The sequence below is a fragment of the Mya arenaria genome, chromosome 3, assembly GCF_026914265.1.
Source record: "Mya arenaria isolate MELC-2E11 chromosome 3, ASM2691426v1".
Taxonomy (NCBI): Eukaryota; Metazoa; Mollusca; class Bivalvia; order Myida; family Myidae; genus Mya; species Mya arenaria.
Window position 1 is genome coordinate 55,175,832 of NC_069124.1, and position 116,551 is coordinate 55,292,382.

General features: G+C 37.4%; 3 protein-coding genes, 1 long non-coding RNA gene and 1 pseudogene across 8 annotated transcripts; 2 read left to right on the forward strand and 3 right to left on the reverse strand.

The window, feature by feature from the left end:
• Window positions 1–5,213: 5,213 nt before the first annotated feature.
• LOC128226643 (uncharacterized) lies at window positions 5,214–33,430 on the forward strand (annotated as a pseudogene).
• Window positions 33,431–34,654: 1,224 nt separating this feature from the next.
• On the reverse strand, window positions 34,655–40,745 carry LOC128226644 (tryptophan 2,3-dioxygenase-like). The gene is made up of 12 exons (XM_052936604.1): window positions 40,481–40,745; window positions 39,938–40,028; window positions 39,524–39,597; window positions 39,328–39,393; window positions 38,972–39,033; window positions 38,603–38,678; window positions 38,332–38,445; window positions 37,930–38,040; window positions 36,823–36,934; window positions 36,232–36,369; window positions 35,506–35,596; window positions 34,655–35,058 (listed from the first exon to the last, which is right to left on the reverse strand). The coding sequence occupies exons 1-12, from the start codon at window positions 40,517–40,519 to the stop codon at window positions 34,785–34,787; spliced, it is 1,248 nt and encodes a 415-aa protein (XP_052792564.1). The 5' UTR covers window positions 40,520–40,745; the 3' UTR covers window positions 34,655–34,784.
• Window positions 40,746–43,622: 2,877 nt separating this feature from the next.
• Window positions 43,623–47,989, reverse strand: LOC128228739 (uncharacterized). The gene is made up of 2 exons (XR_008259979.1): window positions 47,885–47,989; window positions 43,623–44,351 (listed from the first exon to the last, which is right to left on the reverse strand). It is a non-coding gene; the product is annotated as an uncharacterized LOC128228739 (long non-coding RNA).
• Window positions 47,990–48,116: 127 nt separating this feature from the next.
• Window positions 48,117–69,866, forward strand: LOC128226134 (uncharacterized). Its single transcript, XM_052936025.1, has 14 exons — window positions 48,117–48,356; window positions 50,027–50,156; window positions 53,581–53,638; window positions 53,934–54,056; window positions 54,650–54,768; window positions 60,463–60,627; window positions 61,116–61,201; window positions 62,054–62,185; window positions 63,193–63,336; window positions 65,912–66,101; window positions 66,467–66,571; window positions 67,868–68,052; window positions 68,674–68,929; window positions 69,535–69,866. The coding sequence occupies exons 1-14, from the start codon at window positions 48,117–48,119 to the stop codon at window positions 69,864–69,866; spliced, it is 2,265 nt and encodes a 754-aa protein (XP_052791985.1).
• A 6,558-nt stretch (window positions 69,867–76,424) lies between these two features.
• LOC128227195 (paramyosin-like) lies at window positions 76,425–97,270 on the reverse strand. 5 transcript variants are annotated; one of them, XM_052937493.1, is made up of 17 exons: window positions 97,011–97,270; window positions 93,682–93,738; window positions 91,579–91,665; window positions 89,758–89,924; window positions 89,347–89,425; window positions 88,974–89,050; window positions 88,392–88,668; window positions 87,839–88,060; window positions 86,998–87,214; window positions 85,914–86,050; window positions 85,502–85,605; window positions 83,359–83,554; window positions 82,331–82,459; window positions 81,724–82,095; window positions 81,310–81,510; window positions 78,364–78,528; window positions 76,425–77,310 (listed from the first exon to the last, which is right to left on the reverse strand). In XM_052937493.1, exons 1-16 carry the CDS (start codon window positions 97,113–97,115, stop codon window positions 78,367–78,369), a joined length of 2,589 nt encoding a protein of 862 aa, XP_052793453.1. In that variant the 5' UTR covers window positions 97,116–97,270; the 3' UTR covers window positions 76,425–77,310; window positions 78,364–78,366. The 5 variants fall into 5 exon arrangements, with proteins under 5 accessions (XP_052793453.1, XP_052793455.1, XP_052793454.1 ...); XM_052937495.1 differs by lacking the exon at window positions 78,364–78,528 and adding an exon at window positions 78,589–78,743; XM_052937494.1 differs by lacking the exon at window positions 78,364–78,528 and adding an exon at window positions 78,800–78,972.
• Window positions 97,271–116,551: the final 19,281 nt, after the last annotated feature.

Below are 116,551 nucleotides of genomic sequence, written 5' to 3' on the forward strand. Positions count from 1 at the left end.
TTTATGTTATATGAAAATAATCCTATTAATTGTGGAAACTCGTATGTTGGAGTAAGAGTGCATCTTTAAAATTTCTTCTAGCGGGAAAATCTCTAATGATTTAATATGCCATGTTGTTTTTGAACAGAGTGGTACAAAAAGACAGGGGCTCGTAACAGAAATAATAAGTACAAACAGAAACGGAATTTTCGGAAATGTTTATTGTTGGTTAAATGAATGCAGTGAGTATTACCATGTAAAAATCGTTAATTTCCATTACACAATATATGTAAAAAGTTTTCGTTTGGGCTTAGTTCAGCACCTATTTTCACGTTTTGCAATTGAATGTCTCACAAAGCATTTTTTATTATGAAGATTTACAATTTCTACAAAACGACACTTTTGGAAAAGGAAATAGAAGAAGAAAACATGTTGTTGGTCTTTACCCGTAAAGTTAAAGAAATTTCGCAGTATAAATTTCCATCCCTTTAAATTGGGCCTCAACAAATACCTAATAGTTCTCAAAAAGTAAAAAAAAAACATTTCCTAGTATATAAATGCTTGGTTGATACATGGAAATATGATGTAAATATGTTTTATTTCACCGTACCATATTTTTTTTCTAAAACCAAGAACAAGTTGCATTATACACCAGTCAATTGTTACTACGGCCCCTCAGGCCCGGATGTATAGCGGGGGAAATGGGCCGTATTACTACCTTTCAGATGACCCCGCCGTGCCGAGCGGTTGCGGTGGTTTTCTTTTCACTCCGAAAATAACAGGGAATTGGCCTTACCTAGGTTTCCCGGGCAGCGGGGGCATTTGGCGGGGATTTTACAAGCAGTTCGTCTCCGCAGGGCGGGGATTTTACTCGGGATTGCCTGGACCGAAAGCCAACGTCTCCGCTATTCCCCGGACCTGGGGGGGGGCGTGGTTACAATTGACTGTGCATTATACAATGAACATCCCTCGTATAGAACCAGAGGACGTGATTTCTTATCCTGTTCTTGACCGGATTTTATCCCCCCCCCCCTCGTTATCTGTACATGTTATTTCCCTACCCTCATACCTCGATATGTTTTTACTTATTTATTTTTTGTATTTGTTTATGACTACTTTCAACTCTAGCTTACGGACCTTGTTTTGAAGATAACTCCCCTTGTAATTTGATTATAGGAATTGAATGAACCGTCAGACATTGATAGATGACATAGTTGAAGTGTGCACTGCGCACTCTTTAATTCACTCAAGCAAAGTTATCTCGCATTGTACCTCGTTGTAATTACTTGTTCAAAGAAATTAAGCAACATTTGGCACTGTTATCTCCCCTTGCTCGTAGCTTCAAAGACAAAATTTTCAGTTTTAATACGTTTTATAATTACGACATGTATCGTGATTCTCTCATTATATATAAGTTCATGTTTAAAATAAAAATACAAATGTAGAACAACTTATTAACTATGTAATAATCAGTATCAAAATATAATTGGTAAACTATAATATTCTAAGATGTTTTCAGAAATAAAACTACATTAAAATAATAATTGAGCACAGGAGAAAGTGCACGTTTTCTTCTGCGATGTGTTTATTTTCAAGCAAATTAGACAACTCCCGCCTCAGCTAAATTTTTGTTTATGTGATTCCAAGATCCGATTTTTTTTCAAAGCATTAAACCTAACATGAAACAGATTGGCACACGTCTACAATCAAAACATAGTAAAACAGATACGTTGTAATAAAATTTCTCAGACAGTGATATACGAGAAGCAAGAACCAGGCATAAACAAGAAAATGATAGGCACTGTGTCTGGACATTTGTAACACATTTTTCAGCAAGTCTTATAAATTCCGGTAAACTGTTAGTAATTGAGGGAGTCCAGCGCTTCTTGCGACAGGATATATGTCTAAACCGGCCAGAATCTCGGCTTAATTACTCTCCACAACGCGATTTATTGAGGTAAACACGGTAGCGTAGGACTCTCCAATTTAACTGACTACTCAATGTCAATAAGAATCTGCGGAGATCTCTGTGTTAAACTCCTTCATTCGTGATGCTTTCTGCCACAATGAGATAGCTGTACTAAGTATTATGCGTGACAGCTTTGTACTATTAATTTGTACCGATTTCTTGTTAGGGAAAATCTGTCACATCAAAACACAACGTCAAAGGTTGGGGGTGAAAACTGTAACAATGTGACGTCTGGCTTGCGTCATCTTTATTTGACGCAGTTTATACCAAAATCGCATGTTCAAAATGTGTTACAACATCAACTATGTTTATGCAGTTCATCGTTTTAATAAGTGATTGCGTGATACTGTTTCATATCCAACTGGGATATTTTCCGTCCACCATGTTTTACCCGTAACACGTCAAAGTACCCTTCGAATGGCGACCACACGAGATTAGATCCTCGTTAAACGTGAACAATGCCAAAAGCGCTTAAAGGAAACTCATGTATATGCTGACATGAAATAGTTATTATATTTAATATAACCGCAATCATAAGAACAGATTTAAAAAAGAAGCTGTGGTCGCTGACGTAAGCTGTTTTGTTTTGTATCCCTGTCGCAGCGCATACACTGCAAACAGGACACCCCATTGCAGACGTTAGCCCCACATTCGGAGCTCCTCGCCCATTTTTTACCGAAAACAACCGCGGATGTATATGGACGGTTTACAATGTCAAAAATCGGTACTCTTTAACTACGCTGCAAGTAGATCGCGTAGTTTTTTCAATATTTAGCAGTTAAACTTAATGACTTTACTCTAGGGACTCTTAACTTTTGTTTGCAACAATACACGCTTCACTGGCAATCAATTAAACTAAGATCTTCAAAGACAAGCTTAAACACTACTTTTAATTAATAATATAATTCAAAACTTTACGAACTATTTCACTGATGTACCGAAATACATCCGAGGTTGTTTTCGATAAAAATGGCCCAAAGAGTTCCAAATGGTTAGCCCCCAACCGTAACCGAACTCGGGACAGCCCTGCGGTCAGTTAAAGCTAACAGTCGCTCACCTCAGCCAACAGTTTTGTTTCATATCCCTGTTGCATCGCAGCACATACACCGCATGCGGGGAATCAAATCATAAACGTTAAGCCGCTAACTCTTTAAGTTAGCTTTAGTTGCAAGGTTAATCGAGTTATTTTTCTTTACAATGCATTATAGCTGCACACATTTTCTATTTTACATATGCATGGACAAATCAGCTTGTTTTTAAATAGGATTGAATGACATGATTGCGCTTGCTTCTGTGATCTGATGGAAATTAAAGGCTCTTCAGACAACAAATCGCCAATGAAATGTCCGTTCAAGTGGAAAATCTTTCGAATTAGGTCTTGTAGTGATATTATAACCGGGCGAATGCACCTTTACAAAATACTTCCACCAGGTAAACGTATGACCTGCTAAGCGTAATATGCAATTTTACTGTAGTTAATTTACGCAGTGATCTCTGAGTTAAGAACCTCTTAAAATTGTACCTATGTTGCAAAATATTCTTGCTGATGCAGATAAATTGTTTTTATATTTTGTTTTGTATGTGGATTAAAAATTAAAATTTAGTTAAAAAACAGTTTAAAAATCACTGCACATTTCAATACCGTTGTTTGACGATTATTGCTCATACATGCCCACTAAACGCCAGCTCCACCACTGATTGGTGGTGCAAAGAAAATGAACTGACAGTACTTCCGTGGTGCACCTGTGCCTTTAGTTTATTTATACAGTCCATCTATTTATATAATCCATATTTTTTATCTAAAGGACATATTTAAAAAAAACTGATCAATATTGAAACGTGTACGAACACTTTTTCGGAAACCACTACACCACAGCTTCATCACTAGAGCAACAACAACACCACTGATATAAAATATGTGTAAATTTATATTTTCTTTTTACGAATTTCAAGAGTTTGTAAGTTTTGATGTGTACGGACTATACATAACAGTTCTACTGTCATTCGCCAGAATGTTCTTGAAGGTGTGCCTATGCAGTTGAAATGCTAGCAGATATCAAAATATGCACAAGTCCGAAACGGGAGAAAAGCTCCATGCATCACAATTCGTACTATTTTGCGTGTTCTTACACGGTATCACATTCTCCGATTTTCGAAATATCTCCATGTAATAAAAATATCAGATGAAATATAAACCATTCTAACGTATGTACAAAACAACAGCTGCAACACGGATGTGTCGACAGCTCATTTTTCTTGGCACCAGATAAGTGATGGAGTTGGCGTTTAGTAGGCGTGTCATAGTGTTTCTGTTTTTATAGGCGAACGTTATGTATCACAATGACTTCATTAAAAAAAAAAAAAACCAAGCGCACTAAACTTAGAAATAAAGACAAAAAGTGTACGTACAATTGATTGTCCCCAATTTGATTCCGGAATAGATTCCTAAATTTGAATCATTGTCTTCATCCTATTTTACCAAATTAATTATAAAATTAAAAACAGAAATTAAGCTAACATCACATTTCCTAATTTTAATTAAAACAGTAGATATTGAAACAGTGCCTTTATACATGTAGCACAATTTTCAAAGTAGCATATATATATACCAGCGCTTTTGTAGACATCAAGTATTTGGCAAAAAAGGGGAAATTTCCGAGTAAATTTTGTCATGTTCCAAAACTAAGTTACCTCGAGCAAAACGTGACTTGCAAGTGCGATGGATGGCATTGTAACGCAATATACAGATTTACAGCCAGTAGAATACGGCCGTGATTTTGCTTGAACGGATTATTATGTTTCAGTGATTTGTTTCTCTGTGTTATTAAGACATCATTGTTTATTTTATTATAGTTGTTTTCAACTGCGTGCCAGGAGTTGTGAATCCACTTTTTACAAACATCATTGATCATTAAGTCAGTGTGCGTAAGTCAGTTGTGTTTTGAGACAATTTTCACGAACTTTTTGAATGTAGTTTGATAAAGGTGTCTGGGCTAACCGAGTGCCCCAAACTATACTTCGGTATATCATGTTTCCCGTCTATTGGCCACGGCGGCTTGCACTGCAAAAGGAATGCCAATTCATCATTAACAATCTGAACTTCAGAGCGATGCATCAAGTGCATAGATTTTATGGGTGACTACAAACTGCGTCCCGGCACGTAAAAGTTCGCTATAGTTGAGCTGACGTCGCGGTATTGGACGCCCGTCCGAATATACGGATACATACACTATCGCTCAGCAGCGCACTATAGAAACGGGGGCAACGTTTACGGTGATTATAGTGAAGTTGGACATTCTCTAACGATCTGTTTGAAGTTTTACCTTGAATACACCTACTTGCGATAGATTGCTTCAGACTTTACGTTTAGTTGCGGAATTTATTCATTTATTCCAAGACGTTCAGTACTGTTTGCCAGAGAAAAATAGGCCAATTATATGACATTGCATAGATAAAGATTTGATGAAATTGTGAACTGTGAAAGATCCTATACGTGCTTTACCTGATAAAGAAGATAAAATGACGTTTGCTGTCAGCTTCGTGCGGAACATATCAGAACTCCACCTGGTTTACTGAATAAAAACATACTCGATTTATTTGGGTTCTGGTGTTGTAAGGGGTATTATACAAGACATATACAAACATTATATAACATAGCAATAACCAACATAATTAATCATTTAAACGGTTCATCTTGCTTTACTGAACAAAAAGGGTTAACTAAGAGTTTTGTAATGTTGAAAATAAAAAAGTAAAAACAAAACTTCTTTCAAAATTGGATTAATAATGGAGATGGTATCTTCTGAATTGTGAAAGTGAAAGTAGTGATATATTAGGACCAACTCGGACGAGCGATGGACAACCAGACATCAGGATGTCCACTCATTCTGTCCGAGCCCAGTGGTCATTCAGGGTAAGTTGATGGTCCAACACAACCAATTTATATTTTACCCGGTTACAATATAGCGTTTTAAGGAGTATTCCCTTCAATTATACATATTTGGGTACTACTGGCTATGTATTAACTTCCACGGTTATATTTCCGTAGTAAATTTTAATTTGAATGCCAAAACATATTTTGAATGGCATTTACGTATTAATGGTTTGATTCGTGTTTCTGTATATCAATACTAAACTCTTGATTACTTTCGAAGAATCGTTCAACATTTTCATCATCTTCTCATCTCTTCAGATTATAAACGGGTTCAACAATTAATATTGTTGGACCCGGAAATGAGATTTATTTGTATTTCCCGTTGCCATTCCGTCCCATTAACTGCATATTACATACACTTGTGTATAATTGGTAACATAAACATTTTTTCCAAGCAAGACATATGAATTCATTTTGTTTTGTGCAGTGACACTTAATGCCTAAATGAGAAGTTCATAGTACGTGCAATTATTTAAGTGTGTATGTTGTTGTTGTTGCTGTTGGTGGTGGTGGTGGTGGTGGTGGTGGTGTCGGTGGTAGGTTGGGTGATGATGATAATAATAATAACACTACCCAACCAAACCAACAACAACAGTAGACAAGAACAACAACAACAACAGCAGAAAAGTGTTGTGACTATCCTCGTGTATTTTTATTGAAGTTTGCATCAAATTCTTTTTCATCGTCTAATGCTGAAACAAAATAGACGAACTCACTGTTTGCAGAATTTGCTAAAATTTATGGAACAAACATCGAATTAGACCATGATATGTATTTGAGATTTAGGAACCTTCACAAAGTCGCGATAAAATTGATGCATTTTGACACAATACCAACAATATAGCTTCTTAGCTGTTTTTTGCGTACCGTTGATTGTCATTTTGACAAACTATTTCTTTGCCAATTGCTTCATAACTTTATGACACGAATTTACAGAACTTTCAGGTTGCTCCACATATCATTGATAGGGGAATATCGTACTAGCAAGATATACATTCCCCTTGTGCCTCTATCCGAATAGTTGTTTATGAGGAAAATAAATATTTATACTATTAATCTCACATTGACTAAAAGGTTTACTAAATGTTTACTAGATGTAGATTTAAAATAAATATAAAAAACGGAGATTAGCAATTCGGTTAAATGGCTTAAAAGATATTTACTTCTTTCTGCTGAAACGAGAATTTTTGAAAACTGCCAACCCACGACCACTAAACGCTAACTCCATCACTTAAAGGTGGTGCAAAGAAAATGAGAATTCGACACTTCCGTGGTGCAGCTGTGCCATGTGTTACCTCTACAAACGTTAATTTTATTTATATTTTATTTGATAATTTTATTGAAAGGGAGTTTTTTCGAAAATCGGACAATGTGGTACCGTGTAAGAACATTTATACTGCTGGCTGGCTAAAATTTCGTTTCAATATTGTGCGAACTGTGGTGCTATGAGCTTTTCCACCGAATCGGTCTTGTGAATATTTTGAGATCTGCTAGCATTCCAGTGGCAAGTACACTTCGTTGCTTACACACAACGTAAGATCATTCTGGCGCATGCAAATATAACTGTTATGTTTAGTACTCACACCGGAACCCAGCACAACTAATTAGCACTTCTAAAAAGGAAATATGCACGTAATAATAAAAGTGGTAGCGCTGTTGCTCTAGTGTTGGCGCTGTCGAGTTGTGGTGGCCCAAAGAACTTCGAATTCCACACACTTTACCAACCCAACTGCGTTCATACCCCGATAATAAATTCCTTAAATGAAGTGCATTATGAAACTGTTATACTAGTATCATCTATGCATTACGATATTTGGCGTTTTAATGTAACGTACGTTAGCTAATTTGCACCTGAAGTATTTTTGGAGAGGTTTATATGGTAATTGATAACACTGAGTTTTTATTAAAGAACTTTAGACATAATGATGAAGCTAATATTATTCACTCAAGATATCAATATCTGTATTTTATACAACTCTTTTACTCTTAGCGATATAATGTTGCAGTAGTGTAACCTTTGGCTCTATTATCGTTTAAATTGGCGACAGCGTAGATAAAGTTTGTTCGATATTTATTATGTCATCTTCACATCAAACACATGTCTGTAGCCACTAGAATGGCAGTTACGGTGAAACGTCCTGCAATAACAGAGAAATAAAAAAAATGTAATCCTGTCAGAAAACATGTCAACTGCACGTATTCACGTTGTTGTTTTTTTATTTAAAAAAATAAGAAGAAGAACCAAGCATGTGTTTAAAGTTGATAACTTTCAACGTATAAGCTGTAATAGGAGTGTGATGGCTTTTATATTTTATTGTGTTTGAAATTGCAGCATTCAATTTTGGTAGCATATGAGTCTCAAAAAAAGTCCAAATAGATCAATAAACTTGAAAAGAAGAAAAGAATATTGAAATGACCATTACATGTACCCTAAAGTGGTCAATGTTGTAGGTAAAGTTTAAATACAATTTTAGAGAAGTAATATATTCATCCTTATCATAGTAAAGAAAATTGCCATATTTAAACAACAATTTCACTGAAGTTTACTTCTATGAAGTTTTATAAATAACTTAATAACTGGTTAACTAGATACGATTTGTGTACCCACATTCTCCGATTTTTGAAATGTGTCTGTTTGATAAAATTATCAAATACACAATAAATCACATTCACGTTTGTAGAAGTAATAACATGGCATAGCTGCACCACGGAAGTGTCGACAGCTCATTTTCTTTGCACCACCGTTAAGTAGTGGAGCTAGCGTTTAGCCGCCATGCAACCGTCAGGTTAGAACAATATTGCTCCCATCGCTCAAAACTCCGTGTGTTTTTTTTTGTTTGAGACTGGCTTATCAGGTGTGTTTCTAATTTAGATTTAGGCCAAGCAAAGTACTTGCTTTCGATTTCACTGCTAAAAAAATAGTGAAGGTAGAGGTCGGATGTTTTGTTTCATTTAATTTTTAGTAAGGTTGTGTCGGAGCATTATATGTTCACACTAACGACAGTTGTCATTTGTTTCTGTGTATAATCATGAGTCTTTCCCGTGCAAGAAACAACTTATAATGTACCCCAAAACGGAAATACATCAATAACGATCAAATATATAGATGACATTTGTTTGCTTCACTGTAAGATCGTAAGTTATATTTCACCGAGTGAGAACCAAAAGATATAGTTCATACAATGAAATATCAATTTTATTTTACTATAAATTTCTATAATCCACCGGAAAGCATAAAATACATATTTTATGTATTGGCGACAAAACAAATAGGGTCGGGTACAAACAGATTAGGGTAGGTCGGGGAACCGGAATTAGTTAAGATTGACAATTAGTCACGATAAGGGGCACTTAAAGACATGTTTGTTTGCGTTAGTTTCCCACGTACAAAACACGACAACAAGACTGTTTGTTAGTGGCGGTCCCGCGGTCTAGTGGTTACACACTTGACTATCAATCCAGGGGCGCAGGTTCGATTCACCGTCGCATCACTAAAAATACTAATCGTCTTCCGGGAGGGACGTTGGGTCCCGTGTGACAGTGTTATACACTGGTGTACGTAAAAGAACCAAGGTAGCCTTAACCAGGGTTACATTCTGTCTGTGCACTATGCACAACCTAAAATGACTAACAATTTTAACGGAGCACTCGCCGAATGGGCAAGGCCCGAGTGCGAGTATAAATAAACTTACACACCACCACCTCTGTTAGCCGTTTATATGACTTGGATTTAAGATAAGCAACTTTTAGTCGCTTTGCATGTAGACACCAGAGTCTACTATACACCAAATCCATCTACGTCACACATGAGCAGACGGATGCGTGTGCCACTCCATGTAGGACGGATTTAAGGCGTCGTTGACCTCCGCGCGGCAACCACTCAATCTCTGCCAGGCGGGACGGTTTCAGCCATTATGTATCGTCACAGTAGATACTTCAACACACACCGGATTCCCAATTATGCAAATGATTCTGTAATTAGTTTGTTTGCCTTCCTTGTCAATCCATACGGTAGTGTCCTCAATGTGTTTAAGTTAATACCGTATCTTTAAAGCTACACTCTCACAGATTGAACGTTTTGACAACATTTTTATTTTTTTGTCTTGGAAAAAGCCATTTTTGGCGAAAATCCATGGATACCAATTATATAAGACTGCTGACAAAAAATAGATCGCATATTTTTATATTTAAGTTAAAAAAATTATGTTTAAGGCATTTTTCTTAAACCGTAAGTAACGGTTTAAACCATAAAACAATAATTTTCGAACGGAAATATGAAAATCTGCGATCTGATCTTTTGCCAGCAGTCTTATGTCATTGATTTGATGATATTTACGCAAAAATTGGTTCATTCCAAGACAAAAAAAAAATATGAAAAGTTGTCAAAACGGCCAATCTGTGAGAGTGCAGCTTTAATGTGCTTGGCGGGAACCAGCTTGGCTAAAGGTGCGCATTGGAAAAATATTTATGCAATTTCATTGATAGCATTATACTTAACGGACATTTGAACTAACATATTTAGTGTTTAATTATCTTTTTTTTAAATCCTCTAGCTAACAAATCGTCTATATTTAAATTTTATAGATGCAGAGTAACTATTAAGAGTACACGGAAAACTCTTTGAACTTCTTATTTAAGGAGATTTTCTGACGTCTACTATCTAACTATAGATAACACTTAATCTCATAGTTTATTGTAAAGTACTGAGTAATCTTTCCTTTTACAAAAAGTCATCCACATGGCCTGTCCTCAGTCAACTCTGAACAGTCACTGATCATAATTAATGACAAGACAATACATTTTTTAACTAAGCCTGATTGATAGACGCTTCCCAACTATCAGCGATACGGAGTAGGCGAGAAAATAGGGACATATGTTACGAGTTATCGGACTTTCTCACGCGATATCCATTGGAGCTCGATCTGATAGCAATCATTAAATTCACATTTTATAGATGCCGTCCTCTTATAATTCTTACTCAAAGGCGGTGAGAAAATTAAATTATTGCAAATAGGCTGAGTAGTTTGTCAATACTCGTTCTAAGTCACAATAGCCGGTTTTATATTCATTTGCCGGGGTGAATTCCTCGGTACACATTCTCAGGGCTTAGGAAGGATGTCAACCAAATGACTTATTGATGAATGTCATCAATGAAAAAAAAACACGATCAAACAAACATTCAAAAGGTTATATTAACAATCTTAAATTTCAAGCTAGATAAAAAAATACATTTATGTACATAGATAGTATAAGTAAGTCGAAAAGGTCTGCTGGCCTTGTGACGGTTGATTCGCTGTGCACTTCAAAGAATCATTGGTGCAGCTAAGTTCATAGTTCGCCCCCTTTCAATCAAGTATTTTAGTCATAACTTCAAACAACTTAAAGGTACTCGCTCATGCTTATGCGCCAACAACAATGTTCCCGGTAATGCATCTGAAAACACAAAACAAATATAATTATTGTACACTTTGATCCGAAATTGCAGGAAAAAAAAATACAATTTAATTATGCCCAAACTAGTTGCAGTGGGGAGCGAACCCATGCCGGTACAGGCAAGGGTGCATATCGATACTTTATCCACTCGTCCACAGGGACTCATATAATAAAATAAACATTTATTCAGCATTAAATAAGGGTTTAAATATCCATCAGCTTAGTTGAAAACATTGGTAGCACTACGTGATAATTGCAATCAACCAGCTATAGCCTTTTATTGAATGGCGTCAGTAACGCATTTCAAACTTGTTGACTTCAACGAAAACATGTGAGCATATATCAATTTTTGTTTAAGACTTCCAGCTGTCAGTATCTTAGTTTTATGCTCCTTTGACACTCTTTATTTCGTAATAAAAATGTGCATTTTACAAACCATGAACGAGTCCCTTTTAATCTGTTGGAACATTACAGTTGGAAACAAGTTAATGTTTTTCGTTTGTTGAACTTTTTCTGCAACTAAAATACTGGCTTCTGTCAAATTCAGTTTTTAAATATAGATATCTTAATCACGAATATATCACCCTGAGATAATTTCACTCCATGAGTGAGGTATTTGTTTGAAATGGGCCCACTATTTGCATTATTTCCACGCAACTTGAGCGATCTCGCCAATCATGCCCATACTTTCGTAGATCACTCTGATTTCTATGCATCGTATTTGCATAAGCAATAACGCATATTATTTCCATGTAACTATTTATTTACCCATTTGCTTTCTTTTGTCAAAAACGTAATCAGAAGATTATAGTTGACTGATCCAGATCGTACATATGAAATCTGCAATAATGTTGCATTTCTTTTTCATAACAACAGCCAACCATTTAAAAAATAACAAAGTGAATGTTCTCATATGAAGAGCGTTGATGAAAGAACCATGAAACCAGCTGTTTCGCTGATTTAAAGTTGACTTGATAAATTTAATTGTTACGAAATTTTGCGTATCAATACAGCTGAACCCCGTTGGCTCGAATTCGCTTGGCTCGAATTTTCGCCGGTATACCGTTTTTAAAATCACCGTTATCACGTGGGATTTTGGCCAAGCAGCAATGCTATATCTTTTCACAACGTTTAGTATCACGTACTAGTATTACAAAACTATTGTCAATTGGGCACTTCATATATAGAGCCTTATAGGGCCCCTTAATTGTTTGTTTGGCACAAAATGTTTATTGGACACACAGTGGACTTGAGAACAATCTGTCTGTGGTGGCTGTGATAGGTTGATGGTAGCCATAATGAGGATGAATGAGCCATGGCTTGACTTTTTAGAGCCCGTCTGTGGGCCTGTTTGAGCCCGTCTGGGGCTTGTTTGATCATGAGTCGGCTTGTCTGTAACCACAATAAGGATGCAGAGGGCATATTTGCATTTTCACAAATTTTGAAATGCGTAGTATTTTATGTCCGTATAAAGTACATCATGAAACAATATCATCTATTCTTTACGATTTGTTGCGTTTTTATGCCACGTATGAAAATTTGCATCAGTGGTATGTTTTGAATGCGTTTATATGGTTATTGATTAACATTGATTTTTTTAATAAAATGCCATTAGCTTGTGTTGAAAAGAACATTAGACATAATTATGAAGCTAATTTCAACCATGTAAGATATCAATATCATTATTTATTACAACTCTTATTCCCTAAGCAATATTATGTTGCAGTAATTCAAGAGAAATAAAAAATGATATCCTGTCAAAAAACATTTAAACTGCACGTATTTACGATTTTTGTTCCTTCTTAAAATCATGAATAAGAATGAGGAATGTGCATGTTAACTTCCAAAGTATCAGCTGAAATAAGAGTGTGATAGTTTTTCATGATAATTTAATGTATTTGAAATTTTAGCAATCCATGTTTATAGCATATGAGTCTCAAAGAAAGTACAAATAATTAAATACACGTAAAAAGAAGAAATGAATATCGAAAAAAATGGGGTATTTGTTATACTCTGGCCTTGAAATGATCATTCCATGTATCTTGAAGTGTTCAATGTTGTATGTAAATTTTATGTGTCTTATAATAAAGAAATGCAATAAAATTATTTTTTCTATATTTATAGTATACTAAATCGGTTCGGAAATGTTCTGAACGACGAAAACAAGTGAAAATACGATGTACAGCTCGGTTCTCAGAAACATGTGTTAGAAATTGAATACCAGCTGGGCAGTCAGTATTTATAACTATGTGGCTTGCTTTAGATCATTATCACAGAGGTGTTAATAAACACTGACCCTGGGTAAACTTTATCGAAATGTTAAGTTTTGAGGGCAAAAACTCTGGACTGCATAGTCCTTGGAAATTCTGCTGGCGTCGTGAAAACACTAGAACTAAGGGCGCTAAATACTTCAACAATTGTCTGAAGGATCTTAAACAATCTGTTGGGGACAAACCCATTGATTTTTGCTTATTTTTACTTCTGTTTGTCAAGAACCTTATCGCATATTTATTATTTCTACCCTTTTTAATGAAACAACTTTAAATAAAAATACATTTACCAATTGCTAATTGAAATATGCTTTTTGCCAGTTGGTTATTACCAATAGGATGTTACAGCCTATTTCGTTATAAAACATGAATGATAAATGTGACGATCTTGGGCAGCTTCATTTATAGAACAAGAAACGCAAACGCCCTCATATAGAGTATTGTATAAAGTGTTTTTTTTTTTGTTTTTTTTTTTTGGGGGGGGGGGGGTGAGAGTGGTCTACTGGTAGAGGTGATCGTCACTCACCCAAGAGTCGGAGGGTTCGATCCTCACCATAGGGTACTTTCGTATGACCTCTCAAAATGACTGAATACTGGTTGGCTACCCATGGCCGGACACTAGGATGATTCATATAGCTCGCAGCCGTCTCAAAATCGAGCTTAATTAATTATTAAAAACGATAGTATATATTTTAAAGAAAAAAAGTAGATTAATCAGCAACTGACAAAATAGCATCATGTAAACGGATTGACGCAACTGTCTTTCCATATAAAACTAGTCTTAATCCTATGCAGATTAAAATGCTTATAAAAATATCAGAAAGCACTTATATTTATGAAACAAACGCTTTTCTTGAAAATTTGATACGAAAGGTAAACTAATCTTACTTTGATGTTTTGTTATTATCGTTGACATAAAATACCAGACGTGGATTATTTTGCAAATTAAAAGCTGTTATTTTAAATATCTGATATCTATTTTAGATTGAAATTGTTATTAATTGTACGATTTTAGTGCACGTTTACTGCCAACACGATCACCTTCAGGAAATAAAACAGGGTCTATATCTTGCAAGCAGGTGGAAATAATATTTGATAATTGATTAAAGCATAGAACCATTTTTGTTTTTAAATCCCTGATTTTTGTCTAAGAGTGGGTTATTATCGTGGTATCAAGAGAAACATGTACATTTCTCCCTAATTTAAGGTATCAGATGTATACTAATGTGAACATTTGGTGTCTGTGTTGGTATTTAATATGCATTTTAAAGCTGCACTCTCACAGATTCACCGTTTTTTCCAACTTTTTTTATTTTTTGTCTTGGAATTAGAATTTTTTTGCGTAAATATCTGCAAACCAGTGATGAAAGACTATTAACAAAAGATCAGATCACATATTTTCATATTTCCATTCCAATTTTAATGTTTTATTGCTTAAACCGTTACTAACGGCATAAAATGCATAAAACATCAATTTTTGAGCGGAAATATGAAAATCTGCTATCTGATCTTTTGTCATCAGTCTTTTATCACTGGTTTCAGATATTTCGCAAAAATTTGCTCGTTCCAAAGCGAATTTTTAAAAAAAAAATGTCAAACGTTCAATCTGTGAGAGTGCAGCTTTAAGTCAATCTTATGGTCATACATCATTGACTCCATTCACTGTATAGCTCCGTTATTTATATCACGCAATCCGATTAGCTACACCATTTTTAGCCCCAATTAAGATTAATAGTGAATACATACCCAGATGACCTCGTATTGTTTTGGTTTCATATGAAAAGGTTTAATGTGTAAAAGAAAATAGGTAATTCCTCGTCCGATATCAACTAAAATGAAGAATACAAAAACGTTCTATAATTCAATTCGTCATGTATTTCAGTTACTTATTTGAAATATTAGTAATCAGTAAATGATACCCTTTCAAATTCACCAAACATCAAATTTTAGCATAACTGCCATTGGAATGATCTTATTTATATCTCGGATACCTTAAAGCCATTTAGGCTACAGGACTATGATCGAGCATACTTACCCTCCCGTTGGTCTCTTATCAATTACATCCCAATACTTTCACTTTCTAGAACTGTTTATAACTTTCTCCGGAACGGAATTGCTGATCTTCGAAGGTAACGTTCCCCCAATTTCGCCTTCATAGAACGCCACAACTCTCTCAAGTTGTGGAAACTTAAGATATTATGGCTAACCGACATGTGTTTGTGTCTAATAAGCATGTTATCATTTCTAACCGACATGTGATTATGTCTAAATAGCATGTTATCATGTCTAACCGATATGTTATTATGTCTAACAGGCATGTTATTATGTCTAAATGAAATGATGTGATGTCTAAGTAGCATATATCTAACTGACATGTTATTATGCATAAAATGATTTATTGTGTCTAAATGAGATGTTATTATGTCTAATTAACTTGCTATCATGTCTAACTGACATGCATGTATGTCTGACTGACATGTTATTATGTCTAAGTAACATGCTATTATGTCAAACAGACGTATTGTCCATTTCCGTCTTATCATTTTAAAAAGACGTTGTTGAAAAAATACCAAGTGACTTGTGACTAGTGCTATTTGAGATCAGTTGAATAGCAGTCAGAGCCAAAGAAAAACAACTAGAAAATGGTTGGATGTACCTTTAAAGACAGAATAATACGGTTACCTACAATTGTGTAAGGACTCCTATTAGGGTCATCGCGATCTCGCACACTACCGTTTGAAAATGCCCCCCCCCCCCCCACCACCACACACACACACGCGATTTTTGTTTGCTAAAATGTCGCTGTTTCAATTTGTGCAGTACTTATATAATAACTCTAAGAACTTGATGAAAACAGATGTACATAATGCAACAATAAATATCACGTATATTCCTGTACAAAGTTCTACAAATTTGAAAGAAAAAAATGTGAAAATGAAACACACAACTGTCGCGGTCTCTTTTCCTTGGCAATTGATAAGACGAGGTGTTGGATCGCAATGATCCTTATAGGATTCCGTAATTTTGAGTTATAGAATTTCATGATTAACAAGACAAGAAGAGTTCTTCGAGTCGATGTAGATTATATTTAGGTATACATGTATATTTCATCTTTTATAAAGCCTATTCAAATGAGCGTGTTTATTGTACAAAGTTCATGCGTTCTTGTCCAAAATATAAATTATCCTGTCAAATGAACGTGTTGTTAGATGGACAAGTTACCACGACATCTTGACAAACAACACGTTTATTTGACAAGATCACATACTATTATGACAAGATAGCTCGCTCTGTGTATAAGACGTCAATTGACATAATAGCATGATAATTGAACATAATAAAATGTCCATTGGTCATAATAGCATGTCAGTTAGACAAGTTCACGTATCAGTCAGACTAGTAAACATTGTGATCTGACATGATATAATGTCGATTGGACATAATTGGTATTTTTAACATGATGAAACAGAAATGGACAATACGTCGGTCTGTATTAATAACATGTCAGTAAGAGATGATAAAATGTCAAGTTGACACAACCAGATGTCGGTTAGACATAATAACATGCTAGTAAGACGTTATAACACTAACGTAGTGTCAGTCTGACATGCTAACATGCTAGTTAGATATGATAACATGCTATTTTGCCAGCATAACATGCTAGTTTGATGTTATTACACTTCATTTAGAAATAAAAACATGTCTGTTAGACAAAACAGCATGTCAGTTAGACACTATAGAATAAGACGTCATAACATAAGACAGTTATGGAGTTCCATACGCCATAGTTACAATCAATTAGTTGTAAGGTACTATGATCATTGACTTTTCTTCTGCATGGTGGACTCCGGGTTGTTGATAGACATGTGCGTCTTAACATGCCGGCTCCTCTTGTTATTTGAGTTTAACTTTATTTAGTTTACAACGAGTGTGAAGAAAGTTATATTAACTTATACCAAGTCACTCTTGCTGGCACGATGTTGCACGAAAGAGTGTGGTCTTATGTTGTGGGGGGAACCGGAGAACCCGGAGAAAACCCACATGTACGGCCTGGTGACCACCAACCAAACTCACATGCGCCAAGGCCGGGAATCGAACCTGGGCCGCCTTGATGCGAAGCGAATGCGCTAACCACTGCGCTCACCGGACAACCTCCTCTTGTTATAAATTGTGATCAGCCAAATTTGATCAATATACTTCTCCTTAAGGGTGGAGCCGGTGCTAGAGAGGTACGAGTCCGCCTTGTTGATGATCCTAGGGTTTGGCGGCTTCTCAATAATTCTGGCGCTCATCCACAACGCCGTCCGTAAGCACATCTTCCACGACGAGCACAACCTCGACACGACGTTCGACGCCGGCGGAAATGTCTCCCTCAGTCTAACGGCCGTAACCGTCGCGTCACAGCTCATATGGCCAGGCGACATCCTGCACAGCGCTACACTTACCGCAAAGGTTAGTTTGTTTGCATTCGCTTCAACATTAATTATAACACTAGCATTACAGTAGCATGACACATTTAACTACTGTCGCAATGATGAACACGTAAAAGAATAGCAACGAGTATTTCAAAATAAATATTTAAAATCAGCATTTCAATGTAAATGTATTAAACTATTCATAAATGTATATGTACAACTGTTTACTTTTCCTACATGTTAACCTTATCATCAACAAAGCTCCGATCGGGCACCGAACTTGACCTATTATGAACTGGGTCTAATACTTGGCCATCGCCACCGAAATATCTTCTTAGCATTCAAACACAAAGAACGGTTTGCAGATTCTCATTTTCCTATTCAGTGTGTATAAACAAGGACTGCAATGTCACCACACATGCGAATGTGTCCTGCTTGGTTTCATGGTCCTATTTGGGTTAAAAATTACCTGATTGCTTTTAACAAGCCGTTTATTTAGAAGACTGTTTCGTAGTTGTTGTAAACAATCCGACACAAATGTTTGTGAAAGCGACAACAGTATACGCATATTTGCTACGCCTTTACAATAAATATGTTTTGTATGGAACGCCGAAGCTGTTTGATACATTCAGTTTTCATTATATGCACATATACTTCATTGTATACAGGTATAACTTCTATAAATGTAGTTAAAATGTTATTATAAAAGCAAAAACATCATAACAGAAAGATAACACGTCATTAAATAAAGTTAAAACGAATAATGAACATATTGACTTTACCATGTTTACCTTACGATGTGTTCCCTTTAAACAATGGTGTTTTAGCTTTTCATAATTATGTTTTGACTTGACATAATGATTTTTAGCCTTTTGTGTTATAATGACGTTTTAGCTTTATTTATTAAGTTATGGTGGTAATATGCATAAGTAATGAGCTAAAGTAGTAATTTGTTTTTGCTGTACGGTCGTACTGGATCTGATTATTTTTCTAATCTAAGATTTCCACAGGTCGGCGATGAAGTACAGCTGATAATTTCATATAAAGTTCCAATGTTATTTAGGATATCATTGACTTTGGTATTCAAGATTTTATTATTTTTTTCTGTCGGACGTTCATTGTCTTTAGTTATGAAATGTAAACCTGGTTGTAAATCAGAAGATAAGTCACCAAACTTACTTAAAATCCCTAAATTATGGGATACGCATAGAGAAACATAATTTTTGAATAATATTGATACTACAGTTGTTGAAGGAATTCAAAACAGAATGGACATAGATTCTTATAATTCATTTTCTCAGACAAATATTGATGATAAATTGCTTGAACCATATTGTTTTGTCTTTAGTTCCAGCTGCTCAAATTATTTTGGTGCAGTGCATAGAAAGCGAAACTATCATGTTAATATCAACTAACCACGCAAATTCCCCTGGTGTAATGGTGAATGCCACAGAGTAAGAAACATTTATAACAAAATACGAATTTTAACTTTTATTAAGTATAAAAGTATGTACTTTTAAGAGGGCTTAAAATTATAAGCAAGCAATATAATACTACGATGCATGTAGGTAAAAATAAGTTAATCTCAAATAAAATTAATCAATTAAGAGATTTAAAAACTTCTAACGCAAGAACATTTTGGAGAATCATCAACTCTGATTTTAAAAGATATAACCCAATTTGCATCCTTAGACGACTTTTTAAAAATAAGGTTAATGGGAATCCAAATATAAACGATGATGATTAACAATGTGAAAAAATCATAAAAGCGAAGATAGGTATTGAAACTATGAATAAAGAAATGCATGTGTCATTTAATGAACAGAAAATAAATAAAGCGGTTAAATCATTAGCAATAAAAATGCATCTGGTGATGATAGTAACCTTTATGAACACATCAACTCCACTATACACAGTATGCTTGCTGTCTATGTGAAACTTTTTCATGTCATTCTAAAGAGTGGTTACTTTCGAAACAGTGGACGGAAGGCAGCATTAAACCAATTTATAAAAATAAAGGTGATCATAAAACCCTGAAAACTATAGACCCATATCGCTTTCAAGTTACTTCGACCAACTTTTCACTTTGCGTTTTAAATTTTAAAGACTTAACACATATGCAGAGAAATCAAACCTGATAATCGAGAACCGAGCAGGTTTTCGTAAAAAATCTTAACAGTAGATAAGATGTTCATACTGAAGAGCTTGATTGATGAAGAAAAAACAACAACTTTTTTTTGGATTTCAAGTAGGCATTTGACTCTGCTTGAAGAGTAGGTTTATGGCAGAAATTAATCATTGGTAATATAAATGGACCTTGTTGATATGTAAAATAACATTAAATACAAAATTCAGATGGTGTTTCTCAAACCTTAGCATGTTTTTCAGGGGTTAGGCAAGGAGAAAACTCATCTCCTTTTCTTTTTCTATGTTTTTCAAAAATATTGAATCACATCTAGATAATACTAATGCTCTAGATGTGAATAAAGAGTACAATTGATGGCTTAAGGCTTTATTATTAATAATAATTATTGCATGTTGAAAATAATACAGGGAAAACGAAGCAAGTGTTACTTATTGGTAGAGGGAGACAATGTACAAGAACATGTCGATAACTAAAAATATCTTGGATTATACTTGAGAGGATCAAATGATTAGACAAACCAATTCCTTGCTTATTAGACCACAAAGGCAATGTTTGCGTTCCTAAAGAAAAAAGAGAAAATTTCATGATATTCAAATTGATTTACTTGATAAAACAGTTTTACCAATCTTACTTTACGGCGTGAAATATGGGGTAGCAGTTATATTGACATTTTAGAGTGAGTTCTATTAAAAATTTATAAATATATATTCGGAATGAAAAAATCAATACCATCATACGTGACATTTGGTGAACTTAATGTTCCCTTGCATGTGTATACTAAATCCAGAATTATTTCATACTGGATAAGGATTTACAAAAATATTAATGAAAATGAAACTACTAGTTGGTTTAACTCTAAAATTTATTTACTTCTCAATGAATTGGTATAAAAACGTTTGGCTGAATCTATCTAGATTGAATATAATAAGTCTACTTTATGTGAACTTTGTTTTTCTGGCACTTTCTGGTATAGTCAAAGCTTTCTAAATTTAACTGGTTTATTAAGGCTTCACATCAAAACTAAAATATGCATATAATCAACAATGGTATTTATAAATATATAAGATTTTCCTCCATCAGACTATATTCAGTCTTTCCCGTCCAAATTGACAAACTATTTGATACTTTTCATATCACGAAATTGAATTGCCAATTGAACTAATATGGTCGGTGGCAGAATTTGCCAATTTTATGAAAGAAAATGTCTAGTTTGATCAGATACATGTGATGATTTTCACTTTCTTTTTGCATGTCCTTTATTAAGTAATGTAATAAATATATACTTAAATAGTAACTGCAAAATATGCCCAAATATGATTTAGCTCGAATAACCTTTTTGTACCAACATAATAAGTCTACACTTCAAAATCTAAGTCTTTTTTTGCATAACAATTAATATGAAACATTTTACTTGACATTTTTCGATATTATACACATGTTGTACATGTACATGTTGCTAATGGTACAATTCTAACCCTTATATTTTTCTCTCTCGCCATTATATATCATGATTTGTTTTACATCTTGTTCTATTCCTGTCTTGTAATTTCGGATATATATATATATATATATATATATATATATATATATATATATATATATATATATATATATATATATATATATATATATATATGCATGTACCGTTGCAATTTTACTGTAATTTTGAAGTGTTTGAAAATTTTCTTCAGGTAACAATGAATTTAAAATAACACTGCTTTTATCAATGCATTCACCATGTTAAGATTACCATATCACTTACAATAATGATACTGAATTGTTTTATACTGAACTATGGTGGATATCTTCCGAGACTTTTGAAATATAATTATGAAACATTTTTATTTTCTACTCAAGTTATACATGTACATGTTGCTAATTGTGCAATTCTAAACATTTTCTATGTGCTGTTCTATGCCTTTTTCGTTTTGTGATTACTGTTAATAAGTTCATTAAATGTAAATAAATATATAGTATAACAAATTGCACAAGGCTGAAGTATTTGAAGATTTTTTTCTTTATTTTTTAAAATAATTCATTCCCAAATACGACCACATTTGTCTTAAAATGTTAAGCTAACCGGATCAATAATGCTACTTAATTGTTTAAACTAAATCCTGGTTCAAATTTACACACTATTTAGCATTTAGTAACTTCTACACTGTTGTAATAATTGTTCGCCGTTTTTCATTGTTCATTTTATCTGCTTATGTTTCTTGTACTGCGTGTATGACTTTGCATATTGTTTTTAATAAAAAAGGTACAGTGATATAAATTCAGGTTTTATACAGGTAATGTTTCATGCTGTGCTTTTATTGCTACCAATTAAGTTTTCAGACTAGTATTCTTCACACACTCATGATAATGACGTGCGTGCAAATATGCGTGTACCGTAGCCATTCGAAAACATAATCGCAGTGTTTGCAAAAACTGCATAAAAAATATTGAAAACGCACTAGTAGATCCAGGCATGACGCGGGAGGGGGCGCACCCTGCGCCAGTCCAAGTCTTTTTATTTTAATATAGAAGAAAAAGGTAAAAAATACGCCAAAAACGCAACATTTCGGACAAAGGAATGTTAAATTTTGTTTATGAGGGACACCCCTCCCCTGCCAACACCTGCAACCAAATAAATTCCGGTTGTGAGAGAGGGGCGCAAGTAAAAAGATTACGCCCCTCAGTAACACCCTCTCTAACTTCAAATCCAGGATCCGCACCTGAAACGCACACACCGAAGGAAGCAGAACTCGACAGGCTGTATCGCATTTCAAAATTAAAAGTATATTAAAAGTAATTGCTGATTACTTTCTGTAATAACACATTTATTTACTTGACGCCAAGCAGGATATTTTTATAAAATTGCAATTCCTGTTTTTCCACAATGAACTAGATGTAATGCTATTTGACGGCGAGGATTTAGTGTCTTATATACAATTTTGTACTGAAATCTGTATTGCACCGTTCATCATTGATGCACGAACATCATACAATTTAACTAAAAGTGTCAATAGAAATTACTAAATTGTGTATGCTCATATATTTCAGAACGGCATAGCTGGACCATTTTGGTACGCGGTCGGGATCATATTCAACATCTTCATATTTCCCGTGTTTTCCGTCCAGTTTAAAACGCGGGCTCCCGGGGCCAAAACATACCTTCAAGTAAGCTTATAATCAGTTCCTGTTGTAACAAAATATACGTTAAATCATTATGTATGTCAATTCAGTTATGGAAAACATGAGCACTCTAAGGTGCACTCGTTTCTCCGGTTTGTCCATCTTTGGAGGCACAACTCCTCCTTGCTCCATGTCATAGCAAACGATATTCTTGCTCACAGAGCTGTAGCTGGCTGCCCGTGGTTTATCCCCAGTTGGTGAAACAAAACAGACTGGTCATATGCAGAGATTTGGTCACTGTCATATCCTTTCTGTAGTATCACTTGAGTCAATCTCTTCTTGTCTTCCTTCCTTCCTTCCTTCCTTCCTTCCTTCCTTCCTTCCTTCCTTCCTTCCTTCCTTCCTTCCTCCCTCACTTCCTCCCTCCCTCCCTCCCTCCCTCCCTCCCTCCGTCCGTCCGTCCGTCCGTCCGTCCGTCCGTCCGTCCGTCCGTCCGTCCTCCCTCCCTCCCTCCCTCCCTCCCTCCCGCCCGTCCTCCCTCCCTCCCTCCCTCCCCCCTCCCTCCCTCCCTCCCTCCCTCCCTCCCTCCCTCCCTCCCTCCCTCCCTCCCTCCCTCCTCCTCCTCCTCCTCCTCCTCGTCCTCCTCCTCCTCCTCGTCCTCCTCCTCCTCTTCTTCTTCTTCTTCTTCTTCTTCTTCTTCTTCTTCTTCTTCTTCTTCTTCTTCTTCTTCTTCTTTTCTTCTTCTTCTTCTTCTTCTTCTTCTTCTTCTTCTTCTTCTTCTTCTTCTTCTTCTTCTTCTTCTTCTTTTTCTTCTTCTTCTTTCGGTCTTTCCTGACCTTCCTCAGGACCCTTTTGATCACGGTTGATTCTTTCAGCAGCAAGCTGCCGATCTACAGCAAAGCGAATTGGTATCTTCGATTTGGAAAGATAGTTATTAAATAGGTCTTATTGCAGTCTAATCATACTTTCTTAGGAGTTTTTCAATAAGGTACTGATCATCTCATGTTGAAGGCAAGACCGCTTGGTGTTTGGCTTGGAAAAAAAATGTTTGTTTCCATGATATGCAATTTGTTTTAGTATGATAGTGGACATCGGTTGGCAATGCGTTTTCGGCCAGCATGTCATTCAAATCTGAAAATAATTTATTCTTCAAAGCCGATAATGAATATGTACCCCAAAGTTACATATTAAAATTGCAATAACAAACAATTGAAAATGTTTTGTTTCTCGTGTGGCCAGTGAACGTTTTGGTTGCTACGAAGTTTTAGCGCTTGTTGGTAATTCTATTACCACGACGTCATTGACGTCGTCAATGTCATTGGTTCTTCAAAGGCATTTACACTTGATTTTTGTTTTCATCCAAAACGAGTGAAACTAAATAAGTCGATAAAAGAACATAAATGTTAACATTATTTATTCATTTAAAAAAAACTTGTTGTTGTTTTTTCAATGAGTAAAAGTACCCTATTGTGTAGGTGATCCATGCAAGGTTCGGCCGGAACGCTCACATCGTGTTCTGCTGTTTCGCCCTCGTGACCAACCTCGTGATCACAATCGGGATCCTCCTGGCGGGGCGTGCTACAATCCAGTCACTCACGCGGGACGCCTCGGATGAATTCACTCTCCTCACCATGGCGGTGCTCTTCGGATCCTACTCGCTGATTGGTGGACTCGGGACTACTTTTTACGTGTCGTATTTCAACGCGTGTCTCGTGTTTGTCCTGTTAATCGTGTTCGTTGTCAAGATTTGGCACAATACAGATGAAGAGTACTCGGCAATTGGAAACGTTGAGCGGATGTACACGGCCATATCGTGCATTAAGGGACCGGAAGAGAACTACGACAACAGCTACCTCACCTTCCGGTCTGGCGTTGCCTTCCTCTTTGGCGTCATAGAGGTACTTAACTGGCAATAGCTCGAATGGATAGATACTTAAAAATAGAGGGATATGCTTAGGCTATTGTAAATAATCGTTAAGTTGTGACCAACTTCATGCATGAAAAATAGCAGAACCTTACATGACAGCTGCATGTACTTTTAACATACCAAAAATATAAAACTTTAGCTACATAATTTATGCAACTCCTGGAACGGCCTAAAACCTGATCATTAAATAAAGAGAAAAATCAAATGTATAAAATCCATCAATCAAAATTTATCTCAGTGCCCTATATGACAGGTGTTCGTGTCGTCAGCGGTGACGTACTGTGACCAGGCATCCTGGCAGTCTCGGATCGCCGCCAAACCGATCCAGGGTGTATACGGCTTCTTGTTGGGTGGCCTCATGTGGTTCGCCATCCCCTCCACCATGGCCACAACCACTGGTCTCGCGTACCTCGCCCTTAGTGCGGAGAACAAGACCAACCTTCTCACACGTGGGCAGATTGACGAAGGTATATTGTTATAAAACAAAATTGAGCTTCTCATTATTTTCAATTTCGTTTTTCTTTGTTTATTTAAAGGAGGTGGAATTGGCGTAATCATGCATGCCTTTAATTCTAAACACCTTGCCGTGACCACTTCTAAATTAACATAGACCGTCGGGAAAGATAAGTAACGTGGAATACAAACATAGACATTGTACATTTTGGATTCGTATGAAAACGGCTGGCTACTGTAAGAGTATAAGGCATTTTGAAAGTTATACACATTATATCCCTCTTGCAGGCCTGGTGACGCCGCTGATCGCTGAGACCGTGCTGGGGTCGGCGGGAGGCATCCTGGTGTTGACAATGGGCGCCATGGCCCTCATGTCAACCGGAAGTGGAGAAGTGATGGCCATGTCATCCATCATTGTCTATGACATCTACCAAACGTACATCCGGCCCTTTAGGTGGGTAACAACCTCACGGTTACGGCTTATCGGTAACTGACATTACTTTTATTACATGTCAAAGTGTTCATGTCTTCTTGTTCATGGTGAAAACACCATTGCGTACCTTACTAAAGACAGGTCGCATTGCTTAACTACAATATGTTTGTTTCTTCTGATCTTTTTTTGAGAGAAAAAACCAATCTGCCTGAAAATTAAAGTGTGAAGTGTAGCGTGTTATCGATCGGAGGGGTGAAATATTTATATTAATATACATGTATAAACGAACAGAAATATTATCTTGCATTTCGTTTTGTAAGTTGTTCCGAACACAGCATGTAAATGCCAGCAGATGCACGATATCTCGTGCGGGGTGTTAACTGACAAGTCCTGGAAGCTTCAACTATGAAGATAATGAGGCCTTCTCACACGAATATCGCTTGTTTGTCAGTCGTCAGCACTTCTCTTGTACATTAACATTCCAAAAAATCATGGCTTTATTTCAAATAAGCATTTTTTTCTTCGTAATGGGCCAAGAAATAGGTTAGGTGTTTTTTCATGTTATTTCGTCGTTATAAACACAACGTAGTCTTGTGAATAATGTTTGAGGAATAAAAAATTAAACATTGTTTGCGATTTTGTTGTACTTAACACGATGTAATAGTTTTATTGCGTCGCAGCACATGCAATCTGAAACCATGTAAGCCATACAATTATCATCTGAAATAATGTTATCTGAACCTGTTGCAAACCGCTTACCAGAACTTGTACATATATCTTACTAGAATAGTAACTAAAATTTTGAACTAGGGACCCATTTCAGTAAGGTTTTTAGTTGTAACATCACAAACGGCAACACATTGATTATTTTTATTTCCTCAACTTTGTGGTCATCTTTAATACTTGCTGAAGTTCGATTCACTGAAATAGGTAACAAACGCATGCATTTATGACACTAAAATATTCTCAATTTACGACTAAAATCGACTGAGATCTTTATTAAAACGTCCATGGCGTGGAAGGAAACAAACACTTCATAGAAATGTTCTTATTTAGTTCTAAGTAATGTTATTAAAGATGCATTCTCACAGATTGAACGTTTTGACAACATTTGTTTTGTCTTGGAACGAGCCATTTTTTGCGAAAATCCATGGACACCAGTTAAATAAGACTGCTGACAAAAAGTTAGATCGCATATCTTCTGATGTTTTGAAAGCAATCTTAATCATAATTTTTCGAACGGAAATAGGAAAATCTACGATCTGATTTGTTTGTCAGCAATGTTTTATTATTGAATAGAAAATAAACTACATGTGCAATTAAATGCAAGATTTCTTTGAACAATTCTTTTTTGTTTTGAGACGCAAAGTAGCAGTATGTCACCAGACTCGAATTTCATTTTGTAATTTGTTCAATTATTTACAAACACAAGAAATCTTATCCTAAGCGCGCATCAATGGCAAGGTTACTATGCTGTCGGGAATTTAATTGGCAATGTGCTTATCACCAAGAAATTCCATTATCTAAGCAAATAATACAATCATAAAACTGTAGTCAAATGTGCTTGGTCATCAAATATTTATGGTCAAAGTGCCCATAGTATTTCTTTGAACTCGCCCCTAACACAAACGTTTTATTTGGTGTTTATTGTCCTCGTAGACGGTATTGGTGACACGGTGTGAGACAGCGAGTCTGTGAGCAAAACTGCTATAAAAGATTACTATAAGAGGGTTGTCTACGTCGAGTGATTTATTCGAAAAAAGGGTTGGCGCTAATCTTAAAACAAATTAATTTTAAAATACATGGTCTCATTGGTTCAATAAATCTCACTTTTACACCGTTTTACGACTTGCTTATCTGAGAGCAAATCTGTGTTGAAATGGCTACTAGCTCTTTCTTTGTACAATATATAGAGCATTATTGGGAGAACAACTCTCGTTACCCGCAATCAAAGTGGCATAACTCTACCTCCATATCCCGAACACACCAAGTAGTTATCGAGCCAATACTGTAATCGCACTGTCCGTCCGTCCGTCCGTCAGCCAGATGATGTCGTTTATCAGCTGTTTCTTACTCAAGTTTTATTATTTATCAAAATTCACGGAATTGTACAGCAGCATGGGCAGGTGTGTCACGCATAGCATTCGTGATATAATCTTAAAGATCAAGGTCACACTTAAATGGCTTTGAACCATATATTCCATAGGAATTCAATGGTAACACCTTGTGTCACTCTGTTTAGATGAATTTTGACCACAGTTCACAGATTTGTAGAGTTGCACTGGATGGTATGTCGCTCATAACATTTGTACTTGCATCGCAAATACTTAGTGGTCAGTAGAGACTAATGGGTATTTTATGGTAATAAATCATGTCTCAGCTGTAACCTTATCACATCCTGTGCGTTGGGATTCATTTTGACAAATGAAAAAGTCGTCCAACTTCAGGTCAATAATTTTTATGTCAGTTACAACCATCTGATCAGTTTATCTTCGTATTATACAAATACTAGGCCACGTGTCTGGCCTACTGCACGTGTCATTAAGCCTTAGTTTCAATAAATGATTAAAACAGGAAAAAACTTCTTTACAGAAATAAAATACATACATACTAAAATAACACGTTTTACTTAGGGCTACACCAGACAAGTAAATTAGATCTATGGAGATATTGTCCTGAAAATCTGAGAGAGTTTGGGGTTGAACATGTGTCGCCATTAAAGGACCATCTTTTACTCTAGTTGCATTGACTGAAAACACCCCCAATCAGCCTTAAAGAATGATGTATACTTCAATGGTAGGTGATTCTTTGTTATATATTATTTGCACTTTTCCAGGCGGGGTTTGACTGAGCTTGACTGTGTTCTATGCGGAAAGAAGAAGAAAGACATTATACGCAAGAAGCAGACGAACCAGTCACGAAACAGGTGTGAGTGCCCGGATGTCTCGTGCTGTCAGCCGTGCATAGACGACATGAAAGCGAGACACGGCAAGGGACATAACGGCACCAAACCTCCATATACGTAAGAATGTTATTATGTTTACTCTGCAATGGATCAAATACTTCTTGAAATATAAATATTCAAAAAATAAATAAAAACCAAACTTGTATTGTTTTGAGATACTGTTTTTTAGAAGTATATTGCTGTCTTCCTCTTTGCTCTTGATTCATGAAGATAGATGGTCCTTTATAAACTTTGTGTTACTGGTGATTTAACTTTTCTTGCACTCCAATGTGCATGGCCCTTCAGCCATTTTGTTTTGTCTTACCTATTCCCCCAGCTGCAAGACCCACGGTCAATACCGAGAATACCAGGACAGTCTGATCGGGTTTAAGGACTGGTGTATCGTCATGGTAACCATCTCCATTATACCCCTGGGTCTCGTGGTCTTCGAGACCGGGATCGACCTAAACTGGATCTTCTACAGCGGCGCCATCGTCACCATCCCCTGTTTCCCACCAGTCATCCTCTCCATCATCTGGGTCAAAGCCACAGGGAAGGGGCTTATGTCAGGTAGGGCCGGGCATATTGATATACTAAATCACACAAAATAGGATCAAGGCACTGGAAAGAGGTTTATATCAGGTATGGCCGGGCTATACTAGATAGTACAAATCTGGGTCAAAGTCACCGGGAAGAGGTTTATATCAGATAAGAATCGGCGTATTGATATACTAAATAGCAAAATATATGTATCAAGGCCACTTGGGAGCTTATTTCAAGTAAGCCGTGCGTATTTATATACTAGCTAGCACATATCTGATGTAAGTCTCTTCATGGCCGGGCGCATTAATTTACAAAAAAACTGGGTCAAGACCATCGAGGTGAGGACCGACGTATTGATATACTACATATCAAACGTCTGGACCAAAGACACTGAGAATGGGTTTATGTCAGGTAAGGTCGGGCGCATTGATATACTGATAGCTTAAATATGGTCAAGGCTAACGAAAAGGGGCTTACATCATGTAAGGCCCGACGTAAAGCAAACATTTGAGTAAGGGTCACTGAGAAGGAGCTTATGTCAGTTAAGGCCGGGCTTATTGATATACCAAATTGCCAAAATCTGGTTCAAAGCTTCTAGGAATGAGCTTATATCAGGTAAGGCCGGGCGTTTTGATATTTTAGAGAGCCAAAATCGGTGTCAAGGCCAGCGAGATGGGACTTTAGTCAGGTAAGCAACGGCATATTGCTCAATGGCAGCGGGAAGGGGCGTTTGTCAGGTAAGTGTCGGCAGTTTGATATACTAGATCATACAAATCTGGGTCAAGGCCACAGGAATCGAACCTATATCAGGCTAGTGCGGTATTGAAATTGTATTGTTGATAGCTCTGTCACAATTAAGCAAGTAACGATTTTACTGTGACTCGATTATGGGAAAGGGGCTTTTTTTCAACTTTATCAAATACAATACCAACGAGGAAATGGGCTTATCAGTGGCGGCATTTAACTTACTTTCAGTGATCAAATTTCAAGATGAATTCCGGATTAAGGTCACGGGAAATAGTCAAATCCTATCATGCCAGGAGCGTATATTTCAATTCAAACCTAGCTCATACCTGAGGAAATGCCAAGTGCTGTGAAAGGGTGGTGGGTAATGCTAATTTTAGTATTGACCGTAAGCTTATTACAGTACAAGCACCGGCCCATTGAATTTACGTAAATGAACGTGACTTTTATGGCATTTCTAGAACTGGGAGTGGCAATAATGGAAACAAAACTATACACAGTTAATGCATCATGATTCATGAGTTGTCAATGTATGAAACGAACCCATATGGCATTTTTCTAGAAATCAAAAAAAGGATGATGTTGATGTCATATATTATTTGTTTATACCAGTTCGCATCGATCATTCGAAACACTTCTATGATCCTTAAGATGTAGTGCATGCCAGTTTGCTTGATTCAATTCAGTTGTCTTTTATTTAGAGAAAAATAGTGGTCTAAATCCGGTTAGTGACATTAAAAACCCTTGATAAATGTTTACAAGCATCGCGTTTCCTCAAGAAATGAAGAAATCATTACGCACAGACTTAAACGACGACGGCGACCGCTTATTCATTAGATTTGTGGACAATTAATGCGTTTTATATATGATTTATCATAGGAAAATGATACCTAACATCTGTATTCAGCCAGTATATTGAGTTAAACTTCTTTTGTAGTTTGTTATGCGGACGACGTTACTCCTTCTTTAGAAATAATTGATCTCTTTGCACAAATAGTTATTGGATGTTATTTGAGATACTGTTCGGATGTTTTAATGTCGATCTGTTATACACTGAGTCAAAGAAAACTATATTGACATGAACACGTGAACAGTTAGTGAACAACAAAACAGGGACCCACGGAGACTTATTTTAAGAATGTGCGTTCATGCAAAAAGTCGCATTGGTAGTAGACGAACCCTAGATAAACTACGCAATAACATTATATCCTTTAATAGCTTATCAGTGATAAGTTATATTATCGAATGTCATTAAGTTGTTGTTGTTGTTTCTAAAATTTAAACCCCACCCTTTATCTCCATCTATTATTTGTAGGTGGGGCCGCGGGCCTTGTGTGCGGGGTGACGGCTACCCTGGTCACCGCCTCCTTCTACGAAGGCGGACTCAGCAACTTCCTGTTGAACACGGTCCAGAACTACGCCATTTTGGCCGGAACGTGCTCCAGTTTCGGAGCTAGTCTTCTCTGTTGCATAGTTGTTTCGCTATTTACGCATGACATCAAAACGGTCGACGACGAGAATTTCGAGTGGCAAAAATGTATGACATAGAAAACCCTCTGAATCCATGGGAGTTAAATTATCGCGAGGAGTTAAAGGGTTTGGAATACGAAGGAAAGCCTACATTCGAACAGATGGCGGAAACATTTAGGAAAGCTAAACTAACCGCTTACATCGGTGGCGCTATATGCATAGTGGCGTTCGCGGTGGTTATCCCCGGCATCATGGCGATGTTCCCTAAGATGGATCTTACCCAGTTTTCTTTCTGGATTTGGGGTACCCAGATTTTCGCCGTCATCATGGCGGTGATCGTGATCGTAGCGCCGATGGCCGAGGAGATTCACAAGATCATGAAGGAGTACCGGAAGTCGGCGCATAAAATGAACGTAGGGTATGGACAGATGAATGTCATCAATGCTGAGCACGCTGACCAAGAGGATGGTAAAACACCCGTTACGAATGTTTAATAGTATATACACTTTGTCAACTAGGGTGCAATGGCAACCCCGTTTTCACGTGACATATATAATCAATAATGAAGTGATAACACTAGCGGGTCCGCGCCCTCTCTCATATCCTGTGCCCGCCCCTGGATAAGACTATTTAAGAAACGCAACGCCATATGCCGTTTTATGAAGTGTTATTTCAGATCATAATAATAATAATAATAATAATAATAATAATAATAATAATAATAATAATAATAATAAATGCAGACATTTAATTATTAACTATCATCACAGCAAAGCGGTGTATGTATGACAAAAACTATTAATAATCATTTCTCATTCAATTTTTATTACACTACAAACTCATATACATTGTTTATGTACAAGCAATATCTAACACCCAGAATGATGACGTATTTTGGTACATTATTTAGTCATTTTAATTAGTTGTTTGTATAAACGTTTTATATAATATTGTCATTGTACTTTACACAAAAGTGGCCATGTTGTAACATAATACGTTTGTAGTGTACGTGTAGGTCTACCTCAGACGTCAACTGTGACTTCATTGTTAATTATTTGTTAATTATTTAGTGTACAGATATACTGCTTGTGTTTACGTTGTAAATACTGTTGTTTAATTAATACGAGTTGTAGTAGTAAAAGTTGAGAGCCCGTAGAAGGTCCCACGTTACTTTTAATCAATCAAGTGGCACAAAATGCCAAATTCGAATACAAAAGGGGATTTATTGGAATACACTTGTCCTTGTATGACCGAGGTTTGGTTCAATCAAACGATTCAACTCAGAAATTTTAAACTTGTCGCATGTGGCTTTTAGGCGACTTTAAAGTAATTGCCCGAGTTCCATCCCCGCCCGCCACCTCTTTTCCGCCGCCTCTTAAATTTATTGCCTCACATAAAAAAATGAACTAGGATCTGTATTTGCGAATCTGTCTGGTACTGTTCTGGTGCGGCGTTCATTCATACCTACGGTGTCAACGTAAAAAAGGAGAATTGTAATAATGGTGTCAATGGATCGTCTCGAAATATAAGTATATGGTCCAAAATGCATTAAGAAAGAGCATAACTCATACTCAACGGTGAAACAGTCATTTACATTTAAGAAAAATAAAATTCAAAAATAAAATTGGATGAAAATCTAGCAATAAATTTATATTGGCCTTACGGTATAATTAAGAATGACGTTATACATGTATTATGTTGTTTTTTTCATTTTAGACTTTTGGAAACAGCCCCAATTGCCTTTTGTAAGCAAGATGGGTAACACTACTAATAAAATCTAAGCGCCGATAAATGTTTGCGAAAAAAACTTTGAAATTTCATACACAAACCAGCTGTTTTTATATACATGTATTATATATATAAGTATATAGCATATAGGTTAAAGTATTAAACAGTCATGTTGGGTACAATGTACTAGTATGTGCAGCTGAATGTGGGTGTCATCTCAGTTCGCGAAGTGCACTTTAAACTCGGAGTTCTATTTGGTGTAGTCGGTATTACATCATGCTGCATTATGTAAAACATTTCAGTCAATGCATACATATTTGTAGCATCTATTTTGTATTTAATGAAAAGTCGTTATGCACCAGTCAGTTGTAACCACGGCCCCCAGGTCCGGGGACTTTGACTTTCGGTTCAGCCAAGCCCGGCTAAAATCCCCACCCTGCGGGGACTGGTGGTAATATCCCCTGCAAATGCGAACGCACCCCAGAGACCCTAGGTACGGCTCATTCCCCGCTATTTTTGGCGCGAAGACAAATCCATCGCATTCAACCCGGCTTTGCGGGGCCACCAGGTATGTAAAAAGACGGCACATTTCCCCTGTATACCCCTAGACCTGGGGGCCGTGGTTACAATTGACTGCTGCATAAGATCACGACTCGATCAGTGCTTGCAATGGTGTTTTAAAATGAAGTCAATATATTGTACTAAATATGTTGTATAGCTAATACATTTTATAAAGAATGTACACATATATTGTTCTTTTTATTAGATGCCAACCAATGATATTCAATGTGAATCGTAAATAATGCAAACTATATGTATGCAAATATAAAATGATACAGTGCAATTCAGAATGACCAAACCCCAGGTGAATCAACGTATTATACAACATGGAGATTTTAAGACAAGTCCAGTTTCTACAATAATGTTTACTGAATATCACAGGGGCAGTGTGCGTTGTTTTGACATTTGACCACGCCCCCCGTTATTATATTTTGATAATACAATACAGATTCAAAAAATATTATTTTTGTAAGTTATCTTTAGTAACACTTCCCCAATCATTATATATGAGCCTGGGATTTTATTTAAACAAAATAATGGGGGAGGGGGCGCAGTCAAATGGTTGTGTCAAAACGCCCCTGCGCTGAATATGGCTTGATTCAGTAAAATTACACTAAAATAGGATACAACTTAAACGTGTATTCACTGCGTATATAACGTAATTTCCTTACAATTCAAGAAATAAGTCATATTGAAAGCAACACATTGTAGACCTGCTCTATATTTTAAGGTCAAAGGTAACCTTGACTTCCTTCATTCCATTTTCGATATCTGTGACGTCATTTCCTGTGTTGCTATGAGGACAGATTCCAGAATCGTCTGTTTCGTCATCGGAAATGTCCAGCTGGTATTCAGCGTCTACTTCGTCCAGTTGCTCGTGCGAAAGGACGCTCAATCTGCGTTTCATTGATGACGTCAGCGGCGGGATGAAGTCACGTGGTATAAGGAAGGCCGACAAGTTGAAGAGGTCCAAGAAAACCTTGTACCGATCGCTGGAAATCCGAAGAGAAATGAATAGGTTTGATGCCTACAACAGCATTTCATGCGATAATTTATATTTATACCATTCTGTAATACTATTCAGAAATCAAATGAAGAAACATCATCTGTTCGAGGTCTACGCGGGGCACATATTTATGTGTTAGACCTCGCGTAATGGAAAACAAAACTCTGGTTTCTAGTAAGATAACGGCACCCCCCCCCTCCTAAATTCGCCAAAGTTTACTTTTTATTTTAAGAGAGGATTATTTCGAACTAGAAATTGTTAAAATTTTCTTGGAGTAGTAACCAACATGCCCCTGTCAACACTTGAGACAAAATTAATTTTGGTTCTGAAGGAGGGGTGCAAGCCCCTAAATTACGCCCCCTCTAACATCAAATCATCGATCCGCCCCTGTGATTTGAATAAGTTTTATCTACACAATGAAAATCCAGAATACCTGACTGTAGAGCGGAGGTACTGGTAACCGGAGGAACCGCCCGTCCCCATCTTACTGCCGATCATCCTCTGTACCATGGTCACGTGGTTTGCTAGAGTAAAATAATACTATTTTAAGGTGCAGTAAACGTTACGTCACGGGATGAGAGGATATAATTGTAAATGAAATAGTTATATGATCGTGTGAAAAATTATTCGTGTTTTATTTAAATATGTTGAAATTGAGAGAATCAATCAGTCGTTTATCGTTCGTCCGTACATTCCTAGGTTTCTAGTAACTGATATTACTCAATATTACACCCCTCTTTTAAACTTATATGCACCAGTCAATTGTAATCACGCCCCCCCCCCCCCCCCCCCGGTCCGGGGGTATACCGGGATAGCGGGTGAAATGGGCCGTGTTTTTACCTTTCGGATGACCCCGCAGTGCCGGGTGAATGCGGTGGTTTTGTCTTCGCGCCAAAAATAGAGGGGAATGGTCCTTAACTATAGTCTCTGGGGTGCGGGGGCATTCGGTGGGGACTTTACCAGAAGTTCGTGCCGGGGATTTTACCCGGCTTGGCTTGACCGAACGTCCCCGCTATTCCCCGAACCTGGGGGCCGTGGTTACAATTGACTGGTGCATTAGCCTGGCAAATTTACATTGTCACCTTTTCCACCCAATATGATTATATTGTGATAAAATATTCTATACAGTTTTGAATTGTATCTCTATGTAAACACTTACACCTCCACTTGGTCATGAGCGAGTCAATGTCTGTAAGGAGAGAAAGCATGTGGAACGGCTGGTGGAAGCGCGGCTCGTCCCGGTACAGCGAGATCATCAGAGCACCCTGCGACGCCCGGTGGCTGAACCGCCGGTCTCCTGAAAGTATACAGAATTGAGATCTGGGTACAAAGTGGGGCGGGGTGGGGGTCGAAGGACCTTTTACAGTGTATAAAGCGGGGTCGTCCCAGATTGGCGATACTTTGAGAGCGTAATGAAGCAAAAAATAGTCCACACTATTTTGACAGATTGATATGCAAAGGTTCTAACAGCTGATAGTTGTCAAACATTAACTGGGGTCTGTTTGAGTAAAGAGGAGGCAGGCCCAAAGCAGGGTAAAGGGGCTAAGACGCCTTTTAAAACAAAATACTACACAATGTATATTTTCATTCTAGGTACTTCCAACTGTTTTTTATGCAAATGTCCGAGCAAAAAATCTTTACTGCTTTTCAATAGTCTGAAGTTAAAGCTCTCAATCTTGATTGTGTTGATTTTCCAAATACCTAGAGCTTTTGAGATTGGGAGAATAACATAAACTTGAACTATTCCTACCTCTCTCCACGAGGACCTGGTGCTTCTCGGGGTCGAATATCGACTCGAATGTCTCGACTTGTTTCCGGTACTCCAACATCCGGGTTTCGCGAACAATGGGGTCTTCTTCAGCCTGCAGCAGACGACAATATAAGAGATCATGAGAAAATGTCAGTTCACAAGGAATAAAGAATTATTTGAAACATTGGAAGCGCATATTTCATTTTTTTTTAAATCCATACATGACTGTTCTGATTTAAAAGATGTTACATTCTGCCATATCGGTTTCCGCCTGAGCATCAGTTACCGGTAGGTGCCCCGCATGTTATTTGTATCCTTTAATATTCTTGACATTTCTAATATTGCATCGCCACTTCTCAATGGGTTCTTATAAAATATGCCTGTAAAGCGAGATGGACTGGCCGATTTTTTTTCACAAAGATTCCGTGAGAATGTTTTGACTGGAGATTGATTCAATTACGAGGAAACGACGGTATTCTGTGACATTGAGGCTCTTACGATAATGTGCTTTCCCTACAACAAAAAGGGTGCATTGTCCTTTAAAAAAGAAGACTGTTGAATCTGCAATTCCATTCTTGTCTGAGCGACATTTATACCGAGCAAATAAGATGTTGTAATTTCAAGGTAGACAATATCAGTGTGATGAGAACATACAAACTATGTTCTTACACATATATATCACTTTCCATTAATAGAAAAACAACAACATCAAAACCAAGAGGAAATTTAGATGTAAAATGCAGGAAGTTCATTCTCAAAGAGCGTATTATGTAGTCCATTGGAATCGGGTCATTATAGCCAATTACACACAAAAACACACTTTACAATGCGTTTGGGCATGTCTAAGGCCAGTTAAAAGTCGGTGTTTAGTCTGCAAGTCGACCCACGTCGGGACATCTCAACATAAGCCGTATGCTTATTAATGACCAGTCCATGTATGGCCAGATAGCTTGCGTCCATCCGATAAAAACCTTTGATTGCCGTGAAAGACAATACCAAGGAACCATCTAGTCACGCACCGGCAACTTCCAAATATATGTAGGTTTTATGTATGTGTATTAGGTGCAACAAAGAGAGTTTACACCCTTATTTAGTTTGAATACTTACCAGTGCGGGCTTGAGCCAACATTCATCTATCCAACGGTTGACAGCCTTCCGGTACTTGCCCCAAAAGTTGAACTCGTGCTTCACGAGACCTGGGGTCCGCTCTAGCCACGCCTACATAGGAGAAAAGGAAACCATCATGTATACAACAGCACATTCTACACCGTCATAGGTATACATTAACCAGACTCTTGGCTATTTTTTAAATTTATTAAATGTAAAAGTTGGCATTGAAAATAGCAAAAGAAATGTAAATACTTCTAATGGTATGATCGCCATCTGAATGAATAAAAAAGTACATGCTCTTGCCATCGGGAGTTTAGTAAACGTGACCAAATGGTGTAGGTATCCTGAGCCTTATGGCAGAACACGTCATCTAAGGTGCGTCGTAAATCAACCTCGTACCTCAACAAGTTTGAAGAGAGATGGATTTCCGGTTGAGTCTTCTAGGGCGGTCACGTCCGCGTGTGCGCAAAACACGCCCCGGTAGTGCTGCTGGTTGTACTTGATCCGGTTGTCCTGCAGGGATGGAGTAAGAAGTGTAGGTAAATGATACATGTTAAGACATACAGATATATTTTCAAAGTCACCTCATTAGTTTGAACATGGTCATTACTGCATCACGTATAGCAGCTTTTAAAATTGAAGATAAAATTGCAAATAAAAAAGTACTGACATCTTGCAATCCCAGTTTGTTTTCTACAAGGCGGAACTGTAAGCTCTGGAAGCCGGACGCCGTCGAGAGATAACCCCTGAAAGTCAACGGAAACACAATACTTAATATACATATATATGTATATGTCATTTGGATAAATCACATTTGGTATTAATATGTGGACTCACTTATCAGTACATGCTTAGAACGCATGTGTTCATAATTTACTAAAACGACTGATTTAAATGCTAAAATGCACCTTTTTTCAAACTTAAACACTTTTTCTCTCATAACTGGAGTTGAATTACTAGTATTGGAGAATGGCACCGTAATGCAGGGGAATATATACAGCGGTAATGCAATGGGCCATAGAAGACAGGGTAGTCTCACCTGAACTCGAGAAAGTCCAACGGTGTCATGGTTTCCAAAATCTGAAATTGGTCCGTCAAAAGCTGAAATGAAGATGGATAAACGTAAGATATTGGAGAACAGGTGTGTTTATGGACGAGAATAATGTGCTGCTGTGGACACAGGTCAAGTGTTCAATGATTGGCCAAAACGTCTAGAAGCGCAACAGATGATTGGCGTCATGTACACAAGCGCCACACGGTGAAAAGCGCCTTGAGGCCTGATTACGACATTTCGAATATGAACTCCTTTATATAATTATACAAGCGTGAAATATCACTATAATATTCCCATACATGTATATTGTGTTATGAACATTTCCTGAACTTATAACTCACCTTCAGTATAAGGGACACTCGGCCCAAGCGGTTGATGATGTTCAGTGTCTTGCCTTCGTCCAGCGTCTGTGGAGAGAAAGACATCGTTGCAATATATTTTGGGGAAACCATTTCTTATGAATATCCGAGTTATAAGGCGCTTGTGTAAGTGATTATATAGAGACGTCGTGACCAGTGCGTATAAGCCGTAGTTTACCTTGGCTGGTGTGTCAAAGAGCACGCGGACTGAATCGATCTCGTAAAGAATCTGCTTGAACCACAGCTCGTACGCTGGAAACAAAGAATTGAAGAAATAGAATAAATTAACTTTGTACGTTCTTGCTTGTATAGTATACACGAAGATCGTAGTTTGTTTATTCCTTAGTCATGCATCCAGGATATATTGTTGAATGATATTAAAGATCACTATATAGACGTTACTATATAAATCATGAACATAATGGTTCAAAAACCAATGACTTGTGGGGAGTTGTTTGTCGGTGATGTTTCTAGAACATCAAGCCACAAGGTTATGGAACCATATTAGACTACACATGCACTAATCATGAAAGACATTAAGTATCTGCCCCCGATTTGATTGGCAACTGACAGCTTGTACTTTGATGCCTACCCTGATGTGTAATGATGAACAGGTGCTCGTCATGGACGGTGTTTCCAGCCGCCTTGCTCTGGATGAGCTGACAGTCCAGCAGCTTGTCCAACTGAAACACACGGACGAATCTAATGAAATAAGAAGGAAATGTCGTCACTAGGGTCTCCTAACCAGTTGTTTGTCATCGAAAGTGTTTCCGGTCGCCTCGTTGACAGCCCAGCAACTTGTGCAGGAAATATACATGGGCATGCAGACATGTATATAAATCCTCCGAGAATCAATTCGAAATTTAGAGATTACTGGTTTACATAATAAAGAAAACTATATACATGTGTCGCCCATTCTCGTCACCTTGTAGAAATCAGAACTATGATTTACGATATTAATTGGACAAAAGAAATCATTCCATCATAATATCCTCTCATTCAATAAACATAAACGTTAAAAACGTTAAAAACGTTAGTATCCTTATGTTATAATTAGATTAAGAGAATCATATTAAATCGATAAACTCTCCGCTACATTATGAAAAAAACAACATTATAATATGACAAAAAATACCTGCAAATAGTTCTTGTAGTTCAGCTTCTTTTCTGCCATTGTTGTGGTGTTTTCAACAATTTTCCACTCCTTATTTATCAGTCACAAACACATATATAACTGTTCCCTTCGTCTGTGCGCACATTCGCAATTGACCTCGCTGGAGGTCAATTTGAAGCCATTCCAAATTTTAGATCTGATTACGAGTTATTAACAAACAAAACAAAAACAATGATTTATCTGTAGATAATCTGCCGACGCATCCAAACAAACCACTCAACACTACTGTTTTAATTATGAAAACCTATACAATGTTGATTGTTAAACTGTTTTGAAGCTGTTCGGTCTCGAAATATGTCAGTTTGCAGACTCGGTCCAAATGTATACCAATAGAGACCTACTTTAAGGAGAACCATTATCAAACTATTGTCACGGAATCTGTTTTTGCCTTGTATGACATTTTGGTTCAAATAACATACGTCAGTGGTGTAAAGATTCCCATATCACAGAGGGATTTTCTTATTCATTGAAATCTTTAATGTTTTACTTTAATGAAAATACACAGAACTTCCTCAATTTTTGTTACTCTAGCGGATACTTAAATCTTCGAAATTAACTTTTTATTTCATTTTCGGAGAAAATACAACCAAATGCACCATTTAGGACTAGAAATTGATAGATGACTACACCCACCCCCGCAAATGCTTTAAACTAAATACATTGCGGGTCTGAGGGAGGGGCGCAAGTCAAAAGCTAAACGCCACCAAGTGACGCCCCCGTCTAATGTAAAATCCTGGACCCGCCCGTGTGTTTTGTTGAAATTGGAATGGAAAACAAAGGCAGCATAGCAATGAATCTTCATAAACTTGAAAAGTACGTCTGTGGAATAGTAAGAGTGGTAATATTAAGAGCTTTGCTATGATTGCTTGGTTCAATTTCTCGAAAATCTTCAGTGGTGTCTTAGACCGACCTATTGTAGCCGGAGCACGGTGGCCATTCAAATATTGGGAATGGCAAGGTGTATAGGAAATGTTTATGCGAAACATTTGGTTTATATAAATAGGTTTTTTTCATAACCTGAAAATATGTACATGTTCATGCTCCTTTGAGCACTATTACGCCGACGAACTTTCGCGAAACTCATCCTCATCACTATCATCATCCACGCTACCAAAATACGACAGAGCATTTACACATGTTAATAGTGGGCACGAGTGCAAGATCGGAAAGGCGTGCGCTTCGTCATTTAAACAGGACAGTCTGTTCAACCGCAAAACATACTTATTGTGGGCATGTTTTTTTTTGTAGGAATGCGTTTGAACGTGGCATGTAGTTTTAAATCTCAAGGAACAGGACATGCACTTGTTATACTGGTGCAACACCCTTATCATTAAGCTGTCCATAATATCACTTTCACCTTTGCACGTACGTAGTCATGTACGCTTCAAACGACGTCCTCGTGTGATTTCGACCTTACTGGATGTTGCAAGCTACAATCGATGCTCAAGAGTATTTGGACTGGGCCGTGTCATCAAAAGGCACGGGTCAATAATACTGTTCAAAAATCTCTCCTTAAAATCGTTCCTAGGAGTCTTGATGAGGCGGTTCATGCTAAAGACGACTTCAAAACGTGACCTTGGATCATTCACGCAATGGACGACTTCAAAACGTGACCTTGGATCATTCACGCTATGGACGACTTCAAAACGTGACCTTGGATCATTCACGCTATGGACGACTTCAAAATGTGACCTTGGATCATTCACGCAATGGACGACTTCAAAACGTGACCTTGGATCATTCACGCTATGGACGACTTCAAAATGTGACCTTGGATCATTCACGCAATGGACGACTTCAAAACGTGACCTTGGATCATTCACGCAATGGACGACTTCAAAACGTGACCTTGGATCATTCACGCAATGGACGACTTCAAAACGTGACCTTGGATCATTCACGCTATGGACGACTTCAAAATGTTACCTTGGAGCTTTAACGCTATAGACGACTTCAAAATGTGACCTTTAGTCATTCACGCTATAAACGACTTCAAAACGTGACATGGGATCATTCACACTATGAACGACTTCAAAATGTGACCTTAGATCATAAACGTTATATACGACTTCAAAATATGACCTAAGATCATTAACGCTATGGGCGACTTCAAAATGTGACCTTAGATCATTCACGCTATGGACGACTTCAAAATGTGACCTTTAGTCATTCACGCTATGGACGACTTCAAAATGTGACCTTTAGTCATTCACGCTATAGACGACTTCAAAATGTGACCTTGGATCATTCACGCTATGAACGATTTCAAAATGTGACCTTAGATCATTCACGCTATGGAAGACCTAAAATGTGACCTTGGATCATTTACGCTATGGGCGACTTCAAAATGTAACCTTGGATCATTTACGCTATGGACGAGTCGACTTCAAAATGTGACCTTGGATCATTTACGCTATAGACGACTTCAAAACGTGACCTTGGATCATTCACGCTATGAACGACTTCAAAATGTGACCTTAAGTCATTAAAGCTATAGACGACTTCAAAACGTGACCTTGGATCATTCTTGCTATTAACGACTTCAAAAGTGTGACCTTCAGTCATTCACGCTATAGACGACTTCAAAATGTGACCTTGGATCATTCACGCTATAGACAACTTCAAAATGTGGCCTTAGATCATTCACAGTATGGACGACTGCAAAATGTGACCTTGAATCTTTCATGCTATAGACAACTTCACAGTGCGACCTTGGATCTTTCACATAGACAACTTATAAGTGTGACCTTAGATCTTGCACGCTTAAGACGACTTCAAAGTGTGACCTTGAATCGTTCACGTTTTAGACGACTACTTGTGTGACCCTGGATCCTGCATGCTTCACAACAATCTATGTGATGGAGAATTGTGTAAAAATATTCACGAAGTGGGACATATCTGCCAACAGCATATGGATGTATGTAGGATACAACGTTTCACCGTCAGTGCAATACTTAACATTGACTATTGGACATTATAGCCTCTGCATGTCAAAGAGTTTTTTTGCTAAGGTTTACAGTCAAGTAAATTATTACACCAAGGGTATGCAGGATTTTTGTTATAGACTTAGAATTTTCATGAAAACAAGTAAGTGACTATCATATTCATATATTGACCTTTTATTGTAATGTTTATATTGTACTAAATGAAAACACTTTTTTGAATGGTATAACCACATGTGTGACTATAAGAAAACCAGAAGGATTTGTACATGACAAGTCATAGGACTTGTGCCATATAAGGGACTGAAGGTGTAACTATACATGTTGTTTATCATGAATAAATGCATCAAGTATTCATAATTTGCTAAGCCTTATGTTGTATCACTGGAAACATTTGGCACCTCCACATTTAGTGCTGCACAAACTTACTACATCATGTTTCCAAGTACCATACATACACAACTGAAACTGTCCATAACAATCTTCTGCATTAACAAATTACAAAAACATCTGACTATGATTGACAAAGCCAGTTGCTCAAAATATGTGTAAAGAATATACGAACAAAATCCACTAAATGTTCTTTTCAATTAACTAAAACCATCTGAATGTGCTGAAGCCTTTTTGCTCAATCTATTGCTGATAAGCTGTGAGGCATCGAAATATCTCTCAACACAATATCGCATACATGTCTCGTTGCGACCATCTAATTTGTCTCTTGGTGTCACATCACAAATATCCCAACATAAGCGGGTGATTTTGTTCATTCCTTCATTTATTTCCGCCAGCATTGCCATACCCTGGACCATCTTAACATGCTTAGGGTCCATTTTTTGTTGGTCATCTCCTCCAAAACTCATTGTGGCGTCCTTTGTTTTGGTCAGTTATTTCTGGAAATAACAATACAATCATGAATAAAAACTGCAAATAATTCTTGAAAACATATTAGCTAAACATCTTAATTTTCAGCCTTCAAGACACAAATTTAGGTTGTGCACATGACATGAAAATTTGCAACTAAAATGAGCAGTTATACTATGTACCACTCACTGACTGCCATTTTGGACCGAATTTGAAAAAACAACAACTACAATGTATTTTTGGACTGATTTTTTAAGCCATTTTCTGTAACTGCAATTGGTCCGGTCAAGTCAAAATCGGTCCAGACCGGCAAATTGTCGGTTTTTAGATGCCCTGGTACAAGGCATAATGTCAGAGTCATTCCATTTTAAACATTTTTTTTTTTGAAAAATAAGTTTGTAGCAAAGGTAAACTGCGCTCCCAATAGATTCTCCCAAACAGCCCTCCATCTATGCAGCTTGCACCTATTATACATGCAGGGCTTACATTATATAATTATACATAATAACAAATACTAAAACTTGTTCAATATGACAAAATTGGCCAGCCAGAACAATCACTGGCCACGAGGAGTTGATTATTATCCTTTTTAAATAATGTACATGTATGTACATGTAGTTCAACACCAGTCCGTGCTGCTGCATATGTACAACTGCATGGCAAAAGGGAATGAACTTTTTGAATGTTGCAACATGTATGTACATTTGAACGTCATGATTTTTCTTCCACTAAAATATAACTTCAGTTTTATGTTATGTTTCATTGAATCTAAACAAATATCAAGGAAAATCTCTCAAGTAATCACAATATTTCTTCAGAATAATGTATAAACATAAAGTCAAACATAAATAAACAAAAGCTAACTGTCACTGACTATGGCCGTCCTAATTTTAGAGAGTTTGGTTATAAGAGGTTGTATGTCTGTTGTCACGCCAAATTAAGAGAGCGGACACTGTAAGGACAGTGTTAGCCAGTTCAAGAGTCATTTCTCTGGAGTGACTGAGACGACATAGCTGGTTATCAAACCTGGCTAAGATATTCTGCCCATACATATTCTGCCCAAATTTGGAATCGATTTGACAAAGGCGTTTGAAGTAATTGAAAGGACATGACTGATTTAGGGTAATTTCTATAATCAAAGGGCCACAACTCCTGAGTGACTCAAGCGATATTGCTGGTTAACAAACCTGTCCAAAACATTATTCCCATTCACATTCTGACAAAATTTGGTGATCGGACAAAGGCTTTAAAAGTTATTGATCAGATATGAACAATTTGAGGTAATTTATATAATAAAAGGGCGGTTACTCTAGAGTGACTCGAGCAATATACCTGGTTATCAAAAACTGCTAGGATTTTATGCCCATACATATTCTGACCAAATTTTGTGATAAATGGACAAAAGCTTTTAAAGTTATTGATCAGACAACATACTTGATGCCGCCCACCTGCCTATTCCCCTCAAGTGAAACTATAAAATGTCACGTTCTATGAATAGGTGTATAAAAACAGGTGTCAATATTAATTTTGTGGCCACTTTTTCAAAAGTCTTAGTAAAACGAATATAATTTTTGTGAAAATGAATACTTATCAGCAAGCAGAAAGGTTTGGTTTTTTAGATGTTCATATGATGACAACTGATAAGGTAGTAAGGGATTTTTTATTGTTGCATGTAAATATACACCATATTAAGGTTATGGGTCTCTGATGTTAGCTAGCAGTTTTGGCTATCAGCCTTTTATATCAATTAAATACACAAATCTCTCTTGAAGTTGAGAACCAATTTCAAAATTAGAGGGGGTGTATGTCGTGGTATGAATCAGTCAATAATTGTTGGTATGTGGTGCATTGTTGGAATCAATGTCTGGCTGCACAGATGTTTGTTTTTTTTAAATCAGACAAGGAAAAGAAATCACTAGGGTCTGTGGTTTTGAATAGGTACAGTACAGCCCCAAATGCCATCCCTATGTCTCTGTCAACTCTTCCTATATACCAAGTTTGTTCACAATATGTCAACCCAAACTAAAGTTGTTCAGTATCTACTGTTTTTAAATGTTTAGAAACACTGACCTTCACTCTAGGGCCCAAATGCAATCCAATGAAAGGTCTTCATAAACTCTTCCTATATACCAAATTTGGTCGCAATATGTCAACCCTAACAAAAGTTGTTCAGAACCAAAGTTCTGTTGTTGTTTTTTTTAGTAATGTGTTCAGTGACCTTAACCCTAAAAGCCCTAAATACAATCCCATATTCTATTTCTGTATACCAGGTTAAGTAACTAAATGTTAAACCTAACTTAAATAAGTTTGACGCCGCCCAAAATCCTGGTGGCATCTACTATGAAGAGTTAACACTTTATGAGACCAGTGTATAGTTAAACACCAGTGATATAAGATCCAAATGTGGACAGAGATTTTAATACTAGTAGGATGGATAGCTTGACCAGTGGCAAATGCCTGAGACAAAGCGCATACATTTGCGACCATTCACAGATGGTCATGCAGCTGATCACAACAGTCTGAAATGGGTCTCACATCATTGCATGCCCATTTTCGAGCAATTGCTCGATCAGTCACGGTTCATTGCAACCAATGGACTATCCTACAATTGTTGGTGCCAATTCCACAACAAGTCCATACCAGGGCTTATACTTGTAAGCTGTCTTAGCTCAAATGTGGCCTGTATGTATTTCTTTAGATATTGCGGACAATGTTAACCTGTGAAAGTGCAAGCACTTATTTCCAATGCTGTCCTTTGTTTTTGCTGAAGGGACAGCACGCCGAAGATACAGTGGTGGGATTCAAGGAAGTCCAGGTGCAACACCCTAGTTCTTTTTCGAAGAGAACCCTTGGTTCTTTTACATGCTCGGTGTAAAGCACTGATATACAGGGGTACAACTTTCTTGGGTTGAACCAGTACAGAGTACACCACTTTTCCAAGCACTACCCTTAAATGCCGAGCGCCATGCAAGGGCGCCACTTGTACCAACTTTTAATGTCTTTTGGTATGACGTGGCCAGGGATCGAACCCACAACCTCCTGCTCCGTAGGCGGACGCTTGACCCCTACTAGGCCACGAAGACGGCCTTTAAAATGGAGTCCAGTTATTTACACAAAGGAATAACATAAAACTTTAAAAGGACCACCGACAAAAACGATTTTCAATAAATTCAGTTGGACCTATAATACGTTAACTAAATGCAGTGAAGCAATACAATACACACTTGAACAGTCTGATAAATCATTACATCATCTCAGACTAGCCACAATATGAACATTCAAGAACTTATTAATCGTTTTGACAATTGTTATTTATGTTATGTCTCGAGTCTGTAAAGAACAAAAATCTTTTAAAGACTCGATGACGTCCATTTAGGTGGACTTACCCGACTATACATTACACCAGTGTTATCACTAACATTTAGTGATTACAAAACATGTCGCGAAATATTGTGACATTACCAAATATCAACGCTTTATATGTCTATCTTCAGATTACTCTGTGATTTTTGATATACAAAAAATGTGAAGTACGTTCTCTTTATTTTTGACATTTACTTACATCGTATACCAAAACCTATCTGCAGAATTTCGATTGACCGCTGTCAAATTTAGCGTGCTTAACCTTTAGACGGATGTATTATTACGCGCATGCGTCAGCTAAAAATAGTACAATTGAGGTCAAAAGGTTATATCGTCTAGGCAACTTTCAGTTTCACTTTCACTTTGCGCTACTGAAAGTATGTAAAAAAAACAAAAACGAGTCACTTGTGCTTTAAAAAAAATCTACCATCATGCCACTGACAAAAGAGGGCTTGGAAAAGGCTAAGAAGAGGCGTAATGAGAGACTCTCTGGGTGGATAAGAGATGTGAGACAAGAGAACGAGTTTGGTATACCACGCCTGCAAAACCAATTTAGACACATTTTCCAAAAAATCGAATGGGTGCCGAAAACAAAGGACAAAATAAAGACCAAAGAGGACATTGGCAATGGTAAATCGATTGAAGAGCAAAGTGTTATGGTAGATATGAAGGTAACTCTCACTTTATGTAAATAACTAAAGCCTCCTTTAGTCCCTGATTTCAATGCAAATAACATACATGTACATTTATTCAAATGGGAACCATTTACGTACACAATTTTTTTTTATTATAAAATTCAAATGGGAACCATTTACGTACACAATTTTTTTTTATTATAAAATATAATATTAAAATAATGATTTCTCAGGTATATAAGATGCTTATTCAATGTCAACGATAAAACAAAAACAGTCACCATTCAGTGCCGTAGCTACACTGAGGCACACCGAGGCACCTGCCCCGGACCCCCATAAACCGTTCTGCCTCGGTGTATTTTTAAGTGTGGCTACGGCACTGCCATTTATAAACAGAATGTTGTATAGTTTTATATGTAAATGTATCTTTCTTGTTTTAATATTGACAGGTGACAGGTGACTTATTTTCAAGAATAATGCTTTTTCTTTTGTGTCTATACTTTGAAGGCCATATTGAAAGTTATGTTCTCATATGTCTAAATGTGTAACCTTCGGTAAATAAAGCGTAATAAAAGGCAGCAATTATTAATTAGATCCCTACCAAAACCACTAAATTATGATGGGGAGAGGAGTTGGAAGGCATTCAGTCTAAAGTTCTCTCGTACTGCTGAGTGTTCTGCATGGGTGGACAGATGTTTGTATGCTCTCTGCTGGTGCTTTTCAGCCAAAGCAGCAGATTATAACGTCGTAATATAAGTAAGCCAATTCCATATTCAAATTTATACCATAAGGTGGAGGGACGTTTTGGTATTACCGAGCTAGCAAAAACTGCACAGACATGCTTTCACGAGACTAAGTGTGTTTCTGGAACATTGAAAAGACAAAGTTATGACCCTTGGAAACCGGGCTTTTAAAGACGATACATATAAGGGTTGTCCAGAATTGGCCAATTCCCACATGTTTGAAGCATATTTAGCGTTTCATGGGTCTGGTCATAGAGGTTTACTATAGACTTTTTTATGTTCGCAGTAACACTCATTGATATGCAAAATTTTACTGGCAAGGGCAAATTTGTGTGGGCTGTAAAGCAAGATATTACTTTTGTACAACTAAAGAATTCCGAAAGCAGAACCCATGTACTTGCGTTGCCAAATCACATAGACTTAAGTCTCGATTAGAGAGTGCAAGGGTTATATGATGATTTTTAGCGGAGTTGCCTGGTGTGATGATTGCACAAAGGTTCTGATAAGCTTGAGGGGTCTGTGGTTAGCGTGCATCGCCGATGTTATGCTGTAGTGCCTGAAGTTGACCGATCTGCAATTGACCAACGGACTAAATTATCAAATTAACCAATGACTAAAAATCCCACAAACGTGGAAAAATGCATTTCGAACAACCACTTCCCTTTCATCAACAAATATCACAAAAGTTGTGCTTATGTAATACTTATGATACACCTTTGTGCAGAACCTTTTCTTGATGCACGGTGGTAAACATCTATATTTATTGCATTTTTGTTTTTATTTTTAAGTTTTTAAACCACGTTTAGACTACATTAATTCGTTAATTAAACATATGTTAATAAATTGTATAATTGTAAGAGATGACTTCTCACATTTATGACAGGCACATTTATATAGATAGTGACCGCGGTCCTTAAGATTGGAGCATTTTATTTGCCTGTCTTTCCATTCGATACTCTACAGAGCACGGGCCCTGGCACGGTCAGCAGGGAGCTGTTCACGTGCCCGCTGGAGGATTACCCTATCCACGACTCCAACAGCAGTAACCTCAGCTCGAGCATCGGACACAGCCGCGAGGAGATCAGAGTATCGGGTAATTTTGCGAGCTAAGGTGTCACATGGCAGATCCTGAAAGGTCCTAAATCTAATCCGTCTTCCTTTTAGGATAAAAGGGACTCTCACTCACTCACAGTATTTGTATACCACGTGATGAATTACGTCATATATGCTACGTCGGAAGGCAAAATTTTGCTTGAAATGAAGACTAAATCAAAGATAACATTTTTTAACAACACCATTTTAAATGAAACAAATGGCAGTCTATGCCGCTTAAAGAGCCCCGCATTTGTTTTATTTCCGAAATTTGATAAAGTCATTAGTTTCATCAAACACTTCGACAAACCTGTTTCCAAAATAATGTTTTGACAGTGCTCCGTCAGACGGCCGTATTGTCAAAAGGTTTGTCGAAGTGTTTAAAGAAACTAAACTCTCAATCAACCTCTGGCAAAAGACTGAAGCCAGGGCTCCGTAAGCGGCATAGACTACGCTATGTTTCATTTAAAATGGTGAAGAAATAGTAAAGTTATCTTTGTTTAAAGTCTCTTTTCAAATCAAAATATTGCCTTCCGACGTAGCAATTATGACGCAATTTATCACGTGGTATAGACACTGGATTCTGTGTTGACAACGATTTATATACACCCATATTCCACGTTTTAAATTATTTTCAATAGCGTTCTAAAGCTTTTTGGCTATTATTTTACTATAATGAAATATCAGCAGCTTAATATTTCAATTTTAAAGGAATTTTTGCGGCGTAAATTTCCCAAAAAAATCCATGTTGAAGACTTTTTAAAATTCTTCTATCAATGGGAAGAGCTGCAATGCATCATCAACTTACTGAATATATTTAAAGTGGCAGAGTTAGGCAAAGTGATATAAATAATATGTGCGTGTTCCTTGCCGCAGAAAATGTGTTAAAAATATAATTAAAATAATATGTAAGACTAGCCCCACAACCTTAGTCAATCCCACACACGTAGGGACAACTGCATTCCGTATCATTCGCAACCAATTAAACTGTTTTAGCGGTTGGGAGGCAGGGGGTTAATGGCGTTTATGGTGGTTATATGGCTCTCTTTAAACTATTTAAGGAATGAAAACAGATACTTACTGTTGTTATCCCCCGCCGAATCGAAGATTTCGGGAGGGGGATATTGTGTTGGCGTTGTCCGTCCGTCCGTCCTTCCGTCCGTCCGGTATCATATCTTGGTAGGCATTGATCAGAAAATGTTCAAACTTGGTCAGAATGTTCCCCTTGATCATATCTCGATCACTTTTAAAATTGGGTCACATGGGGTTAAAAACTAGGTCACTATGTCAAATCTTAGAAAAATCTTTGGAACATACTAGAGGCATTATACATGGTGAAATATTCATGAAACTTTATCAGAATGTTTTTCTTGATGAACTCTTGGTCGTAGATAAAACTGGGTCACATATGATAAAAAATTAGGTCACTAGGTCAAATCTTAGAAAAATCTTGTCCGGAACCATATCATGGAAATGATTGGTCAAGTTATGTTCAAATTGGTCATGATGTAAACCTTGATGAAATATGGATCACTTAAAAAAGTGGGTCACATGGGGTCAAAAACTTGGTCAGTAGGTAAAATCTTAGAAAGATCTTTGGAACATACTAGAGACATTATACATGGTCAAATATTCATAAACCGTAATCATAATGTTTTCCTTGATGAAATTTTGGACTTATTTAAAACTGGGTCACATATGATCAATTAGGTCACAAGGTCAAATCTTAGATTTTTTTGTCCGGAATGGAAATAATTGGTCGGATTATGTTCAAACTTGGTCATGATGTACTCCTTAATGAAATATGGACCGCTTGTAAAAGTGGGGCATATGGGGTCAAAAATTAGGTCACTAGGTCAAATTTTAGAAAAATCTTTGAAACACATTAGAGGCAATATGAATGGTCTTATATTCATGGAACTAGATCAGAATGTTTTCCTTGGTGAACTCTTGGACATGTTTTAAACTGGGTCACATGTGATAAGAAATTAGGTCACTAGGTCAAAACTTTCAAAAATATTGTCCGAAACTATTTAATGGTGGTGATTGGTCTGATTAAGTTCAAACATGGTCAGAATATTCTCTTAGGTTAAATTTCGACTGCATTTTAAAAGTGGGTCATATGGGTCAAAAACTAGGCCACTGGATCATATTTTACAGAAATCTTGGGAGCACTCTAGAGGCAATACATCTGCTCTAATTTCCATGAAACTTAATCAGAATGCCTCGATGAAATCTTGGAATAGTTTTAAACTTGTAGGTCATGTGGGGTCAAAAATGAGGTCACTGAGTCAAATATTAAAAAAAACTTTGTGGGCACTCGAGAGTCTATATTTTTTGCATATATTTGGCCCAATCTTCATGAAACTTAATTAGAATGTTTGCCTTGAGGAAATCTTAGATTAGTTTGGAACTGGTTAACATGGAATTATAAACTAGGTTTCTTGGTCAATTCTAAATATTACATTATATACAATATTTTTTATATTTAAACAGTTGCAATCAAACTCAAACTCATATATATATATCATCAACAATTGATTTCCATTCCTTGACTTAGCCCAATCAGGCGGGGGATATCAATTCAACGAATTTGCTTGTTATCATATATATCGAGCGAGGTTATATGAGCAACATGTCTTATTTATAATAACGAGCCCGTACATGACTTTCGGGTAATTTTCATATTAAATAATTTGATTTGATTGGTTAATAGATATTATTAGATAAGTATTGACCAATCAATCAACATTAAATGATTTGATTTGATTCGTTAATAGATATTATTAGATAAGAATTGACAAATCAATCAACTTTTCCGCTGACGCTGACCAAACTTAAGAATAACAATTTCAAACAGTTGGCTGCAGACGACGTCAAATACAGATAAGTGACGTAGTTTTAGCAACGGTTGTTGGGACGTTTCAGGATCGACCACTGTTAATAAATTGGTTGTTGGCCAAGTAACATGGCGCATTCTCGCCCTTTCGTCGCGAAAGCATGAAAGAGTGGAGGTTCACCACTTTTAAAAGGAATATGTACAATGTATGCTAAAATTACCTCTGCCTTGCTAAAAAACACCTAAACCTAACCCTAACTACGGTACGCGCTAGAACAGCTAAAGTGACACTCTTATTCAAAATCAATATATACACATGTATAACAAACATATATTTTGAGTGATACACATTTTACTACTTACTAAATAATGAATTTATGGAAAATATAGTATACATAAGGTAGGAATTTCATGTTGTCTGCACCTTTCTTTCAAATGAAACTCGGTATCCTTCATACATAAGAACCATTGTTTTCGACATGTATTCATTCGTTTTTTCGTATACCAAAACAATTGGATTAATAGTGGTACATTTTATTCGGGAGTAAGAGTGCATCTTTAAACAATTATCTATTTGTCATTGCAGAAAGGAAGACTCCGTTTAATAAAACACCTCTTCTAATTGCGGACGATAACTTGACCGAGTAAGTAGTGCTTACTTATTTTCGTTTATATTTTTAAATTAAGTTCATATTTTGGGTACATGCAAATTAACTCTCGGCATTTAAGCTGAAACGATTTCCATATGAATACACTAAAACATCGTTTCGATTTATTCCAAATCTTAAATATCAATCAACTACAAATCTTAGGTTGGCTAGTATTACCAAATGACGTCCTCGATACGGGAGATCTGATTTTTATAATTCCAAACTTTGGTTAAGATTCTCTTGTTAGCACGATAATATATTAAAACGCAAATTTACTTTTTGCATCCAGGAACTTCAAATCGCGCCAAAACAGCACGATGCCGGGTCATCTTAAGGGCGCCCAGGGTCGATGGCCGTCCATCCTGCAAGAAATGCCATCCTTTCAAAAGCGCTGCGAGTCTATACGCTTTAAGTAGGAAAACTTTGTTGATGAAGGTTCAATATGTTTAAATCATTGAAAACAGTAAACATGTTACGTATCAGTATATATAGTAGTGTCAATGCAGTCATACGAGTGCAAACTTAAAATGATAGGGCAATTCTGGCGATAATTGATGATATTTGCGTACATTACGCCGTACTTCACTAGAAATGTTCATTCGGATACATATGGTTGTTGAACACAGTTTTGTGTAAACTTGTTCATACCTATATCGGGGGCGGCTACCTCGGTGTGAAACATTGAACTGAAGCTATAGCGGGGTCGGCTACCTCAGGGCGATACATTGACCTGAAGCTATAGCGGGGCGACTGCCTCGGGGCGATACATTGACCTGAAGCTGAAAAAAATATAGGTATAAATATTATCCGTATTGATACTGAAAGAGCGATATAATACTGATGTTATGTTGATGGCGTTTAGCCAAGCTATCGCCGCGAGACTGAGACGGGAGTGGTTTCGACGGAGCGGAAGAGGAGAAGAGTAAAACAGCACGTAGGAAGGTTGTCTTGTAATATTGTGTTAGATTGAATTATAGTTCATTGTTGTACATGTATAACCTTCAGACGGGTTGTTGCGCTGGCGCTGAAACGAGAAAAGCGAGAGAAGCGGAAGCGGAGTCAGGGGACGGCGCAGGTGGCCAACATCACGGAGGAGTGGGAGGAGGAGGAGCAGACGGAGGAAGGTGGGTGTGTTACGCTATGTCACCTTAAAATGGACAACCTTATCCTTATAAACTTATCAATAAACAAACAGAAATCAAAATTAATAAATATATTTCTGTACGAAATTTATTTGACTTTAAAATGCTATTTAAATTGGTATTATCAATTGAATGATTCAGAAAATTCTAGAAATTTGAAAGATGAATAAAGATAGTCTATAAATAACAAAAACAACCATACATTATTCATCTTATTTAGACATCTCCAGCAGTTGTAGTGTCCGTGACTCATTATTGACACACCCATTTAGTTGTAGTGTCCGTGACGCATTATTTACACACCCATTTAGTTGTGGTGTCCGTGACGCATTTAGACATCTCCAGCAGTTGTAGTGTCCGTGACTCATTATTTACACACCCATGTAGTTGTAGTGTCCGTGACGCATTATTTACACACCCATGTAGTTGTAGTGTCCGTGACGCCTTATTTACACACCCACGTAGTTGTTGTGTCCGTGACGCATTATTGACACACCCATTTAGTTGTGGTGTCCGTGACGCCTTATTTACAAACCCATTTAGTTGTAGTGTCCGTGACGCCTCATTTACACACCCATGTAGTTGTGGTGTCCGTGACACATTATTGACACACCCATTTAGTTGTGGTGTCCGTGACTCATTATTGACACACCCATGTAGTTGTAGTGTCCGTGACTCATTATTTACACACCCATGTAGTTGTAGAGTCCGTGACGCCTTATTTACACACCCATGTAGTTGTGGTGTCCGTGACGCATTATTGACACACCCATTTAGTTGTGGTGTCCGTGACGCATTATTGACACACCCATGTAGTTGTAGTGTCTGTGACGCATTATTTACACACCCGTGTAGTTGTAGTGTACGTGGTGCATTATTGACACACCCATTTAGTTGTGGTGTCCGTGACTCATTATTGACACACTCATGTAGTTGTAGTGTCCGTGACTAATTATTTACCCACACATATAGTTGTAGTGTCCGTGACGCATTATTCACACACCCATGTAGTTGTGGTGTCCGTGACGCATTATTGACACACCCATTTAGTTGTGGTGTCCGTGACGCATTATTAACACATCCATGTAGTTGTAGTGTTCGTGACGCCTTTTTCACACACCCATTTAGTTGTAGTGTCTGTGACGCATTATTTACACACACATGTAGTTGTAGTGTCTGTGACGCATTATTTACACACACATGTAGTTGTAGTGTCTGTGACACATAATTTACACACCCATGTAGTTGTGGTGTCCGTGACGCATTATTTACACACCCATGTAGTTGTAGTGTCTGTGACGCATTTTTTACACACCCATGTAGTTGTTGTGTCCGTGACTCATTATTTACACACACACATGTAGTTGTAGTGTCCGTGATGCCTTATTTACAGACCCATGTGGTTGTAGTGTCCGTGACTCATTATTTACACACACATGTAGTTGTTGTGTCCGTGACTCATTATTTACACACCCATGTATGTTTGTGTCCGTGACTTATTTTTTACACACCTATGCAGTTGTAGCGTCCGTGGCTCATTAATCACACACCCATGTAGTTGTAACGTCTGTGACGCCTTATTCACACACCCATTTAGTTGTAGTGTCCGTGGCGCCTTATTTGCACACCCATTTAGTTGTAGTGTCCGTGACGCCTTATTTACACACCCATGTAGTTATAGTGTCCGTGACGCCTTATTGACACACCCATGTAGTTGTAGTGTCCGTGACGCATTATTTACACATCCATGTAGTTGTAGTGTCCGTGACGCATTATTTACACACCCATGTAGTTGTAGTGTCCGTGACGCATTATTGACACACCCGTATAGTTGCAGTGTCCGTGACGCCTTATTTACACACCCATGTAGTTGTAGTGTCTGTGACGCATTATTTACACACCCATGTAGTTGTAGTGTCTGTGACGCATTATTTACACACCCATGTAATGTAGTGTCTGTGACGCATTATTTACACATCCATATAGTTGTGGTGTCCGTGATTCATTATTTAAACACCCATGTTGTTGAAGGGTCCGTGACGCCTTATTTACACATCCATGTAGTTGTGGTGTCTGTGACTCATTATTTACACATCCATGTAGTTGTAGTGTCCGTGACGCGTCATTTACTCACCCATGTAGTTGTAGTGTCCGTGACGCATTATTTACACACCCATGTAGTTTTGGTGTCCGTGACACATTATTTACACACCCATATAGTTGTAGTGTCCGTGACGCCTTATTTACACATCCGTGTAGTTGTAGTGTCCGTGACGCATTATTTACACACAAATGTAGTTGTGGTGTGCGTGACTCATTATTTACGCACCCATGTAGTTGTAGTGTCTGTGACGCATTATTGACACACCCATTTAGTTGTAGTGTCTGTGACGCATTATTTACACACACACATGTAGTTGTAGTGTCCGTGACGCATTATTTACACATCCATGTAGTTGTAGTGTCCGTGACACATTGTTTACACACCCATGTAGTTGTAGTGTCTGTGACGCATTATTGACACACCCATTTAGTTGTAGTGTCTGTGACGCATTATTTACACACACACATGTAGTTGTAGTGTCCGTGACGCATTATTTACACATCCATGTAGTTGTAGTGTCCGTGACACATTATTTACACACCCATGTAGTTGTAGTGTCCGTGACACATTATTTACACACCCGTATAGTTGTGGTGTCCGTGACTCATTATTTACACACCCATGTAGTTGTAGTGCCCGTGACGCCTTATTTACACACCCATGTAGTTGTGGTGTCCGTGACGCCTTATTTACACACCCATGTAGTTGTCGTGTCCGTGACGCCTTTTTTACCCACACATATAGTTGTGGTGTTCGCGACTCATTATTTACACACCCATGTAGTTGTAGTGTCCGTGACGCCTTATTTACACACCCACGTAGTTGTTGTGTCTGTGACGCATTATTTACACATCCATGTAGTTGTAGTGTCCGTGACACATTACTTACACACCCATGTAGTTGTAGTGTCCGTGACACATTATTTACACACCCGTATAGTTGTGGTGTCCGTGACTCATTATCTACACACCCATGTAGTTGTAGTGTCCGTGACGCATTATTTACACATCCATGTAGTTGTAGTGTCCGTGACACATTATTTACACACCCATGTAGTTGTAGTGTCCGTGACAGATTATTTACACACCCATATAGTTGTGGTGTCCGTGACTCATTATTTACACACCCATGTAGTTGTAGTGCCCGTGACGCCTTATTTACACACCCATGTAGTTGTGGTGTCCGTGACGCCTTATTTACACACCCATGTAGTTGTCGTGTCCGTGACGCCTTTTTTACCCACACATATAGTTGTGGTGTTCGTGACTCATTATTTACACACCCATGTAGTTGTAGTGTCCGTGACGCCTTATTTAGACACCCATGTAGTTGTAGTGTCCGTGACGCCTTTTTTACCCACACATATAGTTGTGGTGTTCGTGACTCATTATTCACACACTCATGTAGTTGTAGTGTCCGTGACGCCTTATTTACACACGCATGTAGTTGTAGTGTCTGTGACGCATTATTTACACACCCATGTAGATGTGGTGTCCGTGACGTCTTATTTACACACACATATAGTTGTGGTGTACGTGACACATTATTTACACACCCATGTAGTTGTAGTGTCTGTAACGCATTATTTACATATGCATGTAGTTGAAGTGTCCGTGACGCCTTATTTACATACCCATGGAGTTGTAGTGTCTGTGACGCATTATTTACACATACATGTAGTTGTAGTGTCCGTGACGCATTATTTACCCACCCATGTAGTTGTACTGTCCGTGACGCATTATTTACACACCCATGTAGTTGTGGTGTCCGTGACGCATTATTTACACATCCATGTAGTTGTAGTGTCTGTGACGCATTATTTACACACACATGTAGTTGTAGTGTCTGTGACGCATTATTTACACACACATGTAGTTGTAGTGTCTGTGACACATTATTTACACACCCATGTAGTTGTAGTGTCTGTGACGCATTATTGACACACCCATTTAGTTGTAGTGTCTGTGACGCATTATTTACACACACATGTAGGTGTAGTGTCCGTGACGCATTATTTACACATCCATGTAGTTGGAGTGTCCGTGACACATTATTTACACACCCATGTAGTTGTAGTGTCCGTGACACATTATTTACACACCCGTATAGTTGTGGTGTCCGTGACTCATTATTTACACACCCATGTAGTTGTAGTGTCCGTGACGCATTATTTACACACCCATGTAGTTGTGGTGTCCGTGACGCCTTATTTACACACCCATGTAGTTGTAGTGTCCGTGACGCCTTTTTTACCCACACATATAGTTGTGGTGTTCGTGACGCATTATTTACACACCCATGTAGTTGGAGTATCCGTGACGCCTTATTTACACACCCATGTAGTTGTAGTGTCCGTGACGCCTTTTTTACCCACACATATAGTTGTGGTGTTCGTGACTCATTATTCACACACCCATGTAGTTGTAGTGTCCGTGACGCCTTATTTACACATGCATGTAGTTGTAGTGTCTGTGACGCATTATTTACACACCCATGTAGTTGTGGTGTCCGTGACGTCTTATTTACACACACATATAGTTGTGGTGTACGTGACACATTATTTACACACCCATGTAGTTGTAGTGTCTGTTACGCATTATTTACACATGCATGTAGTTGAAGTGTCCGTGACGCCTTATTTACATACCCATGGGGTTGTAGTGTCTGTGACGCATTATTTACACACACATGTAGTTGTAGTGTCCGTGACGCATTATTTACACACCCATGTAGTTGTAGTGTCCGTGACGCATTATTTACACACCCATGTAGTTGTGGTGTCCGTGACGCATTATTTACACACCCATGTAGTTGTAGGGTCTGTGACGCATTATTTGCACACACATGTAGTTGTAGTGTCCGTGACGCCTTATTTACACACCCATGTAGTTGTGGTGTCCGTGACGCATTATTTACACAACCATTTAGCTGTAGTGTCCGTGACTCATTATTGACACATGTATTCATATTTAACACTATCATCCTATTCATAAGGAACATTTCGTTCTTGGTTTGAAGATCCTTTTGGAATATACAACTTGCTGTAATATTGAAAGGTGCTTTTCCGGAAAGTCACAACACTGTTGTAAACCCTTGATTAGGTTTCCGTTACACAACAAATAGTGTCTTTAGGGTCTGGATGCAGTAGATAACAAAAATCACAATGCATACATCATTCAAAATTATATATTGTTATGGATAAAACAATGTCCTAAATGCAATACACTGGGGTTGATTTTCCAGAGTTAATTGTTTTACATTGATGAAATGGTTCACAATTAACAATTATAACAGAATGTTTATCACTTTAATTTAAAATGGGTGGAGAAATACTACGAACATTACCAATGACCATAGTTAAATAATCTTAAGTGCCAGACAAAAATCCCATATGAAAAAGAGAATACGGTACATAACGTCGAATGATTTTTTTTCCCAGGGCAACATAGCTGCTCAATATACTATGATTGTTTTTGCAATCCGAATCTGTAATTTTCCGTCGCAATTTTCAGCTTCTTTTTGTAACCAGCAAACTTTTGATTTCATACTTTTATTTTATTGTTTTAATGCAGTGGCACCTCTACAAAGCGATGCTCCGGTGAACCAACCGGCCCCGGACGGCCCGGATGCACGGGAACAGAGACGGCTGTCTATCGACAGCCAGAGTCAAAAGCTGTCCATCTATAAGAAACAACCCGCGAACAAAGGCGGGGGGCTCTTTAAAATTCAAACGAAAGGTGTTACGCTTTTCTATTTTGAAACACGATCTAGCAATAAAAAGTAGTGAAGTGATGGTCTAAATCAGCTGTGATAAAGCAATTTGCAGTGTCTCTGAACAACATTTACAGTCGAACCCCGCTGGTTCGAACTCGTTTGGCTCGATTTCCTCGTTTGCTCGATCTTGATGTAAGGGGCCGCTTTTTTAATACTGAAGATAAGCATTCCCGCTTGGCTCGAACTGCCCGAGGCTCGAGATATTTACGCCGGTCACTGGGATTTCGAGCCAACGGGGTTCGAATGTAAATGTTTTTCATACTCCTGTTTTTCTACCAAATTATAATACTTTCTTCCTACCAAACTTTGGTCGGGCACTTCTTTCATTGATGCATTGTCAGTTGCTCAGCCGTGTTTTAAACTACATGTACATTGCTAAGGCATTTTGTTGGTTACGTTTTCTGTTACACTGTTAAACCTTTTGCAATATCTACGATGCTTATATTTTCAGCCGGGCCTCTGGAAGTAAAGTTTGAGAGGCAGCGAAAGAAAACAAATAAAGTCACATCCAAGGTCGACCTATCCGACGTTAAAATGGTATTTTATATTGACTTTTAAAGCTGCACTCTCACAGATTTACCGTTTTCCCAACGTTTTTATTTTTTATCTAGGAATGAGCAAATTTGTGCGTAAATATCTGCAAAACAGTGATATAAGACTGCTGACAAAAGATCATATCGCAGATCTTCATAGTCCCGTTCCAAAATTGATGTTTTATCGCTTAAACCAACGGTTTAAGAACAATGCATAAAACATCAATTTTGGAACGGAGATATGAAAGTCTGCGACATGATCTTTTGTCAACAGTCTTTTTACACTGGTTTGCAGATATTTATGCAAAAATTTGCTCGTTCCAAGACAAAAAATTAAAAAGTTGTCAAAACGTTCAATCTGTGAGAGTGCAGCTTTAACAGCAAATTACGAATTTTTAGCTTTGTGTAATATACCTATATGTATTCCAACTCCATGACTATGTCTTTGAAACTGTTTGATTAGAATATATTCTACGGATACATTTATAAAAAATGTTAAATTATGTATAATGTTACAGACATGTACACTAAATGTTTTGTTCCAAAATATATGTGAATACCCGCGCTGTATCAAGTTTTAGAAACAAACGAATATTTTTTAAATTTTTGTTTAAACTAATCGAAACCACGACCTAATTAGTGAGAGGCGGACACCGATATAACCGGACCTTACTCCTCGTAGTGGGGCTCGAACCACGACCTTATGGGTGAGAGACAGACATCTATGCCACTGGACCACATCCCTTGATTGATAACATATTACCTAATACTTGCCTCAAATTGTACGTTTTTTCCCTTTTTTGCAAGAGTCTTAAAGAACGTTAAAAGTATTTACGTAACTTATATACCCGTTTAGACGTCCGAGGAGCGGAGACAGGCGGTTTTAGAAAACTTCCGGCGGTTGGTTCGAATCTTGATCCACATCCGCGTTCTCCTAAACGTGTCAAGGCTCCGTATACAGGAGGAGGAAAAATCCAAGGAGTTTAAGGTTTCATTAGGAATCTCTTTTTAATGCATTTGAACACTAGCGAATATCCTAAAAAATGATCAGTTTTCCAAGAAATAAAAGATTAAAAGTCTTGTTTTAGTCATAAAGTTGTATAAACATCTAAAGTAGAAATAAAAACTTTCGAAAATTCTGTGATGATTAAAAACCAGAAACTAAGTACAGTGTGTGTATACCACGTGGTAAATTACGTCATAAATGCTATGTTGGAAGGCAAAATTTTGCTTAAATGAAAACTTAAATCAAAGATAACTTTTCTTTTACAATATTATTTTAAATAAAACAAAAGGCAGTCTATGCCGTTTAAAGAGCCCCGTATTTGTTATATTACCGAAATTTCATGAGGTCATTAGTTTCATCAAACACTTCGACAAACCTGTTTCCAAAATAATGTTTTGACAGTGCTCCGTCAGACGGCCGTATTGTGAAAAGGTTTGACGAAGTGATTTAAGAAACTAGACTCTCAATCAAACTCTGGTAAAAGACCGAAGGCTTAGCTCCTTAAGCGGCGTAGACTGCGCTATGTTTCATTTAAAAGGGTAAAGAAATAGTGAATTTATCTTTGTTTGAAGTCTTTTTTCAAAACAAAATATGTCCTTCCGACGTAGCATTCATGACGCAATTTATCACGTGGTATGACACTGAAGCAAGGGACTCAAATATTCGGCAAGCCGTCTAGATCCAAAAACGTAGCCTATTTATCCTCGAACTTAGCCAATTCTTGTAACGTTCTTTTCGAAGTGTTCGATTAAAAGATTAAAGCAAAACGGTTAAATGTTCGCAATTTTTTAGCGAAACCCAACAAGTATATGTTTCTCGAAGGTTGATAGGGAAGAGTTTTAAATAGTAAATTTATCAATTTGGTATTTTATTTTCTGTTTTGAAATATCAGCTAGGGTTTGCTATCGAAACGTCAGCGCACTCGCAATTTATGGCACGTTCGTAAAGGTATATTTATGCACGAACAATATCCTCACCATATTTTTCAGCGGTTTGAGGACGGTGTCGAGCTATCGTTTGATCCTAGCGACTTCAAGTCGGCCCTGAGTTACGGGGGGCTGAGCAGCAGGGCGCGGCACGCCCTCAGGAAGGACGGCCCCGACAGAACTGACGCGGACGCCAGGGTACTCATGGTAGGTTGTCTTTGTAATTTTTTGTATTCAAATGTTTGTTATGAAATGTTAGGAGTACTTGAAAGGATAAGTGGTTAGAACAAGCTAAATGTTAAGTAAATAGTTATTTCCCAGACGTTTTTTTAGAATCATTTACCGAACTTAAATAACGAATGGCTATTGATTTTTCCGAAATTATCATGCTGGCGAGAATTCGGGGTCATTTGTAAAAGATATTTATCCTCGTCAATAAATAGTTGAAAAATTTACCATATGCTGACGGTCGAGCATCATCAAATTTCTGCAATAAACTTTCTCGGAAAATAAAGCGAGATACGTCTGGACTACTTTATGCTCGAAGTCAGTAAAAATAGGCGGTGAACATAGACATTTGAAATATATTTGCTCTTAAGGGGTCATTTTATTTAATTCTTGCCAATAAATGGATGTTTTAAGAATATTTTCAGTTTCAACAGTCGAACGTATTTGCTCGATGGTGACGGATCAGCGGTGGTTAATTCCTTAAAAACGTTTCCGGTCGTAAAACGGCATCATTGTGGATCCGTTCCCGACCTCAAAACGGCGTCATTTTTATCCGTTCCCGACCTTTAAAACAACGGCGTCATTTTAGATCCGCTCCCGACCGTAAAACGGCATCATTGTAGATCCGCTCCCGACACTAAAATCTGCATCGTTGTAAATCAACTCCCGACCGTATTACGGCATCATTGTAGATCCGTCCCCGATCGTAAAAACGGCATCATTGTAGACCCGTTCCCGACGGTAAAACAGCATCATTGAAGATCTGTTCCCGACCGTAGAAACGGCAGCATTGTAGACCCGTTCCCGACCGTAAAACAGCATCATTGTAGATCAGTTCCCGACCGTAAAAACTGCATCATTTAGATCCGTTCCCGACCGTTAAACGGCATCATTGTAGATCCGCTCCCGACCGTCAAAACGTCATCATTGTAGACCCATTTCCGACCGTAAAATCTGCATCATTGTAAATCAATTCCCGACCGTATTACGGCATCATTGTAGATCCGTCCCCGATCATAAAAACGGCATCATTGTAGACCCGTTTCCGACCGTAAAACAGCATCATTGTAGATCTGTTCCCGACCGTAAAACGGCATCATTATCGACCCGTTCCCGACCGTAAAACAGCATCATTTCGATCCCTTCCCGACCGAAAAACTGCATCATTTCGATTTGTTCCCGACCGTAAAACGGCATCATGGTAAAACCGTTCCCGACCGTAAAACGGCATCATTGTAGATCAGTTCCCGACCGTAAAACTGCATCATTTCGATCCGTTCCCGACCGTAAAACTGCATCATGGTAAAACCGTTCCCGACCGTAAAACGGCATCATTGTAGATCAGTTCCCGACCGTAAAACTACATAATTGTAGATCAGTTCCCGACCGTTAAACGGCATCCTGCATAATTTTATATCTGCTCCCGACCGTAAATACTGCATACTTGTAGATCAGTTCCCGACCGTAAAACGGCATCATTGTAGATCCGTTCTCGACCGTAAAACGGCATCATTGTAGATCCGTTCCCGACCGTAAAACGGCATCATTGTAGATATGTTCTCGACCGTAAAACGGCATCATTGTAAATCCGTTCCCGACCGTAAAACAGCATCATTGTAGATCCGTTTCCGACCGTAAAACAGCATCATTGTAGATCCGTTCCCGACCGTAAAACAGCATTCTCGTATTGCAATAAATTGTGTTTTATTCTGAATTATGTTGATGTTTTGTTTCACATAAAATAAAAATGTGAAATTTCAGAATTTTGTTGATGCTTTTTTGATTTTACAGTATTTAAATTAAGTATGTACCTTTCCGAATTGTGTTGATGTTATTTTATATAATAAAATAAAGGAGTCAACCTTGTGAATTGTGTAGATGCTTTTTTGATTTTCAAGTGTCTAAATTATAGAGTTTCCCTTCAGAATTATTGTTTGTGTTATTTTTTACCGTTTTGAAATGAAATGGTACACGTACTTTGCATTGCAACCTCATCGAGTTCAAGTTGTATACTTTTGGTAAGTATACTTAATATTAACTGTTCGTTTTACACCAACTATGAACTCGTTTGCAAATTTGCAAATACTTCTGTAGGTACTGTGTGTGAGGTGTTTTTTTTGTTATTTTTTTTGTTCTATTAAATCAAAACAATATAAATTGTTGGTGTGTTTTTTTTCTTTATAAAAAGCAATAAAAGAGTATCGCTTTTTTTCAATGACGTTTTTTTTTTTTGTTTTTTTTTTCTTGTTAAGTTTTAATAAATCGACCGAAAATGTGTTTATTTATACTTCATTATATTTCATTTAAATGTCACGTAATCCAAAGTTCATTTTAAGCGAGCGGTGGTAAGTTGCGATTTCTTTTATCCCATTATCAGTGATTTTATAATATATCAGCTGATTAATTAACTTTGCAAGATTGCATGTAAGTTGTTCCTTAAATGACACTCTCACAGATTTCTCGTAAGAGTAATGTTTTTCTTCAAAATGTGTTAAGATAAGTTTATTTTTTTAACCGCTGCGTACCATAACATTCATTTCTTTCCCGACCACAGGACGTGATGATGCGACTCCCGATGTTCGCCAAGTACCCGAAGTCTGTCCGTCATGACCTGACGCGGACCATGTGGTACGACGACTTTCAAGACGGACGCGTCATCCTCCGTCAGGGGGACCCCGGATCCCGGATGTACTTCATTGTTTCCGGGGAATTGGATCTCATGCGCAGGGACGTTCTAGACACAGGTATGCTAGTAACTGTGAATACAGAACCAATTCACTACCCACGGGCTCAGGAAGGGTGGGTGATTGATACGGCTTTGTAACCGTTGTCGAGACGGTCAACAGGCTTATTGAGTCGATGGCGAACTTGTTAATCAGTATTTATCGAAAAAGTGCGTATGGGAGATTCCATAAAAAATAACGATTTAGAAAGGCCAACTATAAGATTATTTCATAGATTTAATGAATACAGAATAAAGTGGCAAATGTTTCCATTTTACTCATAATTTAATAAATTCTGGAAAAAATCAACGGAAGCGCAAAATAAACCAAAAGTTCATGATCATACTTTGAAGTTTGGTTTTATTACCGAATGTGTTCGTTTTCAGGAGAGGAAATGAAATACCACATCAAAACACTTCGTGCGGGTGCGACGTTTGGGGAGTTGGCCCTGATTCGCAACATGAGGAGAGAATACACGGCGGTATGCAAAGGTAATCAAATTTAAATGCTTGATAACACCAACATTTTTCTTTCGTTTTTAGTCAAGATTTCAAGATCTATTGATAACTCATTTCTCATATAAGTATAAGAGTCGTAAAACATATGAACAAATATTCAATGTGGAATAAATTACGAATTAATTGTTAAACAGTTCATTTACACTGGCAATAAGAACAACACATCAAGATCATATTTGGTTCTTGGATTTTAATATAAATGGCTACATTTACTCAAGATGTTACGTCAGATACTGGTACCTGTTGAAGTACACGACCAGTAAACGCCAGCTCCACCAATTTACGGTGGCGCAAAGAAAAAGAGCTGTCGACACTTCCGTGGTGGAGCCGTGCCCTATGTATACATGATTTATATTTTATTTGATAATTTCATTTAACGAACATATTTCGAAAATCGGAGAATGTGGCATCGTGTAAGAACAATTCTACTGTAGGCTGGTTACTATTTCGTTTTAATATTGTGCAAACTGTTATACTCACGTTTGTTCATGTAAACATAGGGCACAGCTCCACCACGGAAGTGTCGACAGCTCTTTTTCTTTGCACCACCGTAAAGTGGTGGAGCTGGCGTTTACAGGCCATGAAGTATGTATTACATGAAACTACTAAATGCACATCACTGTGTAGAATAATACATCGCAATGCGAATATGTGCTGCGAATAAACGATATTTGTATTAACAAATTTCACCTTAATCAATGATGTTCTATTTCTGCAATATGTGGTAAAACTACACATAACGGCCACATGCATGATCAAAATATCTACAAGCTTAATGTAGGAGCAAACGAACGCGTCATAACGACAGTACAGCAGTAGGTGCCAATAATTGACATAATGTCTCAAGCGAAATTCCAATAGGGTACTATAAAACACAAAAATACTTAAACATTAAAATCGAACACTGATTTCTAGATTTGCATGACCCCTAACACCATCTTATCGAATAAAAATCAAATCCAATTTTGTGCTAACCATTAAGTATGGTAGGAAAAAATAACTATCTTATACGAAAACTTAAACATATATAACCACTATGTTTTTAATAAAATTACCCAAATCCGGCAAAGGAATACAACCATTGACTATGCTGAAAATGTAAACAAAAACATAGGTCATGCAGTTTAAGCATGTTTAGCATTTGTTTTTTTGGAAACCATCTAGCTTTAAAACCTATAATGAATGTAGCCTAATGTCTGATTTGGTATAATCATGCCTTGGTTCAGTATCAAATGCTAAGCGTCCATATATTTTCGGATACATTTTCAGGAAAATCCGAGTTCCTGAGTCTGAGCGAAGCCGAGTTTAACCAGGCCCTGCGGTCCCACTGGGAGCGTGACTGTAACTTGCGCTTCGACTTCATGCGGGGCTGCGAGCACTTTAAGGCGTGGACGGACCGGCAGCTCCAGATATGTGCAGATTCCTCGGATCTCAAAGATTACAAGAACAATACGGTACAGCAAAAGAATCTTAGTACTTTTGCAAATAGTGTGTCGAACTTCAACGGTTCATTTTGAATACTTGAAACTTAGCATAACTTTCAGAGATATGGAACATGTCAGGAACCCTTTTTGTTTTAGAAATGAAGCCATTTTGGATTTAGGCTATCTCGTATTCTTGTTAAAGCAAAATTTAATCGTGTTTATTTTATTAATAGGTTAAGCACCATGTCGTATATAACCTCTTTAAAGCTGCACTCTCACAGATATCCGTTATTACAACTTTTTTTTCTTTTTTTGTCGTGGAAAGAGCGAATATTTGCGTGAATATCTTCAAACCAATGATATAAGATTGCTGACAAATAATCAGATCGTAGATTTTCATATTTATGTTCGAAAATTAATGTTTTATGGCTTAAATCATTACCAACGGTTTAAGAAAAATGTATAAATTAAACATCATTTTTTGAACTTAAATAGAAACATCTGCGACCTAAATTTTTGTCAGCAGTCTTATATAACTGGTGTCCATGGATTTTCGCAAAAATTGGCTCATTCCAAGACAAAAAAAGTTGTCAAAATATTAAATCTGTGAGAGTGCAGCTTTAACTTGTTTGAATCTGTTACCTTAAACAGGTGATACTGGGAGATATAGACGGTCCCACTGACAGTGTGTACTTTGTTGTGAAGGGGCAATGCGAGATAGTCCGGCGGATCAAGGTGGTTCGCCACCAGTCTCCTTACATCCGCCCCAACATCCTGCTTCCCAGCACAGCCTCCGGCCGTGAGGGGTTCCTCAATAAGGCGTACGCCAGGAGCCGCCGTTTTGAAAGGGACGAGGTCCGGTTTCTCACTGTGACTACGCTTATGGCCGGAAACTACTTTGGTGTAGGTATGTAGAGTTGGCAGTTAATTATCAGCCTAACTGCAAATAATGTTTTTGGTGTTTGTAACTTTTACGATGATCTTACTTGCCGATGTCTAATTCTATGTAATATTTCAAGTCACATGTAAATATTGCAAATATTGTAAATAATCGGTCCTTAACTGAGGAATTCATTCAAAAACTTCATACGTTCGATATCATACATTACGGTCTTTACACGTATGATTTTAATTCTTTGTCATGGATACATAAAAATTTATGTAATTCTGACAACTTGTACTAAATAAAATAAGTTTAAGTGCAATTATAGACGTTAACATCATCACGTGAGTAATTATCGTATATGATGTTTTAAGATCCATATAAGTAGCTAAATAATTGACAACATACAATCATTTGTCCGGTCCCAACGATCACAGAACAATATATATTAATTAATATGTAATTGAAACATACTAGGACATGTCGTGGTGACTACAACACAATAACCAAATAAGCCAGTATAACAGTCAACTGATTTTTTTCTTTAACCGGTCGGAGCTGCTAGAACCATTTACCAACGAAAAATTTGAATGTATACGTATTTGCACACTTATTTGCACACTTTTCAGGTGAGAATCTGCGTGACACCTTTGTTTTGGCACGTGGAAAGACTCAATGCGCCCTCATCAACGTGGCTCAGTTTAGTATCATGGGGAAGTCAGAACAGCTGAGGCGCTTGAAAAGTAAGCGAGAAAACTCCATCCCGAGCAACAAGACGCTTTATGAAAAGTTCCAGGGCAACAGGAAATGGTATGAGTACAGAAACAAATTGTTGCAAGAGGTTGTGGCCAGGAAGCGAAGAACAAATACCGCCTCTTTCGACGATGTCCCCAGAAGCGAAATGACGAGACCCAGCATACCGAAGGATCTCATTTATTACAAACATAATTCGGCAATTTAGGAGCTTTCAAGTATGAAATTCGTAGCAATAACGCGTTCAACTCTGAATAAACATAGATCTTTTTCTACTGTTGCTTCCCTTCTCTCTTTTACCTCATGCCGCCTTTTCCTCATTCTGCCTTTTCCTCTTTCTGTGTTTCCTCTTTCTGTGTTTCCTCTTTATGTCTTTCCCTCTTTCTGTCATTTCTTCTTTCTATAGTTCCCCTTTCTGTCTTTTCCTCTTTCTATATTGTCCACTGTTTGTTTTTCCGTTTTTCCGTCTTTTTTTCTTTCTATATTTTCCTCTTTCTGTCTTTTCCCCTTTCTATTTATTTCCCCTTTCAGTCATTTTCTCTTTCTTTCTCTTACTTTTTCTGTCCTATTCTCTTTCTATATGTTTCTTTTTCTCTATTGTCCTCTTTCAGTCTTTTCCTCTTTCCTTCTTTTCCTCTTTCTGTCTTAAACTCTTTTTCTCTTTCCTTCTTTTCCTCTGTATGTCTTTTTCTATGTCTTTTACACTTTCTCTTTCTGTCTTTCCCCTTTCTTCCTTTACTCTTTCTATATTTTTCTCTTTTTCTCTTTTTGTCTACTCCTCTTTTTCTCTTTTCCTCTGTATGCCTTTTTCTATGTCTTTTACTCTTTCTGTCTTTCACTCTTTCTGTCTTTTTCTTTTTCTGCCTTTTCTCTTTCTATATTTTCCTCTTTCTGTCTTTTCCTCTTTCTGTCTTTCCCCTTTCTGTCTTTACATCTTTTTGTCTTCATTTCTTAACACCCGTTTACCTTTTGTTAGTCGCAAACTAGTTATCCTATAGCCCATTAATCAAAATGTTATAATTCTTATATTTAGTGATCTCAAATAATATCATTTTTGAAAAGAAATATGTAATTCAAAGGACAAAACATGAATTGTAGATATAGTTTTTATGTAAGGCTGTAAACAATTTAGCCAAACTTATTGTTTACAACCCTACATTAAACACAATCTTATGATTCTCCAAGAAACTATCAAATGCGAATTCAAAAGAAATCAATATACTACTGAGCTACTTGGCACTGCAATGTTCTTAACTTAAGAATCTGTAACTAAATTAAAAAGCGTCGCACGGTGAAGTGCTTTAATGTGTCGTCCGTTTCTGGCCATGTACAGGCCACACATGGGTCTTTAAACTGTGATGTCCGTTTGTGGCCATCTACTGACCATATTAGTGGCTCTCATGGCTGTGTCGTCCGTTTGTGGTCATAAAAATGGGCCACACTTATGCCGTCCATTTGTGACGATATGCTTACCATATTAATGGGTCTCATTGCTGTGCCGTTCGTTTAAGGCGATTCACTGATCTAATAGGTGGGTCTTATTATCGTGCTGTCTGTTTGTGACCACTTACTGACCATATAGGTAGGTCTCATTACTGGGTCGTCCGTTTTTGGCCGCCAACTAATGTGCATATAGGTTGTTCACATTGCTGGGTCGTCCGTTTGTGCCGATTTATTTACCTTATCTGCATGACTTATTAGTAATTACCGTGTCGCCCGTGTGTGGCCTTCTTCTGACCACATAGGTGGTTCTCATTACGGTGTCGTTCTCTTATGGCCATCTACTGACCACATAGGTGGGTCTCATTCCGGTGTCGTTTTCTTGTGGCCATCTACTGACCACATAGGTGGGTCTCATTATCGTGTGGTCTGTAAGCGGCCTTTTACTGACCATATAGTGTGGTATCATTACTGTGCCGTCAGTTTGTGGTCATATACTGACCACATAGGTGGGTCTCATTACTATGTCATCCGTTCGTGGCCATCTACTGACCACATAGGTGGGTTTCATTATCGTTTTGTCCGTTTGTGGCCATCTACGGACCACATAGGTGGGTCTCATTACTGTGTCGTCCGTTTGCGGCCATCTACTGACCACACAGGTGGGCTTATTACTGTGTTGTCTGTTTGTGGCCATCTACTGACCACATAGGTGGGTCTTATTACCGTTTCGTCTGCTTTTGGTCAATAACTGACCATATAGGTGAGTCTCATTATCGTTTCTCCGTCTGTGGCCGTCTACTGACCACATAGGTGAGTCTCATAACCCTGTCATCCGTGTGTGGCCCTCTGATGATCACAAAGGTGGGTCTCTACCGTTTTGTTTGTTGGGTTTCATTTCTTTGTCGTCCTTTTGTGGCCATTCACTGACCAAATAGGAAGGTCTCATTACTCTGTCGTCCGTTAGTGGCCACATACTGCCGTATAGGTAGGTCTCATTTTTTGTCGTCCGTTTTCGGCCACCTACATAGCACATTAGTGGGTCTCATTACCGTGCCGTCTGTTTGTGGTCACATACTGAGCATATAAGTGGGTCTCATTACTGTGTTGTCCATTTTTTGCAATAAACTGGTCGTATTGATGAATCTGTTTACATTGTCGTCCCTTTGTGGCCATAAACTGACCATATAGATTGATCTCATTATCGTTTCGTCAGTTTGTGGCCACAAACTGGCCACATAGGTCGGTCTAATTACGGTGTCATCCGTTTGTGGGCGTCTACAGACCACAAAGGTGGGTCTCATTACCGTGTCGTCCGTTTGTGGCCACATACTGACCACATAGGTGGGCCTCATTTCTGTATCATCCGTTTGTGGCCATTTGCTGACCACATAGCAGGGTATCATTACCGTACCATCTACTGACCATATAGGTGGGTCTCATTAATGTTTCGTCCGTTTGTGGCCATCTACTGACCACATTTGTGGGTCTCATTACTGTGTCGTCAGTTTGTGGCCATCTACTGACCACATAGGTGGGTCTCATCACTGTGTCGTCCGTTTGTGGTCATATACTGACCACATAGGTGGGTCTCATGATCGTTTCGTCCGCTTGTAGCCACATACTGGCCACATAGTTGGGTCGCATTACTTTGTCGTCCGTTTGTGGCAACATACTGACCAACGTGTCGCCTGTATGTAGCCAATACTGACCATATAGGTGGTCTCATTGCCATGTCACCTGTTTGTGGACACATAATGGCAACATAGGTGGGTCTCATTACCGTGTCGTCCGTTTGTGGCTATACACTGGCCATATAGGTGGGTCTCATTACCGTGTCATTCGTTTGTGGCCATCTTGTGACCATATATTGTAGGTGGGTCTCATTACCGTACCATTTGTTTGTGGCCTCTCTGACCATATAGGTGGGTCTCATTACCGCGTCGTCCGTTTGTGGCCATAAACTGGACACATAGGTTTGTCTCATTACCGTGTCGTCCGTTTGTAGCCACATACCGGCCACATAGGAGGGTCTCATTACCGTGCCATTCGTTTGTGGCCATCTACTGACCATATAGGTGGGTCTCATTACCGTGTCGTCCGTTTGTAGCCACGTACTGGGCACATAGGTTGGTCTCATTACCGTGTCGTCCGTTTGTGGCTAACTACTGACCATATAGGTGGGTCTCATTACCGTGTCATTCGTTTGTGGCCATCTTGTGACCATATACTGTAGGTGGGTCTCATTACCGTGCCATTTGTTTGTGGCCTTCCTGACCATATAGGTGGGTCTCATTACCGTGTCGTCCGTTTGTGGCTGTATACTGGACACATAGGTTTGTCTCATTAACGTGTCGTCCGTTTGTAGCCACATACCGGCCACATAGGAGGGTCTCATTACCGTTCCATTCGTTTGTGGCCATCTACTGACCATATAGGTGGGTCTCATTACCGTGTCGTCTGTTTGTGGCCATATACTGGCCACATAGGTTTGTCTCATTATCTTGTCGTCCGTTTGTAGCCACGTACTGACCACATGGGTGGGTCTCATTACCGTGTCGTCCGTTTGTGGTCATATACTGACCACATAGGTGGGTCTCATTACTGTTTCACCCGTTTGTGGCAATCTACTAACTGCAAAGGTGGGTCTCATTACTGTGTCATCCGTTTGTGGCCATCTACTGACCACATAGTTGGGTCTCATTACCCTGTCGTCCGTTTGTGGTCATCTACTAACCACATAGGTGGGACTCATTACCGTGTCGTCCGTTGGTGGGCATCTACTAACCACATAGGTGGGACTCATTACCGTGTCGTCCGTTTGTTATCCGTTTGTGTCCATGTACTGGCCACATAGATTGGTCTCATTACTGTTTCGTCCGTTTGTGGCCATCTACTGACCACATAGGTGGGTCTCACATCATCTACTGACCACAAAGATGGGTCTCATTACTGTGTCATCCGTTTGTGACCATCTGCTGACCACATAGGTGGGTCTCATTACCGTGTCATCCGTTTGTAGCCACATACTGACCACATAGGTGGGCTAATTACCGGGTCATCCGTTTGTGGCCATCTACTGACCACATAGGTTAGTGTCATTATTATGTCATCCGTTTGTGACCATTTATTGACCACATAGGTTAGTCTCAATATTGTGGCATCCGTTTGTTGCCATCTACTGACCACATAGGTGGGTCTCAATACTGTGTCATCCGTATTGAGATGACAATTTGAGTTCCCTGGATTTTTTTCCCTTTGAATGTAGTTGTCTTTGCAAAACGTCCATATTTACAACTGTAACTGTTATGTTCACCAATGTTCACCAGGTCCTATGCATATTTACGAATGGTCTCAAGACTGGGTCTCAAACTGATTTTTTAAAGGACAAAAGATCAATTTTATCCCATTTTATTTTGCAAAATATATGTAAAACATATCTTTACTTTTGAATGGTATTATTGTATTCAAAGTTCACTATCAGAAATGAGAGTTATAAGATTAAGAGTTTTAGTTGTTAATCCTGAGTCAGACTTAGACTTATACTTGAGACTGTTGGTAAACATTTGCCCAGATCTGAGTCTACGGAAGATTTTACCAATCCACTCTCCATAAAAACAACTCTTTTTCCAAATGTAGACTTAAATTTGGGATTGTCCGGGATTTGTCCCAATATATTGCTTATATTTATATCATTTCTAGAACAACTAAGTTAACTTTTAGTTACGAGGTGTTCACTGTCATTGACAAAACCGTTTTAAACATGTCTCACATGAGGGTGAGAGCGGAAAGGGTAGTCTAGCGGAATAGGTGTCAATCTCACCAAAGAGGCTATGGTCTCGATCCCAGACAGGGGTACTTCCTCTGGGCCTGTCGGAATGGACACCAGTGTTGGTTTCTTCCCAGAAAACGCAATCGAGAGTGATTGTCAGCTTTCGGTACAATCAAACTTCAGTAAATTAGTTTATGAGTACTCTCTTAAAAGTATGAGTTGAGTTCATTTGTTTCGAGTAATTGTCAAACCAGGATGGAAATTGAAAAATGTCATTTATTCACATTAAATGACATATATCGTTACAAACGAACAATATACATGGCCGAAGTTGGAGGTAAATTAAACCAGTAAATTAGTATACTTAAATGAGGGTATTTCTTGTGCAGATATCTGGTGATTGTTTTGTCTTTCAGACTCTTAGATTTGCTTAAGTTTAAATGAACCTCTTTTTTGACTGTTTGATTGTCTGCGTTTCTTGTGTGGTTTAAGAAATGACGTTTCCAAGAAACATTTTACCTGTACACCTGTATATATATGCATATTTAGTTATTTACGGATTGGATACCGTGATTAGAACATGCTTTCTACAAGTTTCTTGTGTATTTCATGTGTGTGACGTCTTTGTGTGGTCATATATAGATTTAAATTTACTAATACTTTTGTCATTTCATCTCGCCATTGGCAGTACTGTTCAACTTTGATGCCTGGTGTTTCCATATAGTTGTGCAATCGGAACACATCGGCCATTACCCAACACATATCACCTCGGAAATAATACGATTTTTTTTAAAATACTCCCTTATGGCGGGCCCATATTGAAAACGTGTGTTATGTGTTTTCAACTGCCAAGGGACATATTAAATGTCTAGAGGGAGAAGTAGTAACATTATACCGGCCCTGTAGTTCATTTTCAGGTTCCTCCAAAGCGTAAGTAATTCACCAATCAAAACCATTCCTTTCAGTACAATGTTTGCGTTATTACGTGGGTCTACTTAGCGTAGTGATAATTGAGTTAATCGGCAGCGACCTGATCAAATTTTCTTTTATCTTGAATTACGAGGTCTATCCAAAAGCTTGGCGGAGATGGCCGAGTTGTAACGATTGCTTGTTTTGGTATGATTCGAAAAGGAAATTCTACATACGAAAACACACTGTGGTTCATGTTATTGCAGTTAATATCTCTGTTCTTTTGCAAATGAAATCCGACTTGAATGACCTATTTTGAACAGCTTGGTTGTAGTATAATTTTGTTATATTTGTCGGTTTAAATATGTTTTAACCTTTCAAATTGTACCAAAACAATATCGGGTTGACGAGGCATCAGACATGTACATAAGTGTACATAGGATTTCACACACTGTAACAACGATTGTTTGCGCAGTTAAATCTGTTTGTAGCTCCGCCGCCTTGATCTAATATCAAACAGTATGTTCAATTCCTCTACCCCAAATTGACCATTTTTGGAGCTTCTCTTATTTTACGCAAGTTTTAAAATTCTTCTCACCTTGTGACCATGTTACAAACGGGACGAAGAAAACAACAATTCTTAAAGCAGCAACATACGATTTATTTCCTCCTCTGCATTAATAATAGAATTACTTACAGAGTTTTATTTCAAAAAATATTTATATTTGTTTTAGGTGTTTGTTATTGAGTTTTCTCTTGTTTTACCCATGAAACCGAAACTAAATAAAACACATGAGAAAAATTGAAAAAGATAATTTAAAAAATAAGAACAATGAAATGACAATGGTTGTAACAGTTCATATCCATAAACAGGATACAAGAGAATGAAGACTGAACAAAGCAAGAAGGCAGACAAGGATACAATCATCAACGATTTGAAAACAACCCTGGTCTATACAATTTAAACACTTTATCATTCACAAGCATAAAATCGCAAAGTTTCTATATTTTTGTAAATAATTATAACAAAATAAATACAACATTAGTTCAAACTCTTCATGTTTATCACAAATTGCAAACAAAAATAAGTATCTATATCTTTTATTGCACATGGCCTATGATAGAAATTCTGGGGAAATACCCGAATTTCAATTTTACTACATAGAATAAAATAAAACCAACTAATAATCGTTCAAAATCGCTGTAATGTTCCCTGTCCTACACAAGCATGGAAACATCAATGAAGCATTATGGGATTTCGTGATGTCATATCCGGCTGCTGACTTCCGGCTTTCCGCGCATGCGTATCAAGAGGTCCCGTAATTTATTTCTTGTAAGCCGGGATCCAAGTCTTTTTCTGACAGAGGAGTTGAGCTAACAATCTTGCACGGCGCATCTCATTAACAACGATAAATAACAGCGTTTATAAATAACGGGGGTCTCATCAGAACATTCACCATTATCCATTTACACAACTTGCAAAAAAGTTTTTGATCCGAAAGATCTCTAAATTGGAAATAGTCTCTTTAACCTGAAATGGACAAAGAACAGAAAACATAATTATAAAAAACAGTAGAGTAACAATCGTAAACTTGTCGCATTTATCATTTGCTTTGAATCCTTTGAAAAAATACAACCGCGCGTAAAAACAGGTCATTTGAAGTTTGCACTTTATAACTTCGGGAAATTGCAATACACCGTAGTCTATGCTCTATGCTCTATTATAATCTGATATTGTATTTGTATCGTATTTGTATCGCGAATGGAAGTGTTTTAAATGTTTTTAATCATTACATCTCAGTCATTAATTAAAAATGAATACGAATTGAAAGATGATCTAAATACATGTACGTTTGAATATTATATGGTGACAACATTGCGAATATGATAGAAACTAAAATCAAGCTTATAATGTATATAAAATAATAAAATTATCATCATTCAAATTGTTGTGCACTATATAGTATATATATGAACTTGCAATGCTACGTATTGTATAAATAAGAAGAGAGTGCGTATAATGTACAGGGCTGGTATTCAATATTGTTTTTAGTTGGATCTAAGAACGATGTAGCTAATCGGATTACTCGTTAAGTTGAATATTGAATACCAACCCAGGTCTTGTAAAGAATTGATATAACATGTACCAGTAAATGAAAAAAAGAAATACAATTCAGAGTTTATAATAAAGAACAAAATATGCATTCATAGTATACTTCTATACATGGTGAATACATTTATAAATATATGTGTATATATATACACAATAAAAGTTTGAGAACAGTTTATCTACAAGAAAGCTACACATGCGTTGCATGCGAAAGCCCCAACAGTAACACAAATCATAACCTGATTATATATGTGTATATACATATACCATTGTAGAAGAGGTGAGCTATTTATGTTTATTACAAACACTTATTTTTGTTCATTCTTTTCAATACACATTTTCAGGCCATATGCAAGTGATTTTGTTTTAATTGAAGATTATCAGGATATAGGTATTTTTACAGACATTTCTATATGCATATATAGGTATCGAAATGTTTTGTTTTGTTTTGATATTTTTTTATATTTAACTTACTCTTTATAGTAATTTTGAAGATATTCTAACAGTGGAAACAGACATAGATCTGCTACGACGGACAGATTGATAGTTTTTCTCGGCCATGTCCGCGCGAACCTCTGCCTCATCAATCTGGGCAACGGCCTTTCTAAATTTAGTCATGGCAATGGTAGCAACCTCTTCCTGTAAATGCGAGCAGACACGTACAATACACAACATGAACAACACCCAGCCTTTACTTACGACTCTCACTGACGAATCACCCTGGATACCGACATTGACCTTGTATGTCGGACAACCGTTAAGTTTTTCTCGGCACTATCAGCTCTCGATTCAGCTTCATCGATGGCCGCACATGCTTTTCTATATTTATTCATGGCAATAGTAGCCACATCTTCCTGGAAAGCGAACATAAAGCAAAACATTTACTTCACGATGCGGTGCACGTACTTACAAACAGGGTGTCTACACCCTTACGATCCTCGTGACGTCACTGGTTACCGAAATTGACCGTCTGCGCCGGACAACCTGAAGGTTCTTTTCAGCATTGTCGGCCCGGGCATCTGCCTCCTCTGCCATGTTAACAGCCTTTCTATACTTTCCCATGGCAATATTTGCAACTTCCTCCTGTAAAGCGAATTCAAAAAAAGCCACGTTAAGCCACCCGATGCTCTACTTACTACCGTGACGTACGTTTTTAATTTATGCCCATGCTAGATCCGCGAATGCTAGATATGCGATAGCTAGATATGCCTCCATCCATCACATGGCTGGTGGTTGAAGTATCTCTTACAACAGACATGGACCTAGCGCGACGAACAAATTGCAGATTTTTCTCGGCGCTATCAGCTCTGCACTCGGTTTCCTCAATGATTGAACAGGCTTTCCTGTACTTGTTCATTGCAAGATTTGCTACGTCCTCCTGTAACCCGAACATGCAACAATTAGCAAGACAGTATGAAGCACGTGTACTTAAAATAACTGTTTTATCCTACTAATGTTAGTGACATCGCGCATTACAGACATTGATCTGACACAACGAGAGACTTGAAAAACGTTCCTGGCGCCGTCTGTCCTGCTTTCGGCATTGTCGATACTTGTTTAAAGCAATATTGGTAACAAACCCCTGCAAATCCAATGCCAATCCTTAGCCACTCGAACGCACAAGAAACAACTACTTCACACTATTCATGTGTTCGCTCCAAGCCCACACGGCAAAATATTAAGTACTTCATGGTCGCCATTTAAGACTTGATAATTCTGAGTTCCCTGTTTACGGACATTGACCGCTGGCGAGTCATATCTTTCGCGGTAGTGTCAGCCCTGCTTTCAGCATCTTTCATCACACCAATGGTATTGCAATACTTAATCATGGTAATGGCAGCAAATCCACGATGACAGCACACACTACTCAACAGAGTTAACTCATTGTATAATGAACGTCCTCTGAATCGTGACAGACCGCCTGCTCGTGGCAATCTTATTTTTCTCTACGTTATCGGCTCTCGATTCAGCGTCTTCCGCCATGCCGAGAACATGGCCATATTTGTTCATGGCAATGTTAGCGAATTCCTCCTGTAAAGTCAGCAAAGATCAATATACTAACAATGGGTGACACACACCACGACCAGGGATCGGATTCGGGCATGATCATCCTGCTGCAGAGCCAATACCGCCACACAATGACCAGGGATCGGATTCGGGCACGATTATCCTGCTGCAGAGCCAACACCGCCACACCACGACCAGGGATCGGATTCGGGCATGATTATCCTGCTGCAGAGCCAACACCGCCACACAATGACCAGGGATCGGATTCGGGCATGATCATCCTGCTGCAGAGCCAACACCGCCACACAACGAACACGGATCGGATTCGGGCACGGTCATCCTGCTGCTTTACGAGACCTAAGTTTGGCTTCTACTTCGTTCGTACATTTAAAACGCCGAAAGCGGACATAGAACGTTTAATACTTACAGCGAACCTAACTAAAGCAAAACTACAATCTTTCATGGATACTCATTCTTTCTTGCGACCACCAACTGTATATTTTGGATGTTTTCTCGGCACTTTCGGCTCAGTGTTTTGCTTTCTCAGGCAAACTCTTTTCAAGCTTTTCACGGCAATGTAAGCAACATCTTGCTGTCAAACTCAACAATGAGCTGCAAGCCAAATGGTATTACTTACACATTAATCATAATACTTGGAAGTGGACATTTCTCTAACAACTGAAATAGATCTTGAATGGCGCCTGATATTCAGAGCCTGTTCGGCGCTGGCAGCCCGGTTATCAGCTTCTTCGCACAATGATGCGGCATGCCGGTACTTGTGCATGGCAATGTTAGCTACCTCTTCCTGGAATGTCAATATCCCCCAAGGTACAGGGGGCTTAGCATATTGTACTTACAAAGCCCCAAAATACGTTAAAGCCTTAAGCCATAGCGGGCCACAGACAATGATATGTTGTAAGAATTCCAGACTCTTTGTGACATTTGCAGCATTAGATTATGCCACATCAATCATATTGCAAGCCACGCAGCCTTCCAAATATATATTAATGGCAATTTCGGCAACTTCTTCATGTTTACGATATTCCATTCAAAACATGTACTATGCTATATTCGAGTTTTATCTGTAAATAAAAGCAGGTTAAAACAAACAGAAAACATCACCGAATGTACATCTAAATACATGATATTTAAAGAAAAGAATTTCAAAAGATACCATATTATTAACAGGTTTTTAAACATGTTTTACGTAAATTGTTCCTATTACAGTTATACATTATTTTGAACATATTAAGCCATTAATTTTATAAATAAAATGTAGCTTCGTTCATAACAGAAACATGGTTAAAGTTTGCAAGAAAATAAATATTTAAATAATTTCCATTGCGTATTCTTTGCACAAGGAACAAAGATAGTGCGCCCATGGGGTCAAGTCAACCCTCTCCAATAACTTACCGCCTCATCGATCTGTCTCTTGTAGGTCTTGATCTTGAGTGACATGGAGTCGTTGAGGCTCGACAGCTCAGAAATACGGCGCTTGTCGTCCTCCATCAGGGCAAGCAGCTCCTTGTACTGTCTCTCGATCTTGCGGGCGTTGGCGTGAGCCTCGCGGCCACGGCGCTGCTCTGACTCGAATTCAGCCTCCAAGTCGCGGATCTTAAAAAAATAATGGAGGGATACGTTTACTACGCGGATTTATTTTTGGACATCATCAAATGTTATAGTGTCTTGAAAGTGGTGTTTGAAACTGTGTAAATTTTGTTATTACATGTAGTATAATCTTCTGGTTCGCTTACAAGGCCCATTATTGTATGAATACACCTTTTTTTAAGCTAATCGCAAATCTACTGATTTTGAGAATATGCTTACTCTGGCCTGGAGCTTGGCGATCTGCCTCTTGCCTTCCCTCATGGCGAATGCTTCAGCCTCCTCGAGTCTGATGGTGATCTCTCTGATCTCGATCTCGAGCTGCTTGCGGAGGGAGTCGGCGTTCTTGTAGTTATCCTGTTCCTGGCGGAGTTCCTCGGCGAGGCGGGATACTTCAGCCTGGAGGCGGTCAGCGCGCTCTTCGGCGGCGCCGCGGCCATTCAGAGCGTCATCCAGATCAGACTGCATGGCGGTGATGTCGGCCTCCATGCGGCGCTTGTCGTTGGTGAGGGCGGTCACTTGAATGGTGATTTCGGACAGACGGACGCTCGTGTCGTGGAGTTCGTTCTCGGCGTTCTTGCGGGCACGCTCGGCCTACGATGAGAAAATAGTTAGGTTTTATTATCCGTATTTGCATAACTTAATTTTATAAATGATTGCAATTGAGCATTTTGTTGCCAACACATTGAGTTTAAATCGTAATTTCAAAGTTATATTTTGAAAAAGCATAGTTCTAGTCACATAATCTTATAACGATCGTACATTCAGATTGTCAGTACTTTAAGTTTCATTTTATCCTTCTCAATAAAGAGCTGATGTAAATACTTACGCTCTCCAGAAGAGTCCTGACGTCTTCAAGCTCGGTGGCGAGTGCGATGCGCTTCCTCTCGGAGATGGACAGCTGGGAGCGGGCCTCATCCAGGAATCGGCTGGCATCCTCAAGGGCGGCTTCAAGCTCCTGGTGGTGGGAAAGAGCGTATTGAGTTTGTGACATGATTGTGCCATTGGTCAGATGAGATGTTATTTGATATTTTGGTATGTGTGTATTCGTTTATAAATTGGTGTTTCCTGAACAAATTATTTTTAAAAGCGCTGATTTTGCAAACTACTTGAATGTTTTCCACTTTTGATTGGATACTGCTGATCATCTCCTGATATAACTACAGCTTTATGAATACGCTTAAAGTTTGGGTAAACAATATATTTATTGTACGAAGAAACAAGGAAGTTTATTTTATAAAGCAGAGAAGACCTTAACATAACCGCATAGGAAGCGAATAGGAGAAACAGATGTAGCCTTGTTTCTTTTATCTAAGATTCATGATTCCTCCAAGATAACATGCACACGCCTTTTGATAAGATTTCTATCTAAGTATCTCAGCTGTTTGCATTCTGAAGGAATGTTTTGTGAAACGCACGGACCCCTTGCTTAATTAAACACACTTCACCGTGACAGTTGTTTAAATTTTGAATCAAATTGACCTCTTTGAGATACATGTAATTGTTTAACGTCTGACATGCAAGAAATTTTAAAATAATTCTCGATTGAACCTTAATTGTTATCAGGGCTCTGCTGTTAAGAGCGGCCCGGCTGTTATAAGCAAACAAAACATTCCTTCGGCGCTGCACCATTGTGACACGTTGTGCTTGTAGTGTCAATGTGTCGTTTTAGGTGTGCCATTTTATACAGCATTTGCATTTTATCACCTTATAAGAGTTGGCTATTGGCTTTAATTAACCTCATTGTTTATACTGTATTATTCAAACAATGCATATATATATATATATATATATATATATATCAGCATTATATATACATGTGTTTCGTGTTATTGCCAATATATGTTAACCGCGTACCTTGTTCCTGGCCTGGAGAGACTTGATCTGCTTCAGGTACTCGGCGTTGGCGCGGTTGGCGTTGTCGAGGGCAGCCTCCAGCTCGCGGATGTCGGTCTCGTACTTCTTCTTGAGGCGGGAGATCTCGGACTTGTAGCGGGTCTCGACCTCGATCAGTGTCCTCTGGAGCTCCTCAATGGCGCGCTGGCCGCTCTTCCTATTAGGGGTAAAGAAGGTATAGGGTGCAATGATTATAAGTTTGAAGATACGCCCGCCTTACTATAGAGTAACATTAAAATTAAAAATGGTCTTATTAAGTGCATTGGGTTTATATATGGAATGTCCTATTGTGAACAATAGCGAATACAATAAGAGTATGAATAACCTGATTTGGAAGATATTAATGTGTTTAAATAAAACAAATGACCGTCGACAACTTATTTGGTTAATTCTGGAAGAGAATAAAATGCAACACTCATCGGTGCATTTCTATAAAAATTTGCCATAAAATTGAATTTTATTCAAGACAGGTTTTGTAACACGAGGTTTCTAATATCACATAATTATCTATGATACATCTCCATCCTGTCCTTGCAAAATATCGGTTACTAGTTCAATTATCTAAGTTAAACGTTTGTGGCCTACTCGCTATATTACAACATGCAAAAACATACGTCATTGTAAGCGTATAATTCCCTATCCGTACTCTGACAAGATCCCGATTATTGCTAAAATATCGAGCAGAATCCATTTTTGCACCTCCGAAAAATCTATATCCTGTATCAAAATCTTTCATAAATCCTATATCTTTCCTCGAAAAGTTTTTAATGAATGCGGTCTGACCCTCTGGCAGTAAGTACCGTACTGATCTTTATCAAACTTTAAAGTATGTTCGTAAATGAACCTGGCTCATTAAGTTAATATTACACCCGAGAATTCTTCTCCTTAACGTTATAGATAAGACTATCTTCCCTGTGTATTTTCTGCCCATTACCTGACGTACTTTTACATATTTCTGTGAATCTATGAGCGATTAATGATTGAAAAAACATTGATCTTGGAACTTCATACACTCATTACCATGAATTGATCAATTGTATCTTATATTTTTTCTTCTCTGTTTTCGCAATGTGCACACATTCGTATTGGCATTTTTACAGGTTATGATTTTTTTTTACTTCAAGGTTCCTAAAATGTTTCCCCAACGTCCAAATATTCAGGTGCAGCTCTTGGCATATTCATTGCTTCAAATAAAACAAGATGCTATTTCTAGCCATGAATTCGCCTTTCTTTATAATAAATTAAACTTCTACCGGCCCTATACTTGTTTGTATTCAAATATAACATTCTTAAATTAATGGAAAACCCATGAATGCAAAGGTAAGGAAAATCTTGAGTTTTCCGACCGAAATAATCTTTCACTAAACTTCTTGATGTGGAAAACTGCTTACACCTGTGATGTAAGGTTTACGGTATATGATAATGTTTTTCAAAGTGAATATTTCTGGAGACGACACAAATGCTTGGCTCCTCGCCAGTGTGTAGGTATGAGAATGAGAATTCCTGACGAATGATAAGGGAAGAACACATCTCAATGCGAGTTACAGCTGTTGTTCCTATACAGGCGTGGATCGCAGCATTTACATCGAGATCGGAAGATAACATTTTAAGTACACCCACGCACTATTTCTTGAAAAACTGAATATTCTTCATTTTAAATTCAGAACGTGCTGTAAAACTAAATCTATCACTTATTTGTTTGTATGATTGACAGTTATTTTATTTGGCGAGAAATTTTAGGCCTAACCGACTTATTTCTCAAATACAGATTACATATCTCTACTGTATTGACGTATGCGTTCAGGGTTTATTTGTACAAGGCTAATTTCCGTTTGTGTTTAGTTTCAAAACGGGTTGGTAGAGTCCTAAATTTTTATTCAGACTGCGGACTGATGTTTTCTGAGTAGGTTGCTAAAATAAGTGAAGGTCACGTCAATGCCAAACGAGTTTTGAAGTGTTTTCAATGTAATTGTAAAGTCCAGAAACCTTTATACCACTACAAAGAAAAACATGGAACCAATTTGAACCTTTGCCAATTTCACAACCACTCTTTCCTGTAACAAAACCGCCATAGGACACTAGTTCATCGTCAACTTTAACGTACCTGACTGCCTCAATCTCCTCGTCCTTCTCACGAAGGCGCTGTTCCATCTCGGCGCGGAGGGCCTGCAGAGCGGCGTTGGCGTTGGCCAGCTTGTTCTCGCAGTCCTACAAAGGCAGGGGAGAGGGTGTAGGTGGGCAATGTTGGAATTTTAATTTTTAAATGTTTGTTGAAAGTATTAATGAGAGCTTTAGGTACTAACGTTTTGACATCTTAGAGATACTATGTATGGTACAAGAGTGTTTATTCAAATGACACAAATATCTGCTGCTTACTAAATGTTTGTCACCAATTGCCCTTCCTCTACGGTTTGGAATACCAAAAGAGTGATTTTTTCCTACGGATATGCTTGACTCGTTTCTTTTGGTTGCAACGATTCCCTTTATAATTCCAGCGAAATTTCGGTTTGGCCTACCTTGAGTGCATCCTCGGTGTCACGGAGAGCGGCGGCGAGGTTGTCGCGCTCGGCGGTCAGGGAGGCGTTGGCAGAGGTCAGCTCGTTGATGCGCCTGTTGGCGTCCTTCAGGGCGTTGTTGGCGTCACGCAGCTGGCCTATGGGGATAGAGGGTCAGATTGGTAGGTTTTAATTTATAACGGTCAAGTGCTATTTAAAAAAAAAGTCGAAATATTTTGTTTTTATTTATTCTAGCTTTTTCTGAAGTAAGAAGTTCAGTCGCAAGATTGAAAAGGGTTTAAGAAGTTGTTTTCCAACCGCAATGGTACTGTTACTTGTATATGTTTTCTGAAAGATTGTTTCAATGGCATGTTTAATGACTTGCTAAGGTGGTTTACGCGAATATACTGCCTACAAATAGCCAGGTATTCCGACAGTTACCTATGCATCGAAACACCTCAGAACACTTGCTTACACATGATAAAGTATGTGATTTTCTCTGAAAGTTTTATTGAGGAATATTTGAACAGTTGCCAAATATTTTCCATGAACACTGACTTATCTTTTAAGTTACCAGACGTGACATAACTGAAAAACGGCAAGAAAGATAACTATGTTATCGAACTTATCTCCCATTATACATTTCGGCAATTCTGATAACATTTTGTTTATTATATATTTTCCGAAACTTGTGATGTGCTTATTGTATTTAAACAGTTATACTCGATTTGATTGATATAATTACTTCATGGTTGATACATATGATTGAAAACCGTTAAAAATATGTCACCCTGGAAAACGTCTACCCGATTATCGAAAGGGAGATAACTACACTGTATGTGTATCGAAAAAGAACTGGAGCTTTTGAAATTAAGTATAAGATGTATTTTCAGCGGATGCACTTGATAAAAAAAATGATCAATGAATACGTCCGTTTCAATCCTTTACACAGTGATTCTCTCAACAAGCATCTGGCAACTCACAGTGAGGGAAAGTAATAATGCGTGGAGTTGTGCATACGTTCTGTTTTGAACTCGCTGTTTTTTAGTGATTCCATCTCATTCTAATCCCGTTCTTCACAATACTATCTTTTAGGGCGACTCACCTTGGAGCTGGTTGTTCTCACGCTCCAGGTTGCCATTCTTCTCAGCCAGTTCGGCGTTGGCGACCTTGAGGCGGTAGCATTCCTGTTCAAGGGCGGCCTTGTCGGCGCGCAGGCCTTGGTTCTCGGCGCTCAGGTCCGCGACCTGCTTCTGAAGAGCGGCGTTGTCGTTCTCCAGCTGCCTGTTCCTCTTGGTGAGGTCCTGTACGATGATCTGGGTCTGAAATGAGAAATATTGGGCGTGATTATAATTGTTTGTATACGTATTGGTCTACAATGGGAGGGATTGGAGTAACTGTCTTTGTCGGTATGTAATTAGTCTGCAATTGGATATATTGTGCAAGCTTATCATGGTCGGTATGTAGTGGTCTTCAATGGGAGCAATTGTGCGTGGTTATCATTGTCGATATGAAGTGGTCTGCATTGAGAGAGATAGGGTTTGCTTATCATTTCCGATATGTATTTGTCTGTACTATTTATATCTACAAATAAGATTTGGTTCAGCATTGGGAAAGATGGAAATTTGAGTGTTTTTTTTTTACTTCATCATTGTTAGAGTAAATGTTTGCTAGTTTAAATCATTGACATGTCTGTTTCCGTTTATTTGCTCTCTTTTTTCTTACACATGTTAAACAATTAATATATGTTAAACATTTTAAAAATCAGCTGCTTTTTTATAAATTTCATTGTTTGAAAAATGGACAAATTGGCCTTTTATATCTTTATATACCGTTGATCTAGTGCCAGAAATCATTTAGGTTATATTGAAAAAGTAGGCACTTACTGAGGTCTCAATTAACAGTATAAAATTTAATTACCATAAACACTTTCCATTGCTACTTACGTTCTCGAGTTCGATGGTGACTTCTCGGAGCTCGGCGGTGAGCCTGTTCTTGGCCTTCTCGAGGTTGGCGGCACGCTGGCGCTGCTGTTCCAGGAGGTCCTCCAACTCCTGGATGCGAACGCTCAACTTGCGCCTGAGTTCCTCGTATTCCTCGGTCTTGGCCATAAGGTCCTTCTCGAGCTTTGTCTTGACAATGCTGAACTCGGACTGCAGTTTGCTGTACTGTAAGTTGCAGGGAGAGAGACATTTGTTAGATTTGGTAAAGGAAAGGAAAGCAAAGGGATTAAAATGTTGTCAATAGTCGGCAGTATTTTATGAAGCTTTCATGATATTGTTTTACAATACTTGTCAACGTTATCGATGTTTAAAACATGGTTGTATTGTTTAAAAAACCTTACTATTTGTATGCATGCTTTGTTATAAGGTATACGTTGATACTTATATTTAATGTACTTAACTACTGTCTGTTTTGTTATAACGCTCTATTCTGGGACCATAACTTTTGTCAAGTTATGTACAATACTTTATCATATTAACTCGCCGGTCCCCGTACCTGCTGCCTGTACATGGATGCATTCTCGGATTCCTCCTCGTAGCGGGCGTTCAGGTTGTCATAGTCGGCCTGGAGGGCGGCGAGTTGCACCTGAAGGTTCTGTCTCTGCCTGGATTCGTCATCCAACTGCCTCTTCAGGTCATCGACCTGCTGTTGCAGCGTGCTGCGGGCCTTGCCCAAGGCGGCGTTGGCGCTGTCCAGCTCCTGGTTAGAGTGCTGCAGGTCAAAGTTCTCCTTAGTCAGACGGGCCCTTGCGCCGTTTGAGTCGTTCAGCTGCCTGTGTTGCAGAAAATGGTATTCTATAATTTCCCTTAAATGCTAGAATTAAAATTTCGTTTTTTTTATTGAGGTAATGTTTTAATTTTATGATTATAATTTGTTAATATAAGTTATTAAGAATTTTAATGAATTATGTTATTTTGTCCCCTTTGATTTACACGGCACGCTGTTTTGATGTGGGCTTTTTTGTTTTGTTTTTATATGATGCGCATATCTATATATCATTTATAGCTATTATATCGGTTTGAAACAATAATACATTGAAAGTATAAAGATTAAATTTCAAGAAGCCTGATTACCAACCTAGTGAGATCATCAACCTGGGCCTTGAGGCGCATGACGGAGCCCTCGAGTCCCTCAAGCTTAGCCTCGGCGGATCCCTGCAACGATTCAACGAGTTAGTAATACAAGCGGACAAAACTGCTTATTCATCGATTCAGTTGGTTGTATTTATTTTGATTTTTTTAACCATTAACTATTTATCATAATACCTTACTTATAATCATAGAAATATCGTACGGATCGAGGAGATAGCTAAACGCTGATTGCATGACTCAGAATCTGTATTTTAAGGAGTAGTTTAAAACGACAATTATTAACATTTGGAGCTCATTTTTACGTATTTATTTGTTATTCTCCAGTTAGTTCTTCCTTTGAACAATGCATACGTATCTACCTTGAGTTTGTTGAGTTGTTCATTGATTCCTTGCAAGTTGTCGACTTCAATAAGGATTTGGCTCTTTTCCTTCTCAACTCTGAAACATGAAGTATATGGCATCTGGAGTCGCTTCATATAGACGATAAACTGTATAAGTTTTTAATTGCTGTTGTTAAAATACCAGCATAAAATGTGTTTTATCGACATACAGTTTTCAGTTCAAGTATTTTCATTAAATACGTTATGCTATCTGCACTTTATATTTGCATCTTGATATTTGCATCTTGATATTTTGATAAAAAAACATGCCAATTTTCATCTGCAATGAGGTTTGATTTATTTTAACTGCAACATATTTAGACAAACCAAGTGCGACATACTCCGGCAATATACATGCAACAAACATTAACCCCTTTTGTCAGTTCCTACCTGTTCTTGGTCTTGGAGAGGTAGTCGACCTGGTCTGAGAGGTCGTTGATGGCCTCCTGGTGCTTCTTGCGCATGCTGCCTTCCTGGGCTTCATACTGGAGCGTCAAGAGCTCGATGTCCTTGCGGAGTTTTGAGAGCTCGGCATCCTTCTTGCGTACCATCTCATGCTTTAAGGAGAAAAAAAAATGTTGAGGTATTTTAGTTTTAGATGAATGCATAACAATGAGCGGCGGTGGCTTTTTACTTTCTTCAATTGCATATCTATTTCCATTGGTTTGGTTTGGTTGGCGTCTTCTGTACTTTATTTTCTTAAGGGTGTATGCCCCTATGAACTTCTTTCTATTGGCAGAACAAATATGCCTGGCAAATACAATAGGAAAAGCCCATGGCCATCTAATAGGATACTGGTTATGTCGTACACGTAACTATTACCAACCACCTTGATTGTTTTACCATGTATGTTCAGAAAAAAACACTTTTTTGTGTGACTGATTAGCATTTAAAATATTATTAAATCAAATAAAAGCGTTTGCCATTCAAACATCTTCTTACTGTTGTTTTGTGCAAGTTTGCAACACACTTGTAATCCATGTAACATTTTCATGAGGCCTTGAGTATTTTCTAGATATTCATCTTTTATCTGCATGATATTATCCTTGCATAATTTATTGATAATAAAACTGAATCATTATTATCATCGAATGAACATAAACATGGTGTGTATATGTGTTTTCCAGATGCGTGTATCTTGCTTACAGGTTGGCTTCCATTAAGATTTTTCGATTTTTATTGCAAACTTGCGAACACAGCACTTGAGTTTGGCAGATTTCGGCTATCAGAAGTATTCCTGGAGCTTGATAAATGATTTTAATCGTCTTGAGAAGTTTAATCGGTATATTTGAAGGAATGTCGGTAGTATTTTGCCAAGAATATATTTTTCACCTTCTTGTTTATGCGTTTTATTGTTTATTATTGCAATATCACACTATTCTTCCTTCAGATATCTTGTTTTTGTAACATTCTAATTTCGTCATTATAATGTAAACACTGCTTTACCTTTGTTTCAATAATGCAATTTGAAGTATTCGCATATAATACAGTACTTATGGTACTGTAGTCCTAACCGTTGTTTTGTTTGACTGTTAAGACTTTGGTGCCCGGTCTTTGTGTTAGCCATTTGCGTGTTTTGGAAGTGTTTTGTTTAACAGTACAATTAACAATTGCCAATATATTTGCAATCAATATATAATGTATATTTGATAACATTACGTTTTTTTTCTGTTGTCCATTCACATCTCCATTTTTGCCGACATGTGATTTAGAGTATTGCTTGTTTAATTCGAATTCATTATGAACATATATGTAGAACTCCCGTTTTTCTTTGATTTGCACAAAGTGTACCTTTCCTGCTTGTAAAATCCCCCATTCTATATGCGTGTTTTACCTATAGATATCTTGTAAAATCCTACTATTTGTTCGGACGTTTTGCCAGTATGATTACAGTTTCCAGTGTACATGTTTTTGTATATTTTTGTTTTGTATCCCTTTTGCCTACCATTGTTAATCCCAATAATGTAGCTTTACTGAATTACGTGTTAAGCTCTCGTTTTACCAACTATTTCGACTTCAACAATATTTAAATCTAAGTACTAGTATAATTTGTGCTTTTTGCAGTCTTTGACCTTGTCTAAACATAACAAACCATTTATAAGCCCTTGTTGCCGTATTTGCCTGCAATATAGTTGCTCTTTTTGATAACCTTTATTTGTAATATACATCTATAGCCCGTATTTTGTGAAGAACCCCTACTCCTGAGCTCACCTGGATGCTGGAGGCACCGCCCGACTCTTCCAATCTGTCTGAGAGCTGCTCGATCTGGAACGAATATTCGGCGCTCTGCTTCTCAAACTGGAATAAAACAAACAAATGGTCATCGTCAGTATTATGTTCATGAAACATAATCCAAATGATAAGCTATATTCATAAAATAAATTTATAATATGTAATGTTTAATTTGGGTCAAATTTTGAAAACAGATGTTTTAATCGTATCAGACCTTAAGGGCAAATGTTCTTTGAAAACATACTTTTAAAATGAATTTTGAAGCATTAAATAATGTTCATGTTCTTTTATTCGCATTAATGCTGTTGTTTGAGGTAAGTGTATAGCTGGAATGTGTTTCATTTTTGTTGTTGTTGCTTTCCTACTGGAATCTCGGATGTAGAGTTGCTAATAGTCAAAGCCTCAAGATCTGTCAAGGTTAATGCTCGTAACTTTTTTTCCAGGAATTAGTATTCTTGTAAGAACGGATGTTTTTTTGCCATTCGGCTTTATTTTACGTCATAAATCAGAATTATTTTTGGCAGTAATTGTGACTTTCAGGTATGCTGACTAGGATAGATAACTGCTAGCATAGAGCACTAGCATCGCGCTTACCTGGATGCATATATAGCAACCGCGTTGCCAAGCACTAGAACATAATTGAATGAAAGTTGTGGTTTTGCTGATGATGCAGATTATTGGTTTCTGATCTTCTGATGATAACTTAGTAGAAATTGTTAATCACTTGAGACAGGTAATTATGACAAGAACGCCTTCTTATAAAGAACTGATGCCTATCCTACAACATATCAATGCACTGAAACAGGGTTTTTTGTTTGTTAAGAAATATACAGTTCTTAATTTACACGTTCTATTTTCCGAGACAAGGGGCGCTTTATGCAATATTGTACGTGTTCTATGTCATACACACAAACATGCGGGATCTGTTGGTAAAAAGGTTATTGGTGCTGTTTGGTCAAATATCATTTAGATGTTATCTCCTAACATAATGTTTGTTTCTGGTAATTTAGTAAAATCTCAATTATGTCACACCCAGCTGTTTTACCGTGATGATAATCCATATCCCGTCTAAATAAATCATTTGATGGAATGATGGATTTCATAAAGGTGGTGTGTTAAAAATAAAAGTGGTTATGAACTGATTCCATATCATTTCCCTGTTATCTTAAATAGTGAATTCGGTGAGAAAAGTTCAGGTTTTTCCATGAGAAGTAATATGAATGGCTTCAGAGAACAGACAAATATTTACTACAACCGTGACTGAGATACCCCGAGGTGGGGGACGGATTCTATGGCAATGGTTGTCTGCTAGCATTTTTCGTGCTTAGACCGTTGATTAAATGGCAAAACAAACATCGACCATGCGTTTTACGTCAGTAACAGATCATTTCCTGATAAGATGGGGTGTTTTTGTATATTCATAAAACATAACGACGGTAGCAAGAAAAGGTAGAGCGTTGATCGGAATATGTGTTTATCCCTTGCATTCCACACCACAGCAGGTGTAGGCAATATGCATTGAGGTGGAGAAGGTTATAGAGAAAAGCATCTACCTAGGAGTTAATTAAATATCTAGAGAATCGTTTTTGTGAAATGATAGGAAGACAAGCTTCCGAGACATGTGTTTGATGCATACCTGAAGAATGCTTAGCAATCGCAAAGTTTATTACATGAGTCTGCACACATGTAGGCATTCAAACTGCCAGTGCTGTCTTTGTTTATAAAAGTACTTTTCTCCATCAAGATGTCGATCACTTTGTATTTCATAATATATATTTATGTGATTTTTCTACAAATCTTTCTTACTATGTTTCTAGTATTTCACCTCAAAATAAAAAAAGTAAAAATAAAAAACAACAGCTGTATATGTATCAATCTTAAGAGCTTGATTCTAACATGATGCTGAGAGTGCGTTGTTGTTTTTGAAAACTGACGTGTGAAGGGCTCTATGTATTGTTGTTTCAAAGAAAACGCACGTTTTTGTTTCAAGCCATTATTAATTGTTCCTAATTTTCTAAACGTTGGATATTATGAATTGTCCATCGACTTATTGATCAAAGGAATAAGAAAGAAAATACTCACCCTGAGACGCATGTCTCTCTCAGAGTCAAGGGCATCTTCCAGCTCACGGATTCTGGACTGAAATGGGTGAAAAATATGCCATCAGAAAGCTGAAGTTTTGAAATTATCAAATTGTAATGGACGCTGCAAATGTTACAAATGTTTCAGTAGCCAATGAATTTCTACATATGCACAATGATAGAAGCAGACGCAAACAATACAAAAATCCATATGTTATATACTTGTAAATAATTGTTGAAGACAAGGAAACAAAAATAAGTTAAAGGAAGGGTAAAAACAAATAGACAGTTCAAGGACAGGATAAAAAATGAGTATGAAAGTACTTCAATAAAAACAAACAGAGAAAACATATATTAGTGACATTAAAAGTAAAAAAACATTGATGCAGTACAGTTCAACGAAGAACACCTGGATGGGAGGTAATTAGATTATAGGCTTCAGTTATGTTGCAAGTTTTTGCAATACATATTTTGATAGGAAAGAGCCATGTGGTCAGTGCATTGATAAGGACCACGGTAAAGTCTTCAGGCATACGCTGGTAAAGGAGGAGCTGGTTGGACAGTTGTAACTCTAGAATCCGTCTTAGTTCACACGAGGTTTTCGTGCATTATTGGAGAATAAAGCCGCCAGCTGACATTACCAGTGGCTACCTGATAGCGGTGCTCTTCATCTCTCCAAAATTCATCTTTGACATGAACAACTCGAGCAGAATTTGCAATGTCTCGTTCAACGTTTTCTGTACTTGAAACTTGTTTGCCATTGACAGTGACAATTTTCTTCACGATTCGTTTAGTTGTAGTGGAAGAGCCAGCATCTGTTGATGTTCTTTTCTATGATTGGACAAACATACACAGTAAATGGTGACCTGAACAACGAATTTACTGCGCTCATGCCCTGCTGTAACATAAACACAAATTCTAGTCTAAGCCAACACGTCAACACAATAAACAACCATGCATATTGAAACATGATTTAATCTATGTGGACAAGCTTTAAAAAATATGACAGACCTTGATATTATCACCAGCATTATAGTACAAATGCAATTTGATAAAAACTTATAAATTGACATGTTGGTGCAGACAAGTATGGCGGACTACCGTTTGTTTTCAAACGATTGATTATTTTTTCTAATTATATTAATTTGTTTGCCGATGATAGCATAATGAAGTATTTCATTCCATTATACTATGCATAGGGAAATAAAAAAATTTCTTTTTCTAAAAAGACGTATAAATTACTCCTCGTGTATAATGTTTCTTCAAAACATTGCATATAACTCAACTAAAGACCTTTCAATTATCATTCAATAGCATTGGTTCTTCAAAACAATGCCTTAAATTAACTAAGTTCTCCTAAACCTGTCAAAATTAATAAAATTATGTTGCTTTTCATATTAATTGATGCACGTGTTTGTTGTCAGTTATCTTTATTTTCCTCGTACTATAGTAGATCAGCCATGGTAGATAGGATGCCTTGAATACCTGGCATAGGAATATACCTGTAGGCATACCTGAGTGTGCGCTCTCCATAAAAGGAGGCGCGTTCTATTTTTAGTAACAGTACGTCACAACATGGCGGACGACGATGTTTCCTAATTACTCATAGTATTGTGCTTAATAATTCCAAGGTAATTTCAATTTAAGTTAAATTACTAAAGCATAAAATCTGAAGAATTCGCCATATGCAATTTACATTATACATGATGTTGCCCAAGACAATTTGCTTCAGTTATCGTGTTGAAAACTTGTTTTTAAAAATTCCTATGACAAAAGTGAATTTAACCTGGAAATGGTTTTAATTAACAATGACATTTTTGGCTATAGATAAAAGGAAAGAAATCAAATTTTGTGTCTTGTATTTGTAACAGTACATGTCATCATGGTTTGCAATTCGTCAAAGCCGGAATTAGAACTAGCGTAGAAATGATCATGGTGACACATTTACCAAGAAATTACTATAAACATAACTAAAATACAGTTTTTCCTATTTAAAATTGCACTTTGTTAAACATAGCATGTGTGATATTTTAAAAATCAACTTCATGTCATTGTGTGTGTCATGACATTTTTACAAAAATATTATTTTGTAATTATATTTTCAATTGATTTTACAAAAATCTATGTATAGGTATTTTCTGATATATATAATATTCTTACATGATGGAAATGAATAACCTAGATTAGTGTTTAGCTAATGAAATAGATCTTCAATGCAAATCAATGTTTCCTGCCCAAAATAGGGAAGTCACCAGGTGGCGCTTTTATGTTTGCCATGGCAACTGTCACTTCCTGATAGCAGGTGCGCGTTGTCGCTATACAGATCCGCCATTAGTAAACAAATACTTCTTCCACAACTCTATGAGTTTTTCCTAATTATCATTTGTTTGTTCTTATAACGTTTTATCTAGAACCTGTACTATTTCACCTTTTGCTAATTATTATCAATCTAATAAAGAGGCCTGCTTCCGCAACGATTATAATCTTTAGTTTATCAAGATGTGATAAGTATCTTGCAGAATCATGCAGAACGCCTGTGCATTACCGAATTTCAGAAACATATACTTCATTTCCTTCCGATAGTACAATAATGATGTCTGATATATCTTAGGAATAAACAGTTCAAAAGATGGTACCGATACAATACAGACGTTTCCAATATCTACTCTAATTATCAGGCTAACTGATGTGGCTATACGGAACTACTTACGATCTCATTAACCGGTCTTAATAATGTTTGTGTAATAATTCCAAAGAATCATAATCCAACGTTCCTGTTAACCAGATACACAAATAGCCAAACAGACACGATGAAATAGGCACTTTTCTGATTTCCCCAAATTTCATTAATCCATTAGAGAAAGTATTCAATTATTTAGCTTCTTATTTTAATTTTAAAAGATTACTTAGCACTTTTAACACAAGCATAGCGAAAGCACAAAAACGAAAGCACACAAATCACTTTAATCTTTAACACACACATTGAGATAAATCCATATGAATCTTTGCATAGCCCTAGTCCACTGAAAGCAGATCTCAAAAAAGCACATTATACAGCACACGTGCAAGCACATAGACACAAAAAAAACAATATCTAAAACATGTAAACAACATCAGCAGATTGTTTTGAACAAAGCGTGTAAGTTTCGATTTAAATCGTGTAAACAAGTGTAAACTGCCATCATAGACATAGTTATACCTTGTTCTTCTATAGAATTCATTGTTACAATGCAAATTGCCTTAAAACAATGAACGAGGGTAAGAATCTTTTCGATTTTGATAACTTCACATATACAAAATAATAAAGGTGTAGAAGGTTGTTTGACTTACCTCTAACCTGTTCTGTGAGGACGGAGAAGACCCTCTGTAGACATTGTAGGTCCTTGAGATACGGGTCACCTTGTGGCTGCTTGAGGTATCGTCCCAGTCAGCCATTATGTCTTCTAGTTAGTTTGTTAAACCGTAATAATACAAGAGTAATAACGAAATAGACGTCCAACCACTACAACAGTTTAGTGTACTCTGCGCCTTCAACTCTCAACTCTCCCAGACAGAAACCTTACTCTTGACTTCCCGAAAATGATTTCCTTAAATACCGCTACACTATAAGTTATATAGGAGCCTCTGACGCCAGGTGGCGCTATTTAAAGAGATTTACCTGAATACTGCAAAGAGGAGTGTAATAGGATACACAAACGAGGTTCCAGAAAATGTACAGGCGTATACTGACGAAGCGCGTTCGCTTTCTTGGCACGGGAATCTACCTGTGAAATGTTAAGGAAGGCTATAGGGAGGTGGAAAATGAAGAAGACTTGTTTGACATAATATTCCTTTTTGAGATTATTATGATAACCATCTCGTTTGTCTTCAGGAGATGAAGTATGTTAAAATGAAACATATAATACATAATTAATTATCGATTTTTTGCCACCTCTATTGAATATATTTGTATGGGAAAAGAGTAAACAAAGCCAATGACCCGGAATCTTTGAAATGCACCAAGCACCAAGTATTTTGCCATACCTCTATGATTACAATGATGACTTTGTTAATTGGTTTAGGGCTAGGATATTAGCATTTATGTTAACAGTCTACCTATATTGTTATGACAAAATTGTCCTCACATGACATACGGTCATTAAATTACTGTTCTGTGGAGACATGGTGTATATAGGAGTCATGTATACATGGTTTTGTTATACAATACATTTACACAATAAACGAATGAAAGAGCATACAATGTTTATTATTATGAAGTTTTGCATTTACTTTCGTTATGTTTTACTCAACAGTGAATATTTTGTTCGATTGGTAAATCAAAGTATTTTCTATTTACAGCTTATGTTTTGAAATATTTTTATATCGTTTTTATGAATGCATATATCTAACTGGTATGACACAATAAGTTGTTTTATTTAGACCACGTGCCGAACTGTTTAGAACTTCGTTAAAGTTAACAACGTTTAAATGTCATCATTGTTAAATTTAGGATGTTTACAGCATAGAAAGTGTCAAGGACAGATTTGTGATCTGCAGTAGTTATAACAAGAATTAAGGGAACTGTTTAGCTGTAGTTGGTTATATTTAATATATCCTTTCATCATTGAAATTGTTAAGCTTTGAAAGTTAACGACGATATCATTAACAAGGTTGTTAACTTAAAAAAATCTGAAAAAATCGGAACACTTTCAACTTCTGTGATTTAAATGCCATTTAAATGGAATGAAATGTTGACATACTTTCAATATGGAATTGGTTGTGACATTCCAAACGAAACGTTTATTGTGATGCATCAGTATTAAAATTTTAGTGTGTTTCAAGGTAGATCTTGAAAAGAAAGTCATGTTTTGTTAGAAAATGTTTTTTTCTTAATTTTAAAATTGTCCATTTAATTCATTCATTCATTCATTCATTCATTCATTCATTCTTTCATTTATTCATTCATTCATTCATTCATTCATTCATTCATTCATTCATTCATTCATTCATTCATTCATTCATTCATTCATATGATTATTTTTAGCGATTAAAACAACAGTCCGTATCAATATAAACTTCTAAACACATGCTTTATAAACTTTTCGGATAGCTATATTTGAATTCTTTAAAAGGAAATATCTGAAATCTATACATTGGTGTCGGAAATGATTGATTCTTCGATTTTTGAGAGGTACTTTGATCCACATCCTGCATATTGGTCCCGAAGTCTGACTAATAAGCCGACTATTTACACTAAATTATCTTGCATTATCCGCTAATCAATTGATGCCACCAACAAACATTTACATGAATGAACACGTAATGAAAATAAGTGAATGCACGTGTGCGTTCCTCGTGCACACTGCACACATTAATTGGCGCACCTTAATCTGGGAAGGACTGACCCGTGTGTCTCCTGGCACTGCAGTGTCCACAAGGTCATCAAGGTCCAATCTTGTTCTTGGAAAGATAACGAATGTTCTTACATCCTGTAATCTCTACCAGCAGAATTAATCGGAACATCGCGTACAAAAATGATTGCCGTGAATGATCTCCTTTTGGTTTTTCTTTTCTTTTTTGCTCGGAAGTTGTTTTCTTATTCATTTTTTGTATTATCTTTTTTGTGTGTAAAATGTCTTTTGTAGTAACATCCTGTCAAATAATAATTTCCATCGTAAAGAAATGAAAACGGTCATCAACGTTACTTCCAAACGAATGATAGCTGATTTTATTTCTATTTTCGTAGATGTTAACGCTTTTTATATAAATTTAAATATTGACTTATCATTAATTTGGAGGTTAAACAACAGCTAATAAACGGTTGTTATTGTATATTTATGTTATATTCTCTACCGTATTAGGACAAAAATCAATTTTTGCTATATATTTTTCACTAGTTCTTAAATAGTGATAATATTAAAATTCGTCGTGCACTTTTACTTTTAAGCTGCACTCTCGCAGATTGAACGTTTTAACAACGTTTTTATTTTTTGTCTTGGAACGAGTCATTTTTTGCGAAAATCCATGGAAACCAGTTATATAAGACTGCTGACAAAAAATAGATAGCAGATTTTTTATATTTAAGTTCAAAAAATGATGTTTAATGCAATTTTCTTAAACCGTTAGTAACGGTTTAAGCAATAAAACATTAATTTTCGAACGGAAATATGACAATCTATGATCTGATTTTTTGTCATCAATCTTATATCATTAGTTTGCAGATATTTACGCAAACATTTGCTCTTTCCAAGACAAAAAATAAAAAAAAAGTTGTCAAACTGGTATATCTGTGAGAGTGCAGCTTTAACAGAACAATAAGCAATGCTGCTTTTTTCAATGCTATTTAAAATTTCCATTAAGAAAGACTATACAAACTCAGTGTGTGTGTGTGCGCGTGCGTGCGTGCGTGCGTGCGTGCGTGCGTGCGTGCGTGCGTGCGTGTGTGTATACCACGTGATCAATTACGTCAAATATGCTAGGTCGAAAGGCAGCATTTTGCTTAAAATGAAGACTATAAACAAGGATAATTTTTTCTTTTACTACACCATTTTTAATGAAACAAAGGGCAGTCTATGTCGCTAAGAGCGGCTAAGACCTCGCTATGTTTGTTTTAAAATGTTGAAGAATTAGTGAAGTTATCTTTCATTAAAGTCTTCATTCGAATCAAAATATAGCCGTCCGACGTAGCATTTATGACGCAATTTATGACGTAGTATGTATACACACACTAAAACTTATTTTGCCACAAAATTTTTTTTACTGAAAGGTTCGTACCGTTCCTAAGTAAAAGAAAATCTTTGAATTCGCTTTTGATAAAACTTGCGTTTCTTATCATTGAAGATCAATATAAGTGCTGATTCTTTTTATTTTGTACCGAAAATATTCACCACGTTTCGTCTGTTATTTTTGCACCATAAGGCCATCATTAAAACAATGTTGGTTTGCGGTGCTCCTACCCACAATTTTTGGGGTGGGTAGGTAGGAAGGGATTTATTTTTTATTTTTAGTTTTTACAGACGACAAATGCAAATCTATATGACCGTCAGTCTGATGTAAGGGGCATGCATATTTTAGATAACAGCACTGAGAATTCAACGACAGAACCATTTTATTATTTTTCAGATACATGGATACACTTTAATTCTTTCTAGGAAGTCTTTTAATAATGGGTCTCCTAGAGTCCTTGCAGGGTTTGCAGATTGGCAGTACAACACGGTGGGTCTGTAGAGCATCACCACCCCGGTCTGCCTCAGGTTCCCCGGTCTGCCCCAGGTTCCCCGGTCTGCCCCAGGTTCCCCGGTCTGCCCCAGGTTCCCCGAACTGCCCCAGGTTCCCCGCAGTAGAAGCAGATCCTTTAGGCCTGCAACATGCACTGAATTTCTTTCGTGTGAACCTGACACCAGAACGTCAAATGCATTTGCTGGTTCACACAACATTGGTTCACCTGGGCCAGCTTCTACAGGGACATCATTCTTCACATTTATTGTAACATATTTTAAGGAACTGTCAAAGTATGTTAGTATCTTTATCATGTGATATGGGTCTGCGTTAAAGACCTGACAATCACTTGGTACCGATGATACAATGACTTGGGCATTTTTTTCGAAGTTTTCTACAACATTTTCATCAATACATATTCCATCTGTTGTAATGTCAAATACATTAAATCATGTGTCTGTTTTTCTGAATTTCCGTATGGCATTTTTAACGACCTTTTCTTCGCCAGTGCTTATAATATTAACAGAAAATGTGACATCTTCCGTAATGGAGGCTGCCATTTTGATTGTGTATGCGTAACGAAATAAGCCGAGGATTCCCACATGTATCATAAAAAGTGAAAAGGACCAAACGCGAAATTGGCCCAAAGAAACGAAATGGGACCAAAAAAAAAAAGCAGCAGTAGCGATAAAAACGATTGGGTCTTGGCTAATTTCGGTGAGTCGGTCGGAGCACCGCAAACCAACATTTTTTAATGATGGCCTAAGGCACACATTTTTAAATTGCCTTCACTGACAAAAAAGACATTCATGGTGCATAACAATACACAGCCAGATAAAATCTGAATAGTTCCAGGAAATGATGGTTATGTTGGAAAAAATAAACATTAACTGTCGGCAGTATGGGATTCCATACGAATTACAGTCGCATTACTTTAGATTTCCCGGAAAAGCGCAGGGTATAAACGTCAGTACATTAATGTTGTTCATGAAATAACTGTTAAATAGTGTCTTATTATAATGTCCAGCACCTGGAAATTTATCAAATATTCGCAAAGATCCACCAATTTGGCCTATGATGTGTTTTTCATTACATACGTACGTGCGAAACAGACGTTTGCACGGAAAAAGTCACCGTGACTTTGAAATGGTATGGCTGCATTGGTAGAAATGTTCTACTCTGTATTGTTCCTGATCATGTTACTAACAACCCAGTCCTAGCTTTTGGACTTATACCTGCAAAGTATCCAGACGAGTAACATAGGTGTCAATAGACGGAATAAAAGTACACGTGCACCTTTCATGGACATTTAATTAATTGTGTTTACGGGAATACGTGTCGACATAATAGACAACGTACTTTCTAAAGCTATAACATAACCATTAAAGCTGTTTCCTATGATTCAAATCTCGGATAAGAAGATTAACGCTTGTCTTCAGCGTTACATAATGCCTGCGATTAGTAAGTACCAGCATTCAAACCACCTTACCAGAGCGTTCCCGAGATTCTTGATAGCTTGGCAGCGATAATGCCTACCTAGCATATCGAGGGGAGAAATGTCGTTATTTCAAACAAAACCTTAGGAAAAGATTGATAGCACCAGGTCCATGGATAAAAAAGTTCGGCGGTCACGTGGGTTGGAGAGACACCCTCACATGTGATAACGCTGGTTGGCACGTATGCCAGATGGTTGCAGTAGCTTGATTCGTTTATGGGCTCCTGCGACTGGACATCACGGTTACGTGGAGTTTATTTATAATGTTAAGGTTCACAGCGCTAATATAGATATTGTAGGAATATACATTTATATTCTTCATTTCGAACATTGTGATTCTTTTCAAACATTAATTAATAGCCTAGATTTTAGGAGACAACCTTCAACACCTGTTATGACTTGTATATTGAGTGCCATCAATATAACATCATATACTTATTGTCACCATTTCTTTTTAATTCTAAGCAACGACTTTGTCATGTCTCCATGCGCTCCTTACCGATGACAAATGCGCTTTAGTTGTTGGTAAACATTGTGGTACTGTTGATGAAATCTGGGACATGTAAGATTCTGACATTCTTGGAATACCTGCTACCTGGTTATATGGTTTTTCTATTACACCGTTTAGTCTATGTGTAGGGAGCCCGTTAGATAAATATACACTGTTATCCCATTCATAGGCTTTATGTGAATACGGAACAATGATTCTGGAGAATCAGAAAATTTTATCTGTGAAGGTATCTATTGTCTTCATCCGAGTCCTTGAATCTGAATTTATTATTATAAACAATGTAACAACAAGAGATGTTCATCCGAGTATGATGATTATGATGATGATGATGATGATGATGATGATGATGATGATGATGATGATGATGTGGATGATGATGATGATGATGATGATAATGATGGTTGTTGTTGTTGCGTTGGTGCAGGTGGTGGTGGTGCTGCTGCTGCTGCCACGACTGATGATGTAATCACATTTTCAACTGTGTATAAGCCGCGGCTAGGAAACGAGTTTGAGTGCCATAACCAAGACTTCTTATGCATTAATTCCAAGAACAATTCTTGATTTCCTTCCTTCTATTCCACTTCCCTTAGTTTCTGGCACGCGATCAGAGAGCTGAATGTGTGGTTTATGATATTTATAAGCAATACAATTACAGGGTAAATATCATATAGACTGGCGAGCTTGGCGTGGGCGGACAGCCAACATTCTTCTAGTGAAATATTCCCGCCGTCAATGGTTTGTGATTGTGGGTTTCCATATCATTTCTATGACGTTTTAATGATAATTGTTTTATAAATAAAAATAAAGCACAAGTTAATCAATAAAAGAAAATGTTGCCCATGTATTGATTATTTTAGCATCATATATTGCAAACACACTTAATTTCAGGGAGCATGTCAAATGTCGGCGTCCGTCCATCCGCGTGGTCGTAACACCTTTCTGCCCGGTTTCTAACCCGGCAATTGTTTTCGAACTTTGTAGCTATGGTAACAGTACATTCTGTACATTCTTCTGTTAGTTGTTCATATTGTTAAGTATGTTTGTTGTTTTATTTGCACAACGGTAATTAAACGGTTAGTAAGTAAGTAGTTGTCTGCATTTCTTTGTACATCTATTCCTGCTTGGAGTATGACTATTTTGAAATCGGAATGGCGATTTCTGTCATTAATGCTGGCGTTGACATTATTTGGTTATACTTTAAGTAATTTTAAGAAAAAAAAACTTGGGCAAATTTGAATCAATCAAATTATACATCACCCAGACAGTATGATACAATTTTGGGCTCGTCCCTGGCCTATCCCTGTTGTATCTCGCTCTAGGAAGTCTGTGATAACAATCACAAATATTTGCAGAAACAATAAAGCGCACTTAGATAATGACTTGTATAATTGTACAATTACTGGACTCTGGTCACGATATGTCGGGCACAGGTGTATCATCCCTGGGGTATGGATATAACAGAAGAGTTCGGACATCTGGTGGACATTAGGAACTAGTTTGTGGTCAGTTCACATGCAAAGGTCGACAGTCTAACACCGGTCACTGTTCTTTCGATGACCTAATGATTATGAATGGATACTATACTAGACTAATTTACCAGACTGATATATTGCTCATCAAATAATAACAAAAAACTAAAAAGAAATATCGTGGTAATTCTTGGGTATCCGTGTCCGATACTGGGCCGCCATAGCTTAAATGGTTTTTAAGTATGCAAAGGAAATGTTGACCCTGTTCTCAAAAACACACACACTAACATCCGTGTACATGATAATTAGAGCAATTAAAGTCATTTCAGTACCCTATATAGACTCAATCTGTCACCTCACTCCATCGTGTCAATACAAAATGTCATTATAGGTGTATAAAATAACTGTTTCTTTGAATTAGTGCTACTAACTCCTTCGAAATATAGGACTTAAAATACGAGAGATAGGCAAACCATTTTTTTATAGGTCTCACGCTTCCGGTCCTGCTGCGAAACCGTGGGATGCTTTTCAATACGTACATGTGCCTCTTCCACGTATTCATTGAACATCGGCGTATTCTTTATTTTAGTTTTCTAAAACTGTAATTACACTTAAACTCGATCGATCTTACACAGCATATTCGTAAACTATTACTATATTGGAATGTGAAGATCAAATGGTAAAGTTATGTTACGAAGGCCATAACTTACACGGACTAAAGGAAGTGATTCTGCATATTTCTTCTGCCGTTCTGGAAAAAAACATTTCAAGTCCCGCACAATGACGCGGACTTAAAACGGACAACACATCACTCGTTCATGGAGAAATGGCCTCACAATTTCATTTAATGGCATGTATTGAATATTTCCCCCATTCATTTTATATATGCCTGGAAATATTGTTTCAAATACTATACAAAATGAGAAAAAGGAATGAACACAAACACTAAAACGGACACACGTAGGGACATTATACCACCACCAAACAAATGAAGGAGCGGCAGAAAAAAAAGGTTACGTTGAGTGAAAAGGTACCAGACTTTCTGTGTAAATAAAATATACATGCGATGTAGCAATTAACGACAGTTTTCTAATGAAACACACGTGCTGTAGGCACTCAGGCTAAATGTACGGGTGTACATTAGTGTTCTGACAACACTCTCAAGCGCACGTGATACCAACAGTATACTAATTCATGGTATGTTGAAAATGCAAACAGACGAAGGGGGAACGTTGTAGCCTTAGGTTACTCAAACTTGACACAATGTGCACCTCCAATCAGGGTTTCCGATGACTCGTGGCTTTAACCAGGGTCAACGATAACGTGTGTAACGATAACTTGTGCCTATAACCAGGGTTAACGATAACCTTTAACCAGGGTTAACGATAACTTTTACTTCTTACCAGGGTTAACGATAACCTATAACCAGGGTTTACGATAACCTGTGCCTATAGCCAAGGTAAACGATAACTTTTAACCAGGGTTAACGATAACTTTTACCTATAACCAGGGTTAACGATAACCTATAACCAGGGTTTACGATAACGTGTGCCTATAACCAGGGTTAACGATAACCTATAACCAGGGCTTACGATAACGTGAACCTATGACCAGGGTTAACGATAACTTGCATAACGATAACGTGTGCCTATAACCAGGGTTAACAATAACCTGCGTAACGATAACGCGTGTCTATAACCAGGGTTAACGATAACTTGCATAACGATAACGTGTGCCTATAGACAGGGTTAACGATAACTTGCGTAACGATAAAGTGTGCCTGTAACCAGGGTTAAAGATAACTTGTGTAACGATAACGCGTGCCTATCACCAGGGTTAACGATAACTTGCGTAACGATAACGTGTGCCTTTAACCAGGGTTAAAAATAACATGTGTAACTATAACGCGTGCCTATCATCAGGGTTAACGATAACTTGCATAACGATAAGGTGTGCCTATAACCAGGGCTTAAGATAACTTGTGTAACGATAGCGTGTGCCTGTATCCAGGGTTAACGATAGCTTGTGTAACGATAGCGCGTGCCTTTAACCAGGGTTGACGATAACTTGTGTAACGATAACGCGTGGCTATAACCAGGTTTAACGATAACTTGCGTAACGATAACGCGTGTCTTTAACCAGGGTTAACGATAACTTGCGTAATGATAACGCGTGCCTTTAACCAGGGTTAACGATAACTTGCGTAACGATAAAGTGTGCCTATAACCAGGGTTAACGATAACCTTTGTAACGATAACGTGTGCCTATAACCAGGGTTAACGATAACTTGTGTAGCGATAACGTGTGCCTATAACCAGGGTTAACGATAACGTGTATAACGATAACGACGATAACGTGTGCCTATAACCAGGGTTAACGATAACTTGCGTAACGATAAAGTGTGCCTATAACCAGGGTTAACGATAACCTTTGTAACGATAACGTGTGCCTATAACCAGGGTTAACGATAACTTGTGTAGCGATAACGTGTGCCTATAACCAGGGTTAACGATAACGTGTATAACGATAACGACGATAACGTGTGCCTATAACCAGGGTTAACGATAACTTGTGTAACGATAACGTGTGCCTATAACCAGGGATAACGATAACGTGTATAACGATAACGACGATAACGTGTGCCTATAACCAGGGTTAACGATAACTTGTGTAGCGATAACGTGTGCCTATAACCAGGGTTAACGATAACGTGTATAACGATAACGACGATAACGTGTGCCTATAACCAGGGTTAACGATAACGTGTATAACGATAACGACGATAACGTGTGCCTATAACCAGGGTTAACGATAACGTGTATAACGATAACGACGATAACGTGTGCCTTTAACCAGGGTTAACGATAACTTGTGTAACGATAACGTGTGCCTATAACCAGGGATAACGATAACGTGTATCTATAACCAAGTTTAACGAAAACTTGTTGGCTCTGGTTTCCTTTCATTATTCAACTGAATTGACGAAACCAACAGCAAAACGTGCATTGTAACCAAGTCCAGTCTCAGCACAGCTTCACAACATTATGGCTGCTGCTAGGACAAACATTATCACAACAGCTACTCGGCCACAAACAAACACGTGTAAACTTCCTTCGGCACGGCCACTAGAATCGCTTAATCATACTAAGACCAGAGGGGTTGTTGAAGATCTGTTTAAAAGCGACATCACTGTCTTGTTACTATTCACAATTCCACATAGTAGGAGATGAAACAGAAGTTACAAGCCTAATCACAGTCAACAAATGATAATATTGTGGGACATCAGCTATTTTTTCCAACCTCGTGGTATTGAGCATTCTGACTACGTTAATCACTATTTTCTGGGCACATGGATGAATCACTTACCTGGGGTACGTATTTACTATACATGCGTGCACGTATGGCATGCGTGTTTCATTGAATAGGTATGTATTGTTTTTCTCAAGTACTGAATAGATTGTAAGTATGTAAATAAAATGTCATTAAAAAGTGAAAAATTGAACTGATCAGACGAAAGTCATTTACCGCGGTTTGTCCATAATTTGGCGTCGGAGTGTGGGCGTAACTTGGAACAACATGAATTGTAGTAAGTATTAGTAAAAAATGGTGCATTCTGGTGTTATCAAGGCGTCTTCTTATTTTCAAGTTATCCTAATGAGGATGGTGGGTTTTTGCGTAAATGGATATATAATGGAAATGTTTAAAATCTTCTTTGAAACCTCTGGCCAAGTTTCGGTATAATTTACTGAAACTATTTTACATGATCCTCTACCGAATTCATTTCATTCAAAATACAATTAAAATAACAGGGACAAACCAAGAATATAAACGTAGAGGCATAAGGCAAGGGCCCAGACGACACTTAACAGACGACACTTAAAAAGGGACACCAACGCACAAACACCTTGCCCCAATTTCTCGAAACTTCTTAAGCTTAACAGGCTTAAGCCGCTTATTTCAATAAGTCAAAATACATACTGAAAATGGATTCTGGTATATGAAAAATGGTTCATTCTGATAATCATACAGATAATTCCTACATAATGTCTAAACGTTCTTGTAGAAGTAAATATAACACATTTTATAGAACAACAAAAATAGTGAGATTAGCTTAATCCTGATATAAAGGACTTTTTTTTCGAGAAATTGGGGCTTTATTTAAACGTAAAAACACCCCAATCAGACCCCACACGTATCAAAATAGCTCTCCCGGTAAAAGATGGGACTACCGCCTTTAGACCGGTGAGTGAAACTCGAGTTCAGTGGTCATGAGTATACTGGGAGCTTATTGAGAGTCTATGACCATAGCCGCACGCCTGTCCCCAAACTTTTAAAAAATTCTAAAATTAATAATATAACAAGCCTTATCAGAGCCAGAATTAACGAACTTGAAAACAATGAAGAATGAAAAAACGTCACCAAAGAACAAGAAATGCAGGTTTTCCTTACATTGATATATTTAATGCCAACTTGAAATCTTATGAAGTCAAGTCAAGAACACTTTATTAAATATTTAAGGCCACTTTATGCGGCAACATGAGCAATGCATCTACACAAAACAGTTTACTTATAGTACATTATGATCGAATTTACGTGATATAGCAATGCTAATAAAGTATAAATAACAAATACCTAACAATACAGGTGAAGGGAAAAACAATAGGAACTATTTTAAATATAAACATCCATTTCTATTATTTTTTTTATCAACTGGGAAAAACAGTTAACGATGAGAATTCTTAAGCATTTAGAAAAACAAGTGCCTTTGGTGGTTTCGAAGTTAAATATGTTTTATCGAGTGTAAATGTTTCCAAAGGAACTCGGCGCAAAAAGGATTGTTATGGTTTCTATATGTTTAAACTGTTTATTTTTGGTTTTCATAAGTTAAGATGTAATTATATTTTCGACAATAGCAAGTTTTTGCAGAAGTTTAAAATTGTTTGTTTGCATCAACTCTTTTTACTTAATAGTATTCGGTAGTTTATAGTAGTACATGGGAATTAATTTCTTCCTTGGTATTAATATATTCTTGGCATGGCAGGATATAATGAAATTTATCACCGATATCACTTTTACAGTAATTACATTTCCTTAGGCTGAAGTCAATATGTGTGTAACTGCCTGTTTCAACTGAAACCTAAGGTTTGATGTTCTTATTTTTTTGTCATAGGGATCCTCAAGGAGGGGTTAAGTTTTTTTTGTTGCTTACACATAGCACCCAGTAGTCGCGTATAACAAAATAGTGAACGAATTGAAAAAAATATCTTTGAAATAGCTTACCACAGTAATGTCACATTCGTAACTGGGGTTGTACACTTGACAATTGTTTAGCAGACAAATGTCAGTATTGTCCTTAGAAAACGTTTAATTGTGTTTGACCGTTTGACATACATTATTAACCAATGAAAATTGCACCATGTATACAGTTTTTCAAACAAATTTCGATATTTTTATTGGATAAATTCCTATGAACTATTGACCATTTTTGTTACTGTTTTGTTTCTTTAGAAACTACATTACATCTGGACAGTGTGCACAATTTTGAAGAGGAATTCCAATATTGTCCTTGGATTGCCGTTATCACAATCATATTGACAGATCTTATTTTTAAAGCAACGACATAAAGAAATTGGACCATTTGCTCAGTTTTGCAGTTGTCGATGGTCTTGTCTTTGATCGTTTAACCAAGTTCTTGATGCTTTTTTCGATCAGTGTGCAGTTTTGCAAACACATCTCAATGTTGACCTTAGATGACCTTGACCGAGACCATTTGGCATACTTACTAATATTTGAAGTAACAGCAATAAATAACAAAACAAATCCAATAAATATCAAGGTCAAAAAGCCGTCCTATACAGCTTAAAATTGCAAACCTCTCCAACAAAAGTTATATTACGTGTTCTCATGTGGGCGATATAGAACCTTTCTGGCTTTCTGGATTAATATTTATGCGTGGATTGAAAAAAGTAGATCATGTACTTTTTAATATTGAAGTTTTATGCGTGGATTGAAAAAAGTAGATCATGTACTTTTTAATATTGAAGTTTTATGCGTGGATTGAAAAAAAGTAGATCATGTACTTTTTAATATTGAAGTTTTATGCGTGGATTGAAAAAAGTAGATCATGTACTTTTTAATATTGAAGTTTTATGCGTGGATTGAAAAAAGTAGATCATGTACTTTTTAATATTGAAGTTTTATGCGTGGATTGAAAAAAGTAGATCATGTACTTTTTAATATTGAAGTTTTATGCGTGGATTGAAAAAAGTAGATCATGTACTTTTTAATATTGAAGTTTTATGCGTGGATTGAAAAAAGTAGATCATGTACTTTTTAATATTGAAGTTTTATGCGTGGATTGAAAAAAGTAGATCATGTACTTTTTAATATTGAAGTTTAAGTTTTCAAGATTCTGAATTCCTTTTATGAATAAAAAATAAAATCATCATTTACTGTTAAAGCTGCACTCTCACAGATTTACCATTTTTACAACTTTTTTTTATTTTTTGTCTTGGAAAGAGCAAATTTTTGCGTAAATATCTGCAAACTAACGATAAAAAAATTGCTGACAAAAGATCAGATCGTAGATTTTCATATTTCCGTTCGAAAATTATTGTTTTATGGCCTAAACCGTTACAAACGGTTTAAGAAAAATGCATTAAACATCATTTTTTGAACTTAAATACAAATATCTGCGATCTATATTTTGTCAGCAGTCTTATTTAACTTGTTTCCATGGATTTTCGCAAAAATTGGCTCATTCCAAGACAAAAAATAAAAAAAGTTGTCAAAACGTTCAAACTGTGAGAGTGCAGCTTTAAGACAATGGCATTGCCAGTCAATTATGCCCAGAGCCTTTCTCTATTTTATCTTTGAATGTGAAGATTGTACCTGGTGATGTTTCTCTTGTTAAAAGTACAATGCAATGTACCTGCATTTCCTGAATTGTTTTTTAGGCTGTTGGCCGCTAGGTCTGCGAAAATCGGAACTTACCATCGGCGGATCGATATAACACTATTAACATTTGAGGAATTAATGCGCCCGCGGGCATATCAACCCCAGTGCTGTTAGAACTGCGATGGTCATGCAACAACATAATTTACATGCTAAAACTGCTCTAATAACTACTAAGATGCGTTTATGCATAAGTATATAGCTGCTAAAAGTAGCCCTTTAATAAGAATTTATAAACAAGTTTTCAGTGGTTAAAATTAGTGCGAATAAGCAACGTTTTTGGTTAAAAACCATGTGCGTAGCTGCCTATACACGAGTACGCGGCTGAATCAACATGTTTCGGACAAAAAAATCAGGCATCTGTCGAGTTAAGGGTTTAATTGTTGATGTATTATCCTAAAACTGCCCATTTCAAAAGTACCAAATTAAGCACTACAGAACGCCCAGAATCCACCTGATTGCACCATTGTTTTCAAAACTTTCCGGGGGGGGGGGCATGCTCCCAAAACCTCCCTACCACAATTATGAATCCTAGCTACACCCCTGATGACGCAATTAAATTATTAGAAAAAGCAATTATTTGATATCAACGAGTAATAAAATGCACTATGAAGAGTAAAATACACAAAAAAGTTTCAAAATGAGCGCTTAGGCTGAATTGAAATAAAAACATGTATATTATCAGTGTTTACATTTTGACGCGGCTGGTGATCTAGATAATAGAATCTAGTTTATTGGTTTCTGAAATGTTTATTCCCAGGAAATTCACCCGGAAACTTCAGTAAAATCCCGGAAAAAACATGGATCGTATTGAATATGTCAATTGCATGATATCAAACAAAAATGTATTAAATGAAATCAAAATACTTCATTTTATTATATAGTCAGTTTTTGGTGATTGCAAATCGTGCATTGGTATAGCGTCTAAACAGCTTTAAATCGGCTCTTATTTGATATGTTTTATTAAGATTGTCAGTATGTAATTGGTGTCAAACCAATATATGTCTTAGCACATAATAACACTATTTTACCATTACTAAATGCATAGTATACCCTTTAACAACTAAACTCAAAGCGCTTGAAGCGTTCACAGTATTTCTGCCATTTTCGTTTTGTGAGTTTCACGGTTGCGAAACAGTGGCTCCACCTCTTTTCGGAGCTGCATATAAAAAAGAGCCAATGACACTTTCGAGCTAGAGCAAAAGAACGGACATCTTCATAAAACGTAAGTATGACTCGTTATTTTATCTAATATCACAATTATGAGGGCTTATTTGAGAAATTGGGGAATACAGTGCCATATAAATATGTTTAATCTTCACACGTAGTTTGGTTATTTTGTAAACAGAGAATAGAAGAAGAATAGGAATAGAGAAGAATAGGACCCTATTTTTCCCAGACCTGTGAAGAATATGATCTAGGAATAATAAGGTCCTACGAAGCTTCGTTGTGCACATTTGACGCGTTTCAGATGAATTTATGGCGGGGTTATTTTGTTTAATAATCAGTTAATTGTTGCGTGGCATTTTGGGGAGTTCATTTTACAAAGTCAGACAGATTAAACCTATTAATAAATGGTATAACTCCGAACATATGTTCGAACATTTTTTTCGTCTTTAATAATTGTGTACGAAAGCCAATGTTACAGCAATCAACTTTAGGATACTTACAGCATTCAACTTCACGATGCAACTGAAAAGTAGGATTAGCAACAAACTAACGCTTAGTTTTGTTTATTTTCTAAACTGATATTTTCATTTAAGCATCGCATACTTAGTATTTATGTTTACATAAACTCATTTTTAATCCCCCGCCACAGAGTGCGGAGGGTATTATAGGAATGCACTTCGTCCGTCTGTCCGTCCGTCTGTCCGTCCGTAACTTACTTATGCATTGTGGTGTAACCATATTTCAAATGTTGTCCTTATTGAGACGATGTGCAGTGACATTGACCTCAAAGGTCAAGGTCACACGAGACATTTAAAGGTCAGAGTACACCTGCTCGTGTCCAAGCTATAACTTACTTATGCATTGATGGATTACTATATTACTTGGTTCAAATGTTTTCCTCATTGAGACGATGTGCAGTGACCTCGACGCGGGTCCATACCTCAAAGGTCAAGGTCACACGAGACATTTAAAGGTCAGGGTACACATGCTTGTGTCCGCGCTGTAACTTGCTTATGCATTGATGGATTACCATATTACTTTATCGAAAATACTTAAGGCTTGCTATTTCATCGATGTTAAAAATCAAGGACTCATTTTCCTTCTTTTTAAACCAAAATAACCTTGACATTGATCTTACATACACTACACACAATATGAATAACAAATATCCTTTTATAATATGTTCATAAATCCAAAAATATGTAGGTTACCGATCAAACAACTTGTATTTCCTATATTTCCACTCTTGACCAGTGGCTGTGTATTTTGATCAGATTCAACGTACCAGTCAGGTTGCGAGAAAAACAAAATATATACTAAAAAACAACGGCGGGGGATAGATATAGCCGTCCTTTGGACTGCCCCTTTTTACTTAAAGGGACGCTACTACAATTTATTTTTAAAGTAGTTATTACAGTTGTTATTTCTCTTCTTTGTTTGCAGTGAATAAATTCGAATGATAATTTCACTATTGTTATTTTACTGATAAAACTCGACATTTCACCAAAAAAGCAAGAATGATATGAATGTCTTGAATAGTTGGTTAACAATGAATGTAGTTCATGTAGAATGAGTGGCACCAAAAGGGAACATTGGATAGAGCATCACCCACAAGATGCAAGTGCAAGTTTCCTGCTTTAGACCGTGAGTGGCTACAGAAAATTCAATAAAACGTAATTCTATTTAATATAAATGATATTGAATTTATTAATGTCTACATCTTACACAAGTAATGAGGTTTAACGGAATATATACAGTGGGGCTGATTTAAAAGCTGAATACTTGGAAAGTCGTCTTAACATATGCGGACTGAGGACTCAGTTAGTACCGACAGTGCCTAGGTAATTGGAGCTGAACTAAAAAAAACGAAACATACCATTCAGCCCAAATAAACTCTTTTACAAACCAAAATACAGCAATCATCTCCTTACATTATTTCCATAAGCATGAAATTCAATCAAACTTAATTCAAATATGTATTAGCTTTGTCACGTTTTTCTGTATCCTTGGCAATCAGTTATAGTCACGGTGGAGAACCCACGTGACTTATTTGGTAAAGTGCACGGCAACAAATGTCAACAAGTTTCGATTCAGGTGAGGTTTTTAAAGATAACTCTCTTAATATTTGGAGATTTTTTTGTGAAATAAAGACCATAAACCCCGCATTTAAGAGCTCTATTCACGGCAATAAAGAACTTTCTCTAATATTCTAAAGTTTTCCTGAAAATCTTGATCAACTGATTTCTCAAAGTTGAAATCTAAGGCAAAGTACACGGCTTTTGACAAATCTATCGATTTACTTCATGTTAGCCGTAAATAATTCCTACACAAATCTTATTTTAAGCAAATTTTATGTATTTTTTTAGTTTTCAGCGTGTATTGTTGAACTTCTTATACATGTAGTTATTTCAAAGGCGAAAATGAACTAAAACCAAATTGATAAAGTACACGAACTTTTTAGGTTTGATAAAGTACACGGTCGTTTACAACCTTCAGTGTATATACTCATTATTTCACTGACTGGTGCTAAAACGAGTTATTATAAATTTATTTATTATTTCTATTCTTCAAATTCATTATTAAACATTGCTCCATGTTTGAAAAGACGCATTGTAATGGAGTGGCAATGGAAGAATGAACGCGTTTTAACAGTTAGACCGACGGAGTCGCCTTAATGATGGGCTCATTTTCATGAATCATGGAAACATGTGTTATCACACTAAAATTCAGTCCCGTATTTTAACAATATATTCGCAATTGACATATTAAGGTCTTGAAGTTTTTGTAAAGGGTGTTCCACTTCTTTTTCGTATCGTATATGTAAAACGTGTATGTATTCATTAATAACTCTTCATTTTGTCAATTTTGAGAAAGAAAAGTGTTCTTGTACTTTTAATGTCTTCGATTGCTAGCTGATTTGATAGACTTATGATTTTGTGACATTTGATTCATTTCAGAATATGAAGACTCCGACTTTATGCAAAAAATGCGGAATGGCATTTCAAAATAAAAAAAAGTAGTAGACCACGATAGAAGGCATTCTGGTCAATTGCCATCGTTTTTGCGGGAAAGTGTTTACACAGACACAGGTTAGTTTTCAGCTTTATTTTTTCGCAGAGAAATAAGAATATACTAGCAGTTATACTTTTATTATGACTCCCCTCGTGTAGATGTTAAGATTTGCCGTCGTCTGACTGTGTTTTCAACGTTTTTTAGGGGTTGCGTTTTTCACATAATAATGTGGTCCGTGTTTCAGTGGACAGGGTCGTTTAGTTTTATGATGCTGATTACACGATCAAACACTCATTGCGTGGCAGTAATATATAGTTTTTTTTTAAATTATATTCAAGTACTAACATTGCCAGCATTTCTCGCTAACTTGTGACAGTACATGTCCTTTTTATGTGCAGCAATCACGGCGAGACAAAGTTGCACATTTGCAAATATTGTGGCAAAACTGCTCTTGCAAGACTTGAAGATACACGAAAGACGCGAAAGCGGCCAATTGAAGCTAACCTGTGATGTGTGTGGGTTCAAATTGGTTGACACGACCAATCTCAGTGACCAGATTTCTACTAGACACAGGGGAATGACACGTCACAAATGTCTACAGTGTCGCTCAGCATTCAAGTTCAAATCTGGACAGAGCAGACACGTTAAGGCGAAGCACACCTAATCAGGACACATTGAAAGATCACAATGGTCTAGTTAGAAGTGCATTCCAGTATGTTGCCGAGTTAAAATAACGTTTTGATGAGTTTAACATTTTATTAAGATAAATAGCAAAACGTACTGTTACCAAATGGTGCTCTTTCAAAATGTTCGTTTGTCTTACAGTACTGAAAAAAATTCTGTGTAAAATTAGTATGAAAACGGAATGAGCATAAAACATTTTCACAAGGTTTAGAGATGCATTGTTGTCATTTTCCCATTGATGTCCTATAAACTCTTAACTGCATGACGAAAAGAAAATGCTTATATAACTGGTAGTTTGTAAACCGCACTCTACTTTCAAACATAAACTAAAATGACCGTGTACTTTATCATCCTAAAATGTCCGTGTACTTTATCAATT

Coding starts and splice junctions, on each gene's coding strand:
- LOC128226134 (XM_052936025.1), top strand. CDS start 48,117: ATGCCACTGACAAAAGAGGGCTTGGAAAAGGCTAAGAAGAGGCGTAAT. Junction 66,102..66,466: donor CAGGGACGTTCTAGACACAG/GTATGCTAGTAA, acceptor GTTCGTTTTCAG/GAGAGGAAATGAAATACCAC. Junction 66,572..67,867: donor ATACACGGCGGTATGCAAAG/GTAATCAAATTT, acceptor ATACATTTTCAG/GAAAATCCGAGTTCCTGAGT.
- LOC128226644 (XM_052936604.1), bottom strand. CDS start 40,519: ATGGCAGAAAAGAAGCTGAACTACAAGAACTATTTGCAG. Junction 38,041..38,331: donor CTCTCTTCAAACTTGTTGAG/GTACGAGGTTGA, acceptor TCTCCTATGTAG/GCGTGGCTAGAGCGGACCCC. Junction 35,059..35,505: donor TACCTCCGCTCTACAGTCAG/GTATTCTGGATT, acceptor TCGGATTTCCAG/CGATCGGTACAAGGTTTTCT.
- LOC128227195 (XM_052937491.1), bottom strand. CDS start 97,115: ATGGCTGACTGGGACGATACCTCAAGCAGCCACAAGGTGACCCGTATC. Junction 87,215..87,838: donor TCACCATCGAACTCGAGAAC/GTAAGTAGCAAT, acceptor TTCTCATTTCAG/ACCCAGATCATCGTACAGGA. Junction 82,460..83,358: donor CTCTCCAGGCCAGGAACAAG/GTACGCGGTTAA, acceptor TCCCACCACCAG/GAGCTTGAAGCCGCCCTTGA.